Genomic DNA, 144,179 nt, shown 5'->3' with positions numbered 1-144,179 from the left:
GACTTACAGTAACAATATATAACCTTTATATGAATAAAATAACTCTAACTAAACAGTATGTTCAGGTCATTTTTTCTTTATTTTCCTTTGTATGTACATTTTGTATGATTTTAGGACAAAGGGAGGGTATCCTGTACCTTAAAAAGTGATGTGAGAGAGAAAAACTGAGGTCATTTTTTAATTCAGATGCCAAAATTTAGTCAAAAACAAGTGTCAGATCTAAGTCAACGAAAATTGTGTTCACCAGTGATTATACCATTTTACAGGTTAAAGAACAACAACAAAAAAAAAAAAAGACACAGAATAAAAAATAATTTCCCTGAAGTCACCCAGCTAACAGGTCAGGGAGCCAAGACTCAGCTGAGGGACTTTAGCTCTGTAGTCCATTCATTTATTGCCATTCCCCTGCCTGAAAACATTTACAGTAGTCCCCCTCTATATAGCGGTTCACTTATCACGGCCTCACTGTATCGCGGGATTTTTTAAATATTATATTTAATTATTTATCACAGATTTTTCACTATATTGCGGGATTTTGCAGTACTGTACACGTATATTGTTAAAGTTACGTAGGTTTAAGAATGTAGATAAATGTAAGGTTCCTACTTCACGGGGGGTTCTAGAACACAATGCCCACAGTGAGTGAGGGAATACTGTATTATCTTCCCATTTCACACAGAGTGTAAGTCAAAGTCTCCACAATGCCTTAATAAGTCCTATGTATATCTGGTCTACTCTAGATAGACAAGTAGTCACCCACCACAGGGTCTTCCAGCTGTCCCTCCACCTAGAGCACTCTCCTTCCATATATATGTTTGACTTGTTCACTTGACTCCCCTGTTTCATAATCAGGCATTGCCCATCTTCTCGACTCTGCTTTATTTTCCTCCACCCACATTGTTCCACCTACATATATATTGTTTGCTTTTGTCTATTCCCTCTCCCCCACCCCATTTAAAATGCAGTCTCCATTAGACAAAGGCTTTGTCTTTTGTTTGCTCCTGTATCTCCAGTGCCTAGAACTGTGGTTGGCATGTAGCAGGCATTCAATTACTATCTGTTGGACAACTGACTAATGATTTATAAATGTGTAGAAGATGCACACACATATGAAAAAAATAGGAAATTTTGGTTCTATTCTTTCTAGCCTGCCTTTTGACCCCAGTGCTATTTGACCTGACATCCTGACTCTGCTGTTTGCTTTTTGCTCCATAACGACCCAGAATACAAAGTGATTCAAAAATATACAGAAAATTATACTTGCAATACAATAAGCCAATCCTAGATGTAAACTAATCTTAAACTATTTGTGGGAATTATTCAGTTTTTTCATGGTACAGCTAAAATTTAAATATAACATTTTAAATAATTTATAATAAATATTACTAGTAGAAATAATCAATATAAATATTCTATACATGGGGAGATAATTTATAGATAAAAACTGATTAAAACTTATGTCTTATTGACAGAATTTCCATTTTTTTTAAATCTTCACCCAAGGATATGTTTACTGATTTTAGAGAGAGACAAGCATGGATGTGAAAGAGAAACACTGATTGGTTGCCTCCCAGCACCCACACCTTGACTGGGTATCAAACACATAAACTTTTGTTTTACAGAACAACGCTCAAGCCAACTGAGCCATCTGACCAGGGCAACAAAATTTATACAATAGCTACAAGAGCAAAGCAAATAATAATTATATTTTGTACAACTAAACAAAAACTAGAGTTTATAGTAGTTAAGCCTATACATAATATTCAGTTTTTATAGTTCAAGACACTATTCACAGAGCTTTAAAAAAAGGCCATTTATTAACTCTCCCCATAAGTTTAATCACAGAATTACCATAAGAGATTATAAAACCTCCTGTGAGTTAGATACTAATATTATCCCTTTTATAGATGAGAGCAGTGAAACACAGAGACAGTTAGAAAACTTATCCCACGTGACACAGCAGGGAGGGACAGAGGCAGTTTTGGAACCCATCAATCTAATCCCTGAATTTGTTCCATGCACAGCTCGCTTCTAATAAGCCTTTATTATTGATTAGAAAATTAAATAAGATTCACATGTTCCTACTGGAATTTATATCTCCAAACTTTGACACAAGTAAATTGAGCTTATTAGAAATAATAACCACAGAAGGAAATTCATGGTGCAAAAGCTAGAATTACTGCCATGTGATATGAACAAAACAATTACAAATTAATAATTTCTAAGAATTTTCACAAAAAAAAACTTTCACTGTAGCAAAATATTTCTGAACAATGAAAATGAACAAATTTTTAAATGGCAAAAGTATGCTATACAAAATAATTATCAAAGAGTAAAATAGGTTTTCTGGACTTTGCTCTTCTATGCCAGCTGGGATGAGCTAGGGAGAGCTGTGGTAACAGACAACCACATTTCTTTTCAGTCATTTCAATCATGTCAGGTTTAAATTTTAAAAGTTTATTCTTCATTCATGCTACATGTCTATCACATTTTGGGAGGGGTTTCTGTCCCCACTGTCCTCTCTTGGGATTTGTATCACCTGGACTGTCATTGGTTTAGGTGACAAAGATCATTACTTTTATTTCATTAACCCCAGAGAGTCACAGGGCCATGCCTATGTTCAAGCAGGTGGGGGAGTGCCATCTGTTCAGAAATAGAGGGGAACCATTTAGTGAGCAGTTTTTCCATTAACATTACAAGGAAGATGGAGCACCAGGAAATGTCTGTATTTTCTGCCACCATCAATGCTGAGAATGTTAATAAATATGATAATAGTAGTTAACATTCATTGAGAATTTACAAAATGCTGGACACTGTGCTTTTGGTGCATTTTTTTCTTTAATCCCCAAATCTCACAAGAAAATTTCTCTTTGTCTATTTTAGAGAAAAGAAATCTGAAGAACAGAGAAGTAAAACACCATTCTATGCCTTACAGCTAGTAACTGTTGGAGCTGGGACAAGAACCTAGATAATCTAATGAATATCCCGTCAGAAACGCTCCCTTATATCCTTCCCCTATTGTACTTCTCTTCTAAATTGCACAAGATTCAGAGTTTAGAACACTTCATCTCTGGATATTGCAGGCTTTGCAGCTATATCCATCAGCGGATCTTGAGTGCTAAATAGAATTTGACCCTGGTGGTTTAGCTATAACTGGAAAAGACAACTTCCACGAAATTTTCTCATAAAGTCTGTTGCCAAGATTGTTGAGAACAACATGTGCTCTTCCAAATTACAGTGATAAGAAGGTTGATGTTGCTGAGAGCCACAAGTAAGTCCTAAAGAAGCAGCATGTTTCCAGAACAGGGATATTTCTGTGGGCCTCCAAAAAAGCCTGTGCATTGGTTTTTTGGGGAGGAGCTGGCTGATACTACCAGGAAACCATATTGAAGAGATTCATGCTGTTGGAAGGGTATCAACAGGAAATGGTCTATAGATTTCCCTAAATTCACTAACTGAACTTGCAGGGCGGGCACTGCTGGAATATTCTGGACATCACCACACTATCCATACAGTTGAAGACCAAAAGACCCCTTCCATTCTAAAGGGAGAGTAATGAAGTAATGAAAGAAAAAAGGAATCTTTGACTAAATAAGTTGTATTCAGATTACCCAACCACACCTGGGAATGTACACCAATCATACCCTGCCCCAAAATGTACTTATTGCAATGTTCGGTGTCCACTGAGCTGTAAATCCCTTCAATAGGTGCTTATTGTCATGGACTGGCAGGTGCTGATGATAAGGGCCTCTAGCCATTGTGTATACACACACACACTCCATACCTTCCTTTCTTGTTGCAAATTCCTTCTCTCAATAATTCGCACTCCCATTGGATCCTTTCTCTCACCTCTAGGGTACAAGGTACTCTATGAGGAGGCCTCAAAGCTATTAGCTCAGGCTCTTCACCATGCCATGGCGGTCTGCTATTCCTGCCCCATGATAACCATGGGGTTTCTAAAAGGCTTCCAGTCTCCCCTGGCTACACCTAGGAACCCTGGAATATCATGCACAATTCACTTCAACTTAGGAGTAGGAGTGAGAGAATTCAGGGCACGATCTGGGTCTTTCTCATTAATTCTTACATTATCATATGTTCTGACTATTCGGGCATAATCTCTATGCCTTATTATCTTCAGGACTTTGGATTCTGATTTCCAAAGCCAAGCTTTTGAACTTTAAAGCACCTTATCTGCCTTGAGCACTTGGCTTTCAGGAATTTAAAAATTCTTAAAAATTTGCTTCTGCTATGAGTTTCAAAACCCACTCATCAATCCCCTTTCTAAGCTATACCTTCCCTCCCTCTGTGGATAGTGTATAAAGAAATTATCTTGTGGGGAAAAGGTAATTGATTCCAAGCTGCCCAGAGGAGGGAGGAAAGTGAAGCCAGGAACTTTGATTAATGTACCTGAAAAAATTATTCATTGGATATTCTTTCTGGAATCTGGGTGTTCCATCCTATTCTGAGGTTATTCTGATAACTGTAACAGCTAAATTTCTGTAGCATTTACTGTGTGCCAGCACCTTAGATGATCTTATCTTCTAATACTCACAGGACACTATGATTAGGACCTTTTATCTTACTACACAGATAAGAAAAGGGCATCTTGGACACATTTATTATCTTGGCTAAGTCCACACAGGTAGTAAGTACATGATAGAACCATGTACTACGTAAGTTCTGAGTGTACAAAAATGAATAGTACAAAGATTACTATATCAAGATGAGTGCACCAAGTGGTGTAGACATCATACACTTAAATGGATCCTGATAGCCCAAGGGACTAGGACTGGTATTGAGGTTTATACAAATCATAAGGGCATTTAACTAAGGATTATGAGAGACTTCCTAAAGAGACTAAAACCTGAGTTGATTCTAGAAGAATAAGCAGAAAAGTTAGACAAGTGAAAGGAATGGGATAGAAAAAAAAAAAAAAAAGAAAGTGTATTTCAGGCCCAAGAAACGGAATGAACAAAAGCACAGAAGCAAGCTGAAAAAGAATGATTTGCTCTCTGTTTAGGACTACTTCTCCATCTATTGTCGTGTAACAAGCCACCCAAAAACTTAATGTCTTATAAGAGTAGTTATTTGGCTTATGGATCAGCAATTTGGACAGAGCTTTGCGGGAACACATCTCTGCTCTGCCCAGCACCATCTGGGAGAGCTCGAAGCCTGAGGCTAGAATCAGACAAAGGTTCACTCTTATGTGAGCTGATAATGGTAGTAGTCTGAGACCTTAGCTGGCTTCATGAGCTGATAAACTTACCCCTAGCCTGTCCTGTGGCTTGAGCTTCCTCACAACATGGAGCTTCCTCACAACATGGCATCCTGAGAAAGAGGAAATCAGGTGAAAACCATATTACATTTTTTGGCCTACCCATGCAAGTCATTCAGTGTCACTTCTATCACATCCTCTATGTCAAGAAAACCACAAAATGCCACCCAATTCCAAAGAGAGGAGAAAACACCTCAACCCTTGAGGAAGTATGGCAAGATTTTAGAAGAGCATGAGGAACTGGAAATACAGCTATGATCATTTTTTAAGTATACAATCTGACACAATGCTAAAGATTTTTTAAAATGCTATTAAGGGAGATAAGGGTGGGACGAAGGAGAAGGAACTAGTCAAGGAACATGTATGAATGACCCATGGACATGGACAACAGGGTGGGGAATAACTGTGGGAGCAGGGAGTGGGCTGCGCAGAGGACGGGGTTACCAGCTAAAGCCAAAAAAAAGATTTGTCATTCACAAGGTATCAACATGACTTACACACTCAGTAGGCTGGGCACAGGAAAATCCTGCCATCACTGCAAAAAATATTTGTGTTAGCTTGGCCATGTAGCAAACAACACATTCATAAACTGTCTGCAACAAAGACTTAGCTAAAAATTGTGTCCAAAGGTTTAAATTTGATTTTTGCAATTAAAAAACCACTTTGAGCTATTTATCCCAGGCTGCCATAGATGCCTCTATTTCTCTAGGCAGTGATCTATAAATCTTAACCAAAAATCTCTAATGATTTTTTAGTCATTTCAGGAAAGGTCTTCTTGTTTGTACAAATATCCTCAGAATGGCTTGAACACTTTTAGCTTCATCTCACTTACTGGGTAAAACAATCTCAGCCCCGTGCCATTTAATTGTTAACAGATTGTAAGATGTTAATGTTTCTATGTCCTACAGGGCCCAGACTGCAAGTGGCTCTGCTGCAATGCCATGTTAATGAAATGTAAAGTTGCTTTTCTCAGGCAACTTGGAATGAAGCCAAATCGGTTGGAACCTTCTTATCTAGAGGAATTTAACCGAACTCTCAGTTTCTTCACCACCTCACCACCACTCCCTATGGGATCATCAGAAACACAGAGAAGCATTGACTTTTACTGTCTTTCCCAGTGACGAGACCAGAAATAGCGGTGAGCAAATGCAGACAGGGATGCTGTTACCAAGAAATTTACATTCTAGTAAGAAAGACAGAGGTTAGTCAGATAGTCACACAAATATGGGCTATAACTAAGAAAGGACAAATGCGATGATAGACAAGCCCCTGATTCTAGGAAAGCATATCAAAAAGAAGCTGACATACCTGGGGAAGGCTTCCCTGAGAAAAGGACCAATTGAGCTAAAGCTGAAGGATGAGTTAACCTGGAGTCAGGGATGAGAAGGATGAAAGGATGGCGGGGAATTCCAGACAGAATAAAATGAGCAGGCGACCTAGCAGGACAGAACATGGTGAACTCAAAGACGTAAAAGGACAGAAAGCACAGGACAGAGAAATCCTGGAAGTGTGGGACTAAGTGAGTCCTGAGAGCCCCTTGGCCTGAGCACAATGAGAAGCCACTAACAACTTTTAAGCCTCTAGATTTTCTTAAATTCATTCCATGCAGAACCATGTATGTAATATTCAACTAGAGAAAACCAAGGGAGGGTAGCGTGGGAGTTTTCGCGTTGACCCTACGACTTGTCTGCCATAGTTGCTTGGTTCTGGGCACTCCAGCCCTCGTCCACTTTGTTTAGCAAGAGCTTGACTCTTGCTGACGCTGGGGTGAGGGGCGCCAAATGCCCACAAGGTGAGAAGTCCGCAGTGTCTAAGTCAGCCCCTCCGCCTCCGCGAATTTCCAACCATGGATGGAAAACACCGGACATGTTTTCCTTAATGGGAACTGCTCTCCCACATATTTACATTCTCCACGCATCTGTGTACAAATCGCGTCTTCCAGGGCTGCCAGAGCCCCGGCCACCTGGCAGGAAAGCAGCCACCGCCGGAAATGCCCACACCTCCGGAAATGCCCATGCCACCGGAAATGCCCACGCCACCGGAAATGCCCACACCACCGGAAACGCCCACACGCTTCAGGAGAACCCGGACCTTGCTCGAGGTGAAAAACCTGTGTGAGAACAACCCAGGCTCCCGCGGTTCCCACAGGGACCCTGGGGTGGGCCTCTGGGACGTTCGAGTTGTCGTCTTGGTTGGCTTCGCCATGCTCTCGATCCTTCGCAGCACCTTTGCATCCTATCTGCCTGACAACAGGATGCCAGAGTGGGCCCACCCGGAAGCTGAGAGGCTTGTGAAGTGACCAGACGCCGATGGCCTCCGGGACTCCCGACAAGATGCAGCGGACTGACGGGTTTCTGAATGCGGCCCAAGAAGTGCCACCTTTTCCAGCCCCTGCCAGCCCTTCTGCCCTCACCTCAGAGCACCTAAAAAGGGTCTGAGAGTCTGAAACGTTTCTTTTTTTTTAATGCTCTCAGAACTTAATTAGGAAAAGTTTGAGCAAAACAGAAAACACCTGGAACTGTCGCCCACCTGGATCATGACAACTGAAATAGAGGAGCCTTTGCTTAGAGAGGTGCTCTCACTGAGGTGAAAGCGTTTTTTTAAAAGAGGAGTTGACTGGCTGAACCTCTCTGAGCGCAAATTAGGTTATTATAAAATTGGTCAGTCAGAGGAAGGCGAGTCTCGGGACAAGAGCAGAGCAGAAGCTGAAGCCCCTGCTCTACATGAAGACAAACAGGTGCCCTTTTATGCTGGGGAAGGGCTGGATATCGCTATTTCCAAATCAAGCTTTGGTAGGAGTGGAACAGGAAGGGCACAGGAGAGACCAGTTTCTCAGAAACAGAAGGATAAAGCAATTACACAGGGAAGGAAACTCAAATAATGGTTTACAAGGGAACAATATAAGCCGTGATTCATCATTGGTACCTGACCCCAAAACCCAGTTAATCTTCCTGCAATGAAAGTTTCGTCACATCACTCTCCTGTTCAAAATTTTAGAGGCAAATTCAGGAGGGAGGGTAAATTCGAACGTTCCTCTGTGATTGTCATTCGACTTTGCTCTCTTCCTACCTTGGCCTTTTCTTATTGAACATCATCCAGTGGAGCCTTCCAGAGCGACTCCAGATTCCAATTATTTCTCTCTCTCAGATTTTATAGCTCATGTTACCCTCTACCCTTCATATCTGCAACTAATCACAAATGAATATACACTCTTGCAATATTCTGGAGCTACTCACATAGGTTTATCTTGTCTCTTGCAAGAAAAACACAGATTCCTTGTCAGGACCCCATGTGTTTGATCTCTTTTACATCTCTCATAGCTCTTAATGGAAGAGGACAGGAAGCGTTCAACTGAATAGACTTTAAAACGAGTTTGCCTGAGACTGGGCAATTCTATTTCATGAGCAACAGTGGCATCTAGTGGTGGTAAGGTTTGTATGCCTTCTGACTTTTTAATATTAACGCTTGGAAAAGGCGTTCCAAAGAGAATGTTGCAGAATATTTACTGAGTCCAAATTATTCCCATCAATTATGCTTGCTTTTGAGGAGATTTCAAACGTAAATTTATTTGCTACGCTTCCTTCCCCCCTGCTGTGGTCCAACGGCCCACACACTGCTGCTTAGGGGGTGCTCGCATATGCTCCTTGTAAACCACAACTTCCCTTTCCCGTAGGAAGATCACCAGAAGCTTTCATGGTGATTATGCGATTTTTAGTTTTCCACTTCCTGTTAAGATGAGGCTTACATGCATAAATATTTATTTTGGAAATAAAATATGTCATTTAGAATGATACTTAAGATGATAAATTTGATAGCCAGAGTAGAAGCCAAATGGGAGAAAGGCTGTATGATAATAGAGGAAAGCTGTGGATTTTAGTTTCTAAGGAACTTAGGATCAGAAGCCAGTTCTTCCCATTAAAATCACATGGTAGTTATGACAGAGTAATATCCCTGGGACTCAATTTCCGTATCCCAAACAATGAAGATGACATACACCTTGCCAGGCTGCTTTTGGAGGGATTAAATACAATCATGTAAAATAAAATTCTAGCCCAGAGTAGGTAGTCAGTGAAGGGTACCTATTATTATTATTTACATTTTACTAAGAATAATTATCCCTATGTTTACAGTTTGATATGTTAAAAAACTAAAATGCTGATTTTAAAATGTTTTAAATTCTATTGATTATGCTATTACACTTGTCCTGATTTTCTACCTTGCCCCCTCCACCCAAAACCCCCCACTCCCTCAGGCCATTGCCCCACCATTGTTCATGCATGTAAGTTCTTTGACTAGTCCATTTCCTATACTGTACTTTACATCCCCATGGCTACTCTGTAACTATTTGCACTTCTTAATCCCCTCACCTCTGTATCCATTCCCCGACACTTCCCTCTCCCTCTCATCTGGCAACCATCAAAATGCTCTCTGTAACCATAATTCTGTCTCTGTTTTTCTTGTTTGTTTAGTTTGTTTTTTAGGTTCAATTGTTGATAGATATGTATTTTTTGCCATTTTATTGTTCATAGTTTTGATCTTATTCTTATTCTTAAATAAGTCTATTTAACATTTCATATAATAATGGTTTGGCAATGCTGAACTCCTTTAGCTCTTTATCTGCCCTTTGATTCTAAATGATAGCTTTGCTGGGCAGAGCAATCTTGGCTCTAGTAAGTCCTTGTTTTTCATGATTTTGAATATTTCTTGCCAATCCCTTCTAGCTTGCAAAGTTGCTTTTGAGAAATAAGCTGACAGTCTTATGGGAACTTCCCTGTAGGTAACTAACTGCTTTTCTCTTACTGCTTTTAAGATTCTCTCTTTATCTTTAACCTTTGGCATTTTAATTATGATGTGTCTTGGAGTGGGCCTCTTTGCATCCATCTTGTTTGGGACTCTGTTCTTCCTGGACTTGCATGTCTATTTCCTTCACTATGTAAGTGAAGTTTTCTTTCATTGTTTTTTCAAATACATTTCCAATTTCTTGCTCTTTCTCTTCTCCTTCTGACACTCCTGTGATGTAAATATCGGACCTCTTTAAGTTTTTCCAGAGGCTGCTTGTACTATTCCCATTTTTTTAAATTCTTTTTCTTCTTGTTATGATTGCCTGTTTTCTGCCTCCTTATGTTCCATATCATTGATTTGATTACTGGCTTCGTCCACTCTACTGTTGTTTTCCTGTAAATTGCTCTTTATTTAATTAGTGTATCCTTTGTTTCTGATTGGATCTTTTTTATGCTTTTGAGGTCCTCACTAACTTCCTTGAGCATCCTTATAACCAGTGTTTTGAACTGTGCATGTGATAGATTGTTTATCTCCATTTCATTTAGCTGTTATCTGGAATTTTGATCTGTTCTTTCATTTGGACCATGTTTTTTGTCTCCTCATGTTGGCAGCCTCCCTGTGTTTATTTCTATGTATGAGGTAGAGCTGCTTTGACTCTGTGTCTTGGTAGTGTGGCCTACCAAAGTAGATGTCCTGTAGGGTCCAGTGGCACAGCCTCCCCTATCACCCAAGATGGGTACTCAAGATGCACCCTTTCATTTGGACTGAGTACACCCTCCTGTAGTTGAGCCTTGGTTGCTGTTGGTAGATCAATGGGAGGGATTTACCTAGGCTAGTCAGCTGCAAGGATTGGCTGTGACTACTTACCACCAACCTTCACCCTCTGTGGAGGATCAGCTGTGCTGAGACAGGGTGGTGGTGTGCCAGTGTGGTCTGTAGCTGTCCACTGGGTGCGCTGGCTCTGGGATTTCCCAGGTGGTAGAAGCCAAGGTCAAACCCCACCTGTGTTTTCCCCAGTTCTACCCTGCCTGAGCTATAAAGCAATCTGAGATGGCTGCAAGGTGTTGGGCTTGGAGATTCCCAGGTGAAGCCTAGCTGTGAATCTAGGCTGGCTGCTTCTAGTGCCAGGCCTGGGTCTCACTGAGGCCAGTTGTTGCTTGTTTGAGAGGATTTAGGAAGTTGTGAAGCCTGAACCAAGACCAGCCACTCATATGGAAAAGTATCTTAGGTGGGCCAAAGTTGAGTGGGGCAGAGTGTCTGGGAATCTTCAAGGCAGATCAAAGAGTGTTAGCCAGGTTGATGGAGTCTCAGATATGGCACCAGCTTGCTGGCTCTGTCGGGGGAGGGCTTAGAAAAGGGGAAATGATCTCTGCTCACCTTCATACCAGACACATTGGTTCTTCCCTTTATGCCACTGGTGTCTTTCAAGCTGCTGCCCAGTGCTGGAGCTCAGAGGGAGTGAGTCTGAGTAGGTGACTCTGTGTGTAGGTTCTTTAAGAGGAACTACTTGAGGCTCCAGAAGCTTCTTCCACTGACTCAACCCCCACTGGTTTTTGCAGCCAAAAGTTGTGGAGACTTACCTTCCTGGCACTGGAACCCTGGGCTGGGGGGCCTGGTGTGGGGCTGTGATTCCTCAATTCCAAGATATCCCTCCCGAATTTTTATCCAATACACATGGATGAGGGACCAGCCCATTCTGTATCTGTGCTCCTCCTACCAGTCTGGATGGATGTGGTTTCTTTAATTTCGTAGTTGTCAGACTTCCATTCAACTCAATTTCTGACAACTGTGAGTGATGGTTGTTCTATATTATAGTTGTAATTTTGATGTGGTTGTGTGAAGAGGTTAGCTGTGTCTGCCTACCCCACCATCTTGACCAGAAGTCTGGTTTTTAAATTTTTGATTGTCAGTAACTAACTTTGCTCTTAATTAGAGTGACCTCATCTCTCTTGGATTCAGGTGCTTAAACTGCAAAATAATGAGTTTGGGGAAATTACTTTAAATCTCTGAAAATAAAATAAGAATTCTAATCTATAGACATCAAACTTTGAATAGTAATGAAGGGTTTAGAAGAACTGGAGCAGACTGATATTGACTTTATATAGAGAACTTGAAAATGACCTTTTAACTTAAGTTATAAATTGTGAAGATAATTTGGATTTGAGGAGGATAAAAAGGAGCTAGGAATAAATATGTAAACAAATTTATCACAAAAAATATTGTGAAGTACTAATTTTTGTGGTCATCCTATGGGCAGAGTGCGAGTCACAATAACCCTTTCAAAATGTACATATTGTGTTAGAAAACATCATCTGAGTGTTCTAACTTTTATCTGAACCCTAAGGTAAGCCAAAAGCTTGTTTCAATAGTTTACCTATTTTGCTCTTATTTGGAACTTGACAAACTTTTTTTCCATATAAGGAACACTATATACTGTGGGTTATTTCCCAGTCAGTCCCACAGCTTAATGCCACAGTTAAGCCTCAAATATATAACCCCACAAACAAGACTAGCCCAAGTAGCATCAATGAACAGTGATTTCTTTGGGAATGTCAAGGACAATAGAATATTTGAGTTGGTAAAAATTTGAGATCTCCAGTCTAAATTCCAGTGGAGTACATCAAAAACATAACTTCCCCCATTTTAACCCTGGCAATGGGAGCCAATAATCCCCTCCCCACCTGAATCAATGTAACTGTCTTCTTCTCCAGTCAGAACTATATAAATAGCAAAGTACAGGCACACTTGGGTTCTAATTCTCACTCTTCCATCTATTACAGGAGAAGGAATAAGGGGGCAGGGGTTAGTCATCCCAAAATCTCAGAGTTCAGCAAAGGTCTGTTCCAAATCTTTATTCTGCAATCCAGGCTAAAGTAGCAACTGCTAACAGGGACATGCTCATCTGATAGCAAAGGGAAAAATAAACTGACCAGTGAGATGACTCAATCTCTAAACTCAGGATTGCAGTAAAGATCAAGTAAGACTAGGATTATATTATGTATTGTGTTATGCTGTATTATATTATATTTATTATATTAATGCTATTATGTTTTTTACCAGATATTCTGACCAGGAGGTCTGTGTTTTTTTTAATGCTTTAGGATTGAGAGAGACTTGGGGAGGCATAATTCTAGTCCTTAAGTCTGGCTGTGCCTGAAGCTAGCTAGCAAAGCCCCAAGGCTTTGTTTTTCATTTAGCTATTGGATTTCTGTCACTTGTAACCTGAAGAGTTCTAATTAATACATTCCTCTCGGGCATAGTCAATTGTGTTGTTATCGTTGTTGTTTAATACATAAAATTTGAAGAATAACCATGTAGGTAACCCCATTCAGAGTACTAGTGTTAAAACAATTCATGCCATAACACTGTTGCCCTTTGTATTGAGACCTTTCAGTCATCTAGAAAGTTTTTGTGCTACAGACTTCTAAGACACATAAAATCTGTCATAGATGTTCCAGGAAGGTAAAAGGAAAACCACCTTTCTCACCAGATGAAGACATGTGGAAAATTGGATAAATGCTGCGTTCAAAGAGTTTTCCATCTGAGTATTCCCTGACTCTTTCCTCCTGTCCCTTTTGTCTACATTTTGTCACTTCTACTCCATATCTGGGCCCTTTACCCAGCTTCACTTTTCCCAGAGGTTCTTTAGACAGCATGTATAGGAAAATATTCTTTTCATCAAAAAACCAATAGAATCTTAGGTAACCCCTGCTTCCATGCCTATAGTGGAAACTATTGAGATGTTAGCAGTTCACATTTACAAGTTTTCTGAGATCTCCTCCCTTAACTAATGCTATTCAAGTGTTAGATGTTCCAAGGAAAAAAAGTAATTATTACTTCTCTTTGGCCACACACAGAATTTCAGAACAGATGGACCTGGATGTCAAATGTTGCTGTACATTAATTTTTTTCTTGCTCTAAATTTAAAATGTCATTATAATACTTAGTTTGTTATGAATTTAAAGCTATCATTTTTTAAAATATACTATCCTTTAGAAGTGATAGAACATTAACACGTGATCTCAGAATAGAGTTAGTATTGTATGAAACTGCCCACCCACATACACTACAAGTATATCTAATGTATGAATTCAAGAATTTGTCCTGTTTGATAGTAACAGCACAAGAACTTCCCTTGTATTGATAATGTTTTTTATTTTCTATATTTTATGATGCTGATTATTAAGGAACTGCCTCTCCCAGGGTTAGTTAATTCCTACAGACAGCAAACAATCATCTTGGAGTGCTTCTTCAAAACCAACCAACCAACCCAGAGCTCACACCTTCCTCCATCTCCTTTATTGGGTTATTGCATGCTGAGCAAGCCACTACTCCCTTGCCCAATAAGTCCAAGATCAGGTACCAAACAACTGGAGACAGCCCCTATATCCCAAGTCCACTGAAATTATTCAAACTAGCCCATTCTAAGCCTATTTATCTTATGTTCTATGTCTTTCCTACGGAAACCACAGTAACGGCTCTTACACACAGTTCTCCCTGCCTCCTCTACCTCCTGGCCAACCCTGGTGCTTCCCTGTGTGGCCCTGTGTAGAATGGCATATTTCATATTTCTAGGGTTCTGAGAGTATAAACTTCTTCTTTCATGACAGTCATTTCCATATCGATATGTCTTACCATACCTGATTAAAACAAGTCCTGAGTACATTTTATAACTTTGACATCTAATATTTTATTAACTATTTTGCAAAATAGCTTTTCTTAGTAAGTGTATTAATAATTAATATTTTTACAATATTCAGAGGTTTCTTGAGATTTTTTTTTTAAGCAAGACTTCAGGAGAGAGGAAAATTCAACCCCATTGAGACTATTTTAGAATGAATCACTTCCATGTTTTTTAGGAAAACTTCAGTAATAAAGTCCATGAAGTTGGATTTGTGGTTTACAGAAGTCTCTATAATCTGTTTTTGATATGCATAAAATACTGTGAGTCATCAAAGGAAAAGTAATTTTTCCTCTGTGGATTAGAAATCATTTCAGAAACCCTTATAAAACTCAAAGGGGAAAGGCATTGCTTCTAACAACTTGCCTAATTGTTCATTTAGATCTGGTGATTTAATCTTGTCATTTATTTATACAAGGAGCTATTAACAAGTAAGTGGCCCCCACATGTGGCTGGCTAGTGTTTCCTTGCCTAGAAGAAATTAATCTTGTATCAAATTATACCTTTCCTTTGAACTGATATTCAAATAAGAATGAAATTGATGGCCTATGGTGAATAAAATAGACTTATGAGTGTTGGCTGCCTGACTGGGAGATTTTACACATCAGAGCCACATTAATATAATCTTTCATAATTCATATTATGAAATAAAAACATCAATGTCCCTGAGAAGTTATTTTTCCTCCCTTTAGAAGAAGAACTTTAAAAAGATTCTATATATAAAAACAACTAGGGATAGAGCCAGTGTCTATTACTTTAAGCAATGATCTCAAATTCCAATTTGAATTAAATAACTTGTAGTGCTTGTCTAAAAATGCATATTCTTGGATCATATTCTCCAGAGATTCTGATTCAGTAGTCTAAGGAGAGGCTCAAGAATCTGCACTTTTATTAAGCACTCTTCATCCTGACATAGGTGTTCTAAGAATCACAATTTAATAAACACAAAGAAAAGAAACCAGTGGCCTACTTTCCCTGCTTCTAAAGACTTATTGTTGAGCCATGTGTGCAGTCAGCTGTCAGCTTGGGTCCTAAAGGATCTCCTAGTAGCAGCTTCTCTCTAAACATTGATCTGATAATATTAATTTTATGTCAGTCAGCAGCCGTCCGTCTCGAGAGACGATGGTGTAGCTTCTTAAGAGTCTATCTGCACCGCCGAGAATGGCTGTGCAGTCCGACTCGGGAGTGACACGGTATCTGTCTCCTCCCGTGTTGAATCGACATCTTGCGATGACGCTGGAGTGTCCTCTCCAGTGGAGCTGAAGCTACAGAGCCTGGGCAGGGTGATATGGAGGGTCTGCTGTTGCCCATGCAGCAGACCCCCCCTCTCTTCGCAGCTGAAGGATCCAAGGGAAAGACGGAGTCAATACAGCTAGGCTTCAGGTGCGCCGCAGGAGTTGCCGGTGTTGACTACAACGTCAAACCGCCTTAGGGACTCCGGCTCCGGATTTTCTGTCGGGGTTTACTCCCTTAGCCTTTCCCCTGAAGAGGTATGCCGCAAGGCATCGGAGGTTTTTTGGAGTCAGAGTTTTCCTTCTCTGATGTGCCCTGACTGGAAGATTGAACCAGCGACACTTAGCTCGCAGGCCGACGCTCAATCCACTGAGCCAAACCAGCCAGGGTTAATTTTATGTATATACATATATATACACACGCACATTTATATATATATATATATATATATATATATAAATATATCTAGATATGACACATGTCAAGGTATATGATGATGATGATGATGATGATGATGGTGATTATTCCCCCCTTTCAGGTCCAGGCATAAATGGGTAAAAACTCCAGATCAGTCACTGATTGACTCTCTTAACTAGGGCAAGTTAAACACTTTGACTCTCAATTCCCTCATCTTTACAATGGGATTTCAGTGACTCTTCTCAAAATTATAGTGAGGATTGAAGGGGCAATTGTATGTAATGCATTTAACCCAATGCCTAGAAAAGAGTATGGATTTAGTAAATAGTAGGTGTTGTTATTAAAAGATAGGGGTGTGGACACAAAAACCCATTGATGCTAGAAGGTACAGGGTATTGTCCAGTTTACAAATGAGGTTCAACCTCCATTTGTCACAGTGAGTATTTGCTCAGAGACTCAGTGGGGGGGAAATGAGCCTCAAAGCAGCTGAGAGGGTAGGCATTTCTTTCTCCTTTTAATACCAAGGAATTAGTGTACATTAGAATGTTCCTGTAAACTTCAGATTTGTAGAATGGTAGAGTAGTACAGAGGCTAAGAACATAGGTTTTGGGGTAGACAAATTTGACTTTGCCACTTTAACAGTTGTGTCAACTTGGCAATGATATTTAAGTCTTTTAAGCTGCAAATGCCTCTTTGTATAATAGTAACATCTAATAGTTATTGGAGCTCCCATATAATATTTTTCACAGTGTTTAACAGAGTACTGCTCAGAATAGAGTTAGTATATAAGAAACCACCCACTTTGAAGTGCTTAGTACTACTAATGTGTGGGGATGATTATTACTATTGCTAACTTAAAGAATAAAGTAATAACATTTTCCTAATGTGAAGAGATAGCTAATGAACAAATTATTCATCACCGTTATAATCACTTACTTTACTAGGAAACAGAGTAAACATGAAGAGACTGTCGCTAAGCCCAGATCACAAAATGACTCCATGGCAGGGTCAAATGTCTGCTCTGTCCAAGACCTTGTCTCTTCTCCAGAGATCGCTGAGATCCTTTCATTTCATTCAAAAGAAGGACTTCCACTTGGGAATTCCCTTGTAGAGTTCCATAATTTTATCCCCACTACTCTTGGGTCTGGAAAATTACTTTGTATTCTTATGTTTAATATTCTTAGTTTCTGTTAAAGATGGAATTTTTGCTGAGCTTAAGGCCCACACAAGTTCCTACAGGTTCCAACTTGGAACCAATCCTAAATCTTTTGTGGTTTTGAGTTAGTCTTGGCAGAACACTTTCAGAGTGGGAGGATTTTTAATGGGTTTCTTTAAAGAGTCACTTTAAAGCATGCATTTAGGCTCAAACCAAAGTAAACTGACCACTATATTCCCATGGATTTTAGAGCAACAAGGGTTAGAATTCAAGGGAAATGTGGTAAGCAAGCCTACTGAGAATTTGGTTGATACTGTGGGCCATGAAGCAGAAGTAAGACTATGGTGTCACTAAAAGAAACTTTCTCACAAAAACTTTTTAAAGGCCAGGTCCCTGGTTGGGCGTGTGCGAGAGGCAACCGATTGATGTTTCTCTCCCTCTCTTTCTTCCTCCTTTCCCCTCTCTCTAAAAATAAATAAATAAAATATTTTTAAAAATTCTACTATGTTATGTTTCCATAATAGTATGTGTATCTTTGGATGCATATATATATGCATGTACACACATACATATACTTTGTACCAATGCCAAAGGTGGAGTTATAAAACTGATACTTTGGTGAATTTCAAATTATAAAATAGCTTCCAGTATAAAATAACAAGTCTAAAATTTGTACTGAAAATCATAGTAAAAAATTTAGTCTAACATGACAGTAAATAACTGTAAGTTTCCAAACAGCTGCTAATTAGCTCCTAAAAGTCACTACACAACACATTTGTCGTACTAAATAGACATGTATCTGAGTTAAATGAAAGACAAAAATATTTCCCTACAATTTTTTTTCTGTACTTCATAGTTTTTAATTCTTTATTATATATGAAAATTCTGTGTGACTTTGAGTTTATAATCCTCAGGATTATCTAAGAGGCAAAGTGGATTTACTGCTTTTAATTCTTTCTCATAAACTGCAAACAATTCCAAATGGGCCTTATTCTTGAGAAAGCTTATGGCTCAAATATATTTTAAAAGCTTTAAGTTAAATATATCTTATAATGGTTTCATTATTTCATATTATGATAGATGTCAGTATCCAAAAATTCAATGAAGATTAAAATAAAACCACTTATTCTAGTGTACTCAATCTTTTAAATCATGTAACAACTATTTTTAATAATCTTTCTAAAACTAGCTAAAGTTACTTCTCTTCTAGTACTACTCAATCAAATTTCTTATTTTCTTAAATATTTAATTGTTTTTATTGGGATATACTAGACATATAACACTGTGTAAGTTTAAGGTGTACATACATTGGTTTGATATATTTATAGATTGTAATATGATTGCCAATGTAGCATTAGCTAAGACCTCCATCACAACACATAATTATAATTTCATTTTGTGGTGAGAACATTTAGGATTTTGTCTCTTGGCAACATTAAAGTATATAATAAAATATTGTAACTATAATCACAATGCTGCGCATTAGATCTCCAGAACTTATTTATTTTATTTTCTGACTGCAACTTTGTACCCTTTGACCAACGTCTCCCAAATTTTCCCACCTCCAAGTCCATGGAAACACCCATTCTACTCTCTGTTTCTCTGGTTTCACTTTTTATTAGATTCCACATATCGGTGAGATACTTTAGCATTTGTCTTTGTCTGACTTACCTCTCTTAGCATGTTGCCCTCAAGGTCAATGTTGTCACAAATGGCAGGATTTCCTACTTTTTCCTGGCTGAATAGTATTTCATTTTATACATATACCACATCTTGTTTATCCATTAATTCACTGATGGGCACTTAGATTATTTCCATATCTTGGCTATTGTGAGCGATGCTACAATAAAAATAGTATATCATTTCAATATACTATTTTCATTTCCTTTAGCTATATACACAGAAGTGGAATTGCAGGATCATATTGTATGTGATATGATAATACAGGCATACCTCATAGATACTGTGAATTTCGTTCCAGACTGCTGCAATATAGCAAATGCAGTACAATGAGTCACACAAATATTTTGGTTTTTCAGTGCATGTAGAAGTTATGTTTACACTATAGTCTGTTAGGTATACAATAGCATTATGTCCAAAAAAATGTTCACACCTTAATTAAAAATTACTTTATTGCTAAAAATGCTAAGCATCTTCTGAACCTTCAGCAATTCACAATCTTTTTACTGGTGGAGGTCGATGTTGATGAAGCTCAATAGAGCTAAGTGCAACAAAATGAGGTATGTCTATATTTTAAGGAAGTGCTATACTATTTTCCATACTGGCTAAACCAATTTACATTCCCACGTTTGTCTTGTTCTACATCTTAGAGGAAAAACTTTTAAACTTTGACCATTGAGTATGATGTTTAGCTATAGGCTTAACATATAGATTTTGTTATGTTGAGGAACATTCCTTCTATACTCAATTTGTTGAGGGCTTTTATCATAAAAGATGGTGAATTTTGTCAAATGATTTTTTGACACCTATTGAGCTGATGTTATAATTTTTTATTATTCTATTAATGTGATGTATCACATTTATTGATTTACGTGTGTTGAACCATCCTTGTATCCCAGGAATGGATTCCACTTGATCATACTATATGACTCTTCTAACATACTGTTGAGTTTGGTTTGTTAGTATTTCATTGAGAGTTTTCACATCAATATTCAAAAAGGATATTAGCCTGTAGTTTTCTTTTCTTGTAGTATCCTCATCTAGTTTTGTATCATGGTAATGCCAGGCTGGAGAATTAGTTCAGATGTGTATCCTCCTCTTTAATTTTTGTAAATAGTTTAAGGATTGACATTAATTCTTTAAATGTTGGTAGAATTTACAGGGGAAACATCTAGTTCTGGGCTTTTTTGGGGGGGGAGGAACTTTTTAACTACTGACTCAATTTCCTTAATCATTATTGGTCTATTCAGATTTTCTATTCATGATTCAGTTTCTATAGATTGAATTTTTCTCAGGATTTGTTCATTTTTTCCAAGTTAGAGTTTGTTGGAAACGTCTAGTAGTCTCTTATAATCTTTGTATTTCTGTAATACCAATTATAATAGCTCCTTCTTTCATTTCTGATTTTATATATTTCAGTCTTCTTCTTTCTTTTTATTAGTCTAGCTAATGGTTTATCAATTTTGCTTATATTTTCAAAAGACTAGCTCTTAGTTTCTTGTGTCTTTTTAATCTCAATTTCATTTCTTTTCACTCTGATCTTTTTAATTTTCTTCCATCTAATAACTTTGGTCTTAGTTCTTTTTCTTGTTCTTGAGCTGTACAGTTAGGTAATGTATTTGAAATCTATCTTTTTCTTAATGTAGGCATTTAGTGCTATAAAAGTATGTATTAAAATTGTTTTGCTACATCCCATAAGTTTGCGGATGTTGTGTTTCCATTTTCATTTGTTAAAATACATTTTTTTATTTCTTTGATCAGTTGGTCATTTGCAAGTATGATATTTAATTTTCACACATTTGTGAATTTTCCAGTTTTCCTCCATTTTTGATTTCTAATCGTATTAAATTTGATAAGACTTATTTTGTAAACTAATATGTGAGCTAATCTTGAATATGTTCTGTGTGCACGTGAGAAGAATATGTATTCTGCTGCTGTATATATGAAATGTTATATATGTGTCTGTTGAGTCTATTTGTTCTAAAAGTCTAGTCCATTGTTTCCTTCCTGATTTTCTGTCTGGATGATCTATCCATTGTTGAAAGTGGGGAATTGAATTGCCCTTCTATTACAGTATGTTATCTGTTTCTCCCTGTAGATCTGTTAGTATGTGCTTAATATAGGTAGGTGTTCCAGTGCTGGGTTCATATGTATTTATAATTATTATGTTCTCTTGATGAATCGACTCCTTTATCATTATTGAATAACCTTCTTTATCTCTTATTATAGTTTTTTACTTAGAATTTATTTTTTCTGATATAACTATTCATGCTTTCATTTGATTTCCATTTGCATAGGATATCTTTTTATATCCCTTCACTTGGAGCTTATGTGTGTTCATAAAGCTGAAGTGACTCTTTTGTAGGCAGCATATAGTTGGGCCTTATTTTTTAAAGCCATTCAGTCACACTGTGCCTTTTGATTAGAGAATGTAATCCATTTACATTTTAGTAATTATTAATAGGTGAGGACTCACTAATGCCACGTTAATTGTTTTCTCACAGTTTTGTACTTCCTCTTGCTGTCTTCCTTTGTGAATTAATGATTTCATATAGTGATATGCTTTGATTATCTTCTTTATCTTTTGTATACCTGCTGCACACTTTTGCTTTGTGCTTACCATATGGCTTACATAAAACATCTTCAGGATATAACAATCTATTTTAAGCTGATAACAACTTTGATTGCATACTCCTCCATCACAATTTACTTTTTTATATTATGTATTCATTAACTAATTATTACAATTATAGTTATTTTTCATAATTTTGTCCTTTAACCTTTACACTAGAGTTAAGTGATTAATACACCACCATATAACAGTATTAGAGTATTCTGAATTTGTCTATATACTTACCTTTACAAGTTATTTTATATTTTCATGTTCCTAGTTAGCATCCTTTCATTTCAGCTTTAAGAACTCTTATGAACATTTCTTGTAAGGCAGGTCTAGTAGTGATGAATTCCCTCAGCTTTTGCCATTTCTGACGTACAACTATGCCATGTTAACTTTTCATGGTGGATAGTTTTGTTTTGTTTTTTCCTTTCAGCATTTTGTATATATCACCTCACTCTATCTTGGCCTACAATGTTTCTGTGATAAAATCCACTGATAACCTTATGGGGGTTTCCTTGTATGTAGGGACTTATTTTGTCTTTATCTTTAAAATTCTTTATATTTTGGACCATATTATTATAATGTGTATTAGAGAAAAATCACCTTTGTTACAAATTGTTTAGAGACCTCTGAGCTTCATGAACTTGGATATCAGAATCCCTCTCCAGACTTGCGAAGTTCTCAGTCATTATTTCATTAAATAAGCTTTCTTCCCCTTTCTTTCTCTCTTCTGCTTCTAGGACTCCTAATAATGCATAGATTGTATCTCTTAATAGTGTCCCATAATTTATGTAGGCTTTCTTTAGTTTCTTTTGTTATTTTTTTCTTTGCTCTCCTCTTACTGGTCATTTCAGATGACCTATCTTACACTTTATAGATTCTTTCTTCTGCTTCTTCCAGTGGTCTGTTGATTGCTTTCTATTGCATTTTATTTTATTTATTGTATTCTTCAGCTCCAGGACTTCTATTTGTTCTTTTTTATAATCTCTGTTATACTTCTCATTTTGTTCATATATTGTTTTCCCAATTTTGTTGAACTGTCTTTCTGTTTTCCAGTAGTTCAGTGATCTTTCTTAAAACAAGGATTTTGAATTATTTATCAAGCAAATTGAAGATCTCCATTTTTTTTTAATAAGTCACTTGTAAACTATTGTGATTCCTTAGTGGAGTCATGTTTCTTTGATTTTTCATGTTTCTTGAAGTCTTGTAATGCTCTCTTTTGAAGAAGCAGTCTGCTGTTTTTACTGACTGGATTAGGGAGAGCAATACCTCCCATCAGCCCTGTTAGGGATTCTGAAGCATTCTCAGATTTTTTTTGTGTGATTATGTTGCTCCATATTTCTTGCTTCCTCTTAGAGGGAAATTCTTAAGATTAAATACCTTCCCTTCATCCTGCAAAGCCATACCATGTGCTGACAGCTTCTCATTTCCTTGTTTTTCCTACAGTTCAGTTTTGTGTGCTTTCTCTCAATCCCACAAAGTTGGGCCAGCTTTCTACATGTGTGCATGCTCAGTATCTACCTGCAAAGGCTTGCTTCCACTGCCCTCAGGGGTTACACACAAGGAGATCACTGGTTGGCGTGACAGGGGAGGAGGTGATGCATGCAGAATGTTGGGAGTGTCCATGAACCATTTGGGAGGAATCTGCAGGCAAAGCATCCTCAGCAGCTCATGAGCAGGCTTTGTGACGGTTTTCTTTTTTCTTTCAGCATTTTGTATATATCACCTCACTCTCTCTTGGCCTACAATGTTTCTGTGGAAAAATCTACTGATAACCTTATGGTGGTTTCCTTATATATGACAGAGTCCACTATGGAGTTAATAGGATCTGCATTCCTTTGATAGGTTCCTTTCTGAGCCCTGGCTGGTGTTCTCCCAGTTGCTCCCTGCCCCGCGTCACAACACACCCCAGTTTGTCCTCTGAATCTATATCCTGTCAACTTCCCTTAGAAACATCTCTCAAATATGACTTGTTTATGGCTAGCAAACTAGATCATAATGGGTTTACCTGAATCTTATCTTTCCTCAAGTCTTTCCAGTCTGCCCATACATCAGGTTAATTGTACCAAGTACCAATGGCCCCGTCCCTTTAATTCTCAGAATATTGTAGTGTTTTTACCTTAAAAAAAATTAGTTCAATGCTCTCTACAATCTTATCTCCCTTATCTCTTTCTCCACTTATGCATGAACTGTTTGTTCTAACCAAACTGGTCTTATTCCTCTATTGTGAAATCATTTACCTTTGCATTCCTGAAATTATGTTCTTGTTCCTCTTCCACTCATCTCCAAGGACTAACCTCAGGGCCCTCCTTACCTGTGGAGTGAAACCATTATAGGTCATAATGTTCTTTTCAGATGCTAGAGTAGTCAGTCACTCTATGTACTATTCATCACATAACTCTCTGTCTTGCTAGGTATATTAGTCAAGATTCTCCATGGAAACAAAAGCAATAGGGGAATATATATATATATATATTTCTATTGTGTTTGTTTATTTATTATTTATATCTATATAGAGATGTATAGATATAAGAGAAAGAATGGATAGATAGATTTTGATTGATTAATCTTAAGGACCTTGCTCTCATGACTGTGGTCGCTGGCAACACTGAAATCCTCAGGACAAGCTAGAAGGCTGGAAATTCAGGCAAGAAGTTGATGTCTTGAGTTGGAAGGCAGTCTGAAGACAGAATTTTTTCTTCATCATAAGACCTTAGTATTTTCTCTTAATGCTTTAACTAATTAGATGAGGCCTATGAAGGGTAATCTGCCTTACTCAAAATCTGCCGATTTAAATGTTAATCACATCTAAAAAATACCTTCACAACAACATATAGACTAGTATTTAATCAAAAAATTGGGTGTCATTGCCTAGCCAAATTGATACATAAAATTGCCCATCACATTGGGTGTGTATATTTTTAGAGTTCTCATATCTACAATTTTATGTATATTTTTATGTATATTTTATGTATATTTTTAGAGCTCTCAACTCTGCACTCTTGCTAGACATGTGGAGGGAAGAAGGAAATAGCATTTGAGGAATTGCAGTAAATCGAGTATTAGAAGGTATGAAAACAATTAAAGCTTGTGAAGAGTATAAAACACTTCATTTCATAAAGAATAGCTTTATAAAGAAGACAGAAACAAGAAAATTTTATGAAATTTGTCCATACTCAACAATGATCTTCCTAAGACTAGTTTGTTCCTTTTGGCACTTTTATAAAATTTATATATTTCTTCATCTAATCAAAAATCCCATGTTTTCCATCCAACCTGTCTATCTTAGCTATGCATCATATAATTCTTATTTACCATGTTTCAGGATTAAGTGGCACTCAGAAAATTTCTTCCCACAGTTTCTCATCTGACTTCCCATCTTGGAACATGAACCCCAATTTTTTTAAGCCAAGAGCCCTTGTAAACAAAATACTTCTTTTTAATTTTGTATTTCTTTGTATTCTCTATAGAATTTGCTATGATAACCTCTACTTAGTTATCAATCAATAAGGATTGGATGACTGACAGATTTTCCTTAGGCCAAGTAAGATGTTCACCATTCTATTCTCACATTACCCACTTATTGTTGGGTATTACTACCTAATTATCTCACCAATATTTCACATTTGACATGTTTAAATTTGTTTTCCTTCCAAAATGCTGTATGATACAGAGGAACAAAAAAGAAGCCATGTGACCAACCTATATCTTCCCATATGATAATGACCTCCTCATTGTCCCATGTTCTTTCATCTTGTGACCCTTTGTCTCATGCAGTTTTTCTCTCCACCATATAAATCATACTCCCTCTTCCTGGTATACTCTCCTTGATCTTAATATGTCTACCTCTGTTTTATAGTTCAACTTTCATCTTAAAAATTATCTCCCAGAAGAGGTTTAACCCAACTAGACAGTATAACTACCACAGTACTCTTCATCACATTGCCCTGTTTTAGTTCTATGCCTAAAACTTACTACTGACCAGCGGGGCTCAGTTGGTTGACATCGTCCCACAGAGCGAAATTCCCAGTCAGGGCACATGCCTGGGTTGCGGGCCAGTCTGCATGCAAGAGACAACCAATCAACAAATCAATGCTTCTCTCTCTCCCTTTTTCCCTCCCTAAAAGTAAATAAATAAATTTTAATCTTACCATTATCTCATTTTTCTAATTTATGTATGTGTTAAAATTGTGACTGTCCCAAAAAGAGAGTATAAGCTCCGCGACAGCAGAGATTTCTAAGATATTCAGTGCTACCAAAAAAAAAAAAAAAAAAAATTTATTTAGACTGCCTCATGTGGCTCAGTTTGTTGGAGTATCATCCCATAACCAAAAGCTTACAGGTTTGATTCCTGGTCAGAACACATACCTAGGTTGCAGGCTTAATCTTTGGTCTGGGCGTATGGGAGGCAAACGATTGATGCTTCTCTCTCACATTGATGTTTCTCTCTCTTCCTTCCTCTCTAAAAGCAATGAAAAAATGTCATCAGGTAATGATTTTAAAATACTATATTTTAAGCTTGTTAAAAATGTAGATTTCCCAGGACATTGCTTAGCTTCTCATTCAGTACATGAGGGGCAAGAGGGCGGTAAGGTCTAGGAATCTTTGTTTTTAACATACATTCCAGGAGATTTTGATACAAAGAAATTCTTTGATCATACTTTAAAACCATGATATGGATAGTAGATAAGAATAATGTTGTTAGTATTGCACTGTATTTTGAACTTTATTTTTATATTCTTAAATGTAGCAGAAAGAAAAATAAAACTTTCTCTAGGGAATTAATGCCTTCTCTTTGGCAAGACTTAGTGCTAGGTGCTATAGAATTGTGTTTCTCAGATTTAATATGCATACAAACCACCTGGAGAATATTATTGAAGTGCAAATTCTATTCAGGGGTTCTAGGGAGGAATCCAAAATTCTGCATTTCTATAATAAATTTTAAAAAGCATGATCCAGTACAGCCACAATGGAAAACAATATAAGGGTTCCTCAAAATATTAAAAACAGAACTACCATATTATCCAGTAATTCCACCTATATGTATGTGTATGAAGGGAAAGAAATCAGTATTTCAAAGAGATATCTGCACTCCCATGTTCACTACAGCATTATTTACAATTGCGAAGACCTAGAAACAATCTGAGTGACCTTCAATGGGTAAATGAACAAAGAAAATGTAGCATACAGTCATACACCACCATGTAACAGAGGCATATTCTGAGAAATGCATCCTAAGGTGATTTTGTCACTGTATGAACATTATAGAGTGTACTTGCATAAAGCTAGAGGGTATAGCCTCGGCTATATGGTACACACCTAGACTACATGGTGTAACCTATTGATCCTAGGCTACAAGCCTATCCTGCATGTTACTGTACAAAACAACATAAGATCAAATCAAGCACAAGAGAAAATTATTCAATCAAGAGATGCAGTAAACATGAGATGTATGAGGCTGCTATTGGTGTAACACAGCATACAGCTTTACTACAATCTTTATGTTTACAAGTAGAAAGACTACACTCTAAAGTAATAAAACATATAGAATAGTAAGTACATAAACCAGTAAAGTAGCATAGTCATTTATTATCATTATCGAGTATTATGTACAGTACATGATTATATCGTCGGCAGCCGTCCGTCTCGAGAGACGATGGTGTAGCTTCCTGAGAGTCTATCTGCACCGCCAAGAATGGCTGTGCAGTCCGACTCGGGAGTGACAATCCCTGCCACACTTGTTACAGGTGAAGGCAGATGGCCATTGTTGCTGCTGTTGACGCTGCTTCCGCCTCGATCTTTTCTGGGCCGCCTCCTCGTTGCGCGCAGCCTCTGCGCGTGACGTACCTTGTCTGACCGTGAGCCTCCAGGCTAGGCGGTCATCTACTTGAACTTCCCATGTGTTGAGATTGATGGAGCATTGTGTCATATCCTTTTTGCAGATGTCTTTGAACCGCAGTTTTGGGCGCCCTGTCATCCTCTGGCCTTCTGCTAGCTCGCCGTAGAGGAGGTCTTTGGGAATACGGCCTGCATCCATTCTTTTGACATGGCCGAGCCACCTGAGGCATCTCTCACTAAGAACTGCATGCAAACTGCTCATGTTGGCTCGCTTCAGCACCTCGGTGTTGGGAACCTTATCCTGCCAGGCAACATGCAGGACGCGTCGCAGGCACCTCATGTGGAAGCTGTTGAGTTTCCTTTCATGCCTTGCGTAGGTGGTCCACGTCTCGCTGCCATAGAGGAGAGTGCTGAGTACGCAGGCTTGGTAGATGCGCAGTCTGGTTTTCTCAGTGAGGCTGGAATTGTTCCACGCTCGCCGGTTCAGTCTGGCCATAACTGTGGCTGCCCTGGCGATTCTCCGGTTGACCTCCAAGTCGACTGACAGAGAGCTCGAGATGGTGGACCCGAGGTAAGTGAAGTCGTTGACAACCTCCAGGGTGTATCCGTCGATGGTGATGCATGGGGGAGTCCCCGTGCCTTGAGCCATAACGTTCGTCTTCGTCAGGCTGATGGCTAGTCCGAACTCCTTGCATGCGTGGGAAAGGCAAGTGACTAGCTGCTGGAGTCCCTCTTCGGAGTGTGATGTCAAGGCTGCGTCGTCGGCGAAGAGCATCTCACGGATGAGCACCTCTTTGACTTTGGTCTTGGCTCGTAGACGGGCCAGGTTGTAGAGCTTGCCATCGGATCTGGTGTGAATGAAGACACCCTCGCTGCAGTCCTTAAAGGCGTATTGGAGGAGCATGGAGAAGAAGATTCCGAACAGCATAGGCGCGAGGACGCAGCCCTGCTTTACTCCGCTGCTGACTGGGAAGGCCTCAGAGGTTGCGCCGTTGTAGGACACCGTGCTGTGCATGTTGTCGTGAAAGGACATGACCACAGCAAGCAGATGTGGTGGACAGCCAATCTTCCGTAGCAAGCTGAAGAGCCCGCTTCGACTGACCAGATCAAACGCCTTCGTGAGGTCAATAAAGGCGAGGTAGAGTGGTTTATGCTGCTCGTGACACTTCTCCTGCAGCTGGCGTAGGGAGAAGATCATGTCCACTGTTGAGCGGCCAGCTCTGAAGCCACACTGGGACTCTGGGTAGACGCGGGAAGCAAGGGTCTGCAGGCGGGCAAGAGTGACCCGGGCGAATACTTTGCCGACGACGCTGAGGAGAGAGATGCCCCGGTAGTTGTTGCAGTCGCTGCGGTCTCCTTTGTTCTTGTACATGGTGATAATGTTGGCATCTCTCATATCCTGGGGGATGTAACCCTCCTTCCAGCAGAGACAGAGTAGATGGTGGAGCGGCTGTAGCAGGACTGGTTTCCCGCTCTTTAGGATTTCTGGAGGGATTCCGTCGCTTCCTGGTGCTTTCCCGCAAGCGAGGCGGTCGATGGATTTGCCGAGCTCTGCCGCAGTAGGTGGGGTGTCTAGCTCCTCCATGACTGGTAGGTCTGGGATGGCGTTAAGAGCAGTGTCTGTTACGGTGTTCCTCGTCGCGTACAGCTCGAGGTAGTGCTCGGTCCACCGCCGCATTTGCTGTTCCTGGTCAGTGATGACCTCACCTGTCTTGGACTTAAGGGGGGCGATCTTGGAGGGGATTGGGCCTGTTGCCTTCTTGATACCCTCATACATTCCTCGTGCGTTGCCTATATCGGCGGCTTCCTGGATGGTTCTGCACAGGTTTAGCCAATAGGTGTTGGCACAGTGGCGGGCGGTCTTCTGGACTTTGTTCCTGGCAGCCCGTAGAGCTTGAAGTGTACTGGGAGTGGGCGTGGCCTTGTAAGCCAGTAGGGCCTTCCTCTTAGCCTCGATCACGGGTTCCATTTCTTCCCAGTGAGCCTCGTACCAGTCAGCGTTCTTCCGCTCTTTCTTCCCGTAAGCAATAATGGCGGAGTTGTATATGGCGTCGCGGAGACGTGGCCAATTGGATTCGATAATGTCATCTGCCGCCATTCCCTCGCCGAGTGCATCTTCCATCCTGTTGATGAATTGCTGGGTCTTAACTGGGTTGCTGGCACAACTGGTGTTGATGCGTGGGCGACCCTTCATCTTGGAGTGGTGCAACCTCTTCGGCATTATGCGCACCTTGCTTACCACGAGGGCATGGTCCGTGTCGCAGTCTGCACTGTGGTAGCTGCAGGTGAGGAGGGTGCTGCCAATATCCGTTCTTCTGGTAATGACGAGGTCAAGCTGGTGCCAGTGGCGGGAGCGGGGGTGCCTCCATGACACCTGGTGGATCTCTTTGCACTTGAAGAATGTGTTTGTCACGCACAGGCCGTGGTGACACAAAAGCTCAAGCAGTCGCTGACCATTCTCATTGATCTTTCCTCTCCCAAAGTTTCCGAGGCAGGTGGGCCAGGCCATGTGGTCAGCTCCTACTCTTGCGTTGAAGTCTCCAAGGAGATAGAGAGCGTTACTTCTGGGAATCTTGGATAACGCTTCGTCCAGTGCATGGTAGAACTGTTCTTTCTCTTCGGTGGTGGCGCAGAGGGTTGGGGCATACGCGCTAAGAATGCTGACTGGGCCGAAAGTTGTTGACAATCGGAGGGTAAGTAATCTCTCTGTGCCTCCTGTGGGTGGCTCTATGGAGTTAACAAGCGTGTTCTTCACAGTGAACCCAACACCGTGCTGTCTTGGTTGGTCCGGAGACTTCCCTTGCCAGTAGAAGGTGTAGTTGGTTTCTCTGATAGTTCCGTTGTCGGCCAACCGGGTCTCCTGTAGAGCCGCAATGTCGATGTTTAGTCGTGCCAGTTCCCTGTCGATGATGGCGGTTTTCCTGGCACCATTGATCCACAGAAGGTCTGCAGTAAGTCCGGGACACATGGTCCTGATGTTCCAGCTAGCGAGGCGAAGAGCTGGAGGCTTCTTTCTTGTTGTTTGCTTGGAATTGCCTGGTGCGAGTATTTTGTGGCCCACTTTTCAAGAGACGCCTCTCTGATCCCCACACACCCAGTGGGGCAGGTGAGCCATGGCGAGATGGCACCTAATTGGCTGGGGCCTGCCCAGCTTGAGGCGGGCGGTAGCTGTCCAGTGAGGTGCGATGACCTCTCCCACCGTCAGAGGAGACCCCTGGCGCTCGTTTCCTTCGCCAATCGGATGAGCTTATAACCGATAACTGTCTCCTCCCGTGTTAAGTCGACATCTTGCGATGACGCTGGAGTGTCCTCTCCAGTGAAGCTACAAAGCCTGGGCAGGGTGATATGGAGGGCCAGCTGTTGCCCATGCAGCAGACCCCCCCTCTCTTCGCAGCTGAAGGATCCAAGGGGAAAGACAGAGTCAATACAGCTTGGCTTCAGGTGCGCCGCAGGAGTTGCCGGTGTTGACCACAACGTCAAACCGCCTTAGGGACTCCGGCTCCGGATTTTCTGTCGGGGTTTACTCCCTTAGCCTTTCCCCTGAGGAGGTATGCCGCAAGGCAGCGGATGTTTGGAGTCAGAGTTTCCCTTCTCCTTAGCCTTTCCCCTGAAGAGGTATGCCGCAAGGCAGCGGAGGTTTTTTGGAGTCAGAGTTTTCCTTCTCTGGTGTGCCCTGACTGGAAGATCGAACCAGCGACACTTAGCTCGCAGGCCGACGCTCAATCCACTGAGCCAAACCAGCCAGGGGGAAAATGATAAATAGGCCTAAAAAAAAAGGCCTAGAAGGAACACCAGCAGCCTCTCCCACCTGCCCCACCTGCAGCTCTCCCCAGAGAGGAACACATTTAGCTTCTGGCCTCTCCTTCTGGACTTTGTCGCCATGTTTATGAACAACACGACTGTGTTGCAGTTACTTGATTCACCATCATCTCGGAACTTCCTCTTAGAGAAGGTGGGAGTGTAGCTCTCCCACACCCCTCCCTGCAACACACCGCCTTCCTGTCAGCCTCTTATTACCGTTACTGATATGTAACAATTATTGGATAAGCCAATATGTAACAATTACTGGTTAAGCCAATATTCAGTTGTTTCATCAGAATGAGTCTATAAAGATTGTCTGCCACTGAGCCAGGGACTATAACCATAGAAGAATGGTCTTTTAGTTTTTCATGGACTTAATAATTACCTTTGTTTCTGCTGCTTCAAGAATGGCTCCTGCTCTGATCAGTGTGGCTCATTTGCCTGGGCATTGTCCCAAAGAGCAGAAGGTGCAAGTTTGATCCCCAATCAGGGCACAGGCCTGGGCTGCAGGTCCAGTCCAGTGGGTGTGCGTGCAGGAGGCAGCCAAGAGATCTTTCCTTCTCACACCTCTGTGTCTCTCCCTCTCTTTCTCTCTCCCTTCCCCTCTCTCTAAAAGTAAATAAAATCTTTTTAAAAAGAAGAAAACAACTTCCGGCCAAGATGGAGGCGTAGGTAGACATGCTTCATCTCCCTCCACGACCCTAAGAAGGAATACAACTACTATATGACTATACATTTTTTGCCCATTTTTAAATTTTTTATTGTTATTCTATTACAGTTATCCCAATTTTTCCCCCTTTGCCCTCCCCTGCCCATCCCATCCCCTGCCTCCACAATTAATTCCCACACTGTTGTCCATGTCCATGCGTCATTCATACATGTTCTTTGACTAGTCCCTTCCCCTTCTTTCTATACTTCTGTACAACTGGCAGCACACAATTGGTTTGTTTACACCAGCATCACCATAAACACATGGGTAACACATTACCCTATGAGATAAGATAGCTAGGCACATCACTAGGCAATGGAAAATTTTTAGCTTTGTTATCATCTTATGGGACCACCATTGTATATGTGGTCCACCATTGCTCAAAAGGTCATTATATGACACATTACTACACACACACACACACACACACACACACAATGGCGTATTATTCAACCTTTAAAAAAAGAGAAATCCTGCCATTTGTGAGAACAAGAATGGCCCTAGCCATGTGGTTTAATGGTTGGAGCATCATCCCATACATCAAAATGTTGCAGGATCGATTCCCAATCAGGGCACATACCCAGATTATGGGTATGATCCTCAATCAAGGTGCATACAGGAGACAACTAATCAATGTTTCTCTTTCTCTTCCTTTCTTTCTCTTCCTTTCCCTCTAAAAAAAAAAAGCATGGATGAAACTTGAGGTCATTATGCTAAGTGAAATGAGACAGAAAAAGACAAGTGTTGTATGATATCACTTATATATGGAATTTTTGAAAATGCTTTTCTACACACTAACAATGATTAGAAAAAAATTAAGGAAACAACTTTATTTATAATAGCATCAAAAATAATAAAATGTTATGTATGTTTTGCCACAATTCAAAAAAAACTAATTCTGCATTTCTAATATGGTATCAGGTGTTACTGATGTTGCTGATCTTGGGACCACAACGTTATAGAGGAAGAAAAAAGAATAAGAGTTCCTCAGGAGAAGGAAACAGATCTTTTTGTTTTTATAAACTAATGGCTGACACATCATATAAGCTCAATACTTTTTCAATGAACACATGAAGGAATAGATAAAGAAATATAATAGGATGACCAGGAATTGTAATATAAGACAAAATTTGTCAATGAACGTAATACAGATATGAGCAAAGCACAAAAGGAGGTGATTATTTTCAATAGCAACAATGAGGTAATTGAATGAATGCCCTGCGTGTACTATTACTTAATGATTATTTATTATGCCAATGTGACATTGACCTATTAAAGAGATTTATTTTAGTTATTATAATTACTAATTCAGCTAACTAAAAATATTATGGGACTAAGTAGAAAACTGGGTATATAAACACCACAGATCTTTAAAAAGAGTGTTTATTTGGCGCATTGAATTCTCTTTGCTCACCTTGTTTCCCAAGTGCAGTGTGACATGAAGAACACAATGTGCTTCACCTGGAAATTATCCATTGTTGTAATCAGATATTACAGCGTGATCAGAGAATGAGCTTTTTAAAGCACAGTCATGAAAGTGCAGTTAGTGATTTCTTGAGAAGAGAAACCACACATAAGTTTGATGTAAATGGATAGATCATGCACATAATAAGGTGAGCTTCAATTGTTTTGATTTCTTTTTATGAGTGAGTTTTATTATATAATTGTTAATTACCATAAAATACAAATAGTTGAAAGAGTATGTTTTATTACTTTCTTACACATACATCAAAATAATGAAATGGTGTAAAGTCAGTGCAGCAATTGTAAAGATTTCCAATATGGAATTGATTTCTGAAAAGGGAAGAACATACCTTCTTTCTCAGGCAGTAAAAACTGACCCATTAGTACTTATTTCTTCATGTAAAAGCTTACAATTAAAGTGTCCTTTTTTCAGATGTTCAGGTAATATTTAATTAATTAGTAATTCTACTCTAGAGTTTAAATCCGTATTCTGTATAATCATCTCAATATAGACAATATGTTATATGGCCTAACAGATGAAATTAAAATATCTCTATTACATTTGTATTGAAGTGATAATTTATGTAAATAATGGTAATCTTAAGACAAGCTAAGATTCTGAAGTATCATCTAAAGGAAGAATACATTATCCTTAATAGAATTTTAATGATGAGTGAGTTTTCAAAATATTCTATTTTTTAATAACTATTAGTTTATATATGGTGGAAACTCTAACTTATATCTGGTGAACTAGAGAGCCCTGCTCTCTCAAACTCTTCACAGAAACGACTGCACCAAATTTTTACTGAGAAAACTAACCATGAGATAAAGTTTTCATCAATTATAACAAATCAGTGGCAGAGTAGAAATAAAATCCAATGTCCTCAAAACAATGCGTTGTCATAGAATCTGGCATTTCTTTTTTTATTTTATTTCTAGAATTTTCATTGACTTCAAATCCAAGCCCAGAATGAAACAAAGAAGTTATAAATTCAACAGTAAAATCTGAATAGATACCTACCCAGAAACTTCAGTTGGAGTGGGGAGTGGAGAAGCAGTGTGAAATTCAGCAGCATGATTTTTCAGGAACTATTAGGGATATAAAGAATCTTTACATCAACAAGTGCTATAATTTCACATAGTTATAATATATTTGTTAATATTTTGTTTCAGAAGAATTAAAATGTAGCTAAGATGGCAAATTCTGAAAGAGCTGAAGAGTTGCAGGAAAATTACCAGAGAAATAGGTAAGCTTTACCTAAATTCTACAAAAAGTGTTCTGCAACTTCAAAGATACATTATCCTTTTCACAGTTGTAGCAAAAAAGTTTATATTTTTTGCTGAACTTTAACATAATCAGTGTTATAGCTGGTTTAATAGAAATTTTAGGAAGTGTAAGAGTTACAGGATTTATTGATTTAGTACTTCAGATTTCACCTCCTCTGAATTTCTTGTACCTAACCAGATACAGGAAATTCCATTTTAATTCTCTGTGGATCCTTCATTCCACATCACACATTTAGTACAAGGAAATCCTAAATTCTGATTTTTTTTCTACTGAATTGATGTCTGTGTGTGTGTGTGCTATAAAAATTTTCTTCGCCTATAATTCATTATTTAGATATTTAAAGTGAAAATGGTTTAAAATCTATTGTATTTCCATTTTCACCATAATAATTGTGTTTCGTTTCAATGTATAAACCATGAAGCTCAAGTGAACCCTTCTAGATCACTTGGTTAATAAATGAAGAGTTACAGTAGCCAGAAAGGGAGCTCCCACCATATCTGCTCTTCTTCACTTTCCTTTTTTATTATTATTGTACAATATTTTATTGAATTTATTGGCGTGACATTGGTTAATAAAACTGTATAGATTTCAGGTGTACAATTCTATAACACATCACCTGTATATTGTATTGTGTGTTCACCACCCCAAGTCAAGTCTCCTTCCACCACCATTTATTCCCCCCTACACCATCTTCTATCTTCCCCTACTCCCTCTTCCTTCTGATAATCACCATACTCTTATGTTGTTATCTGTGTCTATGTGTTGTTTTGGTTCGTTTGTTTTTGCTTAATCCCTTCACCTTCTTCATGCAGCCCCACTAACCCCTTCGCCTCTTACAGCTGTCTGTCTGTTCTCTATCTATGAGTCTTCACTTTCAACTCTAGTAGAAAAAAACTTTTAAAAGACTACCCACAGGACATCCAGCTAACTCAGTCACTAGAGCATGAGACTCTTAAAAGACTACCCAATCCCTCCTTCCAAGGCTTTTCACACATGTCAATGGGAGACAGAAATGTTTTCCTGAAATAAAATTTATCAAAAGAGAGTTTACTTGATCTTAGGTTTTAAAATCTGCATTTGGGGTGGGGGAAGAACTTTACAATCTTAAAGCACTTTTTGTCATCCATGAATCATCCCAGAGCAATTGGCCCAAAATGTGAGTAAATTACTAACCTCAGATGGAATAAAATTAAGTGACTTCCCATTTATCAAAGCTGATGAAACAATATGCTATAAAACTGCAGGCAAAAGTTGGAAATTTGTTCTTTTGTGATATCTTTTTTAGAAAACTTAATCTGATTCCCTCCAGTCTTCTACTAGTGTTTAAGAATTGTGTGTGTATTCAACTGACAGATCTCCCTTAAATAAATAGATAAAATTTACAGTTTCCACCTGGACCTATTTGAAATGTGAGCTACAAAATAAAATTTTCAATGGTGGACAAAATGCACCGTGTACTTGTTTAATAAATAATAAATAGAACTTTCATTTAGCACTTACAGTTACTCTTCAGCAATTTGTTACAAATGGTTAAAAATTCTAATCTACCACTTCATACCCATTAGGATGGCTACTATTAAAAATAGTAATAATGAAAGAAAACAGAAAATAAGTATTTTTGAGAGTGTGAAGAAACTTCCTTGTGCATAATTGGTAAGAATGTAAAATGATGCAGCTGCTATGGAAACTAGTGTGGTGTTTCCCCCGAGAAGTTAAAAATAGAATTACCATGTGATCCAGCAATTTCACTCTTGGAGATATGTATACATATATAGATATAGATATAGATATATCCAAAATAATTGAAAGTAAGAATTAAAGAGATACTTGTACATCCATATTAATAGCAGCATTATAGTAGCCAAAAAGTAGAAGCAACCCAAGTGTCCATTGATTAAGGAATGGATGAAAGGATTTTTTAACAATGTGGCATATACATACATAGAATACTATTTGGACTTTAAAAGAAGGAAAATTCTGACAGTTGCTACAACCTGAATGACCCCTGACGATGTGCTAAGTGAAATAAGCCCATGCGAAAAGGACAAAATGCTGTACGATTCCATTTATATGAGGCTCCTAGAGTAGTCAGATTCATGAGACAAAAAGTAGAACAGTGTATGCCAAAGGCTGGCAGTTTCAGATCTTTTTAAGATTCGGTGTGTTCTGTGGGTGGATGGTGGTGATGGTAACACAACAATGTAAATGTACTTGATACCACTGAGCAGTACACTTAAGTAGTTACGATGGAAAATTCTATGTTTATGTGTATTTTCCCACAATAAAAAATTTTTACTCCAGATGTGTATTTTCAGTTGTTACTCTAATATGATCAGCCAGTGATTATACTAAAATTTTTGTAGTGTCTATCATTAAATTTGTTTTTAAACTTTCAGTATTGGTATAAACTTGCTACCATGGGTGAAATTTGACATTTTGGCACAATTATAATTGGAAAATGTTACAAATTAATACACACTGTAATTTTTACATTTTGAACATTTATTTTCCAGAGAACTACAAGAACAACTGCCCAAAGTAAGAAACCAAGTTGTTGGACCTTTTGAGATAGTAAGTGAAATCAGTTAAAATGTATGCATACCAGAAAATTTGAGCAGATTTTCAGTAGTGCATAAAATGATTGTTTGATAGTTTATGTCTATTTGAGGAGGAAACAGGAATTTAAAAAATAATTTATGAAAGTATTATTTCCAGTAGGAAAAAATATAATTAATCCAACAGCAGTTCTGCAATACGGGGTAATGAGCAAATTATAGATAGAAAGCTGACAGCCGTGGCTGAGAGCTGCAGGGGGCAGCTAACCGGGGGGGCAAGGGGGGAGATGAAGGGATTGAGCAAAAAAAGGAAAAAGAAAAGGTAAAAAGAAAATAAATGGAACAGGTTTCATTCTTTTAAAAATAACAATATCTATACAATGATTCCAATTTTGGAGAAAAAAGTGTGTGGATGTGTGATACATAAACATTATCAGAGGTTGTTGTGTCTGAGTGATACAGAATTATGAGTGACTTTTACTATTTTGTTTAAATTTCAGTATTTTCCAATGATAATACATTGATATGAGTTGCTTCTATTATTTTTAAAATGCTATAAACCCTTTTTAAACAATAAATAATTATCTAAATATTTGGTAAAAGCTATGCAACAGAGTGTATCAGCACAATTCTTTGCATTATGTTCAAGAAACATTTTCAGAAATGTGTTCCCAAAACTACCCCTCCACCTTCTCTAATCTCTAAATCAGCCTGACTATCAATATCACTAGAAATACACATGAATCTGTACCACTTTTTTTTCAAAAGTCAAATTTTTAAAAAATCTGGCAAGTAGCAGAACATGAGAAACTTTAGCAAGGAGATAACATATTACTCTGAGGGATGGTAGAAGAATAGATAACCTCTTATCTCTAGTACCAAGTACAATGCTATGGCGGTTAATTCATAAATGTTTATTAGCTATTGCATGATTGAAAGAGAAAACATTATTTTTTTTTCAATTTTTACTTACAAAATTGAGATCTGTCTAAAAGGTATCCAGCCATGTAATATGAAAAATAGAGACTTTTTGAACAAGATACAAGATACAAGAAACACTCTACATAGGACAATGACACCTCAGTCCCCTTCAGAGTAGGCACCTTGGAACCTCACATAGTTCTCCCAAAAACCATCAGCTGCCCCGTTGTATATTTCTGAATCTCAAAGATAGTCTGAAATCTCTTTCCTTTCAAAGATGATTTTAGTTTTGGGAAAAGCCAGAAGTCGCAGGGCACCAAATCTGGGCTGTAGAGGGGCTGAGTCATCTGGGTGATTTGATGTTTCACAAAAAAAACTCTGCATGAGAAGTGATGCATGAGTGGGTGTGTTGTCAGGATGAAGCTGCCAATCACCAGTCACCCATAGCTATGGCCTTCTGAATCATCTGAATAGTTTCCACAGAGAAATTTTCAAGCTTAATGAAAAATTGGATGCAGATTCATTGCTCTTCTTGCTCAGTCATTTTGAATGCCATGTCCACACAGTACACATGCTTACTCGACCGCATCTACCACCCCCACTGACTAGTACATGAAGTCATCATTGTTCACACATGTGCATTCCAGTCCACTCTCCTTGGCTGTCAGGTTACATCGATGTCACGCAAACCATTCTCATTATATTAACAGTGGCTAGATTTTTTTCTAGGCAGACCTCATATGAATTAAGTTTCTCTTGCTGTTATTTGAACCTGATTTCATTTCAATACCATTATACATTTTTTCTTGACCTTTCTCAGTAAGATAAATAATCCACATTTTCAAGTTCATGTTTTGGTTTTGGAATAGTGCTGTGGGGACCTGCTATAGAATAATGTGAAGAATTTAGTATCTGACTTTGTTATTTCTTTTTCATTCTAAATGGCTTTACAAGTTATTATAGACCTAATTTATAGAATAGATGTCCTGAGTAGAAAAACATCTGAGGAATTTAAAATAAGAATGAAAACTATAATTTATTACATTTAGTTAACAAATTTTTACTGGATAATTATTGTTCATTGCACTTTCATTGCTATGATGTTGATAAGCCTAGGGAATTGAAAGTTTGAAGATCAATTTTCCATCAGCCAAGACATTATCATTACAGTCTTTTGAAATATCTTAATTTATTCCAGAATCAACTAAGCGGGAGGAAGTCTAATTCATGCTCACATCTGACCTGATTCATGTTACAGGTCTATAATTTGTACTGATTATACTATTTTATATTTTTCAATAATTTCTTTTAAATGCATTGTAAATCCTTAGGATTGGCTATCTTTTTTAACTTTATATGCTTATCCATTATTTCATACATTTATTAGTCTCTTAATTTATAAAATAAAACTTGTTTGATGGCAAAAACTATAGGTTTGGTTTTGGTTTTAATTTTTTACAGCTTTAATGCCACCACATTTTGTTTATTTTCCTCAGTTTCGCTTTGCTGATGGACTGGACGTCACACTCATGATCCTGGGATTACTGGCCTCATTGGTAAATGGAGCCTGTCTTCCTGTGATGTCAATGATTTTAGGAGAAATGAGTGATAACCTTCTTAGTGGGTGTCTAGTCAAAACCAACACAAGTGAGTACAATATTTACTTCTCTATATTACTGGAGATTCAAAAGCATTAAAAAGAACAAATAGTGAGCTCATAATACAGATTATTGTATTGTCGAACAATATCTATATAGTATGTATTTAAGTCATTTATTCTTCTATATTGCCAAAGACTGAAGAACAAAAATTTCTATTCATCAACATTTTTCAGAGAAACAGAAACAATAGGATGTGTGTGTATGTGTACACAAACACACATACATGTATAATACATATTATATGTGTTATATGTTTGTGCGTATATGTATATATAGATATTTACATGTACATACACATATACATGTATAAGTATGTGTGTTTGTATATATATATAAAAAGACAGAGAGAGATTTTAAGGAATGGGTAAACTCAATAATAGAAGCTGGCAAGTCCAAAATCTGCAGGATGAGTCTGTAGAGTGGAGACTCAGGAGAGAACCAGTGCTGAAACTCAAGTCCAATCGCTGTCTGATCATGGTATATACAAATCATCTGAGATTTAGTATAATTTTCTATCTAAAGTACAGCATAGGAAATATAGTCAATTATATCGCAATAACTATGTATGGTGTCAGATGGGTACTAGATTTATTGGCGTGATTACTTAGTAAGTTATATAATGTTCAGTCACTGGGTTATACACCTGAAACTAATTAATATTATATGTCAACTGTAATTGAAAAATAAAAAGTTATTTAAAATGAAAAGAAAGAAATTATGATTATATGAAGATTTAATCAAAGGCTTGAGCCATTCCAGGCCATTTATCTATAATTCACCCTTTAAAAAGAAGAAATCAAGAATGGCTGAGTTATTCAGAGAGCTATTTAGACATGCATAACACTATAGAATGTAATGTAGCAAAGAAGCCAAAAAGAACATGCAGTAAATTATAGTACTAGAGACAAATAGCATGAATAAAGATAGGAGGGGAATCTAGCTATCAGGTGTGGAAAAATGTGTTTTTGTGCTTCCCATAATTATAGATGTCCTTCATATATTGTTACCTCTGTAACATCCTATTTTAGGGTCATGTCCTTCAAGATGACATTCTTTAGATGTAAATTCCAACAATTCTCCTATGCATTAATATGGTGAATATCCTCTTTTTAAAAAATCTGGCAGATATTATAAATATTAATATTGATAATTCTGATACTATATTTTCCCCAAATGTAATAGAAAGGAAGTATCCTTTAACTATTTATTATAACTAGGATAACTGTCTCATTAAAACCTGACTGTCTTTTAGACATAAGCCTGGCTTTATGCAGTATACCTCCCTCTGTGCCCTATTAGTATTTTAAATACTAATTTATGTCTTTTGTTTTCCACCTGAAGGCTTATCTTTCTAGTGTTCCAATCTTGTTCGAGTGGAATAAAGCCATTGCTTTTACATCCATGTCCTTATGTCATGATCTCCTGTCTACACCATTACTATTGGGTTGGCCAATAATTTGTCTGATTTTTTCCATAAAATGGCTCTAGTAGCACTTAGTTGTCTTTAACTTCATTCAGAATAATTTTGTTAGAATGTATTGTGACAGCTGTCATATCAGCGTGCGCTGAAAAAAGAACTTACCAAAATTGGTGAATTTTTGTGTAGCCATTTTAATATTGAAGATGAAAGAAAATATGCAATATTTTGGCATATTATGCTTTATTGTTTCAGGAAAGGTCAAGAAGCAACTGAAACACAGAAAAGGTTTTGGGTAGTATATGGAGAATGTGCTATGACTGATCAAATGTGTCAAAAATGGTTTGTGAAGTGTTGTACTGGAGATTTCTCACTGGATGATGCTCTGCAGTTGGGTAGACCAGTTGAAGTTGATAGCAATCAAACTGAGACATTAATTGAGCACAGTCAATGTTATACCATATGGGAGCTAACCAACATAAAAAATATCCAAATCAATAAAGTTACTGGTGGAAATGAAAAATGTATCTTTTATTTTATGGAAAAAAACAAATGAACTTTTTGGCCAACCCAATAATGTTTTAATATTTTGCTGCTAGAAGCTAAATTAAGAATGTTATTTGTTTGTTAAACAAAAGGAACCACCAATTCACTGAGCAAATATTTGTGATTGCTAACTATGCCTCTCTGTGTCCAAATGAAAGAGTGAAGGGGGAAAGGAAGGAAAAATCTAGCAACCTAAGGCAGTATCCTTGGGAGTATTCCTTCTGTTAACGATCTACTCAGTAATTGATTGCCTTACCAGCTTTAGATAGGATAGGCCAAACACATCTCATTGATACTGATTTGAATTTGAATTTTTGATTTCGTTTAAGGCTTCTCCAGTTTTTTTATTCAATTATTTCATTGTGGAGTATACTAACTTCTACTATTGATTTTCTGGAGGATAATAGATGAGGACTATCTGCTCCCAAAAGTGAAAATATGAATATAACTATTATTGATCAAGGGCTCATTTTTCTGACAACATTGAGTTTTTGCCTGTTACCTATATTAATAAAGTCTCCAAAATGAGACTATGCCATTTTTATGTGATTCTGGGTACCACTTTTAGAAATAATGTTTATTATTTTTATTAGCTCAATTAATCTGATTAAAACTTTTTACTAGTCAATTCTGATACTTCTATGTTAATTCTGATATTTGGAATAACCTGCTTTAAAATTTTTCCTGCCATAATTTTATAAATGGATTAAGAGGGAAATTATTGTTTGCATATAAATAATGATCATAAACATTATCATATGTGAAAATGTTGTGGTTATGTAAGAGATGAAGAGGTATGATGTTGCCCCAGCTGGGTAGCACAGTTGGTTGGAGTGTCAACCCAGACACCAAAAGGTTGTAGGTTTGATCCCCGGGGCGCATACAGGAGGCAACGGAAGGCAACCAGTGGGTGTTTCTCTCCCTTTCTCTCTCTCTCTCACCTCCATCCCCTCTCTCTCTAAAGCCAATAAAACATATCATTAGGTGAGGATTGAAAAACATAGAGTCATGATGTTTGTAATTCACTTCAAATGTTTATTATAGAGAGGTTTAAGAAAGAATATTATGATAGTGATTATTAACCACTGTTTTGTGCTTTTGGTGAAATCATGACCTTGGTATACTAATTAACATTTGATGTATTTTTTACCAAATATATAAAAAAGTTTATATCAAAAACTTGTAACTGAAGGCATATTTCAAATACTGTTCTATTATGTTGCTATACTTGTTATACTCAACATATATCAATGAGCTTTATTTATATTTTTCCCCTGACTACTGCTTCTAGAACTTTCACATTTCCTTGCTTTTTTTGGACTTTCTGAATTATTCCCAGGGGCATCTCAAACAGAATATAAATGCATAATCTCTGCAGAAAAACAGAGTTTTATTACTATTGATTATGCACAATTGTTGCCTGAAGTCAGAGATGTCCTAAAGATATCTTCCCTGGTATGAACTTCATAGTTAATGTTAACTGATAATTTTTCATGTTGCATAAGCCCTTCTTGAGACCAGAGATAATTATTTCAAATTTTAAATTAAACAATAAAAATAAGGTAATCATAAGTCTGTGTGTAGGCATTAAGTTTATTTTCTTGAGATGCCCTATATTTGGTTTGGAGAGCTATGTATGAAACAGTATGGCTAATTGTAAGTTAACTGCCTTTATAATTTAAAAAAAACTTTTTTACAGCAAATTATCAGAACTGTACTCAGTCTCAAGAGAAGTTGAATGAAGAGATGATTATGTAAGTCAAAATGAAATGTAAACATCATGTACTTGCATGCCACTTTCTTTAATGCTTATAAGGAAAAAACTGAAAACTTTGATCATTAGTATTACTTACAAGTGATTAGAGCAAACGTGTCCTCTTCTTTCATTAAATATATAATTATTATAAAACGTTTTCTTCTATTAAAAAAGGTATGTAGGTTCATATGCTTTAAGTTGTATTTGACAAAATAATCATCAATAGAAAAGTTGTTTTGGGCTTTGCATTTTCACACCAATTTTTCCTCTTAGAACTAAAGGTACTTATCCTAGAGACTAAAGGACTTGTTTTTCCTTTTTTTCAAATTATTTTTCTTACAAAGCTTATAGAAAAATGTCACTTCTATGGACTTTAAAAAACAGAGAAGTATGCAACAAATAGTAAAAATAATAAAATAGTAAATTTGATTGGCTAATTTTGGAAACTAATTATTCAGACAATTATAATTTTATTTAGACTAAAAGTTGTAAAGTCTGAAATAAGTAATTTATAAGGACACATTGTGTTAGTAGTTTTATGTATGGAACAGTATGCTTTCCTCTGTCACATGTATTGAGCTTATTAGATAAAACTATGAGTCTTTACTATAGACCTAAGTGATTTCTCATGTTTTCACCCAAAAGTGAAGCCTCCATGTTGCAAGGCCTTGGAGACACCTATCACATCACAGTGACACCCTCTGGACCATAATTCTACTTGTACTGTCCAATATGTTAGCCACAGCCATATGTGGCTGTTTAAATTTGAGTTAAATAAAATTAAATATTCAGTTTCTCATTCTCGGTCACATATCAGGTGTTCAATAGCCACATGTGGCTGGCTGCCATATTGTATAGTACAGGTAGGGAATATTTTCTTCATCACCAAAAGCTCTGCTATACAATGCTCTTCTCTACAATGTGAATGGTATCCCCTCAAGTTGTGCTTTGCTGCAGCTTCAACTTTCCTTGAACAAAAATTCTTTTTTGTTTAGCAATTTTTATAATGTGTTTTCTGAAAATTTCTAATTAGGATCCAGGGTATTGTCTTCCACTGAATTCTATTCTTAAAATATTAAAGCAGGATTTTGATGAACAATTATGAAGTATGAGTTTCTCACAAAAATTTGGGAGCTTTTAAAAACAAGGGTCTCTGTTTAAAGAACAAACAAAAGGAAAAAGAAGCTGAAAAGATATGTCTGTGTACTGTTATTAAAAGGTTACTAAATTTATTTTTAAAACATTTTTAACATTTATAATGTAGTATTTGTTATGCTATTGTTTCTCAAACCAGTGATCTGTTTTGGAACTATTTGATATATATGACTTTAAAAGGTTCCATGGTCAAATTGGTTTGGAAAACACTGTATATGGCAGCCTCCTCTTGGATGCTCACAGGACAGAGAAACAACATAAATGCTCCATTTAATTCTTGTTTTCCAAACCTATGTGACTATGGAACCTAGTATTTCCCCCTGATACCTAGTAGCATTTTGATGACCACATACATGTATGGGAATCATTGCTTTATATAACTTTGTAAATTAGAATAAGGTAATACCTCTTTCATCCATAATCATCAGGAACTGAAGAATTTTTTCTACCTATTTTCTAAAGACAATGACTCATAGCCTTATATAAATGTCATGTTTTAATACTAGGTCTATGCCTTTGTTTTATTTATCAGTCAGTTATTCTGAAAATAATTGAATCTCATCTTGTTGAATTGGATTATAATGACTAAATAGTCCCAAGATTATTGTTGGTGAATATGATACCTCCTCTTTTGCTGTCAAGAATTAATTAATTCTATATGAACTTTGAAGCAACTTGTTCCCTCCTTTTTTCTACTTTGGGTATATCTACTCTAATCTACTTGAAAATGAAGTGGCAAACTAGATGACCAAGACTGTGTTAGACTTAGTTTGACTGCATTTAATGTAAAATCCATCATAATAATTACTTAACTGTGATAGAAATGTATTTCTCTCACACATAAAAATCTGTAAGTAGGCAGTCTAGGCATAAAATATGGCTCAGATGTCATCAGGGCCTCAAGATACTTCTGTCTTTTTACCAGTCATGTGACCACATCCATTTTATCTGGGCATATTACCACTCCAAATAAAATGGAGGTTCTCTTACTTAGGAAGGTCAGATAGTGGTTTCTGCTGCATCATGTTGTAGCCTGGAACAGTGGAAGTGACTGCTGTTAATAGGTAATACATCCTAAAAGTAGGGGTTGTTACAGTTCATGGATCTGAAACATCCTCAGCTGAACAAGATTGAACTATTTCTTTGCTTTTAGATTTTTGAAAATGTTTTATGTATATTATCAATTTCCAAGGGGCTGTGGTGCTAAGTATGCAGTGTTTCCCAAACCTATTTGAGAACCCTTTTTTTCTCAGAAATATTGCCAGTGTGATTCAGTTCAAAAGTTGGGAATTCAGATAATAGATTCAGGATCCGGATGGTGGGCTCTGCACCTTTCTAGCTATAGACACTATCAGGTAACTTCTATAAGCTCCAGCTTCTCCATCTGTAAAATGTGATGTTAATACTTTCTGGAGACCCAATGATGTACAGATCTGTAAAGTGCCTGACATAATATTTAACATACATGTGTGATAAATGGAGCTGTTAAATCGATCTTAGTTTGCACAGTTTTGAATTAGAATTCTTGGACACTGAAGGAAGTTTCATTTCCTAGTGCAGAATAAAGCCTGGGTTCTGAGACTACTAGGGTTTCCTTTTCTGGGTCCCAGGTAGTTTGGACAACTGATTAATAGGTAAATGAGGAGTTATTAAGTATGCTTCTTCTATGTGGAATAAATTGAGTGCATTTTTTCTTTTTTTTCAAGGAATAGTCTTTTAAAAAGTGAATCGGTGCTTACATAAAAATTATTTTAGTTGTTTTTTCTGATTAAATGCTAAATGTAACCATTGTAGAAAATGTGGAAACATAAAAATGCACAAAGAACATTAAATCACTGATAATCCCACTACTAATGGATAATAAATATTAACCTTGGTTTATATTATTACAGTGTTTTTACATATACAAGTATGCATATATAATTTTAATGTTATTGGAATTATACTGCTCATATGATTTTAGCTTTATTGAGGCATGATTTACTTATTATAAAACTCACAGCTTTAAGGGTACAATTTAATGATTTTTAGTAAATTTACAGAGTTGTGTAACTATCACCACAATCCATTTTTAGAACACTTCCATCACTCTACAAAATTCCTTTTTTGCATGCAGTCAATCCCATAATAGTTGCTTCAGGCAACTGTTAGTCTGCTTTCTATCTGTAAATACATTGCATATGTATAGAAATATATGTCATGTATGAGTTTTGCACCTGGCTTCTTTAATTTACCCTAAAGTTTTTGAGGTTCACTGATATTGTGACATGTATCAGTAGTTTATTCCTTTTTATTGCTTAGCAGTAATCCATTGCAAGGATATATCATATTTTGTTTATCTGTTCACCATTTGGATTATTTCTGTTCTTTTGGCTATTAAAAAATAATGTTTCCATGCTATAAATATTGATATATATGTGGGCATATGTTACTATTTCTCTTTGGTAGATTATGTAGGAGTAGAATTGCTGGCTGAGCCCTGGCTGGTTTGGCTCAGTGGATTGAGCGTCGGCCTGCGAGCTAAGTGTCGCTGGTTCAATCTTCCAGTCAGGGCACATCAGAGAAGGAAAACTCTGACTCCAAAAAACCTCCGCTGCCTTGCGGCATACCTCTTCAGGGGAAAGGCTAAGGGAGTAAACCCCGACAGAAAATCCGGAGCCGGAGTCCCTAAGGCGGTTTGACGTTGTAGTCAACACCGGCAACTCCTGCGGCGCACCTGAAGCCAAGCTGTATTGACTCCGTCTTTCCCTTGGATCCTTCAGCTGCGAAGAGAGGGGGGGTCTGCTGCATGGGCAACAGCAGACCCTCCATATCACCCTGCCCAGGCTCTGTAGCTTCAGCTTCACTGGAGAGGACACTCCAGCGTCATCACAAGATGTCGATTCAACACGGGAGGAGACAGATACCGTGTCACTCCCGAGTTGGACTGCACAGCCATTCTCGGCGGTGCAGATAGACTCTTAAGAAGCTACACCATCGTCTCTCGAGACGGACGGCTGCCGACGACGACGGAGAATTGCTGGCTCCTAAGGAAATTTATGTTTATCTTTTTAAGAAACTGCCCTCTGTTTTCCAAAGTTTTACTTTTACTTTCTCACTAACATGTGTAACAACTCAAGTTTGTCCACATCCTTGTCGGTCAACACTTGTTATTCTCTGTCTCTTTGTTATAGCCATTGGAGAAAATGTGAAGTTTACGTAACTAATAATGAGCATTTTTTCCATGTACTTTTTAGGCATTCATATACTTTCTTTGGTGACATATCTATTCAAATATTTTGCCTACTTTTTAATTGTGTTGTTAGTCTTACTGAGTTGCTAGTTCTTTATAAATTCTAAATACAACTTCTTTGTCATATATATGATTGGCAAATAGTTTCTCCTAGTCTGTGGCTAGTCTTTTCATTTTCTTAAAGGTTTCTTTTGAAGCACAAAAGTTTGAAGTTTTGATGAGGTACAATTTATCGAGTTTTTCTTTTATGGATTGTTCTTTTGTATTTAACAATTCTTTGCCTAACCCAAGGTCATGAAGATTTTCTCCTACATTTTTTCTTTTTTTTTTTTAAATTGTTTTTCTATTAGAGTTGCTCCATATTTCCCCCATTGCTCTTCCTTACCCCAGCCCCACCCCCACCCCCACAGTCAATCCCCACCCTGCTGTACATATCCATGGGCCATTTATACTAGTTCCTTCACTAGATATTTTCTTCTAGAAGTTGCAACATTGTAGCTCTTACACTTGGATCTGTAATCCATTTTGAGTTTCTTTTTGTGATTATTGTAAGGTAAGTGTCTAACTAATTTCTCTATTGAATTACCTTTGCACCTTTGCTAAAAATACTGTCCATAAATATAAGTGTTGGTTTATGTTCTCTTAATTCTGTTGTATTTATTTATGTTTATCCTTATGCTACTATTACAGTGTCTTGATTAGTGTAGTCTTAGACTTTAAATAAATAAATAAATAAATAAATAAATAAATAAACATCAAGGAATGTATGTCCTCCAACATTGTTCTTTTTAAAAATTTGGCTATTCTACCTTGACCAGTGTGGCTTAGTTGGTTGGGCATCATCCTCCAAATCAAAAGGTGGCCAGTTAAATTCCTGGTCAAGGCACATGCTTGGGTTGTGGTTTTGGTCCCTAGTTATGATGCATGCAAGGGACAACTGATCAGTGTTTCTCTCTAACATCGATGTTTCTCTCCCTCTCTTTCTCCCTTCCTTGCTGTCTCTCCTTCTTCCCCCACTGCTCTCCCTCTCTTTCTCCCTCCCTTGCTGTCTCTCCTTCTTCCCCCACCCCTCTCCCTCTCTGCCTTCCTCTCAAAGATCAATGAGCATACCCTTGAGTGAAGATTAAATAAAAATAAGTAAATTCTTTTAGTCAAATATTGTGATAGGCTGGTTCAATTCCCAGTCAGGTCACATGACTAGGTTGCAGGTCAGGTCCCCAGTTGGGGGCACAAATGAGAGGCAACCACACAGTAATGTTCTCTCTCTCTTCCTCCTTCCCCCTCTCTCTAAAAATAAAATAAATAAACAAATAAATATTTTTTTTTAAATATTGTGATAGGTTCTTGTTTGTTTTGGGGAGGGGATATTGGTACAAGGGAAAAAGTTGCTCTTCAATCTCACTAATATTTCTGATAATCTTTTTTCTATTTTAGGTTGACCCTGTATTATGTTGGAATAGGAGTTACTGCCTTGGTTTTTGGCTACATGCAGATTTCCTTTTGGATAATGACTGCGGCACGACAGATCAAGAGAATTCGAAAACAGTTTTTTCATTCTATTTTGGCACAGGACATCAGCTGGTTTGATGGCTGTGACATGGGTGAACTTAACACTCGAATGACTGAGTAAGAGGATGGATGTGTAGCATATCAGCTTTGTTTTCATATAGTCATATAACTGATTTTGCTGCATTTATTTGTTTCAGTGACATCAACAAAATCAACGATGGTATTGGAGACAATATTGCTCTGTTGTTTCAAAACCTGTCCACATTTTCTATTGGCCTGGCGATTGGTTTGGTGAAGGGCTGGAAACTCACCCTAGTGACTCTGTCTACAACTCCTCTTATAATTGCTTCAGCGGCCATGTTTTCTAGGGTAGGCAAGATGGCTAACGCAGTGTTGACTAGAAGCAGGAATGTGAACTAGGTGTTTTACTGTGTTTGTCAGAAAGGCATTTCTTTTCATTTTTTTATGTCCCAAAATAGAATGCGACATTATACACCAAAGTTACTTTTGATTTCATTCATAATTAATCACCTATCTTCAAATTATTAGGCTACAGTGAAGTTAGTTTTAGTACCTTGCAAACATTAAAAATATTCCTCTTCATTTAGTAGTCTAGTGCAGTTTCAAACGACAGCACGGGTGAAGTATCATACACAGATACACTGGACACTGGCAGTGCCTTATGTGTTCTAAATTCCCAGATAAATATGTTGCAGTTTGTTCCACTAGAACAGAATGAGAAAATCCTAGAAGAGTAAATACGTAAACAGTTTTTTATGAAAGCCATTTGAAGTTTAAATTTTTAATAAGGCTCTGAATTATATTTAAAATGTTTTTCTAATGTATATTTTTATGTATTATGTAAATTTTAAACAAATTTTGTACCTGCATTTGAAATTATATTTTTGCACTGTGGTACTCTGAGTATACTACAAGATATTAATCTATTTACAGCCTGATTTTGAAACCAATGCTCTTTGTGAAGTCTAAAAACAACCAAATACATCCTTAATAGCTCTCTCCAAATCAAGTTTTTTGGCAATTCTAACAATGTGTATACCCATCTCGTAGATTTGAGGCATAGTGTATTCTGGAAGGATGGATAAAGTCTCTAATTTTGCAAAGCTAATTTTTCTTTATGAAAATCAAAGCCATAATATACATGAGTTTCTTTGCAACAACACACAAAGTCAACTGAATAAACATATTTAGCAATAAAAGTATTTTGTGGTTGAATAATTCCTTATCGATAGACTTGGATGTTTAGACAACAAGTCTTTATTTAGTGTGACTTCTACTGTTGCCCTGGTAACTCTTGTCAAAATCATCACCCCTACTTTACTTGAAATGAAGACCTCTCAGGAAGATTACCCACAGTATGTTACTAAGATCAGATCTTTAACTTAATTGCCCAAGCAAGTGAAGTGGACAAGTTGTTTAAAAGGAACAGCACTGAGGAATCTACGTTCTAGATTCCTTCAATTAATTTAATTTGGAAAATATTTATTAAATACTATATACAAGGCTTTTTGCTAGGTACTGCTTTCCTTCTAGTGATATATTATAGAAATGATTATCTTTGAAAATAATTTTTAAAAAGAAAATAATAAGTATTACTCAGCTTCTGAGTTTAACAACTGTCTAAGTATTTCTAACATAAAATCAGCTCCAATTATGTGAAATGTACTTTGAAAGATTTGTTATGTGAGTAGGAAATAGACAAGCTAAGAGGACAATTTTCTTCCCATTCCCTTTCATTGAACTGTTGCGCTAATAACTAAATTACATTCTTTACTAATCAAAGGAGTAGTAAGTGCATTTAACAGAGAAAAAGGAGCCCTGGGTGCTGTGGCTCAGTGGATTGAGCTTCAGCCTGTGAGCCAAGTGTCGCTGGTTTGATTCCCAGTCAGGGCACATGACTAGGCTGCACATCAGGTCCCCAGTTGGGGGCACGAGTGAGATGCAACCACACAGTGATGTTTCTCTCCCTCTCTTTCTCCTTTCCCCTCTCTCTAAAAATAAATAAATAAACAAAACTAACAAATAAATAAATATTTTTTTTAAATAGAGAAAAAGGCCCATTCTGTTTTTAAATTTTGGGGAAACCACATAAACCCACCTGATATCACCAAGAGTGATATTCTTCTCTCTTTCCCTAGAATCTCACCTGTTAGCATTTGGAGATACAGCATTTAAGAGGAAGGCTGCATTATGCAGTAATCACTTCTGGGCATACGCAGGATCATCTTTCTATTTCTGCCACAACCCTGCAACCAATATCCTCTAGAAGCCTTGCTTTTCCATAATAACAAATGAAATGTAGTTAAATTAGGCTTACTAATTTCCAGAGTGCATCCAGAAATAACTGTCTCCCTAATATCCTCCGAATCAAGCCTTCATTAATTATATTAACAGAAATACCCATTTTCTAATTTTTAAAAAATACAGAGGGAAAATAGTGAAATTCTACTAGTAGAAGGCAAATATATAGATTTAGATTCTAGGTTATGTCAAGCTAAGCTCTTTCACTGCTGTGAGACTTCAAAAAGTCAATTAATATTTCTGGTCATTGGTTTCCTTATTTGCAGAATTATGTGGTTAGATTAAGTGATATTAAGCACCTTTGCAATAATAAAACTATGTTATTCTAGATTATACCTTAGTTAAATTCTCTATACATTGTTACTACTCCAAAGTCATTCTTTGGTTAACTCTGGGCATGGTTTATTACAGATAGTCATCTCATTGACCAGTAAGGAATTAAATGCCTATTCCAAAGCTGGAGCTGTGGCAGAAGAAGTTTTGTCATCAATCCGAACTGTCGTAGCCTTTGGGGCCCAAGAGAAAGAAATTCAAAGGTCTGTTCTTTCAAAGATGATAATATATATTTGGTTTTATTTTTCCCCAAAGGCTACTACATTATGTTTTGTTTCTTTTTAAGGTATACACACAATCTAAAAGATGCAAAGGATGTTGGCATTAAAAAGGCTATAGCTTCGAAACTCTCTCTTGGTGCTGTGTACTTCTTTATGAATGGAACCTATGGACTCACTTTCTGGTATGGAACCTCCTTGATTCTGAGTGGAGAACCTGGTTATACCATCGGAACTGTCCTTGCTGTAAGTCTTGTTTGAGAACAAAAGTGACTGGCCTAGGTAAATCTTTTCTTACTACAGTAGAGTAAAAATGTCTCTTTGAATAAATTAAATATTCAAAGATGAATATTTTAATAAAAAACTATTTGTGTCCTTCAAATGATTTGTATATACATTTAAGCTATATTTATGAATGGCAGTATATGTTCATCCAGCCTGTCTTCTAAAAGCATTGAACTTTAAGAAGAATCATAATTTAATTTTACACTGAGAGATAGAGTTTTCTTAATCCAGAGGTCACAAAGGCCAGTCTCTGGTGAGACGTCTTCTTTTCAGTCTCGCTGATGTACAGTGGCACTCTACTTTCACCTCACTGAATGTCTTCCCTCTGGAAGTATTCTGTGGACTGGACTCTCCTGCCCTTCCTCTGTCCTTGATGGCAGGCACTCCTCTGTAAACCAGTTTTCCTGCTCAGACTTCCCAGAAGGTGATAATGACAGGACTATGGGACAATCAAACATTGATCCATATTAGGAAAAGGCCAAATATACTTGTACTAACTTGTGTTCCCTTTATATTTCCCAGCAGTTTCTATTCTCTCCTATCTAATGTTCCTATTATCATGCTGAATCTCAACAAAGTATACATTTTATTCTCTTGTCTCTCTTATACAACTGAGGAAGGATAACTATTTTTGTTGTTGTTGTTCTTGTAGGTTTTCTTTAGTGTAATCCATAGTAGTTATTGCATTGGAACAGCAGCCCCTAACTTTGAAAACTTCACTATAGCCCGAGGAGCTGCCTTTAATATTTTCCAGGTTATTGATAAGGTAAGATTTCTAATTCCTTTGAAAGATAACTAACATTTCTGCAAGAAAGAAACCCAAAACAGGCACACTCATTTCACTAAAACAAAAAGATGGGCAAAATCCATGTCAGACAATTGGCTATGGAAAGAGAGGTTTTTTAATTTTTCTACAAGGAGATTGTGTTTTATTAAAACCTTCATTCTAAATTAGTGCACTTCTAAAGCAAAAAGGAAAACATTGTAAAAGAACACCGTCTTCAAACTATTTTTTAGAATCTAGAGAGTGTCAATTTAGTCCCCTGAAGACTTATAATGTTCTCTTTGTTTTTCCAAGAAACCTGCTATAGGTAACTTTTCAACAACAGGTTATAAACCGGAATACATAGAGGGGACTGTAGAATTTAAAAATGTTTCTTTCAGTTATCCATCAAGACCTTCTGTCAAGGTAGGTTACAATTGATGATAGAATTGTACAGTTTTCTGATATTATTGTCTACTGGTTAAGATCTCCTATTATGATATAATCTGGAATCATTTTGGCCAAGATTGATCTATTTTGCTCAGAAACTTGAGAAACAGAGAGCAAATGAGGAAAGAGGTGGTGGGAGGGAGGAAGAAAGGAAGGAAGGAAGGAAGGAAGGAAGGAAGGAAGGTAGGAGGGAAGGAAGGAAGGAAGGAAGGAAGGAAGGAAGGAAGGAAGGAAGGAAGGAAGGAAGGAAAGAATGGAGGGACGGAGAGGAAGGGAGAGGGAGGGAGAAAGGAAAGAAAAATAGGTCAATAATGGATTAATAACTCTGGATGAGCGAGTTACATTTTGCAGCCTCTTTTCTATATCAACTGACTAAAGCATCTTCAGCTCCCTGGAATTCCTTCTCTCTGGATTTGGCAGCACACACCAAAATGTCTTTCATTAGTGGTGCCACCTATTGGTGGTCCCTGGATGTTGTCCCACTCAACATAACTCATTTTAACCTAGTTTCTAAACTGGGAGAATTACGCACAGATTGTGCCTTTCACTTCTCCCTTTCCTATGGCTTTTACTGCACAGTATCTGTGCCTCAGTTACTTCCCCCCTCACTTTTACACACACACACACACACACACACACACACACACACACATACACTCACATATGCACATGCAACACAGTTTATCCTCCTTCCTCTGTCATTCAGCCTTTGACAAATTCTTGAGAAAATGTGTCTTTCTTCTGTTGTCTTCTTCCCTTCATTTTATTGCATATTTATCCAAAAAGTAAAGATTGCAAAGAGTAACTACTAATAAATACCTGTTTCACAGAAAAAGGACATTATTTTAAGTGAAATTAATAATATTGCTAATGTCATCAACCTGGAATGTCTTCTAAAATATACAAATGTCATCTGCATAACCTGCAATAAAAAAACCTACCTAGTCCTACTTCCTTATTTTTCTCTAAGTCTTTGAATGAGATTCTCTTTTCAAAGCTCTTTATTTTTTAATTTATTATTACTTAATTACCATTATCATAGTAGCATTGCCTTTTACCATTTTTCTTAATGTAAACAGAGTATTTCAACTCCATTTTGCAACTACATTTGGATTAGCTTCCTGGAAACATAAGCACTGATTGTGCTATTATAATACATAATGAAGTGCTCTCTGGGTGTTAAACAACTATTTTTTAAATGAACTTTTGAAACATAGTTCTGTTTGTTAAACCGAAACATAAATCATTTTAAGAAAGAAGTTTAAATAAAGTATAAATTCTCCCAAGGAAAGAACAGAATCAACTCTCGAATAAAAGTGCAGGTAGAAGAGGAGGTCCTCACACTGGACATCCTGATTTCTCACCTCCTTTATAGAGAATTTTTCTTGCTTGGGCCTTTGAAGGTTTTATGTTTGGCTACTTAAAGGGTCAATTTCTTTACAAATGGGGAGATCAAAGTGAGAGACTCCAAGGAATGATTCCCATACTTGGGGCTGAGTATATACAAATACAAGCAATGTCAGGTGAGAGTTTCTCAGCAGAATTGCTGTTGTCATTCTGGGAGGTTTCTCTCGTGTGGCAGGTCCCTCAGACACTAAATGCCAGGAGCAATCCTCAGTTCTTGAGGAAATTTTAAAGTGCTTCCCCTAAATTGAAATGTCCTCCTGAGATTCACCACTAGAAGAGGGAAGGTTTCTGTTTGTGGAGTTTCATTCAAAGAAAGCACTAAAGTTTTAACAATTGTTTTACTATGGAATATATATTACAATGATGTTAAATATATTCTTTAAAAAACTTTCTTAAATAGCTCACAAAAATATCTGGCAAGATTTCATTTAGTTGTTGCAAATTAAACGGTAAAATTTTCACTCACTTGGTAGTCATGAAATTCATATAAAGTACATAAGCTGAAAATATTGTTTCCTGTGGTGAGTTAACATTTAATGACTAAACTTAATTTAGATTTCTTCTTTATGCAGAGAAATGAAGAGAGATATTTTACTATTATTTTCCAAAATTATGTAGGTTATTATTATATAGAAAACAAATATTATATGACAAGATCTAAATTTGTCCTTAAGTGCCACAGAAGAATTAGTTTTGTGTTAATTACATTAACTTTATGAAAATAGTGTAAACCATACTCACTTATCCCAGTTTTATGGAATTTCTTCCCATATATTCCAATAGATTCTGAAAGGTCTGAATCTCAAAATTAAGTCTGGAGAGACAGTAGCCTTGGTTGGCCCCAATGGCAGTGGAAAGAGTACAGCAGTCCAACTTCTGCAGAGGTTGTATGATCCTGAAGATGGCTTTGTAAGTGCACCGAGCAATATTATGCACAGTCTATACAGTGAGATTGAGAAGTACCACCTACTACAAAGATTTTACAGCTATGGCAACTTTTAATTTTTAACAGTGGAACTCAGAGAGAAGCAATATCATTTTCTTTCCTGCATATTCATTCATTCAACAAATATTTCTTGAGCACCTACTATGTTCTAGGTACTGTTCTAGGTGCTGGGCATACGCTGGTGAACAAAGAACAAAAATTTCTACCTTCATCAAGTTTACATTCTAATAAATTGAGACAGGCAAGTAAAATAAGTAAATTATATGGTATGTTAGAAAATATTAAATGCTGTTGAGGAAAAAATATAGTAATTTGTAGTACCCAGAATTTACCAAGAATTTCAGTTTCTCAAAACATCCTGGAAGAATGACGTCTGTAGAAGATATGCCCTCTCATTTCATCCTGTTACCCATAATGTTGCACTTAATTTTAATTAATTTAATTAATATACACTTGTACATGGCATAGAGAATGAGACTAGAACAGTCACAGAAGCATAATTTGTAATGCTTCTACTCAAATTTTCAACTATTACTTTTAAAAGAAAATTTCTCCAATAGCCCTGGTTTCACTTAAATTTGACTTCTTAAGTAAATCTTCATTTACAGTCTACTATATATGAGTATAAAATAAGTACTCATATAAAATAAATTATATTATAAAATATAAAATAAATTATTGGATAACTATTTCATATATAAAGCAGTTGCATGGGATACTTTTGCCTAAACAGAATACCAGACATGGTGAGAAAGGGAGGCTCTGAGTTATAACTATCAAACACTGGTTTCTGTCATTGGAATATGTTGTGGTAATAGATAATAGCACTATCTATGGAGAAGACAACACTTGTTTTCTATTGTTTATAGCAGTGAATAGAAGATACTTTTGCCTTTTGCAGGGAAGCAGGGTGTTGAAGAGAAGTAAGGAAGGATCTGTCCTAGAAAATGTAAAGATCTCATTAGTTTGTTACTTGTGTCTACACAATAACATTGTGACTCCTAAGATATATATCTATATAATATCTAATTTGTGGATCTTAGTATAAAGATATTTAGGAGATATGGTGAGATTTTTAAGCTAATTTTTGGAAGTTCTGTTTGTCCCTACCCACCAGAAAAAGTCTCTTAACAATATAAATGCTATAAATATTTCATCAAAATATAGTCAGCCTTTAACTCCTGAAAAACTGTGCTTCTCAGCTTATATTTAGACTAGTAAAAAGACTCTAAATACAATGCAAGGATAGGCATCACAACGTGATTCATTTCTTTGGATTGGCAGATCACAGTGGATGGGAATGACATCAGAACTTTAAATGTGCAGCACTATCGAGAACATATTGGAGTGGTCAGCCAAGAGCCTGTTTTGTTTGGGACTACCATTAATAACAATATTAAATATGGACGAGAAGGCGTGACCAGCGAGGAGATTGAGAGAGCAGCAAAGGACGCAAATGCTTATGATTTTATAATGGAATTTCCCAATGTGAGTACACTTTGTAACCTATGTCCTTAGCTTAGTGGTTAAGCACTACAGTATTCCAAAATGCAATAACAAAGCAATAACTTCTACAGAGTAGGGGGATGTGATTAAGTTTTGAGTTGTCTTAAGTAAAACATCTATAAAAGAGAGAGCATGGTAACAATCAAAAGAAGTACATCACTGAAAGATAAATTTTAAAAATCATACTTAGTTCTAAATGGTTTTCACTGTAAATGAAAAAGAAAAAATAACACAGATTACATGAAACAAAATCATCATTACAAGCTGAGAAATGATGTCTACAAAATGTTGATTTGCAAGGCCATCTTGTGGCTAAGAGTGGGAATGTCACAGACTGGTTCTGTGATAAGGCAAAAGAAAAACTATAATCATCTTTTTTAGAAGCACATGGAGCTAATATTAGATAAGAAATGTGAAATCATACTAGGAAATAGATATAATAAATTAAAATTCTTGGTATGAGGACATATCCTAATGGGTATTTAGAATTGGTTGCTATAAACCAGTTATTTGTATTTCTCAAAGTATTTGTTCATCAGTATAACCTGAAATTGTTGTGGGGAATACTCTATGAACTATGAAAGGATAAGATTTGAAATTAATATAAAAACAAAAATTCCACCATCCCTGAATGCAAAAATAACAGAAAAAGTTCATTTTAATGGGTATATTTTACAAATTTCCCTCTATAGGTCATAATTATGTATTTTCTTTTGTTTTTCTTGTAAAAGCTTTTGTTATGCCAGTAAATACCTTCTATTCCCATTATTTACCATCATAATTAGGACAACAAATCCCTGGCTGCTGTGGTTCAGTGGATTGAGCATCGGCCTGTGAGCCAAGTGTCGCTGGTTCGATTACCAGTGAGGGCACATGACTAGGTTGCATGTCAGGTCCCCAGTTTGGGGTGCGAGTGAGAGGCAACCACACAGTGATAAAAAAAAAAAAAAAATTAGGACAGCAAATTCATTAAAGACTTGAGGTCATTCTTTGCCTTATGGTTTGGGAAAACAGACTTCCTTTCTTTGACTTTGTGACAATTATAATGACTTCCTTTTCTCAAAACACCAGTCACCTTCATTTTCCCACTTGGAATTAGGGAGCTTTCTGGTGCCTCTTAAATTATACCCTGTAAGTTACTACTTGCTTTTATGAAAAGTCTCATATTTGTACAAAGATGCCCCTTGCTATAAACAGAACATCAAATCCTAAAGATAAAATCCAAACAACAAATTAAAGATACTGGCTTATGATGATGGAAACTAAATTCCACAGCCATGTTTCTCCAGAGATATAAGAACAAGCACAATATTAAATAAAAATTTCAAAAGTGGTGAATTCTTATAGGTGAAAATTGGGGAAATCTATGATTTAAAAAATACGATTACTGTTATGATATTTCTATGATATACACATATTTTTAAATTAATATATTAAGATTAACTAATATTTGCTAGCCTTTTCTAATAAACAACCATAAATCTCACTAAAATAGGATCATTGTTTTGAATCACAGGATGAAATGTAGCATAAAACTGTGATTCCTGAGAGGAAGGAAGCTCATGAAGAAAGTCCATGAATTTGCAGCATTCTGCCTGTGTACAAATTTCTAACCACATCTCTGGGAACTGGAATCCAACAGAGCAGGGCAGTCCCACTGAGCTGAAAGACAGAGATAGAATTTCAGCACAGCCTAAGCAAAGAGAGGGGCAGTGAAAGAGCTGTGGAGTTGAGGTGGGGGCAGGAATCCATATGGGCATCCTATGGGAATCCTTGAGGATAAGACTGCACAAGGCTTACCACAGAGGGCAGCTGCTACAAAGCTGAAAGTTGAAGAGGGACTAGAAGTCAAGTAGGATGGTGGGGATGTCGAAATCACAGCCCAGCCAGAGTGGATAGATCACATTAACATTGTTTTAATACCTCAGGCATATAGCTGAGACACCAATAAAAGCTACACCTTAGGAGTAAAGTCCACACCTCAGAGTATGGCTGATTCTAGACTTGCCCTAACAAATCCTAAAACCAAGCCATGACAAGATTCCCAGAGGAGACAGAACTTGAAGGTTGGGTCGTGCCAACTTCCAAGACTTCCCAAAGATTCACTCCCAACAAAGCATAAAACCAAGATCACATAAGTTCAAAGTGATAAGTCAATATTTGAATTGCTTACTGGAACAAAAATCAATTTTTTTAAAAGAAAACAAAATTCAGAGTCTCTCCAACACATCACACACAGAATTGAGTACATACTCTAAAATAAATAGACATGCAAAGAAATAGAAAACTATGATTCACAGGCAATGAAATATAATCTAAATGTTTATGCACTTCAGAAAAGCTTCAAAATGATTGAGGGGAAAAAAAAAAAAAAACCACCTAAAAGAGGAACTAGACAAATCCACAGTTTTAGTTGAAGTCTTCAGTACTTGATAGAATGGAAAGAAAGTATATAGATGACTGGAATAATACTGTCAACCAAGTAGTAGATCTAACTGACGCGTATAGAATACCCAATAACTGCAGAATACATTCTTCTCAAGTGCGCATGAAGTGTTCCCTGAGATAATATCCTAGGCCATTAAAATAAAAATCAGTACCTTTGCATTTCAAAGAAAACATATAAAATGTTCTCAGTTCATAATAGAATTAAATCATAGAAATCAATAACAGAAATACATCTGGAAAATCCACAAATATTGAAAATTAAATAATCCACTTCTAAATAATCTATAGTTCAAAGAGGAAATTTCAAGGAAAATTAAAATCTGATTACGATACAGTTAAGGCACCACCTAAAGAGAAATTTATAGTATTGAATGCTTACTCTAGAAAAGAGAAAAAGACCTAAACTGTATAAACTAAGTTTTCAACTTGGGAAACTAGAGTAAAAGAGGAAATCAAACTCCAAGCAAGCAGAAGGATGGAAATAATAAAGATTAGAGTGACAATTAGTAAAATGAAAAATAGAAAAATGTTAGAAGCAATCATTGAAACCAAAAGCTGATTATTTGAAAATAGCAGTAAAATCAATAAAACCATAACCAGGCTGATGAAGAAATAACAAAAAGAGAGAGAGAGAGAAAACTACCAATGTCAGAAAAGAAGGTACATCACTATCGATTCCAAAGACCTTAAAAGGAATACTATGAACAAAACTATGCCTATAGATTTGACAGCTTAATAAGAGTCAATTCCTTGAAAGACACAAACCAAAAGTCATCAAAGAGATGTAGATAATCTGTAATTGTGTAAGACCTGTAACTGTGGGAAAAAATCAACTAGATTTCTAAATAACAGTAATAATTAGAGGTGAAATTAAATTGAGTGACATTCCCAGTAGCATCAATAAATATAAAACAGAATAAATTTAATGAGACATGTAAATCTTCTCTGTGAAAATATCAAATGTTGCTATGAGAAATTAAAGAAGATCTAAAAAAAGAGGATGTACCTTACTCATTGATTTAAACATTCAATATTTTTAAAGCTATGATCTATAAATTTGATGCTATACCATTCAAAATCCCAGCATTCTTTCTTCATGTGCAGAAATTGACATGCTGATTCCAAATTTATTTAGAAATTCAAACAACTAAGAATTGCCAAAACAGTTTTGCAATAAGAACAATAAACCTGGAAGACCTGCAATATCTAATTTTAAAACAGCAATTAAGGAAGTAGTAATAGCATAAGAATGGACATGTAGACCAGTGGAGCAGAATAGAAAGTCCAGAAATAAACCCACACATAACTGGTCAATTGGTTTTTCACAAGGCCAATATATTTCAGTGGGGAAAGTCTTTCCAACAAATAGTGCTTGTAAAATTAGATATCCATGCTGAAAAAAAATTAAATGTGGTCCTTACCTCGCACCACATGTACATACTAATTTGCTATGGATATTAGACCATGTATAAAAGTTTAAGCTGTCCAATTTCAAAATTAAAAATTTAGGGGAAAATCTTCGTGGCCTTGAGATAAAGATTTCTGAGACAGAAAAACATTTACTTTTTTTTTTAATGACAAAGTTAGCCTTTCTCAAAATTAAAACTTTTTTTTAAATTTATTTATTTATTTATATTCAGAGAGAGGGAAAGGGAGGGAGAAAGAGAAGGAGAGAAACATTACTGTGCAAGAGAAACATCGGTTGGTTGCCTCTTGCATATCCCCAACCAGTGACTTGGCCTGCAATCCAAGCAAGTGCCCTGACTGGGATTCGAACTGGTGAACTTTGGGTTCACAAGCTGGTGCTCAATTCACTGAGCCACACCAATCAGGGAAAAATTAAAACTTTTTAAATTTAATTTTAAAAGACACCGTAAAAAAATTAAAAGGCAAGACACAAAGCCAAAGAAAATATCCACAATACACAGATCTGGCAAAGGACATGCACCCAGAACACATAAAGAACTCTTACAACATAGTAATAAGAAAAATGGACAAAAGCTTGTACAACATTTTGCAAAAAATAGAATCTAATAAGCAGTTGCACATGAAAAGATATTTAACATTTTTGTTATCAAGTATAAATCTAACAAAATTTGTATAAAGAAAACTATGAAGCTCTGATGAACAAAATTAAAGAAGACTGAAATAAATAGAGAAATATTTCATGTTCATGAAAAAGAAGATTCCATATTGCCAAAATGTCATTTCTTCCTGACTTGATCTATAGATTCAATGAAATCTCAATCAAAATCCCAGCAAGTTACCTTGTAGCTATCAACAAACTGATTCTAAAATTTATATGGGGAGACAAAATACCCAGAATGGCCAGCACAAAATTGGAGAAAAACAAACTTAAAAGACTGCATTATAAAACTTTAAGACTTACTGTCATCGTCGGCAGCCGTCCGTCTCGAGAGACGATGGTGTAGCTTCTTAAGAGTCTATCTGCACCGCCGAGAATGGCTGTGCAGTCCGACTCGGGAGTGACATCGTATCTGTCTCCTCCCGTGTTGAATCGACATCTTGCGATGACGCTGAAGCTACAGAGCCTGGGCAGGGTGATATGGAGGGTCTGCTGTTGCCCATGCAGCAGACCCCCCCTCTCTTCGCAGCTGAAGGGTCCAAGGGAAAGACGGAGTCGATACAGCTTGGGTTCAGGTGCGCCGCAGGAGTTGCCGGTGTTGACTACAACGTCAAACCGCCTTAGGGACTCCGGCTCCGGATTTTCTGTCGGGGTTTACTCCCTTAGCCTTTCCCCTGAAGAGGTATGCCGCAAGGCAGCGGAGGTTTTTTGGAGTCAGAGTTTTCCTTCTCTGATGTACCCTGACTGGAAGATCGAACCAGCGACACTTAGCTCGCAGGCCGACGCTCAATCCACTGAGCTAAACCAGCCAGGGCGAAGACTTACTGTAAAGCTACAGTAATCAAGACAACATGGAATTGTTGAAGAAAAAAAAGGACAAATATATCAGGGGAATAGGGTCCAGAGTCCAGAAGTATACCCATATAAATATAGTCAGTTAACCTATGACAAAGAAGCAAAGGCAATATAATAGAGTGAGGATAGTCATTTCAACAAACAAATTGTACTAAAACAACTGTATATCCTCTTGTAAAAAAAATTAATGTAGACACAGACCTTACATCATTCCCAAAATTTAACTCAGAATGGATCACAGACCTAAATATGAAATACAAAGCTATGGAATTCCTAGAAAATAGCATAGGAGAAAACCTAGATGTGGGTATGGCAATGATTTTTTAGATATGACAAAGATGCAAATCATGAAATAAATTCTTGACAATCTGAACTCATTTAAAATTAAAACCTGCTCTGTGGAAGACAATGTCAAAACAATGAGAAGATAAACCACAAACTGGGAGAAAACATTCACAGAAGGCACAGCTGATAAAATACTGTTATCCAAAGTATATTAAAAAATCTTAAAATTTAACAATGAGAAAACAAACAACCCAGTAAAAAATAGGCCAAAGATCTTAGCAGACATCTCACCAAAGAAGATTTACAGATGACAAATAAGAATGTGAAAAGGTGTCCCACATCATATATTATCAGGAAAATGTAAATTAAAACTACAATGAGACACCACTACCCTCGATTTAGAACAGCCAAAATTCAGAACACTGACAGCAATATATGCTGGCAAGGGTGTGGAACAATAGTAACTCTCCTTCAACAAATGGTGCTGAATATATATATCTCATTCTACTAATGGTGCAAGAATATTGTTAGTGGGAATACAAAATGGCATGGCCAATTTGGAGACACTTTGGTGCTTTCTTAAAAAACTAAATATGTTCTTATCTTATTATCCAACAACCATGCTCCTTGGTGTATACCCAAAGGAGCTGAAAATGTATGTTCACACAAAAACCGGGACAAATACGTTTACAGCAGCTTTATTTATAATTGCCAAAGCTTGGAAGCAATCAAGATGTTCTTCAGTAGGTTAATGGATAAACCGAGGTACATATAGACAATGGTATATTATTCAGCACTAAAAAGAAATGAGCTTTCAAGCTATGAAAAGACATGGTGACAACTTAAATGCATATTACTAAGTGAAAGAAACAAGTTTGTAAAGGCTACATACTGTGTGATTTCAAATATATATCATTCTGGAAAAAGCAAAACTATCGAATCAGTAAAAGATTAGCGGTTGCTAGGGGTTAGGGCTAAAGATGATAAGGGCAAGAGGAGGTAAAACACAGAGAATTTTTAGGGCAGTGAAAATACTCTGTATGATACCATAATGATGAATACATATAATTACACATTTTCCAAAATCATACCCAGAGTACGCTAATGCACACTATGGACTTTCGGTGATCATAACATATCAATGTAGGTTCATTTGTAACAAACGTACCACTCTAGTGGGGGATGTTGATAATGGGGAAGTCTATGTACGTCTGGAGACGGGATATATGAGAAATCTCTCTACCTTCCTCTCAATTTTGCTGTGAGCCAAACATTGCTCTATAAAAAGTCTTCTAAAAAAGTACGCACTGTATGATTCCATTTATATAAAATTCTAGAACTAGTGAAATTAATTTATACTGATTAAAACAAATCAGTGCTATCCTGAGGCAGGGTGTGGGTTTCAAATGGAAAGGGTCATGAGGCAACTTGCTAGTTTGATGGAAATATTCTAAACCTTTATTGGGATGGTGTTAGCATGGGTATACTCATTTGTCAGAACCATAAAACTGTATCTTTAACTTGAGTGCATTTCATTGAGTGCATAATGTTTATACGTACATAATTATTATTCCTCAATAAGGGTTATGTTTTTAAAAACAAATTCAAAGGTCAAACTTTAGAAATTAAAGGTTTAGAAAGGATATTTATTCAATAAATTTATATCTTTGAGAAAATGGACTTTGAATCAGGGACTTAATCCAATAGAATATTACTAACCATGCTTCATTTGTTCTAGAAGTTACCTTCAGCCTCAAATATCTAAAGATGTCTACTTTGTTAAAAACATATATATTGCCCTGGCTAGTGTGACTTACTGGATTGAGTGCCAGTCTGTGAACCAAAAGGTCACTGGTTCAATTCCTAGTCAGGGCACATGCCTGGGTCCCTGGTTGGGGGCATGTGAGAGGCAATCAGTCAATGTTCCTCTTGTACGTCAATGTTTTTCTCCCTTTCTTTCTCCCTCCCTTCCACTCTCTCTAAAAATAAGTAAATAAAATCTTTTCTTTTTTTAAGATGCATACATTAAAAAAAAGTAGTCCCCCAAAATTGAAAAAAGGTTTGAGGGAAAGTTTATTTTTGCAGTGACTTTTTTTTATACTCTTTTTTAGAATATCCAGGAAGGAGATTGTGTATAATGCATTAATTAACTTGCTAATAAACATTTTGAGTAGTAGTTAAGTATGTGTTTTTATTACAATGCTTTTTAAAGATATCAATGTATTCTAAAATTTTCCTTAAAACTTTTTGTTTGTTCAAATTATTATTAATCTTCTTAAAAATCTTTGGTTATCATATATTTTCATTTCTTTTATTGCTAGCCAAATTTTTCTTAAGTCCGCTCTTCACTAGACTTTTTAAAAAATAGTTGTTTGTTTTTATAAAGAACAAATCAAAGGTCAAAACCAGTCAGGCTGAACTAGTGACTAAGCTGGTATTAAAACATAACTGTGATTGTTTGTCATTTCCTTTTCTTACCATTTATTTGATCATGCTCTCTGTTCCTCTTCTCTCTGCTATTTTTCATTAGAAATTTAATACCTTAGTAGGCGAAAAAGGAGCTCAAATGAGTGGAGGACAGAAACAGAGAATCGCGATTGCTCGAGCTTTAGTTCGAAACCCAAAGATACTCATCTTAGATGAGGCTACATCTGCCCTAGATACAGAAAGTGAATCAGTTGTTCAGGCTGCACTGGAAAAGGTAAGCAAGCAGACACATTTCTTATTTTCATATTCCTGGTTCAGCATTGTTTTTAAATATAAGAAAGTATAGTGCCACAGTGGATTATTTATTAAGTTAGTGCCCTCTTTAATGTATGGATGTAGGTGTTCACCCCTGTAAAAATGTATGTGATGGTTATAGAAAATGACTTGGAGAAGAGAAGAAGATGCTATAATTGGTGCTAAAAATATATTTGAGGCTCATAGGCAAGTAATCATCCTATACAAATCTTCACGCCAGTGGGTCTGCAATTTCCACCTCCCCTGGTAACCCCACATCACTACCACCATCATGACTATACCTCTTCCTTTTCCATACACACTTGTGGGATCCTCTTCTCTGACAACTTTTCTTCATTAGGACAACCCTGGAGGTACTCATTTTTAATTAATTTCACCTCAAGTAGAGAAGCATATAGTGTGGTCTGACCTGATCTTGAACTTTCAACCCCAACAGCCCTCGGCCCTCAAACCTCACACTGACCTTCTGCTTACTGTGGGCACATGCTTCATGGCTGCAGAATTGCCCTGCATCTGGGAGGGTAGTTGGTAGTGGTACTGTGAAACCATCAGATACTTTTTTCAATGGGCAAACTCTTTCTTTAATCATGGCCACCAAACCCCTCAGAAGGCTTCATTGCACATTCTACTTTGACATTCTTTGAAAATGTGCTGTTTTTCTCTCAAGGGACATATAGGCTTTTCTTTTTAAATACTGACTTTCTGCAAGCAGAAATGGTTACTGGCAGGCAATGTGTCCACTGCTTAGTGAAAAATAAATTACTTACTATTATCAACTTGCAAATCAAATTGTATATGTTTTTTGTCCTTGTTTCCATCTCATAATGAGTGTGTCACCTGTTGCAAATTATATTTCTTATTTTCATAAAAAAACTGATAAGAATATTCATGTTTATTGTGGACACTGCTAATTTGGTTCATTTGGTGAAGCAGAAACAGTGATTCTCTCAAGGGCATGACTAATGCTCATTCATATTTTATACTTAATATTCAGGATAGAGCTCTACCTATAGAATGAGCTCTACCTCTTGATATTTCATTTCTTAGGGCTTGAATGTACTAAAAACTGATTAAACTTAACCACCTCCTAAGTTACATAAGGTTTTTCCAGGTTTATTGAGGTATAATTGACATGCATATATAAGATTTTTTAAAACATATTGTAATAGTCTCCATAGTTGTTTAAAGGCTAAATGTTGTCACCACTGTCTTTTCATCCAGTATGCTAATCACTTCAGGCAATCAAAACTTGCTCAAACATTAAAAATAAATAGTTGCTTGGCAACATGGTAAACTAATACACAAATGCTTTTTTTTTCCTACTGGTTGAAATGAAATCTATATCATAAGTGAAAGGGAACAATGCAAAATACTTGTAAACTGTGGTTCCAATTATCTGAAATAGGCATACATGTGAATAAAAATGAATGCAACAAATATGGAAATAGTAACAGTTATAGGGCAGAACTGTGGGAGGGGTTTAAATTTTTTTGAATTCACTTACTATAATTGTTTCTCAGTTTATAAAGTGAGGGATTAAATCAACACTGTAGAAATATATATGTGTGAAACTGCTTCAAGCAATGTTTGTTCTTTTGGGGGGTGAGGGCCAATGGTAACAAATGGGATGACATAGCACAGTGAATTGGATTAATTATATGTGCCTTAACTTATTGGAAAATGACTCATGGCAGAGAGGAGAGTTCAGATACAGGCAAGGTAACGAAAGCTCCTGTGCCATGCCAGCACTCTACGCCCACCACAGACAGCAGCTGTGGAATCGATCCTTTGGGGAGATCCCTACATATGGAGGGTAGGGCATCCAGCAGGCCCTGTTTCTGCTCATCTAGGAACTCTCAGACCCTGCTGCTGCATGACACCACCTGACTCACAACAGTTAGCAGAGTTTTACAACTCAAAATATCATAACCAACCAAAAAGGGAACAGTAAAAACTATCCCTCCGAACTGATGCACTTCTTCACACCGAGCCCTCCCATATTCTTCCCAACCACTTCTTGCCATTACCCCATTGTCTTCCTGTGATGTGAACTTCTAGAACCAGGAAAACTAATCTATAGTGGTGTTTAAAAATCAAATCAACAGTTTTCTGGAGCAGGAGGTAGGTTTTGATTTAAAAAGGACACATAGGAACTATCACTCTTGCCCTCACTTGGATTATTGCAATAACTGACTCCCTGCTTCAGCCATGCCCACATCAATCTTTTCCCAACACAGCCACCAGGTAACGCTATTAACGTGTAAATTTGATCATGGCATGCTTCTGCTTCAAATCCTCCAGTGACTCCTGGTCTCCCTCTTCACTCTAATAAGAACCAAATTCCTTACAGTAAGCTACAAGGTACCTTGGAGTTAGGTACCAAACTCCTTCTGGAACCTCCTGTCCTGTCACTCTCCCCCACATTGGCTGCTCCATAAACATGCCATAGCACTTTTCATCAGCTAACATACTGTGCACGTATGCATTTATTTTGCTGTCCCTCTTTCTCCACTGCAATGACAACTCTTTGATGACAAAGGATGTGATTTAAGAACTGTGCTGTCCCCAACACTAGGACAATGCCTGGCTCTTAGTAGACAGCCAATAAACTCTTTTTGAATGTATTTTGGCTGAGTGTGATACAGAATAGTTCCAAGGCCTGAAATGCTTGTTTCTGGATTTCTTCATTTAGGCTTCCCAGAAACTAGTTTTGCTTCATTAATCTTGTTTAAGAGGAGAATCTAGGGTTGGTGGACAAAGATTAATGCCACAGGCTATAGGGTTCCACTCTGCTACTGGCTTGGACCCCACATACCAATGCAGCAGGCTTCCAGGCTGCCCCACCCTGAGGAGACATGACAGTGAACACCTGCACCCCACTGGGGAAGCGGAGGAAGCCCACACTGATTTTGGAATAAAACCTGTGAAAGCTATTTGAAATGATGAAAGTGGTATGCAAATCTAAGGAATAATTATTATCAAGGAAGGTTCACCTATTACCACATCAATGGAGAACCTTTAAAAAGGGCTTTTGTTAATCATCAGGCAAGTGTTTCCATCACAGTTTTATTCTTACAAGAGACAGAACTGCTTCTGTTGCAACCCTCTTGGGCTTTTCATTATCATCACTGTTCTTTCCCACTATGATATAGTCTGTTGGTCTTCCTCAAAGACCCCTTACCTTATATTTATGCTACCTAGAGAACTGAACAGTAATAAAATTGGTATATTAGAGTAAGCTGTGAGTTACTTTATTAAATTAAGCCCCAAGAAGTAGTTGCCAAAGCTGAAGTTAGGTTAATTATTGCACACACACACACTCACACATATTTTGGTGTGTCTATCAGTTACATATCTTGCTCTCTCTATGATACTGGGGTTTTTTTTAGATCTTTCCTTTCTCATTCTTTCTTTCTTTCACCATTTGTAACAGCACTATAATAAATGGGAACAGAAGGGGGATTTCTGCAAGGGGATTTCCTTGGCTGGAATTTAGCCAGAAGAACAAAGGTAACACGGAAACTACCTCATTCCCCAAGCATCATGGGACATTTTATAAACCTGCTTAATCAAGCTCACATTTGTAAGTCTTGATGTTAAATTATAGTCCACTAACTTCTTTTATGGTAGTGTTTCTCCACCTTAGATCAGGGGCCCATTGAGACTCTCTAACTCTAGAAAAATCTACCAATGCTCTTGTACACAAAGATTTACAATTAATATTGAAGGGTTCATAGACTCCTTGATGCCATTCATAAATCATTATTTTATGTGTAGTAAAGGAATAAGTGAATGAATAATATCTAATCCATAAGAGAACTAATGAGATAAGAACACTTATTCTCCCACTTTACTGATGTACACACTGAAACACAAGGAAGTTGAGTAGCAGTTGGGCAACAGTAGAGCCAGAACCTGGGCCCAGACTGTCAGCCCAAGAGCTCATTTACATAACCCCAAGCTGTCCTGCATCAAGATTATACATCTGCCAGGGACTGAAGCAAAACCTGAAACACTAGCCTCTTATTAAACACAGAATGACCATATGATCCATCAGTTCCATTTATGGGTATGTACCCAAAATAATTAAAATTAGGGATTCAAATTGGTGTTTGTGTACCTGTGTTCACAGTAACATCATTCACAATAGCCAGAAGTTAGAAACAACCCAAAGGTCCATCAACAGATGAACGGATCAACAACATTTGGTATATATGTACAACTGAAGTGTTCAGTCTTCAAAAGGAAGAAAATCCTGATACATGCTACAACAATGATGGATCTTGAGGACATTATACTGAAATAAGGCAGATTCAAAAAGACAAGTTTGTATGATTACACTTATATGAGATACCTAGAATAGTCAAATATATACACAGAAAATAAAATAGAGGTTACCAAGGGTTGAGGGAAAGGGGGAATAGAGAGTTATAATACAAAAGGTATAGAGTCTCAGTATGGGATGAAGAAAAAGTTCTTAAGAAGGCAGTGGTGATGGTTGCACACAAATGCACACAAATGAATGAATGCACACTTAATTATACACTTAAAATGGTTAAAATTTTATGTTATGTATATTTTACTACAAAAAAAAATACTAGCATTTTAAGCCTGAGTATAAAATAATAGTAATACAAAAGAAGTTAACCTCTCAGATCCAGGAGGACCCTACCCTTAAAATGCTTAGAATCACAAATTTCATGTTGTATATATTTTACCAGCATTAAAAAAAATAACAATCTAGCCTCTTCCCCAAACCACTCTTGGAATACAAACTCAAACCATACCTCAAATTGAGACTGTCATGTAAGCTTATAATAGACTTGCTTTTGTCCCCTTAAGCTGCTTATTTTGATCCTACTGTGTATAGGTACTGGATTTTTCTTTTACAAATGAATTTAAATCATTATTACTTAGCAGGATATTTCAAAGTCTTAAAAAATACAATACAAAGCTTTTAAAATATAGTAAAATATTTTTCCATGATCTGGATATGTGTCTTAGTGATTTCTGTAAATTTAAATTATTCCAAAGTTTTTCCCTTCCTCACAAGTAAGGAGAACTCATATATAAGATATTGATTTTCCTAATTGCTACCCAATAAGACATCTATAGTGTATTATTTATTGGTCAGCATTTTGGCATAAGTAAGATGTTACTCCATCATGGAAGAAAGATGAGCTCATTATTTTAGCATTTTTCTCTTCTTGCCACCACCTTACCATTTACTTTTTCTTGTTAATTTAGCTACAAATCTGAGCTTGTTAATAAAGTTAAATGAAGGATAAAGGCATTAAAAGACTATAAATCATTTTCTTATTGTCCATTGTTAATTTGTTAACTTATTTAGAAGAAAAGATAAAGAGATTTCAGGCTATGAAAATAAAACTTCATAGTACAGAGTATCATTTCTTGTTATTAACTAGGTAGTACACATGGTCTCATCTCAGCAGAGTTTAGATGTTGAGTATCTTTCCCTTTCTAGAGGCTCTTAACATAAGCATTTCTTTTTTCACATGAGTAGTTTCCTACAAGTTGAAGGGAAGGAGTTGAGGTGTAGATGAGTCACTTATTAAATATGACTCTAAGAGCCTGATATTTTGCTATTTGGCATCCCATTTTACAAAAGAGAGAGTATTCCAGGACAGGTGAAGTGACCTGACAGTAATTTGACATTGTTCAGCTATGGAACCAGTGTTGACCCAGAAGAATGCCAAGCCAATTGGCTTTTGACATCATGGGGAGGTAGTTAAAATACCAAAAACTTCATATTTCCTATATAAGTACCCTCGAGACCTTCTTACAGTAGATGATCAGTTAAACTTCAGTAGCTAAAAGAGGTGGAAACTTGTAAAGGAGTAGTGAGAGGTTTTACAGATGGTTCTCTTGGAGGACTGAGGACTAGGGTTTTCCAGAAGCCTCTGGAGGAGTAGAAGAAGGTGGGGAGGTGTGGTAGGTGAGCAGGTAGGGTTCCTCCACCATCATCTGAAACACAGCAGCCACCCAGTAATTGGTATGGTTTATTTAAATAGATCAAGTTTCCACAGGTGCTTTTATTTGGTGAAAGGATTTTGCATAAAGTCTTTTTTTAAGTTTAAAAAGAGTCTGAAGACTACCAGCATATGTTGTCAATGGGCCCCAATCCATCTCAAAGGCAACCTTTTGAGTGGCAGTCCATGGGAACTTGTGTTCTCATGGTTTTCTCACCCCCACACTTACAGGGGGGCACCAGCACTCTGTGTTTACAGGCTTCTCCAGAGAGTGTATTATCCCTGCTAATTGCCCAAGCAGTCAAATGCAGGCCCTCTCAAATGCTCCCAGCTTCGCATTGTTCTTTCTTTTCCTGTTACCCACCCTTATTCAAGGGCCATTACCACCACTAGTGAGAAGCTAGATGGTCTCCTCAGGCCCTTACCTCTGCCCTAGCAATTCTTTCAGGGATGTTTTAAACCACTCTCTATTTCAAAGTCCAAACTAATTATCTGGTGATTTATGGTTGTGCATGGAATTGTGAAGTAATCTGAAAAAGGCCACCAAAGTGTCAAGTAGAGACCTACCTTCCTGTTGACCTTTCTTTGGTCAAATAGGTAATTGCTTGGCTTTTAGCTTTGTATGAACTGTGAAGTAGGAGAGGAGATGCTAGGAAATTCTTTCAAATTGGTACTTTCCAGAAGAAATAATAGCAACAAAGGCATATTGAAAATCTACCACATCTACTTTGAGGCAGCCATAAAAACAAAGCAAAAACAACAACAATGAAATTGTTTGCATTAACTTCCCTTATCTTCATAAGAATTCCTGCTAAAAGACAAAGCATCAGCTCAAATTTCTTTGGTCAGTTTTCTAGGAGACTTTGGCTTCCAAAATTTCTTCTATTTTAAATCTGAAACAATTCGTATTAATTTTTTTTGTTGTTGTTCCCTGTGGCTAGTACATCAGTTTTATTTTGTATTTATGATGTAGTGGACTGGAAGCAATTGTAATACTCATCTTCTGTGTATCAAATATCTCAGGGAATCGCCATGTTCCATTGCCTTATAATGTTTAGTGTTTTGAAACCATTTTTTCATACATTATTCCAATTGTTTTCTTGGTTTCAGATGATAGGGTAAATTTTATTCTTGATATTCCATCTTGGTTAAAAGCAGAATCTGTCTTTTATACAATTGGCTCCTCATTTTTTGAGGCACTGCTTTAGTGTTTTCCTTTTTCAATATTTTTTCTCTTTTTTATAAAATTTGGAAATCGCTCATATTTGGAATCATAAATAAACTTCACTTAAATATTGTTTAAATGAAGTATGTGTTATAGAATCCATAATAACTCTTTGGTGTGTCTGCTTCAATCAATATGATCAATGTTAAGGATCAGTAATTCTCATCATTACCTGCATTTCAATAGAGGGAATTTAAATAGATCTCCTTTGTTCACATGTAAAACTGTTGCAAAAGGGACCATTTGCATGAAAGCCTGTCCTTAGTACTAGCGTAAGGTACAGGAAGAGAAAACTTGCAAGGTATAAGAAGTAGTCAATGCAGAGGGCTTTAGTCACATTCATGGGAAGACACCTCACAGAGATGGGGCAGGGTTTGTGCACTTTGCTGTTCAGAGGACCTGAGTGTGTATTTCAGCACTGCCACCTACCTGCCATGTGGCCTGGCATCCACTGTTTCACTTCTCTGAGCTGCGGTGTTCCTGTTTCTCAGAGAGAAATAAGCTACTTTGCCCGTCAGCTCACAGGACTGTGTAAGCAAAACCAGAGAGAGAAATGCTAGTTATAGAACCTTTCAAAAGCTCACATTCTTTAAAATCTAATATTCTGAAAAGTATGAATTATTTTTGCCATCCATAGTTGATAACATTAACCTGTAATATTGTTTGGCTTATTGATGGATGACTATTTTTATGGTCTTCCTACTTCTTTTTTAAAGATAACAGAATTGACTAGTGTTCATCACCTGAAATTAAAAATGTATATATATAGTATCTATTACATATATGTATTTGTCTTAAGGAGCAAAAAGAGAAAAACAGCAATAAGAACAGTTCAAACTATTATGTCTATAGTTATTTATTATGGCATCCATAATTTTTATCTTTTAAGTCTCAAAAACATGATAAGATCTGCCTGTATGAAAAAAAATAGAAATCTAATAGAAAAAGACCTTAAAAGTTCTGTATTCATATGTAAATACAAAGTGACGAGTAATTTTTAAAGAACAAATTTCATTTATATATACTATTTCCCTGTTCAGAAACCTCCGATAAATTCTATTCCCTACAGGAGAAACATTACTTAACATAGCTTTATATGAATTAGTCCTAAATTCTGTTCCTAGCCCCATAACATTCTGTTTTCCATAACCTCTGCTATATGTGCACCTTATTATTTCCCACAAATCCATGTTCTTTTCGGACCAACTGCCTTGTGTTGCTATATTCTCTATTATAATTGCCCCTCCTCTTTTTCCCATTTGACAAACGTATTCATTCATTAAGACACCACTCAAAAGTCATTGATTTGGCGATCTTTCTCTATTCAGCTAAACAGTTCATCACTTCTGTACTCCTATAGTATTTTTATATCATTCTATTATAGATTTATTTCTTTGTTAAAATTGTTTTCTGCCTCCCTTATTAGTTCTCTCAAGGGCAAGAACCTTAACTTGTCTTTTGAATTGGCCTCAATAAATAGTCAAGGATCTGCAGCTTAAAGATATTCAATTAATAACTTCAAAACTATTATTTACTAGAAACTTTTCATGTACAAGGCCTGGTACCAAGAACATTAATCTGCACAATAACCCTAAAATATAGGTAGTGTAACTTTTCCTCATTTAACAAATGAGGAAACTAAGACTCAGGGAGGTTAACTAATCTAAGACCACAGACCCAGAAATTGGCACACACCAGATTCAAATCTAGGAATTGAATAATAAAGAAAATATTGAAAGTTAGATTTTCCTTTACAAATGTGATATCTATCTATGATATTCTTTACAATTTGTATTTAATTAACGTAGTACAGTAAGAGTTATGTTCATCATTATGTGTCAGAGTAAACTGTATTATGAGTGTTTATTGAAACAGTGGCCTTCATTACAACATCATTAGTCTTCTTTGTCTGTTGTTCAAGAACATGGCTTAGCTATTCATGTGATATAATGATCTGCTTCCAAACTAAAAAAAAAATTAAGGGAAATTTTGGTGTTAGTCATATTATTTAATTATTTCATATTTCTAGAAAAAGTGTCTGAAGCACAGATAGGGCTGACAAAGGGCAGAAATAGCTATCGCTTCTATCTACTCTATGTGACAGGAGGTGCAGGTTAAATATAAATAAATTTAGATGCTTTGAATCATGATTTGAATCTGATTATTAGAAGCTAACTGAGGTCATGACAAGAAGGTACCCTGCCTTGGATAGATGTCAAGCCATTTTTTTTTTTTTTTCCTTTTTAAAAAATTTACCTGTTTAAAGGACTTTCTTAATATCCATGCTTGGTATAAACTAAGGTATACCTACATGAAAACATGTATACCTTTACCAATAGTCAGGTTACGCTACATAGTTTGTGAAGCCCAGTGAAGAATGAAAATGTGGGGCTTCTTGTTCAAAAATTAAGAATTGCAAGATGTCAATCCTGGGTTTCAGCACCAAAAAATAATGATAATAATTGTATAATAGCAGCAGGAGAGCATTGAGCCAAAAGCATGACCTTTCTGAGCATGGAGCCTTGAGCAACTACATAGTTCATATACGCATCAACCTGGTCCTAGCAGGGATCCTGTTACGGCTACCATGACTAGGAGAAATCTTAAACTAACTATGATACAGTGACCTAGGCTCACATCTGACCTTTGGCATCAATCCTTATTACCAACCCAACTTATAACATTCTTAGTTGGCTTGGTGGAGTACAAAATGTGCATGCACATGCGCACACACACCCCTCAGGTGTATGTGTATATGAATGTATATATTCCTGACATAACTATACCTGTATGTGACATTTACAGATACATAGTATATTTAAATTAATAACAATATCTGCTTATAGTGGAAGCCTAGTTTTAATGACTTCTAGTGTCTCCATCCTCAATACTATTTGTCAAAGTAAGTTTAAGTATTAAAGTCCATGGAGGGCACCTAATTTTGGTAGTAGCCACTTCTCTATTGCCATTTTTAACCTGAGCGATATATGATTCCTCTTTAACTTTCCTTACCATAAACCATAGTTCAAAAGGTTTTAAGTTATAATTACATGACCATATCTCCCAGTTCTCCTGAGAAAGTTCCAGTTTGCCCTTTTGTCCCAATCAAGAGTGTCCTGGTTTCGTTGATACTTTAGATGGTCACCTCAACATAAGCTAAATAGATGAGAATATAAACATGGTACTATAAAAATAGTAAAACAAAGGCCTTTAATAATAACAGTGTAACTATTCAGTATTTCATAACAGCATCTATTTTTTGCTCAAGTGCCTGTAAGTACATTACTCATAGGAACAAAAGCTTTTAAAAATAGAACATATTTTTCCAAATTATTTTAGCTCTCTTGCTTTTAAAGAAAAGTGTAATACATGTATATTAGATAAAATTGAGAAAACTGAGACAAGAAGAATACAACTCAGAGGCCCAATTATTATATATAAGCATTGTTAATATTTTGATGTATTTCTATATAAATGTCTTTTTCTATGGATAGTGATAACATGATGCATACATTTTCCTACATTTTCCATATAACATTATATTATAAATCTGTTTCCACCTATCAATTACTATTGTTTTGAAAAGTTTTCAAAAATGTTTTCTTCACTTACAGATTTGGAATAAGAGAGTTTGAAAGCAATACTCAGCTGTTTCATTGAGAATACACAATGCAATAGAGAGACCCTTTTCAGAGAATAGAGTACACCATAGCAGATTCTAGTATGAGTCCTTTCAGTGACTAGATGAAACCTTGAGCAACCCTGTTAACTTGTCTGAGCTCCATTTTCCTTCTCTATAATAAGTAAGAATAAAAATTCAATATCAATAACATATTAGTACCATAGTGTTAATAATAATAATATTAGCTAGAAGTTCTTAAGTACCCAGAAAAATTTTAGTGTGCTTATATTATGCCCAATGTATCAGATATTGTGCTAAGCATTTTACAAAACTACATTACCTGAAGAATAATCAAGACAACATTGTAGAGGAGCAGTGAAGCTGAAAGACTTAGATTAATAGATAAGAAGGCCTATTTTAAACTTACGGTGGTTAAGACTGTGTAGTATTGGTGCTGTAATAGACAAACTGAATAGAACAGTACACAGAATGCAAAACAGACACAAAATAATGGTCAACTGATTTAATGACAACGACAGCTCTGCAGCGCAACAGAGAAAAGATGGTCTTTTCAAAAAGTGCTGCTGGGGCTATTGGTTAACTTACATGTTTGTCCCCTTATCTGCAGGGTATACATTCCAAGATCCCCAGTGAATGCCTGCAACTGCACATAATACCAAACCCTATACATAACTATGTGTTTTCCAATACATCTATATCTATGATAAAGTTTAATTTATAAGTTAAGCACAGTAAGAGATTTACAACTAATAATAAAATAAAGCAATTTTAACAATATACTGTAAAAAAAGTTATATGAATATGATTTATCTCAAAATGTCTTCTGAATTTATTATTTCTAAAATTTTCCATTTAAATATTTTCAGACCACAGTTGACCGAGGGTAACTGAAACCATGGAAAGTGAAGCCTTGGATTGAGGGTACTACTCTATGTGGAAAATGTACATTGACTCCTACTTGATACCACACACAATTTCTGATAATGTATAGAGCTAAATAGGAAAGGCAAATGCTAAAGATTGTAAAATCAAAGAAAAACATCCACATGACATTGGAGTAAAGATTTCTTAAATAGGACACACCAAAAAAACATAAATTGTAAAAGAAAAGTTGATCAGTTAGACTCCACTAAAGTTTTTAAATTATATTAATCAAAAGACATCATTAAGAAAGTGAAAAGACTACCATGTAGAGGAAAAAATAATCATAAAACATAGTATCTGAAAGGCCCTCATATGTCAAATATATAAACAACTCATGAAAAGTGACAAGGAAAAGACAGTTCTAATAGAAAAATGAAAAAAAAAAAAAAAAAACTACAATGCACAAGAGAGAATACCCAAATTGTCACTAAACATATGAAAAGTTGTTCCACTTTATCAGTCATCAGGGAAATGCAAATAAAAGCCACAATATGATAGTACTCACCTACCAGACAAAGACAGAAATTACCAGGTGTTGGTGAGAATATAAAGTAACTAAAATTCTCCTGTGCTTTTGGAGGTTTATAAATTAGGACAACCACTTTCAAAAGCTATTTGTCAGAATCTAAAAAAAGTTGAGTATATGGCTCAGCAATTCCTCTCCTGGTATATAACTAGTAGAATTGTGGACGTATGTTCAACAAATAAACATGTATAAAAATCTATTCATTATAGAAAAAACCCTGAAACTACCCAAATGTCAAACAGCAGTAGGACAGGTAAATAAATTGTGGTATATTTGCACAATGGAATGCTATACAGCATTAAAAATGAATGACTCACAGCTATATGCAACAAAAGAGATGAATTTCAAAAACACAATGTTAAACAAAGATGCCCAGACATGATTCCATTCATATAAAATACCCAAAGAAATTAAAACTAATCTATGCTGTTAGAAGTCAGGATAGTGGCTCCCATTCGTGTGGGTGAGCTGGGCAGCAGTTATTGGAAGAGAGCCTGAGAGCATTTCAGGGTGCTGATAAAAAGCTGGCTGTTTCTTAATCTGGGTACTATGCCTCTGGATATATTTGGTTTCTGAGTGTATTGATCTGTACATTTATGTGTAGTTTTCCAGATGTATAGGAGGCTTGTAAAAAGCTAAACATATACTACCTTGAATCATACCCACCTAGTTAAGAACTACCCCAATTTTAAAGACAAAAATGAGAAATAGTGAGTTTAAGTTATTTACTTAAGTTACTTTTAGTTACTAGCCAGACAGCTCTTAGGTGGCTGAGATTAGATGGTTTTTAGTTTTCTTTCTAGTTCTAAGACTCGGTGGTTTTATTAATCCACTAATGTGGAATCTAATTAACTTTCTGACTTTGTTTTCATTTTAATTTCTATTGGCCTTCCTAATCTATCAATGTTTCTAAATTTCTATATTCAAAGATAACATTCTTGACATGTAAAATATGACAAGCAGTTTTCTTGAATATTGAAGAGTTTGTTATTTCTACTTTTTTTTTTTTTTTTGATACTTGCTGTTTTGTAGGCAAGCAAAGGTCGGACGACGATTGTGGTAGCCCACCGACTTTCCACTATTCGAAGTGCAGATGTGATTGTGACCATGAAGGATGGGATAGTGGTGGAGAAAGGAACACACGCAGAACTAATGGCACAACAAGGTCTATACTATTCGCTTGCAATGTCACAGGTAATGTTTACATGTTTACATGTTTTAAACTGGAATCCCAACTCCTCCACTTAATAGCTTTTGGACCTTAGGCAAGTTATTTAATTTTTTTTTTTTTTTGCCTCAGTTTTCTGATCTCTAATGGGGAAAATAATGGTAACCTATTCATGAATGTCTGTGAGTGTTAAATTAGTTCATTCATGTAAAATGCTTTGAATTATTGTTGACATGATAAATTTTGTTATATTACTATTAGTAACATTAGCATTATCCAATCGAACTTTTCAGAAAAGTTCAAACCAGGGAAATGAATGCTGTAATAATTTGTCTTGAACATGTGTGATTTTTTACAAACATATTCCTTTAGTGAGTTCCCACATGAAAATGAAATAAAAACAGGTAGAGATATATACATACCAAAATTTGTTATCTTGTCTAGCAGTCTTATCAGAAAAGGAATTTATCTTTGTCCTATTAAGGCACTTTCTTAGAAAAATTTATCTCCTGAAAAAAGCCAAATAAAAGGTTTTTTTTTCTTGGTAGAGAAATTTTTTTAAAAAGAGATAGCGTAAAGGACTGTCTGGTTAAAGATGTTAGGATAGTATAAAACTGGTCAAAGTTCATTGTACTTTGAAGAGACTGATTAACAGTTGTTAAGCTTGTCAAAGAATCAGTGTCCCTGGGAAGCCTTTCATGTGCATATTCTCCTTTGTACCTAAATCCACCAATGTCTTTCATCTCCACTCCCCACCCTGATCTCTGCTGCCATCATCCTAACTGGGCTCCTCATTTCTGTCTCATCCGCTTCCTCCCCTGTCTTCCTGGGGAAGCCAAATTTACTTACTCACACCACTAAGACAGGTCTCATTTCTCTGAATACCAAAAAAACAAAACTAGACTTAGAGCATTCTGGTTTAGAGCTTTACCCTATCTAATAATGAACAGTCTTATTAAGTTGAACTTGACATTTTTGGAATTTCTTATTGTTTATGAGTTGGCCTTTTGGTCAGTTTGGAATGGGCAGCAATGGCAGGTGTGAAACATGTTATTCTCCTCAGACCTCCCTTAGGCTCAGGACCAGCCCCACATTTAAGCATCTAGTTACATGTTATAAATTTATGAGCTAGGAAGAAGGGGTCAGAAATAGTGTCTTTGAGTCATCTCCTTCACAAAGCTCTTTTAAGTAAGATCTGTCCCTGCTAGTGGAATAATTGTTTTGGATTAAGGCATTGTTTTCTCTAGTTAATTATACAATTGGGGGGGGGTTGCAGAATAAGTAATTGTCACTTACTACATTTTAATATGAGTTGGACTTGCTCTCTACGAAGCCTGAAAACTTTAGCAAGACCTGCGTAAGAATACGAGTATACCGCTTTTAATAACAGAGGCAAAATATAGTTTTAGAGGGATGTTCAATAAAATTCCTTTGAACTTTTAAGGCATTATTCTAATGGTTGCCTGTATACTCATTATTAAGGATATTAAAAAAGCTGATGAACAGATGGACACAATGGCATATTCTGAAAAAACTACCAGCTCAGGTCCATTGTGCTCCATGAAGTGCAGCATCAAGTCAGACTTCACTGACAACTCTGAGGAATCTACTCCATATAAAGAGGTAATGGTTCAACTATCAACAAGTTTTACTGTGTTCTCCAATGAATCCTAATTTAATCTTTATAATATTTAGAAATTACTTATGAGAAAATGTTACTAGAGCACTAAATTTATAAAACATAAATCTTTCCCAAACTTCACTCTAGCATCACTGTGACACTGTAAGGAAGGCCCTCGAGTAAAACTGCGCTTTTGTCAGAGGTTGTTGTGTAGACAAGAAATCTCATGAGTATGTTACGCTATTCTTTCCCATGAGGCAAACCATGAGTTAAAACAGTGGTTCACAACAACAATTTTTAAAAATTGTGAGATAAAAAAATGTAAAAGATACAATAATAAGTAAAACAGTAACTCAGAAAGTTTGGTACAGATACGACCAGTGATGCTCAAGATCCGCTGGGGTCATACAAAGACCCAAATCCACTCCAGTACCAGGACACAGATAAGCACCAGCATGTACGGGATCCAGCCATCCAATCCCAGGGCACAACAGAGAGAGCGCTGAAGAAAATGTTCAGGGTGCAGCTGAGGCCCCAAACAGTGCCAGCCTGTTAAGGAAAGGGGGGCTGCATGGAGAAACAGAAATGAGATTTGAGGTGAAAGTGTGCATTGAAGACGGTAGTACTGAGAGGTGTGAGATGGAAAGAGGGTTAAAGAAGGCTGATCTGGACGGGGGAAAGGCCTGGGGCAGGAGTGGGGAAGCAAGCATGCGAACCAGCACTCCCTGCCCCGGTGAACAAAGCTGTGTGTAGGAGGCTACAGGCATCAGGGACCCGGCTGACACAGGCCCCTGCTGTCTGGGCCCACGGTGACGACCTTCCAGGCCAAGCCAAGAGCCAGAGGAAGCACTTGGTGGCCAAACATATGAGAAAGTGGCACCCTTTGGGCACCTAACTCTGAAAAAACTGCAAGCAGAGCGTGGGAGATAAAAGCCCACCCTGCAGGAGCCTTCCCAGTGAGCCACCAGAAAGAGCAGGAGGAGAAGTTTCTTCCTCCTGCAATATCTTTGCAGTACCCTCTACAGATGTGGTTTGACATCTTACTCCCTGGCAAAGGAGAAATATTTGTCAGACAGAAGGGTGAATTTGGACCTCAGAGGCAATAAATCAATAACCAGGACAGAGGTGGTATTATCTTAAATACAGGAAGAGCAAATATAAGGGCCTGGAGTTGGGGGTTGCAGTGGCTGAAGAAGAGAGGGGTAGGCAGGGGGAGTGTGGGAGATACTCAGGGACTAAATCGTGTAGTGCCTTGTAGGTCATAATAACAGCTTTGAGTCCTATTCTTACTCGAACAGAAAGCCATAGGGGTTTTAATTAATGGTTCATGACCCACAAGGAATCTTTGGATAGAACTCAGAAGCAGTGAACCTGAATGGGAAAAAATTGCAACTTTTTTCTTCACCTACCCTTGATAGAAATTTAATTTACTTTTATTATGACTATAAACAACAAACTACAATAGAATTACCAGTGCCTGTGATGCCACCAATGAAAATCACAGAAATATTCATATCATATTAGTTATTTTAGATATCTTAGATCCATTTACATTTGTCACTATTAAATCTTGTACTTAATGTGCTAATAATGAAGCATATTCATAACTATGTCACTTGAATTTTTGCTAAATTTTTTGTATAATTGGTTTTCTTTGAGATCTACAGGTTTAATAGATCTATAGGTTTAGAATTATTGCAACTATATTTCTCCTGCGAAAGAGTCCACAGACTTCACCAGTCTTCCAAAGAGTTTCATGACACAGTTGGTTGAGAACTGTTGCATTAGTGGGTCTTATTTGGAAGAGTGCATGAACTGATTTACTTGCTATGACTGCTGTGTGGAAATGGTGTTTGGGAGCCAGAGGGGACCAGGGATAACAGAGCAGGGAAGGCATGATTGTGACTAAATAATGGACCTGATGGGCCTGACTAAAGCTGTCTGCGGAAAAAATCAAGTGTAGGTGGAGAAGTAACTAGGATGAACGATTGAGACCTAGGACACCGTAAAATTTAAATTCAGACAGAAAAGCAGTAGCCAGCCAAGGAGCTTAAAGAATGGCTGGAAAATAAGAGAAAGTCCAGGAGAATGTGGTATCATAGAAGCCAACTATGAAAAGCGTTACAAAAAAAGGAAGAGGTCGTTTTTGTCAATTGCTGTGAAAGCCAAATAAAATTAGAGATTTCTACTTCCAGCCAAGATTTGTTAACAGTGATTAGATTTACATTCCTGCTTGAAACATCTAAGAAACTGGACAAAATGTGGGAAACAGTTTTCTAACACTGGACATCAGGCAGAATAAGACAGCGATCCCTAAGAAAGGGGAGAAAAATGAGATGAACCTTATCATTGACCCAGGTTATTGCTTAGGTATTTTCCAAGCCTCAGAGCTTGAAGGAGAAACCCAAGCACAGCCTAGGTAGGAGGCCAAAGTAGGTGAGTCTTCAGAGCAAAGAGCCAGAGAGAAAAAACTTCTCAGAAAGAGGGAGTGGGGGGGGGGAAGGGGGGGCAGGGAGAGAGTTTTAGAGATCTGCAGAGGTTGTCCCTCAAATCTTCATCTAAGTATCGATTAGTGTATATCTTGGGAAAACTGCCAAAAGCAGGAGAAAGATCTACTAGAAAGGCTGAGCGGGAACTCACACAGGGCCACAAATATTTCGTATTAAACCAGCCGGAGTGAGAAATCTCTAAAATCATGGAACATTGAGTTAAATATTAAGAAAAGTATTGCCTAAGAGAGAGAAAAAATTAGCCCCAGGCTGAACTCAGCTCTGAGCCCAAATAAATAAAAAAGCTTAAAAGAAAACCTCAAAACTGTTTCCAAGTAATTTAAATGTGTTCCAGAACAAGGCTGAATTATATATATATATAAAACAATTCTAAAATATCCAATGAGTAAAATTTACAATGTCTGGCATTTAATCAAAAATTGCCAGGGAAGTTAAAATGCAGGAAAATAGTACTCAAAATGAAGAGAAAAATCAATTAATAAAAATAGACCCAAGAATGGCATACTTGGTAGAATTAGTAGAAATATTAAAGTTATTGCAGCTATATTTCATATGTTCCCAAAGGAAAGGTGGGAGGAAACAAAAAAAAAAATTTGAACAAATAATGAAAAAAATTTTTCCAAATTTGATGAAAACTAAAAACCTTCATATCCAAGACACTCAATAAATTTCAAGTACAGTAAATATGAAGAATACCATCCCAAGGCACATCATAAACAAATTTCTTTAAAAACTGTGATTAAGGGGAAAAAAATTAAAGCAGCCTGAGAAAATTGACACAATATGTATAGGTAAGAAAAAACACAGACTTCTCATTAGAAACAATGTAAACCAGAAGACAACAGAGCAATAGCTATAGAGTACTAAAAATAAAAAACTCAAATTAAAATGCTACATGCAGAAAAATGCCTTTCAAAATAGAGGCAACATACAAAATTTTTCAGGGAAAAAAAAGGCTAATGTAATTTATCACCAGCAGGCCTCCACTACAAGAAATGTTCAAGTAAGTTCTTCAGGCAGAAGGAGAGTGAAATCTGAATCTATGCAAAGAAATGAAGAGTATCAAAAATAGCATATAAATGGGTTTATATGAAATAATGGTCTTTTCAATATGCTTTCCAAAATAATTTACATTTTTAAAGTAAAAAAATAACATTACAGTATGGGGTTTAAAACACAAGTATAAGTAAAAATTTATTAAAAATAGCCAAAGACTGGAAGAAGAAATGGAGGTGTTCTATTTTAATGTTCTTAAAGGATATAGTATTATACTTGAAGGTAGACTAGACTGTCAACCCTGGCTGGTTTGGCTCAGTGGATTGAGCGTCGGCCTGCGAGCTAAGTGTCGCTGGTTCGATCTTCCAGTCAGGGCACATCAGAGAAGGAAAACTCTGACTCCAAAAAACCTCCACTGCCTTGCGGCATACCTCTTCAGGGGAAAGGCTAAGGGAGTAAACCCCGACAGAAAATCCGGAGCCGGAGTCCCTAAGGCGGTTTGACGTTGTAGTCAACACCGGCAACTCCTGCGGCGCACCTGAAGCCAAGCTGTATTGACTCCGTCTTTCCCTTGGATCCTTCAGCTGCTAAGAGAGGGGGGGTCTGCTGCATGGGCAACAGCAAACCCTCCATATCACCCTGCCCAGGCTCTGTAGCTTCAGCTTCACTGGAGAGGACACTCCAGCGTCATCGCAAGATGTCGATTCAACACGGGAGGAGACAGATACCGTGTCACTCCCGAGTCGGACTGCACAGCCATTTTCGGCGGTGCAGATAGACTCTTAAGAAGCTACACCATCGTCTCTCGAGACGGACGGCTGCCGACGACGACGAGACTAGACTGTGATTTTAGTAGCAGTCAAAGTAGATCTCAGAGAAAAAAAAATCACCAGGGCTAAAGAGGATTACTTCATAACTATAAAAAGATCAGTTTATCAAGAACTGAAAAGAGAAATAGACAAATGTGCAATTATATGCAGAGACTTAAACACCCCTCTCTTAAATATTGATGGAACAAACAGACAAAAGTTCAATAGAGATACAGATGACTTTAATAGCACTATCAACCAACTTGACCTACTAGACATTTATAGAAGTCTAGACCTGTTGACAGAAGAATACACATTCTTTTCAAATGTACCTGAAACATTTATCAAGATAGAACATATTGTGGACCATAACACAAGCCTCGATAAACTTCTAAAAATTCAGGTAATGCAGAATAGAAATAAATCATAAATGAAAAGAGAAAGAGCCTAGGAAACCTTGAGATTTTTGGAATCTAAATAACTCACTTTTAAGTAATGCATGAATCAAAGAAGTCAAAACTTGACTCACTTTCAAAGTACTCTCCATTTGATGCAATTGAGATGTTTTTTCCATTGCGCAAAACAGTTTTTGAACTTGTCCATTTTGATGCCGTCGATGCTTCTGCTGCTTTTTGCTTTATCTCTTCAACATTGTCAAAATGTTTCCCTTTGAGGACTTTTTCATCCAGTGAAACAAAAAAAAAGTCGCTTGGGGTGATATCTGGGTAACAGGGAGAGTGGGATACCAGGATCATGCTGTTTTTGGTCAAAAATTGCTGAACACTGGGCGGGTGTGCCCATCTCATGAGGGGCAAATATGTTGAAAGGGTCTTCAGAAAAATTCACTAAAGCCAAAGGGCAGCCTCTCACAACACTGCCAGCTGGTACACTGATACAGATGGGTTCCAAGAACATTCACCTAGCAGGGGAAGTCTGTACTACAAGGAGTCCCATCCAGAAGATAATTTCAGCTTTGGGGGGTCCCCCCCCTTATGCACCTATTATGAGATCCAGTCATTCTATTTCTAGGTATTTACCCAATAGAAATAAAAACATATGTACACACTAAGTCTTGTATATGAATGTTCATAGCAGTTTCATTTGTAATATCCCAAAAGAGTGAATGACCCAAATTTATGTCAGCTAGTGAATGGATGCATAAATTGTGGTATATCCATACAAAGGAATATAACTCAGCAGAAAAAAGGATTGAAATGTTAATTCTTGCAACAACATGAATAAATCTCAAAGTAATTATGTTAAGCAAAAGATGCCAGATGAAAAAAAGTATATATATATATACTGTATGATTCCATTTACATAAAATTCTAAAAAACGCAAAATAATCTATAGTGACAGAAGCATATCATGGTTGTAGGGGAGGAAGACGGGCAGCTAAGAGTTGTGGGAGAAAGGGGTTACAAAAGGCAGGAGAAAACTTATGTGGGTAATTGGTATGTTCATTATCTTGATTGTGGTGATGATTTCACAGGTATGTAGTTATGTCTACACTTATCAAATTGTACTTTTTAAATATGTACAGCTCGTTATATGAAAATTATAACTCAATAAAGCTCTAAAGTAAGATGAAATTTTAAATTCTTTGGGAGAGATTTTTTAACTTTTTAAAGCCCTTTTGAGATGTTTTTACAGAATGCCTTTAATTTCATATATTTTTTATATCAGAATATCTTAAAACATGCTATAACCTATAGTATATTTAGGTAGCATGGAGTCTTTTATGACTTTACTAAAATTTTTTATTTTGTTTTTATCTTATTTCATTTTATTATTTTATATCTTGAAAACAATATTTAAATAATACTTATGTTTTAACCTGTTATTGTATTTTTTCCCAGAGGCAAAATGATAGATTATTCTATAGGAGCAAGATAGCCCTCCTACATTTACTGGTGCAGTAATTTACTGGTGTTATGTCCTGGGGCCCACTAAGCCTTTGTTTTACTACAAAATGAGGTGATTTTATTTTAAAATTTCATTAAAAAAAATTCACACTCAGTGTTCAACAAAGAGTTACTATGCAACTCTATAAATTTCTGTATTTTTCTGAACAATCAACTAAATGAAAAGTGAGGCTCTTTATGACGATGATCTTCAGAAAACTTCAAAAGGAAAGAATAAATAGTCAAATTAAGTAACCCAATATAATTGTGGTTTAGCCATCCTGAAGACACTTTCAAGGCTTTAGAATTTGAAAACTTCTATTGTTCAAACAATAGAGTGTGCATTATATTGTCAGACTAAAATTAAAGCAAGAATTATAAACTATTTATAGTCTTACCTCTCTGGTTATTAGGTTCATAAATGTCATTATTTCAAGAGTGAATACCATGAGGAAGTTTTAACATATGGAATGCCTAGTAGTTTGCTACTTTCCTATTCAAAATAATTACGCACCACAAAGCTATTGACGAGATTTTTAAAGTTTATCTCAATATCACCCTCCATACATCCCATTGGAAGGGCTAGAAGACACCAGAACAGCTACTTGCATTGTGCTTTCTCTGTATAAGATCTGGGATTTTGCATAACATGACCCTTTCTCTGTAACAATAACATTGACAACAGCTAACATTTATTGGTTTCTTATTGTTTGCAAATACTGAGGTAAGCTTAATTCTAAAAACAATCCTATAAGATAGGAATTGATATTATCCCCCTTGGTAAGATGAAGAAACTGAGGCTTGGCAAGTGTAAGTAATATGGTCAGATAGTGAAGCAATTTTCTTGTAAATGGGAGGCCCCAAACAAGCTTTTAATAAAGGTGTTAGAAAATGTTTCTGTAAATTGCCATGAAACTGGAGAATGTTCATGCTTAGAATGTTAATAAAACTTTTACCTTTTGTCTCTGCTTAGTTCCTACTTAGATTCTATCTTATCCTAGAGTATGATATTTCACCCAGTTTAACAGGAATAAAGAAAAACATGCCTGTCACTTCTTCTGTGAGTCTTAGCTATCAAAATATGTGGGATAATTTGTATTTTTTAATGGTAGCGATTAAGTAAAATGCCAGAAGGAAAAGTTGCATAAATAGTCACTTCAGGGTAAGATTTCTTTGTTTTGAGGTCATCGTCAATAATATGGGCAGTGAAATCTTTCTAAGAAAAATTCTTTCTACTCTGCCACCTATTATATTTGCTACTTTACATTATAGATCTGTTTAAGATGGCTAACACCAGGTTTCATCATGCTTTCAAACTGGGGTTTTAACCAAGATGTTTTATTTATAGACAAATCTTCCTGAAGTCTCACTATTAAAAATTTTTAAATTAAACAAATCTGAATGGCCTTCTGTGGTTTTGGGGACATTGGCTTCTGTGCTAACTGGAACTGTTCATCCAATATTTTCCGTCATCTTTGCAAAAATCATAACGGTAAGTAAAACTAACTTGTTAATAATTTTAACAATTTTAAACAGTGTTCCCTGAGAGAAGAGACCTGTTGTACTCTGGTCTGGCAAGGGGAAAAACTGGGACTTGTGGTGGGGTCACCTGCACTGTGAGATCCATGATTGAAGGTTAACTAAATGTTCTCAAGGAGTAAGCCAGCCTCTACTGTGAAGCGTTTGGCTGGGCCGTGTTGACTGGGCAATCAGTAAAGAAATTGCTTTGTTTTCTGATTTGGACTCCTGCGCTGTGTCAGTATTCCAAAGCACTGAAGCAATAAAATAGACAAATCCAACTGCACTGCTTTCAACTCATCGGGATAATGGCCGTTTTTTATTACCAGCCAGATCAGGGAGAGGAGATGAGTTTTGGGTTTTGCCCTGGGACCCAGGAAAGTTGATGGATTCATGATTTTACCAGAGCTATGTTAAGTTTTCATTCTCCCAGATTTACGCAGCTATGCTTTGTCAACATAGATTCCAGTATATGTATGATTACTAACTTTAGAAACAATTTCTAGGGACATGTACAAAGTTCTCATATTGCAGGTAGTGCTCTAAGTAGAGAAATACTAAGAAACCTGAGGTATTGAAAGTTATTGGAAATAATTCAAACTGGTGGTTACTGTGAAAATAATAACACAGGACTCATTTGTCTGATTTAATATTTATATAGCTTAAGTGAGAGAATTAACAGCACGTTATGTTTTTACCATATTTAATAAACATAGAGGATAGAACAGTGGTGCACTTTCCCTCCGGAAATTTGTATATAATCTTCTTATGTTGAAATTCATTTTAAAAACCCTAATGAATAAACACTTTAGTTTTTTTCTTTCTTTCGTGTTCTCTTCCAATCACCTGATTTAAAAAAATTTATTCCTTTTCAGATGTTTGAAAATGATGACAAAACCACATTAAAGCATGATGCAGAAATGTATTCCATGGTATTTGTTATTTTGGGTGTTATTTGTTTTATCAGTTATTTTATTCAGGTAAGCTTTCAATGAATTAAATAAGTTTGAATATGATTATTTTTTATGTTATCTTCTCTATTTGAGTTTTAAAATAATAACTAATAAAATATAAATCAGTAAATATAATAAATATTACAAAGAAATAGAAAAGAGAGTTAAGAATAAATATAAATTTTCTTTTTGTTTTGCAGGGATTATTTTATGGAAGAGCAGGGGAAATTTTAACCATGAGATTAAGACACTTGGCATTCAAAGCCATGTTGTATCAGGTCAGTGTTTAGTTGACTTTTTTTCTTATTTTATTTAAAATGTGCTTTTAAATATTCTAATTTTCAGTTTTTCTTCAAGTCAATTTCTTGATACAATCTCTTTTTTTTTTCTCATTTAAAAGCATCTGAGGTCAGAATTCTTATAGTATATTTTTTTAAGAGGAGCAAGTCCAAAATTATGTTCTAAATTACAACTTATAGAAAACAGGGTTTAGAGTCTACTTCTCGTTCCTTGCATTTTTTTTTTGACAAATCTATCTCCAATGTATAACGCAGTGTTCTAGGATCAGAATGTAAGATCAAATTAAAACTGAAAAGAAGGGTTAAGAGCTGCAATATCTTGGAAAACATTTTAAAAGGAGGAGTTAGTTTCCCTCGTTCTCATTCATATGCACAGCTTAAGGATTTTTTGTTTTGCTTTGTTGTTTGCATTTTTCCCATTAACATTTATCTCTTAAGTTTTTTTCACTTCATCCTTCTTAAAGCATCCTATCTCTCTCGAATCATCGGAAGAGTCCTGAATTCAGATAACATAGTCTAGCTGGCAGGTCAGCCTGCTGCACACAGATGATCAATCACGGTTATGAAAGAACTAAAACTAGGTGGATTAAGTCATAATCTTGAGAAGTGAGTCTTGGAGGCAAATGGCAGGAATGTCTCAGTTTAGCACCTCAAAAATTCTCCCAGGAGGCAGGGGTATATTAGGTTACCCTGCAAGCCAGTAATCACCTGGAGCCCCTAACCCCGCTTTCTGTCACCAGAGCTCACTGTGCAGGAACAAATAGCTCCCTGCCAAGGTCATTTCTTTTCAGAAACAGAGCTCCTGTCACTCCAGCCAAACTGTCAAAACCAGTTTTTACATCTGCTGACGTTTAGCAGTAGCGTTTGGAGGACTGCTGTGTAACAAAACTCCGCCTTTGCATGTTTAAGGAACTCCCAGGTACAAAATGTAGCGAAACAAATGGGAGGTTTCCCATAGCAACGTGACGCTCCAACCAAAACAGTTGGCACCTGACACTCTCTGCTCAAAAAGATCAAGTCAGAGACAGCTGGAGACACCCTTTAATCCAGAAAAAGAAAAATCTACCTAAGGGATCATAAAATATTTTAATGCCTGTGCATCTTGCTCATGTTAAACTTGGTACTTTAGGTTGTTTGTTTTTATAAATACTTTATATACGTCTTTACCGCAAATCTCTGATGAAAGAAGGTGGAGTTTTAATTAACTAAAACTATATTTCACACTTGTTGACAATTCCTGCTCATTTTTTCTTTATGATTTATGTTTTTCATGTTTAAGGATTTTCAATTTCTGGGCATTTTTGAAAATGTTCCCTGATTGTCTGAATGTTTTAAATGAAAGAGTATATACATTTTGCCCTGGCTGGCATGATTCACTTGTTGAAACATCATCCCATAGATCAAAGGGTCACAGGTTTGATTCCTGATCAGGGCACATACCCAGGTTGCTGTTCAATCCCCACGTCAAAGGCAACTGATCCATGTTTCTTTCCTTCTCTCTTTACATCTCTCTCTCTCAGTCTTTCCTTTTCCCCCATGCTCTCTCCCTTCCTCTCTCTCTAAAACCAGTGAAAACATGTCCTCAGGTGAGCATTTAAATAAAGAGTATATATTTTAATTTTTCATACATTACTTTGAAATTCCTTTCTAGAGATTCACAACATGCTTTTGGTGGAAAAGCCTCAAGGCCGTGAGCCAGTTTAGCCAGTAGATATTATTAATCTAATATCCTGATTATTAATAATGGACATAAATGCTCTGCCTAGCATTAGCCATGTGAACATCAGGACAGTAACATTCATGGATAAAGTGGCTTCTGCCCATAAATGCACCAATCTATAAGCCATAAACTCTGGTCCTTCAAAAAACATGCACATGCAAAGACACACACAGAACCTCTCTGCTATCCACCGTTTTAAATTCCCTCATAAATTTAACTCAGCCCTTCCAGTTTATTATTTTCCCTTTTCATCCTTCAGTATTCTTTTGCTTCTTATCCTTGTTTTCTTTTCACTGGAGGAAAAGAAAATAATAGTCTTTTCTTTATAAATATCTTAACAGTTTTACTTTTGTCTATAGTAAGGGAGGCTCCTAATGTTCAGTTTTGCTGAACTCTTACTATCTAGCTTTTACCCTAAGACTTTGAGGCTTAGGAAGCATGCTGAGACTTGCAGTGTTTTTTATAACCATTTTGAAACTTCATTTGAGGTAGAGGTATTTATGGAAACAGGTGTGGTCCTTTTGTAGGTACAAAATCTATATTTTATTTGATTACTTGAGCTCCTTGCAGTTGTAAAGAATGTTCTAATTGTTGCTGACTTCAGTGGTTGTGAGTAATTCATTGTTCATTGAGTTTCAAAGCTAAAATTTTATTTCTTAATGATAAATGTTGACTTATAGATCTACTGGGTTTTTTTAACAGATTTGAAGTTTATTTTTTCCCCATTACTCTCTAAATTAGATTGGCTAAGGCTTCGGTGGGAGGGTCTCTAAATCATAAGATGATGGCATTAAGTGGTGATCACTAAGGGATCTCAAAAAGCTACTTTCAAAAGGATTTGAGGTAACAAGTACTGAAACAGGAGAAACAAACAATGAAACTCAACTACAATGCTTCAGTTAGTTGATTAAAAACTCTGGCATCTGACGGTCTCAGTTCAAATCCTGACCTCAGCATTTGCCAGCTGTGTGATCCTGGGCAACTTACTTAGAAATAATTGGACATGTACAGTATACTTAATTTGGGGGTTATATAATAAAAAACAGGCAGTGTCTTCCAGTTCAAGACTACTATAATATTATTGCTGCTGATGTGAGTGCACAATATGTTAGGCTCATGACTAGGGTTGTGTTTTCAAAGTTACTGTGCTGTGCAGATCAGGATCGCTACAAGATGCCCTGCGGGTATCTAAAACCCTCAAGTCTTTGGGACACTTTTGCAATTCAAGGGTTTAGAGACTAGTGCTCTCATGCCAAGGTTGTACACACTCTGGCTCCTGCCATATTCCTCCATGGGAGCTTTCTTCTCACATGACTTCATGATTAATGCATAGCCTGTTATGCTTTTGTTCCTTTAGTTGGCAGATATGTGTAACCTGGACAGCAGGTTCCTGGCTGGCTTGTTGCAAGCCCACAGCTATTACACACACTGAAAATAAGTCATTTTTCAGACACAGTCTCCATGTGGTTTTAATCCATAAGAGATATAAGTGGTTTAAATGAGTGGGAAGAAACATTCAATAGCTAATAAAAAGAAATCAGAATTCCTTGGGTTGAGAAGTGCTAAGTGCTATCTCTGTCTGCTGTTGAAAATGAAATTGGTTATAACATGATGCTTTTATTGCTTGCATTTTTGACCTGTCTCCTTCAGATTGCATGCTTCTTGGCTGCAGGGGTTATATAGCAGCCTTTCTGCTTCCTTAGCCTTTCACAATGGCCTGTGCTTGTAAAATCTAGGGAGATAATATGAAGTATCAGGGAAAATCTTGCTTATGTGGGTCCTAAAGAGAAGGAAATTGACTATTTATTATTAATCGATTTATTTAGGAAGGTCTGGAAATATTTCTAAGTTCTGTTGTGCATCACCTTACTTCTTTTGAAATTTTACTTATTTATTTTTAGAGAGAGGGGAAGGAAGGGAGAGAAATATCGATTGGTTGCTTCCTGCATGCCCATAACCATGGGCCTGGCCCAAAACCCAAGCGTGTCCCCTGACTGGGAATTGAACCAGTGACCTTTCTATTTGTGGAACAATGCCCAAACCCCTAAGCCACGCTGGGCAGGGCTCACCTTACTGTTCTCCACAAATTACTTGCGGAGTAAAATTACAAATTACTTGGTGGTTCAAACTGACCATTTTCACATTAGTTATTATAACAATATTGTATCACAGCAATGAGTCCAAGCTGTTGGACTTAAGTTTTCAGTTTATATCTAAGTATACATCATTGTGAAATAAGAAACAAAAATCATTTGATCCATGATATTTACAAAAATTAATTACCTGTGAATGAGGAGATGGGTAAATGCCTTGTGACATACTACAGCAAAATAAAAACTCAGAAAATCTTTTTAATAACCATGCTAATTCCCTTCTTTCTCTAGGATATTTCCTGGTTTGATGATAAGGAAAACAGCACAGGAGCCTTGACAACAATATTAGCTATAGATATAGCACAAATTCAAGGAGTATGTATATTGCTTTTATTTTTAAATGATATATGTATGTGTTATGCATGTGTGCACATACACACATGTGTCTGTGCATATATATGTGCTACACTGAGGCAACCCACATCTTAAGAAGACCAGGTAAGTCCCAGGACTAACAAAAAATTCTCAATAAAAGATGTAAGGAAGCTTTGCAGTTCTGGATATTTTTAACCAAAAATAAAGAAGATTTAGCAGATGTAATAGAACCAGTAGATCGAAAAAGATGCCAAGAATGAATTAGTGAAAGCACTCAGAATTAAATAGACAAGAAAAAGTAACAAAATGAATACACAAAATTTAGCAGTTAGTAAGAAAGTGTAGTATTTTTAGTTCCCCCAGAAAATAAGATCTTATTTACTATAACATCTAACAAGTTAGATTCCTGTGTACATCTGGAAATGACTTTGTGCTAAGTGTTCTTCAGATCACTTGAAACTTTCCTGTTGCAGTTAGTAAATGTTGGTCTCATAATAACTTCTGGACAGGTAAAATCATTTTCATTGAATGAGAAGTAGTAACTAAAGAAAAAATGGTTGTAATACTGATGGCAGATTTTAAAGTTGTTGAACTTAAAAAACAAAACAACCAAAGAAGGATTTCAAGATTGAGACCGTGTCTATTAGCATGTAATTCACATCAACCCCTGCTTGAATGGATATGATTTTTATCAAAGGGAGATTTATTTACTAGTCCTATTTGCCCACTATTTCTTTTCTCACAAAGACACACTACACTAGAGATGAATCATAAAATAATAATTCAGGGTCATACTTCCTATCATAACAACTTGAGACAGTTCATCTCAGCTTCCTCACCATGTAATTTCAGTTACACTTTTATTTTATCAAATGTATTTCGGGTGAATGTTGATAAAATACCTCCTTAGTAACAATAAACATTATTTTGAAACCTTTATAATGAACAAAAATATATGCTCCTGGCCATTTTTATAAGCTCTGATACTTTGAGAGTCATGAGAAAAACATGTTAGTGAAATAAAGTCATAGGACAACATGATTCCTAAAATAGTTGACTAAATATAACTAATTTAGCTGATATTATCTCAGCCTGAGGTAATGGCACACTGCCAGTATATCTGTCAACAGACTTTTATGTGTAATATATAGTTTTACTAAAGGTATCAGGCCATTTTAGATTATTTGGAAGACTAGATTCCACAAAATTGTAAAGATATTATTGCTATATCTTTTAGCAACCCCTTTTCATCAACCAAAAAAGCCTTACCTCACTTTTGTCCACAAGAAAGTGTTGTCAACACAACAGTGTACACTTGACGTAATACTGACAGACACAAATGTTAGTTTTCAGAATTCTTCTCATCAGAACTATAATTATGTTGCCTGATAAAATCATGAAAAACTCATTTATTAATTCAAAAGCCCAGTGAATTGATTAGGTATAATGAGGTTATCATTACCTGGACAATGGTGACCTTATTTCTTGATTTAACTTTTTTACATTGGAATGTATAAAACAGCTTGCATTCCTTGTGATGCAAATGTTAGTAATCACCAAAATGACTTAACCATAGTATAAGTTTGGCATATAATTTCGGTTTTATAGTACAATTTAGGTTGAATTCATTTACAGACATTATCAAGTCTACAGCAGAAGCTAATTAATATCCAGAGCCATAATGGTTAAAGGTGGTTCTTCTAATAAAGAAAAAATTTAATCTCAGCTCTGAACTTAAAATATTGCAGTTAAACCTTATCACTGCTAACCCCTTGAACTATTGTGTGGTAAGGCAAGTCAAGAGAGTCAGCTTTCATTTTGGACAAAATTATGTATCTCTACCTCTTTTGCTAACATACTGCATAATTTTATACATAAAAACATTGATCTCCTCATCCTTCAACTCTCAAGAGACAGAGTGTAAGTCATCATTAAGAACCAAATGACATTCCTACTTCAGCCTCATAGATCTGAGTTCATGTGCAATATACCTTAAGACACTTAAAATAGGTTATCTATCTTAGTTTTCAGTATTTAGTGGTTGGTCGGGTGTTTGCTGTTACTGGTTTTACTTTTTGGAATTTTCTTTGATAACTTAGTGAGAAGTTGGGAAATAGTGGATCAATGCCAAACCCAGTCTTGAAACTGAAGCTACAAGTTTTTTAGAAATGAGACAGAGCCCTGTGGAGAGAAATGGCTTTTTATTGCTGTTATTTTAATGACAATATTAATTTGGTAGTACTTTAGTGAAAACTGATATAATCTTTTAGAGGAGCAACTTGACAATAGCTACCAGGAGTGTAAGAGCATATACTGTTTAACATGTAACTCCAGACTAGGAACTTAACATTAGGAAATAAAATATAAGCACAAAAATTTCACACAAAGATGCAGAATTACATATTTATTATTAATAGTGAAAAATAGGAAGCAATGTAAATATTTTTGAAGACTCCAATAACCCAGGAAAAAGCTTATAGTATAACATAAAGGGATGAAAGTGGGATAAGAAAAGGTACACACACATAATAATCCTAACTTGAATATGTATATCTACTTATGTCTGGAAGGATGTAAATTTTAGCACTATATAAGCCTTTCCCAATGGTCATACTTTCATGATCAGAGTAAAATATATCTTTTAAAATGTGAATTGATATCCTGGTTGATTATAGCTGTTTCTAGGTAAATAAGGTCTTATTTTTCATCCCAGCACTAAAATAATTTAACATTTTCTTTATTATGTTTCACATGCTCTACTGAAAGTTGATGCATAGACATGTAGATTTTGTAAAATAGTAAGAAAGACATTTATACTTATTTAAATTTTTTAAATTTCTTTTGTTACCTTATACTGTGATGCTTCCAACTTCTTTTCTACTTTGATAATGTTTCTTTAGACTTTGCTTAGTGAAACTAAGTTATAAAGTACAGAAAAGGCATCCAAGATATAACCAAAGTATGCATTTTAATGAATATCCTCAATTATTCCATTCAACTCTACCATGGCGTAGTGTCTAAGAAGCCAGCCTCCCATCAGTGTAGGCAGTAGGGACAGGGCTGGATTGGGAGCCCACATATGGTGAGTGGGCATCCACGTGTGGCAGCATCCTTGTGTGGAAAAGCCAAGCCAGAGCAGAGCAAGGGCGATATCCACACAGAGTGGAGGCAGGGGCCTTGATGGCAGACCAGTTACACACAGAGAGATTGATCACATGAATCTATTAAAGAAAATGAGAGCCAGGTTTCTCACTGTTGAGGAGGAGACAACAAATCCTGGAAGTAAGGAAGCTGAAAATAACCTTGTGGTTTTGGATTGGAATTGTAGGTATTGGTGTGAACTCATGCATTTCAAGAAATGTAACTAGAGAAATAAATGTAGATTTCAATTTGTGCATGCATCTACACATACAAACACACATTCCCCAGTTCTAACCACTGACATTTCACTAATAATGAGCACAACTGTCACCATATATTGACTTCCAAATAACATTCTCCACTCAAAGGAGCCAAGCCTCCTTGGAGAAAAGACAGATTCCTGGAGCAGGGCCAAGAAAAATCTATTTGTGTCAGAAAATAAATTTAAAGAATGATAGGAGCATGTCAAAATACAACAATATCACATCAGGTAGACAAATAAAGCATAATGACTTCATAGCACAGGACATTTTTTAAATATGGATATTATTTAATCTCTGAGTATAAAGTTAAAAGTCTAAGTATAATTTTTTTAAAAAAGCCTACCTTGTTTTGCTAGAAACTATAATAGCAATTCCTACAAATTTTAAATTAACTGACTTTTTAAACGAAATGTGTTTGATAATAGGCAACAGGTTCCAGGATTGGTGTCTTAACACAAAATGCAACTAACATGGGACTGTCAGTGGTCATTTCCTTCATATATGGATGGGAAATGACACTCTTGATTCTGAGTATTGCTCCAGTACTTGCTGTGACAGGAATGATTGAAACCTCAGCAATGACTGGATTTGCCAGCAAAGATAAACAAGAACTTAAGCGTGCTGGAAAGGTAAAATAAAGACTGTTGTTATCATCATAACATTTTAAGAGAAAACAATCAGAGCTCCCTTCTTTACAAAGTGGTGTATATGTATTGAAATGCACACAGACAAGTTAAAGATGGGGTACATATCTGGTATAGCAATAGGGTGCATGATTTAGACTATGGGCTCTGGAGTGAAACTGGCTGAATTACAATCCATACTCTATCACTAACAAATGTGTGACATGAGCAAGCATGTCAACATTTCTGGACTTCAATTTCTTCATTTGTTAAGTGGGAATAATAGTATCCACTTAGAGATTTTTGAATTACACAAAACATTATTATAGGCAAAATACTTAGAATAGTGTCTAGACAGTAAGTACTCAGTAATGTCAGCCATTATTACTGCTACCATATCATGGGGAAATTTGCTAATATGATTCCCTGTTCTCTGATTGTTGAATAATTAAAATTTTTAAAACAATTCTGGGTATTTTCTTTTTCAAAATGAAGAAATATAATAGTTACTGAATACAAAGTGGGGCACTTTTTTAAATTGATAGTCACTAAAACAAGGCTTTAGAGACAATAACCATTTTTATGCTAATCAAAGTGAACAATTTACTTAATTTCTTGGAAAATGCTTTGACATATTTTAGCTTCTCAGGATTAATCATATTCATGAAAATAATCTTGTATTGGAGATTTAGGGAAACATTAGTATTGTAGTACCATAACATTTAACAATTGAAAGAGATGTCATTTTATCTAATCAGGCGCCCAATGTAGGGACTCCCTTGTACAACATCCCTGTCAACCTGTCAAGTGTCCATCCAATTGGGGGTTGAGGGCAGTGCATTTCTATCCCAATTCTTCTTCTTTATTTGGCGGGGGGAGGGGGACAGCAGGGGAGTGGTCTTCTATCCTACTCTTCTTCGTTCTCATCTTGCTAGAGATCCAAAGCCTATTTCTCAAGACAGCCTTTAGGAAACTGTATCATGTAAATGCTGAGTCTTGTCTTGGCCATCCATCCCCAGATCTTTAACTTGTTCAGAGATCTTTATCACACTGCTAAACATCCTCTGAATATGAAAATGATTTTAATATTCACTTTACGGCATGTAAGACAGTGAATTGTCACAGTTGGCACATTATAAAGAGCATGAATATTCATGAAGAGGGATGCCAAGCATGTGACTCATCAAAATCTGGTTTGCATGACTCTTGGATCTTTATACTCTTCTTGCACTAGATAAGCACCCTTCGAATATTTTCTTGGGCAGTGCAGACTGAACTACATACTACATTATTTACTGCGAACACTGAAAAATTGCTTAACCCTCCCAGTGTACAAATCATCACACTTCCAAATTAATAGTACCCTAATTAATTATATTTTACTCATCTTAATTTTTATGTCATGAGTTTTAATTGTATATGTGCCCTTTGATTTTTCCCTTTTGTATTATTAGAGTAATCACAGAATATACAATCAGTGACTCCAATCAAAGAGACAGTAGCTTTCCAAGTAGCTTTAAATCAGTCAACTTATCAAACACCAAAACTGAGAATATGGACCAATAAAACATATTGATCCTTCTTTGGTTGCATGGATAGCTTTTGACAAATATCAAATGTTTCATTTTTCAGACTTAAAATGGTCATATTAGTAAAAAAAAAAACTATTCTCTCAGATTCTAAATTCATAATAATACTTTCTCCAATGTGAAAGAAGATGATAGATTATTTTTTGTTGTTCATTTCTATTTTTCTCCTCAAGGTTTCAGCATTCTTATTCATTTTCCTTGCATACAAAGAATTTTAAAATTTGAGGTTTCTTTGAGTCGTCGGCAGCCGTCCGTCTCGAGAGACGATGGTGTAGCTTCTTAAGAGTCTATCTGCACCGCCGAGAATGGCTGTGCAGTCCAACTCGGGAGTGACACGGTATCTGTCTCCTCCCGTGTTGAATCGACATCTTGCGATGACGCTGGAGTGTCCTCTCCAGTGAAGCTGAAGCTACAGAGCCTGGGCAGGGTGATATGGAGGGTCTGCTGTTGCCCATGCAGCAGACCCCCCCTCTCTTCGCAGCTAAAGGGTCCAAGGGAAAGACGGAGTCAATACAGCTTGGCTTCAGGTGCGCCGCAGGAGTTGCCGGTGTTGACTACAACGTCAAACCGCCTTAGGGACTCCGGCTCCGGATTTTCTGTTGGGGTTTACTCCCCTAGCCCTTCCCCTGAAGAGGTATGCCGCAAGGCAGTGGAGGTTTTTTGGAGTCAGAGTTTTCCTTCTCTGTTTCTTTGAGTTCATTTTGAAATTAATGAGAATTTCAAACAAAACATCAAAATTGAGAGAAGAATCCTGGTTTCCTGACAACAGTCCAGAAACTTAGTTCTTCCCTGTAACCCAAATTCTCCTTCAGTGAACACTTGGTGTTCAGCTATGTCGTCCTCTGCCCCATAACCACTCTGCCAGTCTGGAAACAGAGTGTGAAAGCAGGAAGGTTCTCTTTTAAGTCAACACGTGTTCTCACATCCATGAAGTTATTCTTAGCCAAAAGTCTCCTCCATTTTGATCCTATGTAATTAGTCCTTTTTAAAACTATATAAATGTGGAAAAGCATTAATTACATTTGAATTAACTATCTTTCATATTCACAGACAACAAAATAAGGAACAACTACAGCTACTACAAAACTCTATAGCCACACCCCCTTACTCGTCTGTAATATTCCTGAGGCTTTTGGTTGCTATTTGCTTTTCTCTGCTAAAATAGAACAGTTATTTATCTGATTATATCTGCTCTTTCTCCTTGAACTATCTTGTAATTCATAGGACAGTTCCTTTGCATAATTACATATGAACACAATGCTCACTAATATTCGAGCCGTCTGCTTATGGAACCAGTTTAAATAGAAATTCAGTGAAGAACTGAAGGGGACTAAATTTAGGTCAGTGGAATCTTTTCAGAAGAAATTTTCCTTGAGCCTATTATCCTGAACTACTATTTTCCTATCTGATTTTTTGGGAAATAAAAGAAAGCCAAGAAACCTCATTAGGAAAACTTACTGACTTGATATACTTAATATGTACCCTGTGTAAGTGACTGAAATTCACAGACAGGAGAATTTTAACAATTATTAATTTTATTTCTATCTTCTTTATCCTATTTTACAAGATAGCAACTGAAGCTGTGGAGAATATACGTACCATAGTGTCACTGACAAGAGAAAAAGCTTTTGAGCAAACATATGAGGAGACGCTTCAGACTCAGTACAGGTGATTGTAGATTCATACTGACTCCATTCACTAGTTCGTTCCTGTCCAGCCAGTACTCCTGCTTACCCCAGTGATTTGCCTGCCAATTCATTTGCTCTGGACTCTTTCCTGATAATGGCATATCATAATTTCTCATTTGACTTCACCAAGCAACGACTAGGACAGAATTGAGAGAAAGCACCATTAGAATGTATGTGTTAGGGCCTCCCGCATTGCCATGTGCTTTTACTAAGTGTGCACCTTTTCTTATTTTCTTGAAGTAAAGCTGGAGAAATATATTCAAGAAAGAAATCATGATTGCTTGGCCTTTAAATTGAATCTCTAAAATGGTTCCCATTTTAAAACAAATATATACACAATAAATGTGATCATCCCCTTTAATTTTAAACTAGTCCTCCTTATCATATTTACTCAGTGGTACTCTTTGTATTGCTTTATCAGGAAGATAGCTTTGTACCCTTTTACATGCATGCCTGTGATTGGTACTGACCTTTTATTTCCACTCTTTATTCTCTTAGTGAAAGACCAGGAAAGAAAATATTTCTAAATATTTCTAAATAAAATCTCTTTAACTCTTTCATTAACTGTCCATTTAGACTTACCCACTTATTTGAAAGTAAATAAAGGCTACTTTGTTATACTGAATTAGGTATATTGGTATAGAGAAAATTATTACATTTTCTGTTCTCTCTATAATAATTTTCAGTAGTTAAAAAATCACTTTCTTTCTAATTCTTAGAAAACATGTATCCCCTAAATAACAAAACTAATCTTCTATATTCATTCTAAATTTATTAAAATGTTCTTATTATACCTTATGACCCATTATTTAGTAAATTTTGTGCATTTCAGAAATACCTTGAAGAAAGCGCAGATCATTGGAAGCTGTTATGCATTCAGCCATGCCTTTGTATATTTTGCCTACGCAGTGGGGTTTCGGTTTGGAGTCTACTTAATTCAAGCAGGACGGATGACCCCAGAGGGCATGTTCATGTAAGTTGTACAAATATATAAACCCTTTAAGTGAGTCGTGTACTTAATTAACCAGAAAGGTGTCTAGTTTATAGGCATTATAATTTAAATCAAATATATGGGAAAGGCAGGCATGCTGGAAAATTTTAAAATTATTTTGTTATTTAATATCTATAAATTCAATCCAGCTGGCATTATATATATTATATACTGATGTAATACAAGTAATCTGAGTTAAGTTCCTAAGCGAATTGCTCCCTATTTCAGTTTATTAGAATTTGGAAATGTAAGGTTAAAATATGCCTTCTGGTCATCCATTCTTCATAAAACTCTCACAGTGAAAATAGCTTTATCAAAAGTGACTTTAAGCCAATGACTTTGTGTTCTTTGCCCAGCAAATATTCCAGAAGAAGCACACACAAATGAGTATTTCCCTTCAGAAAAATCACATTTGGGGTTGATTATGGCATCCCAATGAAGTTGCCTCTTCCCAAAATATTTGTTGGAACTTCTATTTTGGAATTCTGTTTACACAGTTATGAATTCTGGGCCTCTGCCTTCCTTTTCCAACCTTATCCACCACTGTCATTTTTGTGACCTGCATATCGGCCCCATACTTGAACTTCGGTCCCTCAAACTTCTGTCTCTTTGCACTTGCCCTTCCCTCTACCTTGAGCAATTATTCCCTGGTCTTTGCCAAGCTGCTGCTGTCTCACCATGCAGGCCTCTGCCCCTAAGTCCGTTCCTCAGGGAGACTTTTGCTGATGGCCCTAAGTAATCGCCCTGTCCCTCCTCATCATCACTCTACATTTTATTACCTTGTTTTATGTATAATACTTACCACCATTTGAAATTATCTTTTTTGTTTCCTTATTTATTGAGTGCGTAGACTATAAGCTCAGGGAGGGCAGAGCTTAACCTGTTTTGGTCACTAATGTTTTCCTAGAGCCAAAAACAAGAGCTTGGCATATAGTAAGCACATAATAAATATTTACTGAATGAATAACTGAATCAAAAATAAAGGGGGAAATTTGGACTGCATAATTAAGCAGTCTAGTCATTCCTGGAAATGTGCTTCCAGAGTCAACTTTTCCACATTACTCTTATTTTTCACAGATTATTCTTTTTTTCTTTCCCCTTCTACATTCACATATCTAACACCAGGCTCTGTGGTAGTAGGATTGGGTCAGTCTAAGGCAATGACAACCATTTATATAAAAATAGGATGTTTGTAATTGGGACTCTATTTCTACATACTGAGATTTGTTTAGATTAAAAGTAAAGAAAAAAAACTAAGTCAAGAATGTTCTTAGTTAAAGAATGATACAACCTCAATATCATGCTGACTATCATGCCTACAAGTAAAATGAGGCAGGGTGTTTCTTGAAAAGGGCCTTTCAAGACCACCAGCCATTTTGCTCACATGATAATCACCATACCAGCAAACCTGTATTAAGGATTTGTCATGCATTATCGGATATAATCCTCTCAACTACCCTGTGAAATATTATGACTCCCATTTTACAGATGGAGAATATTAAGACTGAAGGAGGTTACCTAACTTGCTCAAAGTTACTTAATTAGCGAGCAGCGGAGCACAGATTCAAGTTCATGATTCAATATGGCAGAGGATTTGCTTGGTAGACATTTTTGGTTATTATCATCATTACAATTTACTATTGTTACTAATTCTGTAGACAATCTTCCATAGAACCTTTCTGTAAAATTACCTTTTTAAAAACTTCTTTCTTAGTTTTCCAAACATTTGAATATCTAGAGATGGGCTGATTCTTAACATAAGTTGAAAAAGTAACTGTTTAATGTTATTTTATGGCCCTAAAATGTAAGAAAATCAAAGTCCCCAATACAAAAACTCCTCCTACTGGCATACCATACTTCCTGAATTGCTTTCCATTAAATTTATTAAAAAGGGTCATTTCTGGAAACAAGCATTTTAGCTGTCAAAACATATGTAGAATATTAATATGAGTAATGATTAGTGAACAGTATCACATTGGTATTTCCCAGTGCCCTGAGAAAAAGAAGAAACAGTGTGCTGAGCTAGGGCAACTAATATCACTTTTTGAGTTTCATTTAACCAGACTGCAGACAAAATAAGAATATTCATACTTTTTTATAGTATAGGCAAAAGAGAGAGTCTCTAGGAAATATGACTACAGGGCTATGCAAAAAGTGAATATATGAGATTTGTCTTCAACACCAAAGTCTCCAACCTTCTTGGAAACCCAATGTAGCCCCCAACTACCATGCATATATCACAAGTCTCCCTTTAGACACACTAAATTACACCTGGGCTAGAAGATTCTGTGCCTTCCAGAATCTAGTGTGATAGGCAGCTCTCTATCTAATCAACTAATTGAATGGAAGAGATTTTAAAAGATACTCTGTCCTTCTAGGACCCTCCTTAGGTAAAAAGAACTTTGTGTCATTCTCTGAATCAATGGTTTCCTAGCTTAGTTTCCAATCAAGAAGCTGGTTAAAAATGCAGATATCTGAAACTCACCCCACAATTCTAACCCAGGTAGGTATTTGAAGATTTGGTTTAGGGTCAGGTATCTACATTTTACCAAATATCCCAGAATACCGAGGCACAGAATCTGAGGACCGTACTTTCTTTAAGAAAGATGAACATAGAGATTGAATCCCAGGCTGCTCTCCACAGCTGCTTAAAACCTTAGGGTTTTCTTTTGGCCACTAACCAGAAACCGCCTAGATTTCTATAAAAATTGGGGAGACCATGTTTTAGTTTATTGTTTAAAATAAAGATGTTTTATTCACCCTATAAACTGTGCATGTATTTTCATGATTTATGGCTACAGGGATGGGTGAGCTGTCTCTCAGAAATGACAGTGTGCCTTACAAAGGGAAAGGCACAGAAGTTTTAACAGCAGAAGTCCTTGATGTGCTCATAATATTAGTTTATCAGCATGGCTACTACCAGCCTTAACTTTTTCCTCTAAAAGAAAGGCAATATACATTTCTTATAGTCGAGGCTGTCTCTATCCATCTCTGTTATTATAGAAGTTTCTCTGAAATTAGCATTTTTAAAAGGTGATAACATGCTCACTCTGCTGCCTTGCCACCAATGCTTAGTCATGTAGAAAATCTCAACACTTTTGATTCACTTTACTACAAATGTGTAGACTTTGAGAAATACAAAATAATTTTCTCCTGACTGATTTTTAGTGCCTTTAGGTTAGTTTCTAGCTGACTTACCTTTTGCCATATTGTCCAGAAACCATTATTGCCCAGCTGAAGTTTCTATAACTCTTCATGTTCCACTTCAGAGCTTTCCTCCCTGTTCCTTCTTCTTTGCTCCATGTATTAGCAGGAAGCTAAATAGAGCCCATGGCTGAGAAAGAATCAAGGCACAGCAGCCTTCAGGAGAGTAATAATAAAAACCACAGCTTTGAAAACAGCCTGAGAAGTGGAGCCAGGAGGCTTTTGTGTTGTGGCCTAGTCCTTCTAAAACCCAAGTGCAGTTCTTGACAGGAAATCATACAGGAATTTGAATATTCAATGTGATTACTGACCCACATAACAGTATAGGCAAGTTTTCAATAAATATTGGTAGTTGGTTGATAGCTTGAAATAATAAGGGATAGAAAAAAAGCCAGCTAGGCCTCCACCACAGTTTTTGCTCTGATAGGCTGGGAAGCCCTGGAAGAACTGTGTGTGTGATCATTGCAATCTGGAAAGAAATCTTAGTTAGCCAAAAGAACAAAACAGGAAAGTCTTCTTCAGTGTTCACTTAGAGGGCAGCCACCCAACTTCTGCCCCACCCCTCTCCAGAGATTATCCAGAAGAAAGGAGAACAAGATAAGGAGACTAAATAGAGGGATCAATGACTCATCGGCAGCCGTCCGTCTCGAGAGACGATGGTGTAGCTGCTTAAGAGTCTATCTGCACCGCCGAAAATGGCTGTGCAGTCCGACTCGGGAGTGACACGGTATCTGTCTCTTCCCATGTTGAATCGACATCTTGCGATGACGCTGGAGTGTCCTCTCCAGTGAAGCTGAAGCTACAGAGCCTGGGCAGGGTGATATGGAGGGTCTGCTGTTGCCCATGCAGCAGACCCCCCCTCTCTTCACAGCTGAAGGGTCCAAGGGAAAGACGGAGTCAATACAGCTTGGCTTCAGGTGCGCCGCAGGAGTTGCCGGTGTTGACTACAACGTCGAACCGCCTTAGGGACTCCGGCTCCGGATTTTCTGTCGGGGTTTACTCCCTTAGCCTTTCCCCTGAAGAGGTATGCCGCAAGGCAGCGGAGGTTTTTTGGAGTCAGAGTTTTCCTTCTCTGATGTGCCCTGACTGGAAGATCGAACCAGCGACACTTAGCTCAATGACTTAGATCAATGACTGAAGGGATCTAAAAAAGACAAATCAAGGGAGATTTGATATCTAGGGTTCTCTGAAGATTCTAATACAAGAAACAAGTGGTAACAAACTCCAACATGTGGAGAGCGATAGTTCAGGCCAGTTTGCCATTGGAAAGAGCACCATGTAAGGGAAAACAATGAACAAGGAGGTCCAAGTTCCAGTCCTACAGTTTTACAGTCATGTGATCCTAGGCCAATTGCTTGATTTCTCTGGGTTAGAGTCTCCTCATTTGTTAAGAAATGATAAGAGTTCCCGTTGGCCTTATCTCCTAGGTGATCAAATGGTATAACGTATATGAAAACATTCTATAAAATCCAAAGTACCAAATAAATATAAATTGTGTATATTCTCTTTCCCATTTGTTGAGAAAGGAATTTAGGATGGGAAGAAAGGATTTGGGGATTATTATATGGGTGTTAGGAGAAAAGAGTATGAGTATGGGAATAATTGTAATGACCACCTCTGTAAGGAAAGATACTCTGCCTTCCACTCAAAAAAATGAAATTTAATGATTGGGGACCTCAAATGTTGTGATTTGATCTGCTGTGTTAATCTATGCCTACAGAAGTGTGAGAGCTTATTTTCCAACAGAAAGTATGCCATTCACTAACTTTCAGTTCTATGAGAGGAATAATAACTTAAACATTTGTTAAGCATTACACTAAGCTTCAGGGGAAAGGATAAGGGAGTAAACCCCGACAGAAAATCCGGGCCGGAGTCCCTAAGGCGGTTTGATGTTGTAGTCAACACCGGCAACTCCTGCGGCGCACCTGAAGCCAAGCTGTATTGACTCCGTCTTTCCCTTGGACCCTGCAGCTGCGAAGAGAGGTGGGGTCTGCTGCATGGGCAACAGCAGACCCTCCATATCACCCTGCCCAGGCTCTGTAGCTTCAGCTTCACTGGAGAGGACACTCCAGCGTCATCGCAAGATGTCGATTCAACACGGGAGGAGACACTGTCACTCCCGAGTCGGACTGCACAGCCATTCTCGGCGGTGCAGATAGACTCTTAAGAAGCTACACCATCGTCTCTCGAGACGGACGGCTGCCGACAACGACGACACTAAGCACCTTATAATATGAATGGATTTAATTCTCACAGCAACACTTTAAGATGTATATAGTGTTTTCTAACAAGGAAACGGAAACACAGAGAACACAGCTAGTAAATAAACCCTGGAGTCCGGATATGGTCCCGGTTGCCGGGCTTCAGAGTCCCATCCATCTGTGAGCCACTAACTCCCAGCCGCCATGTTATCCCTCTTAGAGTAAGTCACAAAAGGTGTACAAACTGGATATGGCAGCAGGGTTAAGGGGAACAACTAGATCTGAACAAGTAACTGTGTAGGATATTAGCATTGGCAATTGAATTAAAATAAGAGTTATTTCTTTCTACCCTTTTTTGTGTTCTTACAAGCCAAAAGATCTCTTTAAAATTCACATTTTATTTCAGCAGCAATGATAAGCAAGGAGAGTTCCCCATTGCCTGGACATACTTGAAAGGACCAGTGTAGTGAGGATGCAGTGACAATGACCTCAGGAACCCACGGAGAACCCATAAGATTAGGGAAGAAGAGGCCCAGCACCTGAAAATCCTTCCTGCTCAATAGTCTTCTCCCTCCGCCCCTACCAACCCAAAGATTTTTGCTATACATTCGTGTAGCAGTATACGTTCAGTATAAATCCATATGAATATAGGCTGTGGATAAGATTTATTCTTCTGTGCACAATTTATTTAAGCTTAAGAAAGTTATGGAAGTTATATTTTAGTGTTTTTAATTCCTATTTTATATACTTATACATCAAGAGTTAGTTCTCAAAAATCATTTCTAAACTATGTAATGTTTCTTGTAATCTTACTTAGAGGCATGAAGGGGATATATAAGCAATTATTATAGGTTAATACTTTAACAAAAGTGTTATTAGTGACTTTAAAACATTTGTCATTATAGCAAATTGTCCCTCTTTATATATTCCTAAGTAGGCGAAATTCCCGAGACAAGCAATGGCATGGGAAGCTGGCCTGAACATTTCTCTGGAATAGGCTCTTGGTTCAAATGCCTGCAAAGGATGTGGTTTAACTCTGACTCGGAGTGACAGCACTGGTTCTTGTACAATAAACGCTTTCTGACTAGGAGTGAATTGCAGTTTAGTTTACTGCAACTAATTGGACCAGACTAGGTTGGGGCAGATTATGTAGCAGGCTAGCCTTGGCCTATCTTCTTCCCACCTGGGGAAAAAATATGAAGATGAAATGGCCCTGACTCAACCCATATAATCCTCATGAACTTCAGCCTCCCCTGCCACTCACCCTCCCCTCAACACATACACAATAAAGACAGCATCAGGGCTTGGAACTGGTATTCTGCCTCCTCTACTGAATCTTTTCTTCTCACTCTGTTGTGCACCTGGTCATTTGCCTCTCACAGACTCAAGTTCTAAATAGAAGGCCCCTCTCCCTTTCTCAGTAAATTTCCATTTTATGAGGAACCTAACAAAGACATTAGCCTCTGTACGTCTATGCCTAATGCTTTAACTGACTTCTAATGGTGGAAATTTAGGACAGGTAGATATTTGGGGACATCTCAAATCAGAAGAGGAAGGTGTTTTCTCAACTGTTCTGAGAATCATTTATCCCTGAGGAAACTAGAATCCAGGTCACCTGACTCATAATCTAATTATCCTCCCATCTCACCTGCTGACCCTTGGATTAGACTGAGGCTTAAATCTGATGTAGTTTGATTTTTTTCTCTTGCATTATATAAAAGAAAAACCTCTGATGTGTTACCTAAACTCAATAACCACTTCTGATATTTATAATTGGGTATTAATTATATTGAATGGCATTTTGAGCTTTAAACAATTTCTTAAGTATTAGTATTGAAAATGCCTTGACATCACATAACTAGTGGCTACAATAATTTTAGCATGCAACATCTTAGTAAACTGGTTGTTCTTATATGTTATGCTGTGTTTGACCTTTGTAAAGACAAGATTCAAGACCTGAGGTCTGGGTCACTGAAGAGATTGCATCAACATCCACCCCTTGGTAGGTACCATTTCCAGAGAAATGCATAAGGAGCTCACACCTGTTTACCTTCCTGTAATTCAGCTCAGCAAACAAACAACTGGGTTCTGTGATGTCCTTTTACCGTCTAGTGTTTAAATGTTCAGTGAAATTTATCCAGTCTCAGCTGAATTATACCTTTCACTCTACTAAGATGCATTACTTTTCATTCCAGTAAAATGTTTTCATGTCTAAAATGAAAAAGGTGAGAATAATATTTAACCATAATCATGTGGTATGCCACATTTCTGTGAATATTTTGTATGCTTCCAAATATCATTTTCATACTTATCATTTTATAATTACCATGTTTTGAAACTGAGATCATGATCTATAGCAAACGTAAAAGATCAAAGATCTTCTTCCAGTCTTCCTAAGGTTTATTTCAGTCAGATTTTGTTTTGAAGACCTCAACAAAGTCTCCATGCTTTGTTCTCTTTAAATGACCTCACATCAATTATCTGTTCTAACTACATGACAGGATAGGAAAAAAAGGGGGGGGGGGCATTCATATCTAATGTATAAATTCCTATCTCACTACTAGGGTCTCATTCTTCCTATTGTCAATTGAATTCTCTCTCATATCTCCAAGCAAGTGAGCCTTATATCAAGGTGGCTAAGAAGTTTTATATTTATTAGCTAGGGCCTTTGATCTGGGTCTCTAATTGGAAGGGAAATTTTTAAGAGTGCCTGAGCTTCAAAGGTTATTGTGGGTACAGAGCAGGAGATGGTCACTGTGTGGTAGAAAATTTCAAAAGAGATAGCATTGTTGAGCCTTTAGCATTAGCGGTGTTGGCTGGTTCAAAAGATTATATTCCTGTGCCTGCTTTTTTCTTTACTTTTAGAGCTCCGTTGTTTGAAATAGGCCTAATTAAGATCCAAATACTTTATCTTTTGATAGAGTTTTTACTGCAATTGCATACGGAGCTATGGCCATTGGAGAAACACTTGCTTTGGCACCTGAGTACTCAAGAGCCAAATCTGGGGCTGCACATCTGTTTGCTTTGTTGGAAAAGAAACCAACTATAGACAGCTCTAGTCAAGAAGGGAAAAAACTGGTAAGCACAACTATGATTTTAAATGTCCACTTATTAATTGTTCATATTAACAGCTAATCTGCAGATTGCACTGTGTCTGGGTAGTGAAACTAAAGGAAACCAGGGCTTTTAAGCAATTTTGGGAAGTCCAATAGTGAAGACAACAAGGAGTGCAGATATAAAAATGTAAACAAAAGTAACAGAAACCAATGTGCAGTCAGCTGCTCTACAGAGAGGAATATGATGTTTAAATTTAAAAGAGTGTAGAGACGTGCACAGTTTTCAGAAAGCACTCAGCCGGAGTGCTATAATGTATTATAACCTTTCAAAGGCATCCTTCTAATTGCTGCCAACTTTCTTTCACAGGACACATGTGAAGGGAATATAGAGTTTCGAGAAGTCTCTTTCTTCTATCCATGTCGCCCAGATGTCCTCATCCTTCGTGGCTTATCCCTCCGTATTGAGAAAGGGAAGACAGTAGCATTTGTTGGGAGCAGCGGCTGTGGGAAAAGCACCTCTGTCCAACTTCTGCAGAGATTTTATGACCCCATGAAAGGACAAATAGTAAGACTTAATTTAACTACAACTTATCTGGGGATTAGTGATGCTCTTCTTAAACACTCTCTTAGGCTTAAGCATCCTCACTGGTTTGGGTAGAGTAAAACAGTACAGTAGTTTTAAAAAAAAAGAAAAAGAAAACGCTATCCCTTATCTAAGAAAACAAGCAAACCAATAATGAAATGATGGATAGGACTTTGAGGTTAAGAACAAAGACCCAAAGATTCTTCAACCATTATGGTGGTTTTGATCTTATTAGCCATGGAATTCTTTTAAAATACAGGTGTTCAGAAGACCAGTCTAATATCCATATCTAGGCTTTCTTTATTCTGTCTGGTTTAAGACAGAGATAATAGTTTCCTCTGCCTCCCTGGTTCAGGCTTTCTGCTGTTCCCACTGGCCATCTCCAACCCCCCAACCGCATTCCCAAAACCTTCTGCGTGATTAGGGTTTATCTGCATCAGCTCCAGTAAGTCCTCCATCCTGATCTCAAAACAAATGTAACCTCTCCCTCCTTTGAATTCCAAAGACTGTCCTGCACTCCTGACAGTTTTCTTACTCTACGCTGTATTCAAGTTTTCACCTATTCTTTCCTCTCAACCAGCACATCACACACAACACAAACAAAACCTCCTATTCTGCCTCTTCCTCCTCACAAAAAAAATAAAAACATAAGTCCCTAAAAGTCAAAGACTTTTATAAGTCCTTATTAGTTGTTATTCTCCCACAATCTGCTGTCTTTTCCCCATCACAGATTCTCAATAACTATTTATGAAATGAAACAGTTCTGTTTACAGTGGAGATTAGTCATTCTCCATATGAATTTAGTACAGAGCAGCAGTCTTTAGATTCTGGGAAGGTCTCTAGAATATGAGGCCATCCCTAGAAAGGTCAAGTAAGTTTAGGAGTTGGCATTTTAGTCATTTACTCACTGTTGGCTTCTACGTGACATATGATTTATGCGCCTTCCTTGGGTAACGTTGTAGTACTAAATAGCGTGAATACCTAACCTTCTTGTTATGATCTGTACATGTTTGAATACAGTGAACTGTAACATGACACAGTGTTGGATCTTCACATACCATTCTCCATTCTGGTTTTGGCAGCTATTTGATGGTGTGGATGCAAAGGAATTGAACGTACAATGGCTCCGTTCTCAAATAGCAATTGTTTCTCAGGAGCCTGTGCTCTTCAACTGTAGCATTGCTGAGAACATCGCCTATGGTGATAATAGCCGGGTTGTGCCATTAGAAGAGATCAAAGAAGTAGCCAACGCAGCAAATATCCATTCTTTTATTGAGGGTCTCCCTGAGGTAAGAAAATATCTGAAATCTTGAACTACAAAGCTGTTAAATTAGCCTGGATAGTTTAGTAGGCCAGCTCAGAGACCCCAGTTCCAACTTCCAAAAGCTCTTAAAATTCACGCCCTCCTCTTCCCCAACATACACAAATTTTGTATGTTTTGTGGCCAAAATGGCATTAGGCTATATGTAGGCTTTATTAATCCTACTTGGAATGAATAATTAAATATTTCTTCACAAATATTCGTGCATTTTATTACCAGTTGCTTCCTCAGATTAAATCATAAATATCATATGTTAAATATGTGTAATATATAGCATATACAATTTATGGTTTATTTTCTTTTAAAGTAAAAATAATAGAATTCTTAAACAGATATAGCCCTCGGGTTTTCCGGAGGGTAAATACCAAGGGGTCAAGTTGAAGCGTGCTAAGGGTAATGTATCTATGGTATATGTTATGGGGATGACCTGCAGGTGTTTGGAAATGTCGGTCTGGGGCATGGGAGACAAGCTGAAGCAACACAACCTTGGTCTTGAGGCTCCTCTGAGAAACAGACCATGCCTGCATGTCCCCAAGTGCCCACAATATCAACACAGTGGCAGCTCAGTCAAGTCACCTCATGGCTCCTTGAGAAGGACTTTGACACTGGAGCCACCCTACAACTCCTCCCTACAGCCCCACAGGACTTTCCAGCTGGTTTAGGATTTGACTCTTTCTGATGGTCCCTCCAGAACCCAAATGGCTTCTAGCCCCAGGTTCATAGTAAGAAGCTGTTGCCCCTTGAGCATCTGATACCAGATCTGTCCGGAAAAAGTCCAGCCATTGTTAATATAACGAGTACAGTTTGTGTGACATCGATGTAACTCGGCAGCCAAGGAGAGTGGACTGGAATGCACATGCGTGAACAATGATGACTTCATTGAAAATGTTTTAAAGTTGCGATTGATACAATGTGTATATCTACATTTATAATCTGTTCTGCTTAACGACAGGCAAAAACATTTGAATTTGATTATCATCCAATTCATTCTTGAGACTTACATTTTTCTACAGTCCAGAGAAGACCAAGAAATGCAAAGTAATTGCTAAGCTAGCATTGTACCTTCGTCAGTTACACGGAAGAATCTATGTACAATTTAAGCGAGACTGGCTGAAAGAGCTACAGGCCCATTATCATTCCCCAATATCCTCTGTTTGGGGTTTAAGATTGGAGTCTCTAATTTAGATGGAAACTTTGCAGTGTGTGGAAGTGAATCATACAGCTTTGTCAGATTACCCTGCCCTATGATTCTGAAGTTCATAAAATACATTTTAGGAAGAAGAGACCCAGCCTGCTGGCAGTCCCAGATAAAATCTCAGAGGAGGTGGTTGAAGTCTGTTTTCTTTGTAGGGCATTTCGCTCCAGAAAAGACACTTTCACTGAGCTTCAAAAATTCAGACACCCATTGTTTTATATAAAGCAAGCAACTGTGTATTTTAAATTGTAAAATGAACTTTGAATGAAGTAGACACATTTGTCATAGGACTACATCAAAGGCTCTCTCCATACCCACTTTGCCGGAATAGCACCTCCTGAAGCAGTCAGGTGTGAAGGGAAAGGCAATTCATTCCATCATCTCCAAGGTACTAAGACAAAATAAACAGCATCTAATCACATTCTGCATCTTCTATGTGGTGCTGCTACAGCATCCACCTTCAGAAGATTACATCCTCGGACTTAATTTCCAATGGAACTAATCCACTCTCCCATTCCAGTCTGGGTACCAATGGCATGTATTTGTTAACAACTGGCTACCACTAGGAGAAAGCAGTGGGAAATCTTAGAGGGAAGCAGTCAATGGGACCATCTAGAAAGCAAGCAGGAGACTGCTTTCAGCAGCTGAACTGACCAGTCGTGATTTAGCAGACTACAAAGGCTACAAGATATGAGAAATTTCCTCTACCCTTCTACGGAGGGAAACACTGGAGGGGCTTGGGAAACATTATGAAGTACTAAATGTCACTATCGAGATGCCAGCCTTACTTATAACCAGGAAAATACCTATCTGCACACTGAGAACAGCATCCTGGCATCTGGAGGGATGTGCTGAAAGGGATTTAGCAAAAGCCAAAATAACAGAACCCCAAATTTCCCTGTATTTGGAGGCTTTAAGTGATTTTGACCTAAAAATAGAAAGTAATGTAACTTAATGGAAAAAGATTTGTGTTTATTTGGAACTTTCTTTTTTGTCAATAATATTTTCTCTTATGCTTTAATTCAAACAATTCCTTTGTAAGAGCACAATGGCAAAGGTCTGCTGCCTATGATCCGATTAGATATGTAAATGAGATGGTGTTTACTGCTGGTTTAGCATTTATTTGCAACAAAACACAAGAATACATTTCAGTACTTGTTGGGACACAAATTTTCCAGAGTAGCAAAATTTGAAATATTTAGATTGTTCTCACCCACAGTTGCCATGGTAATTTAAATAACCAAGACTTGTTTTCTTAATTGCATGTTCCTGTAATAGAAATACAACACGCAAGTTGGACTGAAAGGAGCACAGCTTTCTGGCGGCCAAAAACAAAGACTAGCTATTGCAAGGGCCCTTCTCCGAAAACCAAAAATTTTATTGTTGGACGAGGCCACTTCAGCCCTGGACAATGAGAATGAAAAGGTAACCTCCTCTTTTTTATCACCTCAGAATATAATATCAAATATGAGAGTGGAGTATCGCGGAAGAAATAAAGTCAGTTAAAAGAAAGAAAAAGCCTGGAGAGAATTGTAGCCCTAGGGTCAGCAGTTCTAATTAAGGAATTGGCCTGTAAAAGAAAAAGGTTAGAGGCTGGTAGGGAGCTGGGAGAGAAGTGGGACACAGGGCAGCTCATGTTCCAGAAAGGTTTTCTCTCTTGAATTTGTCTCATTATTTAAAAAGGGGCCTGATAACTTGAAATGTTTCTCCACTTGAGGAAAAAGCACAAGCAAATGAACTTTCCTATTTTGTTATTAGTCCAAAGAGGCCAAACAAAGGAATAAGGCAATCTACCAATCTGCCTGTGTAACACGGCAGTGTCTGTCGGGCCCGCTGCTTCCTCCACCTCCCACAGGCCACGGGCTCCATTCGGGAAGGAAACAGCAGCAAACAGCCCTGTGGCAGGAGACCGGCACTGCTAACTCCTTCAGATGTTTACTTTGCTGTGTCCTTGTCCCCCAGTAGTTTCTTACACCTCTAGGCACTTATTTATTAAATGAACATTGGTCAAATAAGTGATACTCTTTAATACAGGGTGGGGCAAACATAGGTTTACAGTTGTTCGAATGGAAAATTATACAAGAATAAAGAATAATACAAGAATAAACTCCATGTTTTGAATACTTACAACTGTAAACCTACATTTGCCCCAACCTGTATTTATTGAGTGTTCACTATATGCTATTATCTCAATCCTCACAAGTCCATGAATTAGGTTATTTTATCATCATGCTCATTTTACAGATTAGAACACTGAGGCTTAGAAAAGTACCTTCCCTAAATTCTAATAGAGGGTGTCCAACCTAAGAACTCATGTGGTTAACCCCCACTCAACTGCTGTTTCATTGTTTGTAGATGATCATCATTCTTGATTTCCAAAGAGACAGTGTGTTATGAAAGAAAAAAACTTTTTTTAAAAAATCAGACTTTGGACTGTAATCCTGGTTTCATCAGTTACTACCAGTGTGACCTTGGTCAAGTGACCGAAGCTTTTCAAATCTCAGTTTACTCATCAGGAAAGTGAAAATACCCCCACATTCCAGGTTTATTGCAAAGATTTAAATGAGATATCCATCACTGGCACATTTTGTATATTCAACGAATTTTGCTTTTCACCCTCTTGTCTTATTTCCTTATAACCTCATCATAGCTGCGTTGCTGCTTTAGTCAGGAAAGTTTTACAGATAAATTCAATTTTAAAAATACCATGAAAAGAAATGAAGAAAGTAAATTAGTTAATTCTACTTACGTGTAGAAATAGTAGTTTCTGACTTTGAGTTTAGAACCACTTACTTAGATGCAAATAACCATTTCATTTTTATTCATTGTCACAAAAGTGTGTCCAATGGAAAGTCTTACTTAAAATGTCCATAATTACTTTTTGCAGACTTCTATTGAGTAGAGTGAATATTTCTCAAAGTAGGGCAACTTCCTCGGGAATAAGCATACAAGCAAAGAATGTTATTAGATTACCTTAACTGATTTGATTTAGGCAAATTCATTAGCATCCAGCCTGAGCTAGTGATCACAAGTCCTTCTCTCTTCCAGGTGGTCCAGCAAGCCCTTGATAAAGCTAGTAAGGGGAGGACATGCCTCACGGTGGCTCACAGACTCTGCACAATACAGAACGCAGATTTGATAGTGGTTCTGCATGATGGAAAAATAAAGGAATGGGGAACTCATCAAGAGCTCCTGAGAAATCAAGACATGTATTTTAAATTAGTAAATGCACAGTCAGTGCAGTGATGCTGTTGGAGTTAACACATATTTTGATCTTTGTGTAATGAAAAGAAAGATTACTCAGTCTTTATTTGGTATGCTTTGAGCTCTCTTACTGATATATCAATATCTAGAATCATGCGCTTCAATTTTTCTAAACTCATTTGAGTGAGATAATGCCTGTGTCCCTCACTTCATGAAAATGTGCTAGCATACTTGCTTATAAAGCAATTGATAAATTAGGTGGTTATCTTTCACTTTACCAGTAAGTGAAATGTTTCACATGATCCATCCTGAAAATTCCATTATTCTGAGCTTTGGGTTTGGCCAAATAAATCACAGGCCTACCAGTGTATGAACACTTAACTGTACTTAAAATAAGAGCTACTATTATTGTGGGTGAAAAAATTTTAATGCCTTTATTATTATTTAATCAATTTATTATTATTTAAACATGTTCTGTTTACACACCATCTTCCCTTCAGATTTTTTTAAAGGAAACAGAGATTTTTCTAAACTCATTTGAGTGAGATAATGCCTGTGTCCCTCACTTCATGAAAATGTGCTAGCATACTTGCTTATAAAGCAATTTTCTGCAAAGTGAATCTCTTTTCCCATCAATTTCTGCTATAAATTGGGACTATGTTCCAGGGGGGAAAATTTATCAAGTTAACCAAGTATAAAGATGTCAGCATAGAAAGAGTAAGACGTAGGTGGGCCTGTGGCATTAAAGGAAGAATGATTTTGATTAGGAACTTCCAGTACTTTGTAACTCATATGAGAGTTACTTGAGCTAGTCCTTTACTCTCAACATTAGGAATTTCTCTCATAATCTCTCTCTCAATGTTTCTCTCTTAATGAATATCCACTGTTTTCAAAAATTATTTCCCTTTGTTAGGGTGATAGGGAGGATTACAATGTAAAACTTTTGATAAATTAGGTGGTTATCTTTCACTTTACCAGTAAGTGAAATGTTTCACATGATCCATCCTGAAAATTCCATTATTCTGAGCTTTGGGTTTGGCCAAATAAATCACAGGCCTACCAGTGTATGAACACTTAACTGTACTTAAAATAAGAGCTACTATTATTGTGGGTGAAAAAATTTTAATGCCTTTATTATTATTTAATCAAATAATTTGTTTAAATTTTATATGTACTTTATTTTATATATGTATGATTTAAAAGTTCAGTGCAAATAACAATATTGGTAATCTGAGTCATGTTTTCCATTTACCTAAATATGACATTCCATCTCGTGATTTTATTTCTATTCTTAATTATATTTTCTTTCACTTACAGTGACCATTACAGCCAGCCTCTCTAAAGTACACTCCTCCAGTAAAATGTAATCTTGCTAACAGATGTACAAAATAAACCAAAATAAAGCCCGGATGCTCACAGACAGGGTAACGCCTTGGCCGCTTGATGCTGAGATGCGGAGCGCAGTCCCGGAGCTCAGCGCTGCTGCTCTCGAGGCTCAGCGTGCGTGCTGCCTCTATTGCCCCGAGCTGCAAAACAAACCCTGAACACTGTTCTCACTTGAACCTTTTTTCTGCAAAATCGAATATCCTCTTCCGGTTTCTTTCGGATAGAGAAAACAGGTATTAACGTAGGTCTTTCCTAAAAGAAAAGTGGCATAATGCAAAATTTTGGGTACTTGTATTACCATCTCCTTGTCATGGGTATGATCAGTGATTGTTGACCCTTCGGACAATATACGTCTATTCTTGGCTGGCTGAAGTCCAGAAGAACTTTTTCTTTCCAGTCACATGGCAAATGTAATTTTAATTAACTTTCCTTTAATTTTTAGTTTTACCATAGTTCAAGTTGGTTTTATTTAATTTTGAAAAAATTTGGTACTTAAGCCTACATTGCCGAATTTCATATATTGGCTAATTTCCCTGAAGACTTTTATTTATATTATGACAACCTTAGTCTTGAGTACTTCCTGGTCCCAGGAAAACACTGATTTCTGCCAGTCATGATTCACATGCTAATACTTATCCAGACTGACCTCAATTCAAACTTGTTCAGGCATTCTTACCCTCTGCTTCTCCTTTGCCGTTGGGTTTGGATATACAGTCATAACAAGAGACAATAATGAAGCACCAGTTTAAAGAGAAAGTGGGAGGAGTGCAGGGACCTGTAAATACCTGGCCTAGAAAGTCCTAAATACAACAAAAATAGCTCACCAGAGAGGTCAAGATCTACAGAGAGTCCTCCCAGGAGGAAAGGCTGTTCTGTGAGTCCTAAAATAACTGCAACACCAGTGAGAGTACCAGTGGGACAGAAACAATTTAGCAAGGACAAGCTATGGCACAGATGTTAGTGAAAAGGAAAAAAAATCCCTACCACGTCACACCTGTTTTATAACTAACCAACCTACTTTATATCTTGCCACTCCTTAAAACACGCTGTGGTGTGTTTTCACATTAAGTCAACTGAGGTTATAGCTAATAACCTGTTTTTTAGCCTACTCAGTCTGTCACTTTCATGGTATGTATAGAGTGCTTCACACATGGCCTACTGTGCCACCGTATACAGAGAGTATACATAGGTACTTTGCACATGGCCTGTTGCATAAAAATATTTCCCATTTATTGTTTAGTTTGAGGCCTAATTCCAAGTGGGTTTGTGAAGTGGAATCATAGATTGATTGAAAAGTTCACTTATAAGACCAATCAGCCCTGGCTGGTGTGGTTTAGTGGACTGACTGCCAGCCTGTGAACCAAAAGGCCGCCGGTTCGATTCTCAGTCAGGGCATATGCCTGGGTTGTAGGCCAGGTCCCCGGTTGGGGGTGTGGGTTAGGGGCATGCGAGAGGCAACTCACACATCAATATTTCTCTCCCTCTCTTTCTCCCTCCCTCCTCCTCTCTCTAAAAATAAATAAAATCGTTTTTTTTTTTTTAAAATAACTAATCAAGGGAGGAAAATTGGAAAACTGAACTAAAGAAATAAGGGGTTTGGAGACACAGTAGCTTTCAAGCCTTTATTTCCTTACTAGTAGCAATAATTACAGGAAGTTAGTTTAAAAAGTTCATTTAAAAGCCATAATTATTTTTAAAAGACAAAAATCACCAAACATCTTTTCATAGTACCTCAAATAATACAACTTATCTCTCTCTAGAAAAATCATGCTGATAAAGCATGTACTACTTTTCTATTGTTGCTTTAACACATTACCACAGACTTAGGGGATTGAAACAACACAAATTTATCTTACAATTCTGGAGGTCAAAAGTCTAAAGTCAGTCTCTGTAGGCTCTGGGAACACACCTCTTGCTTATTCCTTTCCAACTTCTAGATGCTGTCCCATTTCCTTGGCCTGTATGCCTCTGGTCTCCGCTGCCTTCATCACATCTCCATCTCTCTCTGGCCATTACTCAGTCTGCTACAAAGGCTGTCCATTGAAACTCTCATTCCATGGAGAAGACAATTTTTTATATATTTGCACAGAATATAAGCTTAGAGAACCCTGAAAACATCCAGTCCAACATCATCATTCTATGCTGGTGAGAGAGCAAAAACTCCTGTTTCCTGCCTCCAAGTTCCATATGTTTCCATTGCAACATGCTAGCAATCCTCATTGCTAGGCCAGGATTTGAAGTGCAATGGTCTTTCTCTCTTCACTTCTGTTGGATGCTGCTATTTCCTTTTATCCTGAGACTAGGTTTATTAAGTACAAGTTTATACTAAGTTCTACTTCCTTAACCTTATTCTCTTTCCACTTAATAACTTTATGTGCAAGCAGTAAAAACAGCATCCTTAATACTGTAATTATAGGAGTTTCACACACTTCTGACCCAATACACTTTTGAATTTTCCTAAAGCTATTTAAAACTACTGCTTCTAATGAGAGCTAACATTTTTTTGTAAAATTTTTCACACAGGCATGGGATAAGCACTTTATGTACTCTATTTCTTTAGTCCTCACATCAGCTCTCTAATGGTACATATTATTAATATTATCTCTCTTTAAAGAGAAGAAAACTGAAGCTTAAATAAATTGCATAACTGTGGAGGCCTGGACTCTGGGATTCATATCCTGGTCTAACTCTGGAGCCTACAGTCTCAATCATAGCACCAAGGACTCCTTCCTACAATTTATTCAGGGAGATGCCTGTCTGAATTGAGAGTACAGTCATTGATCACAGGATCCCATCAGGTCAATGTGAGGATAAAACCAAACTTTGGTAGCAGTTACATGATCTAATGAGATTAACCAACCACATCCTAAAAATATGCTCTACATCCACATCATTGGAACAAGACTGAATTCAGCCCAAGGTATGAGATCTGTTTTTCCTTCAGTGTATCTTACCTGTATAGGTGTGATAGATTTGAAAAAAAAAAATTAATGGGCAAAATTACAGAAATATGAATTTTAAAAAAAACTTAAGAGACATACTTCTTAGACAAAAGCATAGTATCTGTGATTATAACATCTTTGGAAATATGCTGAAAAGCATCACCAATACAATTGAACTTGTTGGACACATTTTCTTAATGACTTATACTTATCACAGTAAAGCTTAATCCTAGGAAAATGTTTTTCTTTTTAAACTTCTCAAGAATCTCCTTAAAGAAGATATTAGTTTACTGAGATTTCAGAAAACAGAAGTTAAACAATTAGGTGCAAAAAACCATAAATGAATAATCACTGCAGCATTATTAGACTGAAAGAAAGAATAATCTAGTAGATAGGTCTGGGTTTTTGTAGACGTAAATGGTGGAATTCTATTCTTTATGAGCCAAGTAAAATTTGCTGTTGAATGGAGGTATTTTGTTTGATCATCAACTCTATCACATAACAGTAATATAATAAATGGCTAAAATATTTTCTATCCAGTTAAAGTCAAGAAGAGATTATATGAAAAGGATTAAAGTTGTTAAATTACCAAAACATTCAGGCCAACTGTGAAGAGAGAGAAAGAATAAGAGCTAAAGCAAGAAAAAAAAAACTATTTGAAAACAAACGTGAAAGAATACACTCCAGGACTTCCGATCAAAGTGGAGGCATTGGTAGACATGCTTTACCTCCTTGAGCAACCATAGAAAGAATCATAACCAGATCTCAAAAACAAATAACAATCAGACCTATCAGAAAATTGAGCTATATGGAAGTCCAACAACCAAGGATTTAAAGAAGCCACATTCATCCATATGGGTAGGAGGGGTGGAGTCGTGGAGCTGGGGCTGAGAGGTGGTGAGTCTCAGACTAGTGACGGCAGCAGAACAGACAGTCCCACATTTACGTGTGGTGGATAAAAATCGGGAGGGATACCCTGGGAGTGAGCAATCCCAGCCCCAGGCCAGACCACACAGTCCAGGGTTCCAGCACTGGGAAGATAAACCACCATTATCAGCAGCTATAAAAACCAGTAGGGAGTGGGGTAGCAGAGAAACTGCCAGATTTTCACCACTTAAGGTTCCACATAGTCTTAGAAGGTACACAAACCCCATGACAGCAGCTGGAAGGTGCCAATTGTATATGGGAAGTGGTGAAATGACTCAACTGTCGGGCAAATTGCCAGACACCAGGCAGCAGCATTGTCCCCTCTCCAAGCCCCCCACCACAAACAGAACCACAAAGAGGGGAAGCAGGTGGCCACACCCTGGCAATTACCTAAGTCTCTGCCCCACACAATTTACAGATGCCTTTGCTACCTAGGCTGCACTACTGAAACAGAGAGTAAAAGCAGCTCTACCTAATACACAGAAACAAACACAGGGAGGCTGCCAAATTAAGGAGACAAAGAAATATGGCTCAAACAAAAGACGAGAACAAAACCCCAGAAAAAGAACTGAACAAACTGGACATAACCAGCCTATCAGATACAGAGTTCAAAACACTGATAATAAGGATGCTCAGAGAGCTCACAGAGTATGGCAAAAATTAAAGGAAGAAATTAAGGTTACACAAATGAAATAAAGAAAAATATACAGGGAACCAGCAGTGAAGGGAAAGAAGCTGGGATTCAAATCAACAATTTAGAACATAAGGAAGAAATAAACATTCAACCAGAACAGAAAGAAGAAACAAGAATGCAAAGAAGTTAGGAGAGGCTTAGGAACCTCTGGGACAACTTTAAACATATCAACATCAAAATCATAGGGATGCCAGAGGAGAGGAGGGAGAGCAAGAAATCGAAAACTTACTTGAAAAAATAATGAAAGAAAATTTCCCTAATGTTCAAATGAAGTAGACATACAAGTCCAGGAAGCACAGAAAGTCCCAAATAAGTTGGACTCAAAGAGGACCACACCGAGACACATCATAATTAAAATGCCAAAGGTTAAAGATAAAGAGGGAATCTTAAAGCAGCAAGAGAAAAGCAGAAACTGAGCAACAAAGGAGTTCCTGTAAGATTATCAGCTGATTTCTCAAAAGAAACTTTGCAGGCAAGAAGGGACAGGCAAAATGTATTTAAAGTATTTAAAGCAAGGACCTACAACCTAGATTACTCTATCCAACAAAGCTATCATTTAGAATGGAAGGGCAGATAAAGTGCTTCCCAGACAAGGTAAAGCTAAAGGAGTTAATCATCACCAAGCCATTATTACATGAAATGTTAAAAAGAGTTACTTAAGAAAAAGAAGATCAAAACTATGAACATTAAAATGACAACAAACTCACAAATTTCAACAACTGAGTCTGAAAAAAACAAAAACAAACTAAGAAGGAACAGAATCATAGGTATGGAGATAATTTGGAGGTTTATCAGCTGGAAGGGGAAGTGAGGAGAAATGGGAAAATGGTGCAGGGATTAAGAAGCATAATTGGTAGGAACACAATAACAGGAAGATTTTAAGAATAGTATAGGAAAGGCCGAAGCCAAAGAACTTACATGTCCAACCCATGGACATGAACTAAAGGGGGGATTGCTGGGGACGGGGGGGTACTGGGTGAAGGGGGACAAAGCGGGGAAAATTGGGAAAACTATAACAGCATAATCAATAAAATATAGTTTAAAAAGAAAATAACACATGCGATCATTAGGGGTTACCTGACTAAAGAACTTATTTTAAAAAAGAAGATCAAAACTATGAACAATAAAATGGCAATAAATACATATCTACCAACAATTGACTCTAAAAATCAAACTAAGCAAACATGAAGACCAGAGATACAATCATGGATACAGAGAGCATTTTGACGGTTGCCAGATGGGAAGGGAGAGTGGGGAAATGGGTGAAGAGATGAGAGGATTAAGAAGTATAAATAGGTAGTTACAGAATAGCCATGGGGCTATAAAGTAGAATACAGGAAATGGAATAACCAAAGAACTTATACACATGACCCATGGACATGAACAAAAATGTGGTGATTGCCTCATGGAGTGGGGAGGGTCTGGGTAGAGAGGGGAAAAGGGGGTAAAATTGGGACAACTGTAATAGCATAATGAATAAAATTTTAAAAATAAAATACAAATCTCCTCAAAAAAAAAAAAAAAAAAAAAGGAATACACTCCAGCAATCAGCTGAGTAATGGAAGGAAAAAATATTCCACCATCAAATCCTCAGAAAACCTAAGAAAAGAGGTACAAATTTAAATTTAAATTCATAGTCCAATGGCCCAATTCAGGTAGAATTACATCTTTGCCTACATTAGTTTCATAAATTCCTTTAGTCCTCAATTTCCTAGAGCTAAGCCAAACAGGAAGAAAAGTTCATGGAGAATTAGAACAAGATCAACAGGGTTCCCCAAAATGGAGGAAGTAGAAAACCTCCAAAGAAAACAAAGGTAAATGCCTTCATTACAAAATGGAATGTTCCTGGCACTAGTAGTAGCAATAATAATATAAGGTAGAACTACTAAAAATAACTTCATGTTCATTGAGCACTCATGTATTAGACACTGTGATTGAGCCCTAGTCCTGGCTGGTTTGGCTCAGTGGATTGAGCGTCGGCCTGCGAGCTAAGTGTCGCTGGTTCGATCTTCCAGTCAGGGCACATCAGAGAAGGAAAACTCTGACTCCAAAAAACCTCCACTGCCTTGCGGCATACCTCTTCAGGGGAAAGGCTAAGGGAGTAAACCCCGACAGAAAATCCGGAGCCGGAGTCCCTAAGGCGGTTTGACGTTGTAGTCAACACCGGCAACTCCTGCGGCGCACCTGAAGCCAAGCTGTATTGACTCCGTCTTTCCCTTGGACCCTTCAGCTGCGAAGAGAGGGGGGGTCTGCTGCATGGGCAACAGCAGACCCTCCATATCACCCTGCCCAGGCTCTGTAGCTTCAGCTTCACTGGAGAGGACACTCCAGCGTCATCGCAAGATGTCGATTCAACACGGGAGGAGACAGGTACCGTGTCACTCCCGAGTCGGACTGCACAGCCATTCTCGGCGGTGCAGATAGACTCTTAAGAAGCTACACCATCGTCTCTCGAGACGGACGGCTGCCGAGAGCGAGATTGAGCCCTACAGGCATTAACTTACTGACAGGAGGATACATTCTATTATTTTTCATATTTTACTAAATGGGGCACAGAGTAATTATGGAACTGTCCCAAGGTCAAACACCAAGGAAATGACAGAATGAGGCTATAACCCAGAAAATCTGACTCCAGGAGCTGACCCATTTTCCCTCTGAGATGAATTAGAAATGGTAAGGTACTTCTGAGTTGTTGCTTTAGAAAACAACTTGCACCCTGGCCAGATAGCTCATGTGGTTGGAGTGTTGTCCTGATATATCAAAGTTGTGGGTTTGATCCCTGGCCACGGCACATGCAAGAATCAACCAATGAATCCATGAATGGGTGGAACAAGAAGTCGATGTTTCTCTCTCTCTTTCTCTCTCACAATTTAAATTAATTACTTTTTAAAGGCAGCTGATGCCTTTAAAAAAAGAAGGAAGGAAGGAAAAACAACTTGCTCTTTGCCTCCTCCTTACAAAAATACAAAGGTACAAAGTTCCTCTTTCGTTGACATTTTGGGGTGAAGCTGGATTTTTCTGCCTACGCACACTCTGAAAAAAAATCCCCGTTACAATTTGGAAGGGTTGTAATACAGCTGCTCTGGCAATAGCACGTTTTCCTCACAATGCTTCCGTCTTCCTTGCCTTCAGACACACATTCTCACAAGCATAAGGAAAGATTAGACCTCCTCCGTATCTACATAGATTGTCTCTTGCAGTTGAATCATCCTGCTATCTTCGTTTTCAGGGTGTTTATCATAACTCTTTTGTCCCATTTGCAACCTACTTGCATCATTCCTCTCTCTGGTTAAGATAAGAAAGATCTTGATAGCTGTATCATGCAAAAACACAGACAGATTTACAAATGTAACTGAAAAATAGTAGTAAGATATGCATTGGGTCAAATGCTGTCTAAGGTGGAGTCATCAGAAGTGGTTCAGGTTTACTTAACTATACTGAGGCTCCTATTCACATATGAACGACTTTCCAAATATTGTAAAATACCACCTCAAGTAATGAAATTGTTTTAAAATTAGGATGTTTAATGATTGACTATAACATTCTATGTATTGGCAGAATGCCTATGACATTAACCTAGACAAAATGAAAACATCTGGAGTGCCCACCAGTAAACTACATCACAAACCCAGCATATGCACAGTAAGCGACAGAGGTACACGACAAAATTTTCATCACACACTTCTGAAATGTGAGGGGTGACACTCATGTTTTTCTCTTACATATTTCAAGTTGCTCCTTCAATAAGAATTTGCTATCTTCACAGAAACTCCACTGTCAGACAAGAGTTAACCTTTCTCCTTTCTCCATTCTCCATGTTAATTTTTATCAAGATAGGTTATAGAGCCAAAGATAAGACACTGTCTTCGATTTACCCCAGTAAAGTTCTTCTAAAATGTGTACCATTTTAGCAGAAATACAAACTAGGGACTGAAAGGACCTCTCCCTCTAAATCTAGGGTTCATTTATAAGCAATAGAAAGGAGTTGATTGAGATGAATACATATATTTTTTAGATGAATATATTTTAAGATAAGATTCATAGTTCATATCAGGGTCTCAAATGGATTTATTAACAAAAAGGTTGAGAAGCATTGTTCTGGACAAAATTTTTAAAATCTGTCTCTAAATCCAGTCATTTTATATAGAATTCATGAATAAAAATTGTAAACCTTATACAGAACAATTAATCAAAACCAGTAAGTGGTAACTTATTTTCTCTGTCGCAGTAGTTTAAAAAGACAGAAACTCTTGTCTCACTTTTTTTCTTTCTTTCTTTTTCTCTCTCTCTTTTTTTTTTTGTCTCTTGAGTTTCAGTGTATTAAGAATTTCTTGTATATGGTTCAAATAAGAAAAAGCTTTTCTGAAAGTCTATTTACCGCCATTAGTGAGCTCTCCTACTTTGTTATACACAATAGAATTTTTAAATTTACTTAATAATCAAGTAACTTTATTTAGAGGACAAACTAAATTAACCTCTGTCCCCCTGTAACAATTCTAGATAAAACAAATTGGGCTTAATTTCCAATAAATATATACATACTTGTAGACCAAGGTTTAAGTTATTTTAACTCACTTAGAACATTTTTAAATTATTATACTATAATGCTTACATGTTTTTTAATTTTTAAATAATTTTAGAGTCATTAGGGTAAGATGATGGGGTGATTTTTATTTTTTTTTAAATAATAATTATTTCCTTAAAGAAAGAATGCCAGAAATAACTTCTAATTTGCAATTATGGGTAAGTTCTCAAATTATGACTGTGATTCATGATGATGCTGAAGGCTAATTTTTAACCCAAAGTAGACATTCAGTACTTGTTGATTTTTTAAATTTTTGAACAAAAATATATCACTTAAAATATCACTGTAAGTTAAACTTTTATCTCTACTACAAGCTGAAGCCATATTAAAGATACAATCTAATGTAATATGATCTATTGAGTCCAATCTACTCACCATCTTCTTTCTTTCCCTCCTCTCAACTCAGGAGTTTAAGAACCCTTAGTGGTTGTATTTAAGTACTTCTTCAAGTACTAATGAATAAGTCACCAAAGTATTACAAAACTTCAAGCTTGCTAAAGAGTAACTTTTTAAATTATATAGCATTATTTAAGAAACTTAAAAACTTAGAATTTATTATTCACTAAGTAGACCTGACTTTACTCTTGGACACTATTTCTCCAATGGTCATAAAATTTCAAAAATTTTAAATAAATCTTTTTGTCCCATTATAATAGCAGATCCTAATCAGACTTATTGTCTGTCGTTTCATGTAGCCAGAGGTAAAAATATCTGGCTAATTCATAATAAAGTCATCTATTAAAATGTCATTTTTAGGATATCCTATAGACTCATTGATTGAATCTTCTTTAACTTTTCTACCAGTTACAGTTAACGTGTTCATTTTAATCTCTAGTTTAGTACCATGTGACAATGCAAAACAATGTTCAGTCTTAACTGGGAAATGCAACTAGTTGTTCTCCAAAAATTCTTTTGTAAAATGTTAGCATAACATTTCTGCCCCCTTACCATAGTTAATCTATTACTAATAAAAGAAAATCTATTTGGGGGACCCAGTTTAAGAGAATTCTGTGGTCCAAAGGGAGTTTCTGCTTCCAGAGCCAACACTGTCTTTTTCCAGAATGTTCACCACTGGCCCAGATCACTTGCCTCATTTTGCAATCAAGTGGACTCTCATTCAGAAAAGGGCATAACCATGGAAAGCCAATTCACAAAAGAAGTGAAAATGGCAAATAAACCTATGGAAAAAGTGCAGGAATCTAAAATTTGTGACTTAAAGCAATAATGATTAATTTCTTCCTTATTAAATAAACAAAGACTAAGAATTCATGCATATAAGGCTAGCTCTTTTAAATGCTATTTGCTGCAATATAAACTGCTACTTACTTCCAGGAGAGTAATCTGGTCATCTCTATTTGGCGCCTCTAAATGTTCTTATCCCTCAAGAATTTCTTCCTTTTCTAGTATCCTAAGAAAATCAGAAATTTGAGCCAAAAGCCAAGCATAAGGATGTTCAATCATTTGGATACAATTAAGTTACTCAGTATTAGGGAAGTAGGTAAAAAGTTGATATATACAGTCATTAAGTATTTTATAAATGTTTATAAAATATTTAAAATTATGTTTGTAGAAAATTTTTAATACTAAAGGAAATTTACTTTCGTATTAATGGGAGGGAAGAGCAGATTATATGTATATGTAAAAAGAAAATCACATTTAAAAAAAAGATTACGAATAAAGACGCAATTGTATCTCAGAAGTGGAATTAAGGTAATTTGTTTTCTCTTCTTTTCCACAATTTCTTGTACTTTCTAGAATATCTTCAGTGAGCATCTATTTTCCTCCAAAATGCCTTCCTTGGAATTCACAGAGGTAATTACATTTTTAAAAATATTTATTAATCCAAATAAATATCTAATTGGTTTTATAAAACACTGTGAAAAAAAATATGGCAGTTTGTGGGAACCTGTTTAAAATTTCATTTTAACTTTAATTTTCAAATGGAGTGCTACCATCAAACCAGCCTTTAAATTAAGTGTTTCTAAACTTCCCACTTAACAGTTTCTTCTGATCTCACAGTAATAGCTGCATTGCCTGCTGAAAGTAGAATCTAAAGGGTGGCTGCCTTTTAAGCCTAGGTTCTTGATAAATTCTCTGTTTACAGACACAAGACTGCCTGTATTGTTCTTAATGATTTATCTGATTGGCATACACAGCCTGTTAATATTGTTTGTACTTACTCTTTGAGCTGTGTGAAGGCAAGATGGATAAACCTTAGATACTGGGTTCATTCTCCCCCCTCACCCTTTATTAGCCTGTATTGTATACAAGCTACACAGAATTTTAATCATTATTTCTGGGGTAATCACAAATAATCACCATCAAGAGGAGAAAATATTAGAAAAATTAATGGCATAAATGAAGCACGAAAGAGAAAACCATTACATTAAATAATGGATTGCTTTTTAAAAAAATCCTCACTCAAGGATACGTTCATTGATTTTAGAGAGAGGGGGGGAGAGGAAGAGAGAAACATCAATTGGTTGCCTCCTGTACACATCTCAACTGAGGATAGGACCTGTAGCCTTTTGGTGTATGGGATGATGCTCCAGCCAACTGAGCCATCCGGCAAGAGCAATAATGGATTGTTTTTTGAGAAAATGCCACGAATAAATGAGTGGCTAGCACCTCTATTTCCTATTGCAATACTTCCACAGAGGAAAAACAGACTCTCCTGGGATAGAGTACTTTAATTTCTGATTATTTAGTCATATTTATGGAATACCTTGCAAGTGAATTTCATATGCAGTACTGCTGCTACAACTTACACATGACTTCTTGGAGTAGGAGTCCACGTTTGTACACAATTTAAGGAAGAGCAATTAAACCAGGTGGTGGGTGTAAAGTACGAAATTCTTCCTTTTTACCAGCATTGGTATAGTAAAAAAGTGTGGAGATGCTGAGCAGCAAACATCAGCACAATATTAACTTTCTTGAAAGCTACATAAATGTAGCTCCTAATTACAACAGGGTAGTAACTGGTATTCTAAAGGTTTAAGGATAGCCCAGAATGAAGCCAAACAAGCTGAAAAAAAGCACAAAAGAGTAATAGGAAAATCAACTTTCGCCCTGCAGATAACAAGGAAATCCTAACTTCATTATGTCCTTCATTTCCCTTTTATAATAGAACAGAATGCTACCCCCAATGTTTTTGTGAACAGGCACTAGTTACTTTATTTTTATATCGACTTTTTTCAGGCTTTGTCCTTATAGATATATGAATTTCATTTAAAATTAAAATCAGGACACTTCGTTAAATTTGAATTTTTAAAAAAAATCATGTTTAGCCCTGGCCGGTGTTGCTCAGTGGATTAAAGTGCCAGCCTGGAAACTGAAAGGTGGCTGGTTCAATTCCAATTCCGTCAGGGCACATGCCTGGGTTGTGGGCCAGGTCTCCAGCTGGGGGCATGCCAGAGGCGGCTGATGGGTGTTTCTCTTCCTCTCTTTCTCCCTCCCTTCCTCCTCTCTAAAAACAAATAAATTAAATCTTTAAAAAAAAATTATGTTTAGTAAAAGTATGCCCCAAATCTTGTATGGAGTATATTTATACTGACAAATTATTTGTAGTTTATCTAAAATTCAAGTTTAACTGTGTATCCTGTATTTTATCTGGCAACCCTAGGTAGAGCGTAAATACATTCTAAATAAAGAATACTTTTCTTTTTCATGACACTCCTTATAATCTTACTTAAACAAGACAAAAACTCAAGTAAATGTATTGTTCCACGGAGTGTAGGAGATACATTTATCTGTGCTTTTCTAAAAAAAAAAAAATCAACCATTAAGATTTTAAAGTTTCTATACTCTAAAAGAAACAGCTCCTTGGCAAACATGACCCTGAAACTTAACTTAAAAACTATGGAGGAAAAAAATAGAATTATTATATTAATTGTACTTTGTAGTTACTATATTAATGACAATAATAATGAGTTAATGAGTCATTTAAAATTTTAGAATAAAAAATAGGCCTAGGCTACAAATGGAATATTACTACAAATAAATTTTTATTACTTTGAAGTGAAACGATCAACCATTTGAAATTTAATCTGATGCTTCCAAACATGAAGCAAAAATGAAAATGGAACTAGGTATACAATATTTTCTTAGATTTTAATTAACTATCATAAAAATTAGAATTTTCATTCTAAGAAACTATATTTTAAAAACATATTTCTGAGGACTAGCTTCCTAGTAATTTACTAATTTAATACATAGTCTCTACATAGGCAAGCTGACAGTAAGAAGCTGACCAAAAAGAGATCAATATTTTGCTAAGCTACAATCTACCACTGACATATGTGCAATGCAACATTTCTTGCCTTTTTTAAAATTTATATACCAATATTGATTTCTTAGGTTTGACAAATAAGCCATTGTAATTAAGATGTTAACAAGAGGGAAACTATTGCAACTCACTGTACTATTTTTACAACTTTTCTGTAAATCTAAAATTATTCCAAAATTAAAAGTTTACTTTAAAAAACGAAGTAAAACAAATCACGGCGTTTGGAATATAAAATAATAAGGGTAGTTCCAAAACCACTTTACAGACATAAATCCATTTATGTATAATAGGGATTTCTATTATATCCTTCTTTTGAAACATTTTTTTCTGAAAGCAACATGTGAAAATTTGAGAATGAAACACTTCAATGATCCTGACTTTCCTGGGTATACATATTAAAACATTCAAGTGAGCATGTAACTAAGCTGAATCTGTTCACATTTAGTAACTATACCATATACTAAATAAATTAAATCATATGCTTTCTACAAAGTATATGCAACTGAAGAATATATAATATCCTTTCGCCAAAATTGTTTTACTGCTCTCTATTCATTACTATTACAACATTTAATTGTGATAATAAACTAAAATATGTTACTATTGAGAACATAGGAAATATATGTGTTAACCACTGCAGTTTTAGGCCAAATAGTTATTTATTGGGAGAAAGAGCAAAACTTAATTTGCTTAATAGTACAAAGGCTACTGAATTGTCACCTACAAGAACCTTTTTTCTTAAAGTTTGGGTAGAAATATCACTTAATATTATAAGAATGATTATTGCCCCCTCCGAAATAGAGAATTCATACATCTAGAGAGAAATTCTGTTAAATAATATACATAACATGATGACATTTTTTAAACATCATTAAATCAATGTGAATCTCTTATAAATGCATTTCCACCTGCCTCTAGGTTTCCTTCCCTCACAAAGGCCATTGTTGTTAAATTAAAAGGGGAACGAAACTGCTTATGCAAAAAAGGGAAAAATAAATAAATAAAGCCAAAATAAGGGCTAAGCATGTAATAGAAAAATGAAGCATTGATCAGTGTAAAAGAATGAGCATGAAACTTCCTGAAATGATGGGAAACCTGATGATAGGGTAACTGAATAATTAAGGACATTAAATTGGGTGCAAAATTGGGTAGTACAAATCCTTTAATTTCAATTGAACAAGACAATCATCTGAACTCCTGTGGGGGTGGGGGAGGGGACATCTTTCTTCTATACTGTGCTTAAAATGGAATGGCTAAAAAAACTTAAAGCTGGAAGGATTGGTTCTCTCAAAGACATAAAGATAACCCCAGGTGAATTAGTGAGGTTTTTTTTTTCAACATTCTCTTAAGAGTACAGTGTGAATTGAGCATAATGTTGTAAATCAACTCATTGTTTGGGCCCTTTCAAATTAGTTGCCAAGAGAGGAATGAAAACTTGATAAGCAGGCTCCAGTTTCTATGTGTTGATTTAGAAATCTTAAAGCTTGTGGAATGGAAGAAATTTAAAGGGAAGAAAAGTAAACAAGGAAAATGCCATGCAATGAAACACTGATGTAAATGGAGCATAAAGGGTTTTCTTTTAAAAACAAAACAATAAAGAATTCCATTGTGCTTCTAAATTATAAATTTAGATTTCTTTGATTTAGCTTAAGTCTTATTTCCTTTTGAGTTTCAAGATGACATGATCCACTTAAATATTCAAATGTTTGATGCTGTTTCTTATCTGTCTTGGAGGGAAATTAAACATAAATAAAAATCTTACAGAATTAAATCCACATTTTTCTAATAGGGGACTATTTTGAATGAAGCAGCAAATGCATTTTTCCTTTTAACCTCACCGCCATGGAATGTCCATTTCTGAACTGCAAACCAAGTAGGTTCAGAACACTGATTGCTGCAGCTTCAGGTCTTGACCCTTTTACTCGGGAATCAAGCAGAAGAGTGGTAATTCACCAAAAGAAGAGAAGAGGGGGCAAGACTAATTCCAGGTATTTTGAGGCAAACCCAGGAAATCTGACTTTTTCCAGGAAAACTTGGCCCAGCTTTCATCAATGTATGCTTTGTCCTGATAGGAATGCATATTTAATCACCAAAGCAAATGTTTTTACCCTCAAACAAGATCCTTTAGTAGAGATTTTTAAAGTATTTTTAAACCACAAATAAAACTTAAATGAACAAAGTGACGACAAACTGTTTTGCAGGGACAAGAAAGGCGAGAGCAGGCAAGGACTAGCTCATCTGCTCCGAGGTCTGAAAGATACTTGTAGCTTCCTTGGGAAGCTTCATTTAGCATTGAGCGACCGGGATATTCTGTTCCAGTGACAGCGCAGTGGGAATTCCCACTCCAACAACCCATGAAATGTTACTGCATAATTATTCACCTCTGAGACCTATTAGAACTTATCAGCAGAGAAAGAAATTTAATTTAAACTCACCCCTCTGTGCTAAAGAATGGCTGGGACAAGAGATCAAAGCACAAAACTCTGTCTCCCAGTGGATTCCAACACCTAGGCCCTATTGGGTGAGAGAACGCGCGGCATTCCAGCGCCTCCCGGCTTTCCGGCCCCGGGGAGAGGGGTGGGGGCAGGGCTCGAGTCACCGGCTGGCTGGGTGAAGGGAGGTGGAGAGGGAGGGGGTGGCTTGGGAACTCCTGGTGGACACAGCGCTTCTACGGGCAGCTGCAGATGGAGACCCTCACTGCAGACAGAGAGGTCCTCGCCCTGCCTTCCCTGCTACATAGCTCCGAGTCAGTGAGCCTGTGCCTTTAATACAGGCCAGCCATGGCTGGAGCCAGGCCCCTGCGCAGGTGTGCAACTGAGAACTCCCGGGTTATGTGTTGAGTAAGCTGCTTATGCTCCAGCCGCATAAGGTGCCTTAAACGCACACACGTGGAGCATGTACAACCACCCATAAGTGCCACGTTTAATCCTTCACATACCTCCAGAGTACGAAGTGGAACCATGAATCCAACCTGCATGGTGAGCTTCTAGGACAAGAGAGCCTAAGTCCTAGAGGTGCCTAAGACAGGGGCGGGAGAGAGGTGCACTGGAAGCTGACTTCTTCCTCACCTTCCTCCCGGAGCTGAGGGTACATTCTCTAAAACCTTTAAAGGAAGTATGGCACTAATTTCACACAGGCTTATCCACCCTCACCTCTCTTCAGATGTCACCAAAATACGGGGACTCGAGAAGGCTGTTAGCATTCCCCATATATCCAGCTTCCCAAAGGCTCGAAAGGCAAGGAAAGAGAAGAAGGAGGAAGCCCAAGAAAAGTTACAGGGGTTTAAGTACAACGTGGTAAAGAAAAGTTAAATTCTGTTCAACAGGTACAGTTATTATACATCGATAACTATATAATGCTCCCCTAGGTAGTCACCAAGGTGGCTAAACTGTTCTTTGATTCCTGAAATCAAAAAAGGCAAAGAGTTTCACAGCCAATCAGCCTTCATTTTGCTGCCTTTATAATAACAGCGTGGGAAAAGGTGCGCAAGTTTCTTCGAGTCTGGCAAACCCGTAATAAAATGACAAGAATAAAACTGCCCACTGATGGAGAACGCTGCACTTTGTCACAGGTCTTCGCCAGAGGGGTGGCAGATGCGCGTCCGCACCACATTTTGGACAAGAATAGAGCACGAGAGGTGAAGGAGAGCAGGCAGTGGTCACTAAAGCCAAGAGAGAAATCGAAACGAGTTCGGGAAAAACAACGTCGGCCAGTCCACACCAAGGCAGGCTGGGAGGGCCCCGGCAGGAGGCAGCGTGGGGCGCACCACTTTGGATAGGGTGAGACGGAGGCCCTGAGGTCTAGGCGCTGGCTTGGATGGCTGAGGGCAGCGAGGATGCTGGGCTTTGGAGACCCTGGGAAGCGAAAAGAATCCTCCACCCTGGTCCCATCCCTTCGTCTTTTGAAAGCCAGGAGGTGCACACGGTGGAGGCTCACCAAGGTTATTTCCAGGGTGGGTTCCTGCCGGGCCAGAGGCTATGTGAAGCGCAGGCCCGGTGGGCCAGCATTGCCAGCCCCGGAGGCGCTGCAGAGCGGGCGCGGGGCACAGGGTGGCGCTCGCTGTCCGCAGCACCTTTGTGTGCACTGGCAGCTGGCCCCAGCAGCACGAGAGGGACGGCAGGCAGGGACTCGTGGAGAAGACCCCAGACCCCGGCCCTGTTTCCCCCACGCTTCGCTGTAACCTGTGGGGGGATGGAGGGCTGCAGGAGGTCTCAGAGGTCCTTCTGGGAGCAGCCCACAAGGCACATGCAGAAGCTAGTCGAGAAAAGACGACGTAGTGTTCTGAAAGGCTGGGAAATTATCCTGGGCTCAAAACCTCCCCCTGAATTCATTGAAAAGGCAAATCGGGATAACTTTGGGCAGTACAGACAGATCTCAGCCAAGAGCCCGGCAAGAGAAGCAAAGGGAACCTCCACCGTCCCCTCCTTCACAGCAAGAAGAGCTTGCCGCAGAAGCAAAGTTAGGAAGAGGGCTTAAAAGAAGTCCCAGTAGATGGACTTGAAAGAATGGCCTTCGTACAACAGTGAAAAGCGGCAACTTGGAGTGGGCGCTTGAGTTCTGGTTTCTCAGTCACACACACCCCCTCCCACCCGGCTCTCCGCTGTCCCTAGAGCTCTTGAAGCCTGACTGTCGTTAGGAGCCGAAGCAAAACGTAGAAGGCTGCTTCCTCACCGCCAGGAGACTCCACAGAAAATTAAATTAAACTAAACACGTGCCCAGGGACCAAAGAAAATAAATCCCCTCCCTCCTACTATACAGATCAACGCTTGTGTGCGCAGGGAGTGCAGCGAACCTAAGGCGATGCCCACTGACGCGCATCACCTTAAAACGCCGCGGCCTGAGCCTGTGATAGCGAGGAATTATCGGCTTTCCTTTAATCCGGAAGCAGGGAATAAACAGGGCACAGGCAAATTCTGAATCTTATTTTTTAAATAACAACAATTGTGCTTCGACCAAAGTCGTCAAAAGATGCCACGCAGAACAAGAGTCCTAATTTAACAATGAATACCGCGTTAGTCCACAGTCCTTTTGATTCTAAACACGGTTTTCCTCAAATGCCGTGATAAAATCAATCTACTGGGCTATGTTTTAAGAAACAGCAGACAACTGTAAAAATCACGTTTTTAAAAAGAAACAGACTTGATCATACTTTAGTTTTTCTTAGGGATGTAGGGAGAGATAATAATGCCGGTTTGGACAAAAGCAGCAAAAAAAAAAAAAAAAAAATCAGTAGGAAACTAAAAACCCCAATTTATTCAACATACCTGCATTAAATCAATCCCCCTCAGAAGCGATTTGTATGATTTGAGCGAAATGCAGAACTTCTTTCATTATATTTATCTCTATCACTTTAGGTGAGCGGAGAACAATCAAATCCATACTTTTTTCCTCTAAAGTTCCTTCCTTGATTTACCAGCCTAAACTATCATCTGACCTTATAGTTAATCCTCTAAAATAAAATATGTTTTAAGGAAATTCCTCTACAGGCCTGCTGTAACATTGCATTCAATAATCTCACCAAAAGATCTGAGGGGAGATGAAAATGTTAATGGCAGGATTATCGATCTGCTCACTCAAGGGTCTAGTCTCATCACCTGCTTGTCTTTAATTTTTAATTTCAGCATTCTCTCCCCAATGGAAACCCAGTTGAGAAGTCACACCAAGACTGAAGTAAGAGGACAGTGGAAGGAAGGCAAATACATCAACTTTTTCCAAGGTCAGTTGACAACAGTAGAGTAAGTAACATCGCATATACTTAAATTAAGTTTCTGTCATAAAATATTTTAGTTGACAATCCAACCTCAACAAGTCACAGTCATAAATGTCCCTATGCAAGAGAGAATATACTAGAAGAAGTTGAGCCAGAAAAGGAGAAAGCAGAACAGGGAAGAACCACTGAAGTTTGGGGAAGAAATAATGCAGGGAAACAGAAAAGCTGGACTGATATATGCTAGCCTGACCTCTGGGTCAACAACTAGCTTAACTCTACCTTGATCTGCAAGACTGGAAGCTTGTTCCTTGGTTCAAAGTGAAACCCAGCCTTTGACTTCATTTGAGTGAACCTCCAAGGCACTGTTAAGAGATGCTTTATCACAGACAAGGCAGGGAGAAAACACAATTTTGCACTTCTTCCACACTATCCTCTGAAAAGAGGATGTTCATCTCCAAAAGGGAATCCTGCCCACCCTGCGAACAGGAATCTAAAAATACTGCTCAATACTTATCACAACAAAATACACCAAAGCTAGAAGGGGGAGGAGAAGCCAAAGGAAGAAAGTGAAAGTTGAAAATCTGCCTTCCTTCAACCACCCCAAAGAAATCTTCTTCTAGACATTATCTGTCATCATCCACCTCTTAAATTGAATGTGATCTGTGTGTAATGCATCTGAAATGTACCAAGCAGCTCTCCTTACCTGCCACTACATCTAACTCCTTTAGAACTGGTTCCTCCTCAGCACTGCAACTTTCAATAAAAAAGAAACAGTACTTAAACTGTGTTCTGTGTGTTATTCCTAGGAAAAAGTGACAGAGAGACTGTTTTACTTTTTAAAACCATTAGTTAAAGCTGTAGTATACCAAAGAATCAGAGCTAACTTGCTTCCCTAAAACCATAGGGATTGGAGGATCAAGACAGTCTGCTACTTAAGAACAAATTGCATTATTCTAAAATATTCTATCCCTAATTAATTTTTTCTTCTAAATTTACAATATTCATAGGACTCTATATTTTCACTTGTTTATATGGATAATGACTTTACATACATTTTCAATGGAAGATTTTCAGTTTGAAACATACATCCACACTGAACTTGGGGCAGAGAGAAGGCAGACCAAAAGAAAGAAGCTAAACTTACAAGAATCTGAACACTAACTTTTTATTCAGTTTGATTCAAAATAATATTGATCTAATAATGAAATAGTTTGATATAATAACAATCAACATTTAAAGTATTTTTTTCTTTTTACGTTCAAAAGTATGGCTCAAGGAACCCATTGCTTAAATGCACTTAGACATAACAAGACAATATTTTTTATTGGCATCATTGACACCTATGAACAATAGCCTAGTAAATAGATTAAGGTTTAACCTTCCTTTTCTTTGGTGGCTGTTTAGACTTTAAAAGAACAGATAACTCATTTCAGCAGGAATCTACTACTGATATTTACCTCTACATAATCTTTAGCTAAGACATGGAATGCCAAAAACAAGCTTTTGTTAGCTTGACCTCCTCCACCCCCTAACAACAAACGTTATCCCCAAACCCATGTTTTTATTTTAGATGTATTGATCTTTCAGTGTAAGTCTTGCCCTTTTAAATACCAATAGCAATCATCCTGACTCCTTCTGGAGAGTGAGAAGGAAGCAAAACAGGAAATTTCTTTGAATTGTTTGGCGACTTAGTCCAAATTTTAAGAGTTAGTCCAAATTTTAAGAGGTCAGTAAATCCTGATGCTTTGAGCTAAACCTACTGGTAAATAATTAATTACATTTCTTAGACACTAATCTTTATCTTGGTAAATAAGAGAAAACAGTTTTGCCAAATAGATCATTCTACCTAAGTAATATTAGAGACAATTATTTAAATATTACCACAAAACAGGATTATATTTTGTTTAAATTAGACATTTAACTAAAAATAAAATGCAAATGTCTATAGTTTAAAAAAGAAAACAAATTAACTGGCCTAGTCTTTTATCTGAGTTTATTATTACCATTTAAAATATTACAAATAAATCAATTACATTTCATGCATTTAAAATGCAAGTCTAAAATGTTCCAGAGAAAGGCTTTTCATTTCAATGTGAAATATCCAAATTATTTCAACATTACAATGAGCAATTAGTTTGCAGAATTTGCAAACATTTCAATGTACTATCAGGAGTGTTGATTTAACAGTTAACAATATTACCTTCAGGAAATACACAAAGGTCAAAATTAGTTGAGATTCACTTGGACAATTTATTTAATACATGGGTTTTGGCAAACCCAGTTATGAAATATAGGAGAACTCTCACTTTAACTATGCCTGAACTGCCAGCAAATGCAAATAAGTACATGCTCCATTAAATTAAATGTCATCCCACATTTATCAAATATTGTCTTACAGTTTGATATCTATCTAAATTAATATTCGAGCAAAACTAGGCCCCGAAAGTGCGTTTGTGGCTCTGCACCTCCAGAAGTGAGTTCAAAAAACCTGCAGCTCATCAGAACTGCAACAATACCTCTTAATATTTTCTTGTAACAAAAAAAAAAAAAAAATCAAGTTTACTTCAATATATTTTCAAATATTTACTGGAAGTAATGTACAAGAAAAATACTATACAAAATCGTCTCCTGGACAACTGCACCTCACACCCGTACACTGGTGGAGTTATAGTTAATTGGTAACTAATCTAGAACGATTCTCCAGTTGTACAAACCATTAGGTTCAGATATATTTTACAAAGTTTTTTATTCCCCCTTATTTTCCCTCTTTTGGCATTTAAACTACAGCCTCATCTGGAATAAACGATAGCTTCTTCACTTGTTTGTAAGTTTAAATCACACAAAAAAAGTTTCACCCAAAGAATCGTTAATGAATTGCAGGAATTTACAGAAATGAGAACTATACAAATTGATGTCTGGACTAGCACGAAAAAAAGGAGGAGGGGAGATTAGGCTCGGGAGTGGTGAAAAACGAGGTAGAAAAGGACAAACACAGAGATAGTGAATCTGGTCTCGCCGGAAAGGGGTATTTTTGCATAAGAAAGACACCTACCCTCCCCCCCCCACCCCATAAGTTAATGCGATCAAAATAACTTTGGGATCAATATTAGCACAGTTTCGAGAGAAAGACTTGCTCACTGCTAGAGTAAAAACCAGACGGAAACCAAGTGGAAGGATGCGCTTTTTTTTGTTTTTAGTTTTTAAAAAATGTTATAAAGATGAAAGAAGGCTGCTAGAGCGATTCACCAAGACTGCCCTTAGCTGAAACTTGCATCGGTTCCACCTCAGGGAACAAAGAAAAAGAGGCAGAGCTGATGCTGGGAGAGCTAAACCCTGCAAACTCCGAGCTCTGCTCGGACAGATGCGCACCGGCACAAAGCTCCGAGGGCTCGGCGCAGGGCGGGCGGCAGCCGCGCGTTCTGGAACCACGTCCGCGGCTGCCCGGGCGGAACACCCTGCGCGGGCCTCCGGCCTCGCTCTCCCCGCGGCGCTGCTCAACCTTGCTCAGCCGAATTGCTCCCGCCCGGGTGCAGGCCCGTCTCCCAGGCGCTGGAGGCCACCTCCAGGGCCGCTTCCCTCTAAGAGACAGGCCCGTCACACCCTGGGATGGCGCTCGGAGGCCGAGGAGAGGAGAGAATGAAAGGCCCGGAAGGGTGCGGCTTCAGGCTGTGCGGGGCTCGGACGCTGTTACCGGGTGGAGGGGAAAGCCGGGGCCCGGAATGGCCATGCGTGTTACTTACATGTTCATATCCCCTTTACAAAGTTAAGTCACACAAGGAGTTTGAAGAGGAACAAAGACAGAGAGCAAGCAGTATGCAGTGCAGAGAGGCTGGAGCTAAGGCCAGGACAGGCGGGGACCAAGCGGAGCGGGGTGGGAAGAGGTCAAGGGGAGGGACAGGCACGGGGTGCGAGTCACTCCAGGCCGTTGCGGTGCACGGGCTCCGGGGGCTGCAGCAGCTCCGGGGAGTGGCAGGGCGGGCTGCCCGCCGCGCTGTGCTCACTGTCGGTGTCGCTGCCCTTCTTGCCACCGCTGCCGGAGCCGGCGGAGCCTCCTCCACCGCCGCTGTGGGTCTTCACGTGCTTGCTGAGGTGGTCACTGCGCATGAAGCGCTTGTTGCAGACCGGGCAGGCGAAGCGCTTCTCACCGGTGTGGGTTCGCAGGTGCCGCTGCAGCTCGTCGGACCGCGTGAAACGCTTGCCGCAGAAGAGCCAATTGCACACGAAGGGCCGCTCGCCCGTGTGCCAGCGCAGGTGCGCCTTGAGGTGCGACGTCTTGCCGTACACCTTGCCGCAGCCCGGGATGTGGCAGCTGTGCAGGCCCTTGCGCCGCAGGCTCGCCCCCGCCGGGCCCAGCCGCTCCGCCTCCTGGCAGTTGGGGCAGTCGCAGGTGGCGCGGCCGGAGTAGCGGCGCGCGGAAGAGCGCGGGGAGCCCCCCAGCGGCGCAGACGGCCCGGCGCTCAGCATGGAGCCCCCCGCGCCGGCCAGCGGCGACGGGGCCGAGTCCGGGTAGGAGCCAGGCAGCACTGGCTTGAAGCCGTCCATGAGGTGCTGCCCGGCGGGGCTGAGCAGGTGCGAGGAGGCGCCGCTGCTGAAGGCTGAGTGGCTCAGGCCTGAGTAATCCGAGTTGTAGCCTCCGAGCGGCGAATGCAGCGAGGTTTGGAGCCCCCCGGCGGCGGGGTGCAGCGAGCCCGGCAAGGCCGCAGCGCCGTTCGGGTTCTGCACGTCGATCCAGCCCGCGCCCACGTCCCACCAGCTGGAGGCGCCCGCCGAGCCCACGTCGCCGGCGGCACCCAGGCCCGGGTGCGAGGGCTTGAACCACGACTCGTACGGGTGTGCCATGCCCACGCGCGGGTAGATGCCCTGCAGCCCGTCCACCGAGGTGTGCACCTTGGAGATGAACACCGGCTGGTGGGAGCCGTCCTGCGAGTGCGCGGAGGAGCCGCCGCCGCCGCCCCCGCCTCCACCGCCGCTGCCCCCGGAGACGCCGGGGGCCTGGAACACCGAGTAGTCGTTGGCGAAAGGCGAGGTGGAAGCGGCGGCCGCAGCGGCCGCAGCGGCGGCGGCGCTGCTGGAGGTCAGGGAGAAGGCGCTGGAGCCGGGCGAGCCGCCACAGCCGAACGAGTCGGACACCAGGGCCGCCGCGGCCGCCGCCGCCGCTGCCGCCGCCGCGGCCGCCGAAGACGAGCCGCCGGTCCTGGAGGCCCCCGTCACGCCGAAGCCAGAAAGGCTGGAACCCACTACATTGCAACTGCCGGAGGAGGACGACGAGGAACGTTTCCAGGGGTGGAAGCCTTTGCCGAAGGAAGAGGAGCTGTCCGAGAGGGAGGAGGGAGACGGGCTGGGGCTGCCGATCTTATTACAGGTAGCAGCAAGCATGGCCAGAGGAGTGGATCCCAACCTTGGTTCTTCCTGCGGGAAGGGGGAGAGGAGAAGGGGTGGGGGAGGGGAGGTGGGCAAAGGGCCGGTGGGGGAGGGAGGAAAGAAATCTTCATCAGATCTCCGGTAGCGCTCAAAACGTCCCATGGCACCCCGGCTCTCGCTGCGGCGTACCGCCACCAACTCACCTGGCTCCCCCAACAGCCCTGGCGCCCGGCTGCTTCCTACTCTACGGGAGGGGGCAAGTTTGGCTGCCGGCGTCTGATTCGGGAGCAAAGCGCCATGCTAAAGAAGAGTTTGACAAATATTCTCACCTAAAACAACACTCCCGTGCACATAAGGCCCAGACACTTCAAAACAGACAAGCAAGCAAAAGTCCAAGTTAGGGAGAAAGGAAATTCCCTTTGCCGAGAAGCCTGGGGGAATACCACTGGATTGCTTTTAAAAGCGCTTCCCATGTAATCCAGAAAGAATTTTGAAAATCTTGTTCCGATCCCCAGAAACCCATCCTGGGTTGTGTCTTCCAGGCCAAAAGAGATCAAACTATAAGGCTGGCTCACTAGCTCTTCCTGCCTTTCTTTTACTTTACTTAAAAAAAAAAA

General features: G+C 37.6%; 2 protein-coding genes across 3 annotated transcripts in view; one reads left to right on the top strand and one right to left on the bottom strand.

Moving 5' to 3' along the window:
• Positions 1-34,847: 34,847 nt before the first annotated feature.
• On the top strand, positions 34,848-117,777 carry ABCB5 (ATP binding cassette subfamily B member 5). Its single transcript, XM_090287809.1, has 27 exons — positions 34,848-34,900; positions 37,455-37,512; positions 39,914-40,064; positions 43,741-43,795; positions 49,619-49,810; positions 49,891-50,062; positions 52,427-52,551; positions 52,635-52,812; positions 53,504-53,617; positions 53,930-54,040; positions 56,255-56,380; positions 57,702-57,905; positions 66,128-66,298; positions 79,680-79,841; positions 81,298-81,438; positions 89,004-89,147; positions 90,049-90,153; positions 90,327-90,404; positions 94,530-94,613; positions 98,443-98,646; positions 101,797-101,897; positions 102,750-102,890; positions 111,235-111,391; positions 111,737-111,934; positions 113,035-113,241; positions 115,747-115,893; positions 117,517-117,777. Exons 1-27 carry the CDS (start codon positions 34,848-34,850, stop codon positions 117,712-117,714), a joined length of 3,777 nt encoding a protein of 1,258 aa, XP_090143935.1. The 3' UTR covers positions 117,715-117,777.
• Positions 117,778-141,763: 23,986 nt separating this feature from the next.
• SP8 (Sp8 transcription factor) overlaps positions 141,764-144,179 on the bottom strand; it is a 2,944-nt gene continuing 528 nt past the window's right edge. For both annotated transcript variants that reach the window (XM_090287126.1, XM_090287127.1), the window contains exon 2: positions 141,764-143,610. In XM_090287126.1, the coding sequence (XP_090143252.1) occupies positions 142,114-143,610 (1,497 nt within the window). In that variant the 3' untranslated portion in view covers positions 141,764-142,113. The remainder of the gene's footprint in view (positions 143,611-144,179) is intronic.

Source organism: Furipterus horrens, unplaced genomic scaffold, assembly GCF_987537825.1.
Source record: "Furipterus horrens unplaced genomic scaffold, mFurHor1.1.pri manual_scaffold_9, whole genome shotgun sequence".
Lineage (NCBI taxonomy): Eukaryota > Metazoa > Chordata > Mammalia > Chiroptera > Furipteridae > Furipterus > Furipterus horrens.
This window is presented reverse-complemented; position numbering and strand designations above follow the sequence as displayed.

What these genes read in the sequence shown, in the direction of transcription:
- ABCB5 (XM_090287809.1), top strand. Translation starts at nt 34,848, where the DNA reads ATGGCAAATTCTGAAAGAGCTGAAGAGTTGCAGGAAAATTACCAGAGA. An exon ending in GAAAATTACCAGAGAAATAG is followed by an intron (nt 34,901 to 37,454) that starts GTAAGCTTTACC and finishes TTTATTTTCCAG; the next exon opens with AGAACTACAAGAACAACTGC. An exon ending in CCATCGGAACTGTCCTTGCT is followed by an intron (nt 52,813 to 53,503) that starts GTAAGTCTTGTT and finishes TTGTTCTTGTAG; the next exon opens with GTTTTCTTTAGTGTAATCCA.